Source organism: Somniosus microcephalus, chromosome 3 (genome assembly GCF_052327205.1).
Source record: "Somniosus microcephalus isolate GS21.2 chromosome 3, FLI_Smic_1.0, whole genome shotgun sequence".
NCBI lineage: Eukaryota > Metazoa > Chordata > Chondrichthyes > Squaliformes > Somniosidae > Somniosus > Somniosus microcephalus.
Genome location: NC_140989.1, coordinates 23,912,098 through 24,056,276, shown reverse-complemented (window position 1 = coordinate 24,056,276; position 144,179 = coordinate 23,912,098). Strand labels below are relative to the sequence as shown.

Below are 144,179 nucleotides of genomic sequence, written 5' to 3'. Positions count from 1 at the left end.
AAAATCCAAATACACCACATCCACTGGTTCTCCCTTATCTATTCTACCAGTTACATCCTCAAAAAACTCCAGTAGGTTTGTCAAACACTATTTCCCTTTCATAAATCCATGTTGACTTTGTCTAATCCCGTTGATATTTTCTAAGTGTCCTGTTATCACATCCTTTATAATAGACTCTAGCATTTTCCCTACTTCTGATGTTAGGCTAACTGGTCTGTAGTTCCCTGTTTTCTCTCTCCCTCCTTTTTTAAATAGTGGGGTTACATTTGCCACCCTCCAATCTGCAGGAACTGTTCCATAATCTATAGAATTTTGGAAGATGACAACCAATACATCCACTATTTCCATGGCTACCTCTTTTAGTACTCTGGGATGCAGATTATCAGGCCCTGGAGACTTATCAGCTTTCAGTCCCATTAATTTCTCCAGCACTATTTTTTTTTAAACTAATTTCCTTTAATTCCTCCTTCTCACTAGACCCTTGGTTCCCTAGCATTTCTGGGAAGTTATTTGTGTCCTCTTCCGTGAAGACAGAACCAAAGTATTTGTTTAATTGCTCTGCCATTTCCTTGTTCTTAATTATAAATTCTCCCATTTCGGACTGTAAGGGAACTACATTTGTCTTCACTAATCTTTTTCTTTTTACATACTTGTAGAAGCTTTTACAGTCCACTTTTATGTCCCTTGCAAGTTTACTCTCATGCTCTATTTTTCCCCTCTTACTCAATCTCTTGGTCCTTTTTTGCTGAACTCTAAACTGCTACCAATCCTCAGGCTTGCTACTTTTTCTGGCAACGTTATATGACTCCTCTTTGGATCTAATACTATCCTTAATTTCTTTTGTTAGCCATGGTTGGGCCGCTTTTCCTTGTGTTTTTGCGCCAGAAAGGAATGTATAACTGTTGCAATTCATGCATTCGTTCCTTAAATGTTAGCCATCGCCTATCCACCGTCATGCTTTTTAATGAAGCTCCCCAATCTATCATAGCCAACTCACTCCTCATACCATCGTAGTTTCCTTTGTTTAGATTTAGGACCCTAGTTTCGGATTGGACTTCTTCACTTTCCATCTTAATGAAGAATTCTATCATGTTATGGTCACTCTTCCCTAAAGGACCCCGCACAAGATTATTAATTAACCCCTTCTCATTGCACAATACCCAATCTAGGATAGCCTGTTCCCTAGTTGGCGTTACCTAGAACAGATTAACTGATCATTTCTTTCATTGGGGTTTGTGAGATCTTGCTATGTGCAAACAACACCCATATTGAAAGTAATTTGTGTGAAGTGCCATGGGACATTTGAAAAACATTTTAAGCTGTTATATAAATGCAAGTTCTCCCACAGAGCAGATGCACAAACTAGGTAATGGAGTGTATGTGGAAGGATCCTTTTGCAATACGAACAATTATATAAATCCAACTAGTCATTGGGGGTGGTGGGGGGAGGGGAAGGTGAAGAGGAGAAAGGGACTAATGAATAAAGAAATTAATGGGACTCGTGTAATTTATTTGGCAAAGGACATTTTAATGATGAACTAAAAGTGAAACATCTTGTGTAGCATCTGCCATCAAACAAACACATACTACAAATGAATAGACACAAATGTTCTGTCTGATAATGCTACTCTTACAGAAAAAAAAATCTTCAGCCAGACAGAGGACTGTTTGTGAGCCCGAGGAAAAACTGCAACATATATATCCAACACAAGCTAGAAAGACTGACCCGACAGGTGTTCTTAAACTTCATGTTATGCAAGTAATCTTACTCATATAACTTAAAGACTTGGATGGAAATTTTTATTCAATATTCATAAACAGGATTGCTCAATTTGATTACATTGATAGCAATACATCACTATGGGCAAAATTAGATACAACCCGTTATCAATTGACAATAGTCTCAATGCCAGAAAACACAATGAGACAGGCATCGTGTAAACCAGGTTGATATCTGTCCCCAGCATGAACCTGTCCCTGCAAATTAGTCATGCTGAAATGCACTCCAAACTAATTATGGGTGTGCATATTCCACTGAATCTAGGTGCCCATCAAACTTTCTGCTTATAAATAAATTAAAAAGAACATTTTTAACACTTGAATTTAAGGAAACTTGATCAAGGACTGGGAAAAGAAGCAAATAAATGTACTTTGTTTAATATTTCAAAAAACAGCTGAGCATACTGGACACAGCAAAAGCTACGGGCTCAAAATATCACGGCTGTAGTGCTCCAGAACTCGCTACACCCCTGACCGAGTGACAACACTGGCATCTACCAGACAATATGAAAAACTGCCCAGGTATGTCCTATCCACAATAAGCAGGACAAATCTAACCCAGCCAATGAACACCCCATCAGCCTATTCCAAACAAACACAAAAGTGATGGAAGGAATCGTGAACAGTGCTATCAAATGGCACTTAATCACCAATAACATGCACACGAAAGCTCAGTTTGGGTTCCACCAGGACCACTTGGCTCTAGATCTCATTACAGGGCTGAGCTGAGTGACTACTCTTGACATTAAGGTGGCATTTGAGAGAGTGGAGCTCTAAGGAGCCATAGCAAAAATGAAATCAATGTGGATGAGGTGAAAACTCTCCAGTGGCTGGACATACCTAGCACAAAGAAAGATGGTTGTGGTCACTGAAGCCAATCATCTCAGCCCCAGGACATTGGTGCAGGAGTTTCAAGGCAACGTCCTGGGCCCAACTATAGAATTGGGGCTGTTCGCTCATGACTGCAGTGCGTTCAGCTCCTTTTGCAATTCCTCAGACTATGCTCGCATGCAGAAAGACCTGGACAACATCCAAGGTTGGGCTGATAAATGGTTAAGTAACATCCACACCAGACAAGTACCAGACAACGACCATCTCCAACAAGAGAGCTTAACCACCTCCTCTGGACATTCAATGGCATTACCATCGCCGAGTTCCCCACCATCAATATCCTGGTGGCTCCCATTAACCAGAAACACAACTGGACCAGTCACGTAGATGGCATGGCTACTAGAGCAGATTAGTGCCTGGGTATTTTGCACTGAATGGCTCACCACCTGATTCCGCAGAGTCTCCCAACACCTACAAGGCACAAGTCAGGACAGTGATGGAATACTTGCCTGAATGAACACTGAAGAAGCGCGATACCATCCAGGACAAAGCAGTCCATTTGATCAGCACCCTAGCCACTAACCTAACATCCACTCCCTCCACCACCGGCGTACCGTGGCTAGTGTGTACCATCTACAGGGTGCACTGCAACAACTCGCCAAGGCTCCTTTGGCAGCACCTCCCAAAACTACAACCTCTACCACTTAGAAGGACATGGGCAGCAGGCGCATGGGAATACCATCACTTCCAAGGTCCCCTCCAAGTCACATACCAACCCAACTGAGACATATATCGCCATTCCTTCATAGTCACTGGGTCAAATCCTGGAACTCCCTACACAACAGCACTGTGGGATCACCTACACCATACAGACCGCAGCAGTTCAAGGCAGCAGTCCACCATCACCTTCTCTGGGCAATAAAAGCCGGCCTTACCAGCAACACTCGCATCCCGAAAACAAATAAAACAAAATTGGAGGCATTATAATTCGCTTAATCCTAGAAATCCAGTAATACTGAAAAAACATCCAGTATTTCTTTTCCTGTCCCAGTATACTGTAAATAATATTTCTAATAATGGATTGCATGCAAGGTTAAAAGGTATCATTACAAAATTGTGGTCTATGCAGTAATGTCCTCTCCCATCAGCTTTTGATGATCCTCTTTCTACATATTGTAGTAAAATTTGGAAACTTTCCACCACAAATACTCCATCCAATCTAGCTTTAAAAAAACTCAAGCTCCCATTTGAAAACAAAACGCAAATGTTGCATTTCAAACACAGTATCTAAACACGCATGGCAAATCTGGAACATCTCGAGCACTATAAAATACCCAACTAGCAACACATGTATATCATTTGTTGTATGCACCGAAAAGGAATTGAAGGTCAGAACTTTCTACATATATTAGCAAGGTTTTCATACCGATACTTACCCAAGTTCCTCAATGTACTTTCCTGCACACAGTACATACTTCACTTAATTCAGGACCCCCTTTCCTCAAATTGAAAAAAAAAAATCACTTTTGACCACTTACTCCACAGGGGAAGTGAAAAGTACCCCATGCTTGGGACGAAGCTAGAGGTTCCCGAGAGGCTATTGCATCAAACTGAAGTGGAACAGCTCCAAAATAGAGGGGTGGTGCAGTAATCTAACCTTGGAAAGGTGTACTCTTCACTGGGAAATTGTGGGCACCTGCACTGGAATACAAAACTGGATGTGGCACACATCTGTGGTGTAACACAGCAGCGGAAAGAAGGGGAACCCTTACCTGTTAATCCGAAACCTAACATTGATCAAGAACTAAGGATCTCCCAATGGCTCAACTTGTAAATGATTAAGGAAGTGGTTACAGGGTACCTGTACTTAGAAAATCACATGGTTAGGCAGAGTCAACATGGTTTTATGTAAGGTAAATCGTGTTTGACGAATTTCTTAGAATTTTGAGGATGTAACTAGCAGGGGAACCAGTGGATGTAGTATATTTGGATTGCCAAAAGGCATTCGATAAGGTGCCACATAAAAGGTTAAGCAAGATAAGGGCATGTGGTGTTGGGGGTAAGGTATTAGCATGGATAAAGGATTGGTTAACAAACAGAAAACAAAGAGTAGGAATAGACGGGTCATTTTCAGATTGGCAGGCTGTAACGAGTGGGGTGCCGCAAGGATCAGTGCTTGGGCCTATTTACAATCTATATTAATGACTTAGATGAAGGGACCGGGTACAATGTATCCAAGTTTGCTGACGATACAAAGCTAGATGCAAAAGTAAGAGGTGAGGAGGACACAAAGAGCCTACAATGGGATATAGACAGGTTAAGTGAGTGGGCAATAAGGTGGCAGATGGAGTATAATGTGGGGAAATGGGAGGCTATTCACTTTGTTAGGAAGAATAGAAAAACAGAATATTTTTTAAATGGTGAGAAACTATTAAATGTTGTTCAGACAGATTTGGGTGTCCTTGTACAAGAAACAGAGTTAGTGTGCAGCTACAGCAAGCAATTAGGAAGGCAAATGGCATGTTGGCCTTTATTGCTCAAGGATTGGAGTACAAGAGTAAGGAAGTCTTGCTACAATTGTACATGGCTCTAGTGAGACCACACCTGGAGTACTGCGCACTGTTCTGGTCTCCTTCTCTGAGGAAGGATATACTTGCCTTGGAGGCGGTGCCAACAAAGGTTCACTAGATTGATTCCTGGGATGAGAGGGTTGTCCCAAGAGGAGAGATTGAGTAGATTGGGCCGATGCTCTGGGGTTTAGAAGAATGAGAGGTGATCTCATTGAAACATAAGATTCTGAGGGGGATTGACAGGGTAGATGCTGAGAATGTTTTTCACCTGGCTGGAGAGTCTAGAACTAGGGGGCAGTCTCAGGATAAGGGGTCGGCCATTTAGGACTGAGATGAGGAGGATTTTCTTCACTCAGAGGGTTGTGAATCTTTGGAATTCTCTGCCCCAGAGGGCTGTGGATGCGGAGTCTTTGAGTATATTAAAGACGGAGATCGATAGATTTTTGGACTCGAGGAATTAAGGGATATGGGGATAGGGCAGGAAAGTGGAGTTGAGGTCAAAGATCGGCCATGATCTTACTGAATGGCGGAGCAGGCACGATGGGCCGAATGGCCTACTCCTGTTCCTAATTCTTACGTAAATGCATCGCCCAATGTGGAACTGAGCCAGACATGAATTTCAACAGGCATAATATATTTTCCAAATCACCAATTAATTCCACCCCCCCCACCAACCAACTTTATAGGCAAAACCGAGGAACGGCGAAAAAAAGGGGACGATCTGTTCTATTTGCATCAACTCTGATCAGTCATATCTACTGCAGGGATGTTATCTGAATGCCTATACCACCCATCCAGAGCGCCATTTCCACCCAAACACATTGCTTCTGCATTGAAAGCAAGGTACAATACAGCACAACCTCTGCTGTATTAAACTGAAAACATGTACAGAGTAGTGCTGACAGATGCGAATCAATGACAAAACTCCCAACACTGGCTAATCAGTTCAGCATGTGAAATAGAATATTCAACTGGTTCTGCAGCCACTTTGGGTGTCAAAGCATCAGTGTCCCGTTGAAATCAGCGTGGCAAAGAATGTTTTTGCAGCACAATTTCATAAAATGTGAAATTGGATACAACAGGAAACTAGGATTTCTTTGGCGGTCTGGGCCAGCAATAAAAATAAAAGCCACGTCTGGATGGTCGAGGTCCCTCTTGCTACTATAGCGTTAGCCTAATTCATCCATTTACACCTCCAATTTCTGCTGTTAAGTCAGCTCAATTTGGTCTTCAAACCTGAGCAAGATCCATCAGGTCCTGGATCAATTTCCCCAGGAAAAATTACCTGTTTATAGCCCACAGTTTGTTCCAGGGATCCAGTGAGCATTTCGGTATGGCCACCTGAACTGAATTTGAAAATGGCGACTCCTTTTTCTATTAACCACAGAGACACTGAACCCAGCTTAAATAAACACACTTTCTTGGTGGGTTTCAAAAGTCAGAGGCAGAAACATTTTAGGGCACTTACTAGTGTCTTAGAAACATAGAAGATAGGAGCAGGAGTAGGCCATTCGGCCCCTCGAGCCTACTCCGCCATTCAATGAGATCATGGCTGATCATCCAAATTCAGTACCCTGTCCCTGCTTTCTCCCCATATCCCTTGATCCCTTCAGCCTTAAGAAGTATATCTAACTCCTTCTTGAATATATTTAATGAATTGGCCTCTACTGCCTTCTGTGGTAGAGAATTCCACAGGTTCACCACTCTCTGGGTAGAAGAAATTCCTCCTCATCTCAGTCCTAAATGGCTTACCCCTTATCCTTAGATTGTGACCCCTGGTTCTGGACTCCCCGGCCATCAGGAACATCCTTCCTGCATCTAGTCTGGCCAGCCCTGTTAGAATTTTATAAGTTTCAATGAGATCCCCTCTAGGGTTGCAAAGGGGTGGAAAGTTTCCAGTAAATTTCCGGAAATTTTCCATGGGAAGTTTAGCTTGGGAATTTTGCCCAAAAAAGCACATGCTAGCATAATATTGTTTTTTTTGTATTTCTTTTTTTCCCCCCCACAGGTCCTCTCTTAAAATTACTAACAGAGATGGAATCTTAATTATTAAGGAATTTCTTAATCAATATATGTTTATCTTCTTACTTGGCTTGTTTTAATAATTACAAGTTTTGTGTGTGACTGTGAACAAATGTGTCCTGATTAGTTGGATGAGTGGATGAGCGATTAGCTCCCTCTATTTGTAATATTTGCATATCAAATTGTGATTGGCCTGCAGGCATCTGTAAGACTGCTATAGTTTTTTTAAGATCCAGGTTAGGGGTCCTGAGGGAAGTCATTTTGTTTTCTGCTGATGTTGTGATGATGCAGTAAGTAAATCAAATTTTATACCAAATAAACCAGTTACTTGTTGAACTCTGTTGTCCTTCAATTTAAAATATACAAAATAATACACTATTGGTGATGTAGCGTCGTGTGTGTACAGGTCATGCTTCCATCACATGGAGCATCAGCAAAAATGTACTCACCCTGTTGCAATCGTGCTGATCGACCGCAGTTCGACACAGAGATGAATGCCTTTTATTTCTCTGCATAGAACAATGCCACGTTTACCGTCGGATGTGTGGAAGCATTTTACCCCAGGCATTAAAGATGGAAAGACTGTGTACATGTGCAAACACTGTAGAAAGCCATATGTAAAGAATGCCACAAAGATGCAGCAGCATTTATCCACATGCAACAACTTCACTCAAAGCTCACAGCAGTCAGCCCAGAGTTCCTCTGCTTCCATTCAAGAAGATGATGGTTCTCATTCAGCATCAGGCTCCTTATCATCAGCAACTCCTGGCCCACTTGGAAGGTTCTTTGATACAATGGATAACCATAGCCAGAAGAATGCAGATGAGTGCCTTGCTCGAGCTGTATATGCAACAGGCTCACCCCTCATGCTCACAGCCAATGTGTACTGGAAGAGATTTTTCAATGTTATTTGCCCTGCATACTGTCCTCCCACCAGACATGCTTTGTCTACTTATTTGCTGGAGGCTGAGTATAACAGAGTCCAAGGAAAGCTCAAAGAAACGATAACGATGGCAGACTGTGGTGCAGTTATCTCAGATGGGTGGTCAAATGTACGAGGGGAGGGCATCATAAACTACATTGTCTCCACTCCTCTCCCAGTGTTCTTCAAGAGCACAGACACGAAGGACAACAGACACACAGGCACATACATTGCTGATGAGCTGAAAGCGGTCATCAACGATCACAAAAGGTCTTTGCAGTAGTTACTGACAATGCTGCGAATATGAAGGCTGCTTGGGCTCAAGTGGAGGAGGCCTACCCTCATATTACATCTATTGGGTGCGCAGCTCATGGGCTTAACCTGCTCCTCAAGGACATCATGGGTTTGAGAACCATGGAAGCACTGTACAAGAGAGCCAAGCAAGTTGTTAAGTATGTCAGGGGAAAACAGGTAGTTGCAGCAACCTACAACTCCAAGCAAATGACAAAGAACAAGAACACCACACTGAAGCTGCCCAACAACACTAGATGGGGTGGTGTTGTCATAATGTACAACAGCCTTCTGGAGGGTAAGGAGTCGCTGCAAGAAATGGCAATATCCCAGTCTGGGGATATGGAAACCACCATCAAGAAAATACTGCTGGATGATGTGTTTTGGGAGAGAGTGGTTAGCAGCTTTAAACTACTCTCACCAGTAGCATCTGCAATTGCTCAGATTGAAGGAGATGACGCTGTCTTGTCAGATGTTCTCAGGCTTTTTACTGATTTAAAAGAACAAATCAGCATTGCCCTACCCACATCCCTGCTGCTCAAAGCAGAGGAGAAGGCAATTGTTCAATTCATACAGATGCGTCAAGAATTTTGTGTCAAGCCGATTCATGCTGCAGCATACATGCTGGACCCAAAGCATGTTGGGAGACCAATACTTTCTGGAGAACAGATCAACAGCGCTCAGTGCGATTTCTACCCTCTCACACCATCGCAATCTGGATGTGGGCAAAGTTCTGGGAAGTCTGGCAAAGTTCGCTACCAAGCAAGGTCTTTGGAATGGGGATGGGATATGGGAATCATGCAAGCATATCAGTGCACATACCTGGTGGAAGGGACTTTGTGCATCTGAGGCCCTGTCACCTATTGCATCGGTGATACTCCAAATCCCACCTTCATCAGCGGCCTCTGAACGAAACTGGTCACTTTTTGGGAATTCGCATACAAAGGTGCGCAACAGGCTGACTAACAAAAGAGTGGAGAAACTGGTGGCTATCCGGGCGAACCTACAACTTATTGAGCCAGATACAGAAGTGTCCACCACACAGCTAGACACTGACAGAGGAGGAAATGGACACGTCAGAGCCAGAGTCAGAGAATCAGGAGGAGCAATGCGGAGTAGAAGACTCAGAAGACTCATGAGTAGAAGACTCAAAGGGACAAAATAAGGACAAATTACAGGCTAAATAAGCTGATGCTCTTTTTATTTTATTTTAGATGGGTCTTTTTTGTGGGGGTTCAATAAAGTTCAAAATTATAACCTAAATAAAGTTTTGAAAGCCTGTTTTTATTTGTATGGAACAGTATGTCTATTTTGACGACAAAGATAATATAAGGGTCAGAGACAAAAACCATCAGTGTGCAAAAAAACTCAAAATTCCCATAAATTCCCATGGAAAGTTTCCTCTTTTAAAAATTCCCAGAATTTTGCAACCCTAATCCCCTCTCATTCTTCTAAACTCCAGCGAGTATAAGCCCAATCGACCCAATCTCTCCTCATACGTCATTCCTGCCACCCCAGGTATCAGTCTGGTGAATCTTCGCTGCACTCCCTCCATGTCTTAGCATGAACTTCATTTAAAAAAAATTGTACAGGCCTCACATTCTCCATTAATGCTCTGGTACATATCCATAGACCTTGGATTGTGTTAAAAGATCAGAGCTGGATCGTGTGTCCATATTTAGCGGTGATGAACTTCCTCCCTTCTACCAGTGTGGTCAACATAAGAAAATGATTTGAAATAAAACTCAACAGCGAGCAATTCAGAAGAGTTGGTTGCACAATAGATCTGTTATTTAAAAGTGCTACCTCCAGTTTAAAGAGCATCCGGTCATTACTTGCTCATCTGATGACCAAAAAGGCACCCGCTAGAATCTAAAAGCTTTGCAATCAATATATGTATAGACTGCAATTTCAATACCATTACAGTAGCACTTTGAAAATAGAAAAATCAAGTCTCAAAACATCTTTCCTCTTCTCCCTCATCTCGGGGACAAAAATAAAAACCAAGAGAGTCACCTCTTGGCTGAACAACCTGTATTTACATAGCGCCTCTAACGTAGTAAAACGTCCCATGGCTCTTAGCTCAGTGAGTACTTGAACCATACAGACCGGATGGCCTAACATTTGATGCTTAGTCAATGCAAAGTTAGCTGATCTTGGTGGAACGGCAACAGACAAGTGCCACAATCCGTTTCAGTGCCACTGGGTTTGGCAATAGATAACAAGTTGATTTTAGCAACTTCTGACGTTAGCTCTCTGCCCGATTCTCCCATTCCATTGCATTCATTCCATTTGGGAGTCATTTTATTCACCCTTTGTCTTTCTATTGACTTTTCACCACCCAACTGATGTCCTTTACACAAGAAACCAAACACTTTTCACTCCTTTCCACCACTGCAAGATCAAATTGCTCCCTTAGTAAATGTATTCGTTGCCTCTTTGTAAAATTAGCATATTTACATTCTGCCATTATCTCCCTAACCCACCCGCTTGTGTGTCTTGGTCAGTCCGACAGTGGGTCTCTGCTGCCTAACTAACTATTTTAATGCAGCATCTCCACCTGGAACACACATTTCCATCATTTGCTGCTTTTATTTCAGATTTCCCAATCTTTGTTTGGGTTGCAAGGCTTAGGCCACACTTATCAGTTTGCTCAAGTTGCGATAAAGTTTAGAGAAATAGAGGATCTGTTCTCCTTAAACTTCCATAGTTACTGTGTTGCTCACCACTTCAGATATTCAGATTTTAGTCTCTAGATGCCAGTTGTCTAGCAGTCTTATGTACCCCTCCTCCATTATTAGCTGCCGGCAAAAAGAAATGCCAAACATATGACATGCACAGCTCCCGGCAATTAAAATCGCTGTTGAATGAAATGCACCCTCCCCCACCAGTCATGTGCATAGATACGCAATCCTTTTGTAGCATTCTTGTACTTACTTCATTCTAACCTAGTGACCCACTTACCACATCCACTCCCTGAAAACCCACGCAGCAATGAGTTAATCTGATGAAAGAACTCGCACAGCAATAAACGAATCACAGCAATGTATTGTGGAAGGGTTGAGAACTGCTCACCAACTCCTTTTAGCTGAAAAAAACTGATCTTACTGTAATTTTGGAAAGTTTGCACCTTTATGATGTTTACAAAATCTGCAAATTTTACCAAGTTGTTTTTATACAAAGTTTTTTTCCCCCACCAAATGCACACAAGCAGACTGCTCTAATGTTAGCCATGGCTCAGTGGGTAGCACCCTTGCCTCGGAGTCAGAAGGTTGTGGGTTCAAGTCCTACTCCAGAGACTACAGCACAAAAATCTAGGCTGACGCTCCAGTGCAGTACCAAGGGAGTGCTGCACTGTTGGAGGTGCTGTCTTTCGGCTAAGACTTTAAGCTAAGGCCCTGTCTGCTCTCTCAGGTGGACGTAAAAGAACCCATGGCACCAATGTTCGAGTTAAGCTGGCCAGTCTGGAGGTCACGTGCAGGCCAATCACTGGCTTTTCAATGGGATATTTCACGCACGCGCAAAATTTTGAATGAGCCGCGCAGTCTGTTAAAGGGACCGTGCACCCAAATTAAGGGGAACATTGCATGGCACTATTTCGAAGAAGAGGAGTTCTCCCCGGTGTCCGGGCCAATATTTATCCCTCAATCAACATCACTAAAACGGATTATCTGGTCATTATTACATTGCTTTTTGCAAATTGGATGTAGCGTTTCCTACATTACAACAATGATTACACTTCAAAAGTACTTCATTGGCAGTAAAGCGCTTTTGGACGTCCTGAGGTTTTGAAAGGCGTAAGTCTTTCTTTTTTCTCTAAAAAGCGTAGAGGTTATGTTATGAATTATTGATTTTTCCCAATACTTTCATACAAAAATATTCCAGCATCTGCTCTGTACCTCTTTCTACTAGTGCAGCAGGAACCATAGACAAGCTCACTTCCTACTGCAGGACAGTATATATTGATAAACCAATGAACCATACTGTCCCCCAAACTATACAGCACAAACTTTTTAAAACTGTGCGTATGCAGAGTGGGGGGGGCGGGGAAAGAGATCATAAGCAAACCTGTTCCTGATCACTATCCAGTGATCTGCTAGAAAGCACCGTGTAGACGTTATGCAGAAGCTTGGCCCTGACACTCCCGTGGTTGAATCACCTGCAGTCACTCACTGTTTAAGTGCACACAGGAAGAATGGGTACTTGAGCAAGTTATGGGAGGGTGTTCAGCCTCTATAGAATTGTACTTCAGCACATAGAAACATAGAAGAAGATAGGAGCAGGAGTAGGCCATTCGGCCCCTCAAGCCTGCTCCGCCATTCAATGAGATCATGGCTGATCATCCAAATTCAGTACCCTGTCCCTGCTTTCTCCCCATATCCCTTGATCCCTTTAGCCTTAAGAAATATATCTAACTCCTTCTTGAGTATATTTAATGAATTGGCTTCAACTGCCTTCTGTGGTAGAGAATTCCACAGGTTCACCACTCTCTGGGTGAAGAAATTCCTCCTCATCTCTGTCCTAAATGGCTTACCCCTTATCCTTAGACTGTGACCCCTGGTTCTGGACTCCCCCGCCATCGGGAACATTCTTCCTGCATCTAGTCTGTCTAGTCCTGTTCGAATTTTATAAGTTTCAATGAGATCCCCTCTCATTCTTCTAAACTCCAGCGAGTATAAGCCCAATCTGCCCAATCTCTCCTCATACGTCATTCCTGCCATCCCAGGTATCAGTCTGGTGAATCTTCGCTGCACTCCCTCCATGGCAAGAACATCCTTCCTCAGATAAGGCGACCAAAACTACACACAATACTCAAGGTGTGGTCTCACCAAGGCCCTGTACAACTACAGCAAGACATCCTTGTTCCTGTACTCGAACCCATTTGCCTTCTTAGCCACCTGCTGCACCTGCATGCTTACCTTCAGCGACTGATGCACAAGGACACCCAGGTCTCGTTGCACTTCCTTCTCCCAATCTATTGCCGTTCAGATAATAATCTGCCTTCCTGTTTTTAACCATCAAATTGGATAACCTCGCATTTATCCACATTATACTGCATCTGCCATGCTTCTGCCCAATCACCCAACCTGTCCAAATCATACTGGAGTTTCTCGGCATCCTCCTCACAGCACACACGCCCACGCAGCTTTGTCTCATTTGCAAACTTGGAGATATTACATCTAGTTCCCTCGTCTAGATCATTTATATATATTGTGAATAGCTGGGGTCCTAGGACCGATCCCTGCGGTACCCCACTAGTCACTGCCTGCCACTTGGAAAAAGAGCCGTTTATTCCAACTCTTTGCTTCCTGTCTGCCAACCAGTTCTCTATCCAAGTCAGTACCTTGCCCCCAATCCCACGTGCCTTAACTTTACACGCTAATCTCTTATGCGGGACCTTATCGAAATCAGGATTTATTATTCACAGAAATCACAGATCACAGAAACCCCACAGTGCAGATAGAGGCCATTTCGGCCCATCGAGCCTGCACCGACACATATCCCACCCGATCCCCGTAACCCCATGTATTTAATCCCCCTAACACTAAGGGTCAATTTATCACAGCTAATCAACCTAACCCGCACATCTTTGGACTGTTATTATTTACTGTTATGGACAATTATTATTTGTTTTGGCCATTTTTAATTAGTGATGCTGTTTCGTCAGCACCCTTAACACCAACAGTTCACACCAATATACTTTTTTTTCCCATTTTTAAACAACAGCCATCTGTATCGTCTTTCAGAGTGAGGATTTGCAGCCGGTTGTGACCACTTTTATGTGGTGCAGCTGTGCTCACTATGAATTTAGCATCAGGCTGCTCAAACTAATTTTACGTATGAGCCTTGCAGCTAGTCGCAAAGACTTTCATCTCATTAATATAGACTGGGTTCAAAACGAGGCCCTCGAGGGGTGAGAACTCAGTGCACAAAAATCACTGCTGCATCCAATCCCTGCACAATACTGCCGGATAAAGTTAAAGGAGTGATGAAGTGCTACATTCTGGACAAACAATAGCATCATGGATCAATGTGAAGCCCACTGGAAATGACGATCAGCACAGAAACCCACAACTGGCATGACAAAACTAAATGAAAGCAATGTGAAGTAAAAATGTAAAAGATACTAAAGGGCAATTTTAAAGAAAGGCTTGCATTTATATAGCGCCTTTCACAACCTCAGGACATCTCAAAGCTCTTTACAGCCAGCGAAGTACTTTTGAAGTGCACAGCAAGGTCCCACAAACAGCAATGATAATGACAAGATAATCTGTTTTTAGTGATGTTGATTGAGGGATAAATATTGGCCACAACACCAGGGATAATGCCCCTGCTCTTTTGAAACAGTGCCACGGCTGACCATTTTAAGACAGTGCTTTAATATCAGAGATATATAAAAAATGATACATACACAATAAATACCTGTAAGGTATCGCTGTTTCAATCTTTACCATGTCTAGATAATTGTATCCATTATTCTTTCAATTAAAGACGTTACCCCTATCCTGCATCATTTCACAGTAACAAGGTAAACAGAGATGGTAAACCAGGTTTGCTTAAAGTATCGCATTTGTAGGTTTCCATATGACTGAGGGAGAGAGAAGTAGGGCACAAGAAGAGACGGAGCAGACAAAATTCTGCCCAATACATTGACCTGTGCTGGCAATTAACACCTAATTAGAAAACAGGTGCCGACCTCCCCTTATGATTCGAATCATGGTTAGGCACCAATTATCCACTCACTATCTTTATTTTCATACAGAATTCTGCATCATTTTGTAGTATTAGAAATCCCCAAAAGCCGTAATTCTACACTGAAAAGAATGTACATACGAATTAGGAGCAGGGGTAGGCCACTCAGCCCCTCGAGCCTGCTCCGCCATTCAATAAGATTATGGCTGATCTGATTACTCCACATTCCCACCTACCCCCAATAACCTTTCACCCCTTGCTCACCAAGAATCTATCTACCTCTGCCTTAAAAATATTCACTCTGCTTCCACCACCCTCTGAGGGAGAGCTCCAAAGACTCTCGACCCTCAGAGAAAAAAAATTCTCCTCATCTCTGTCTTAAATGGGCGACCCCTTATTTTTAAACAGTGACCCCTAGTCCTAGATTCTCCCACAAGAGGAAACATCCTCTCCACATCCACCGTCAAGACCCCTCAGGATCTTGTATGTTTCAATCTAAACTCCAGCGGATACAAGCCTAGCCTGTCCAAACTTTCCTCATAAGGCAACCCGCCCATTCCAGGTATTAGTCTAGTAAACCTTCTCTGAGCTGCTTCCAACGCATTTACATCCTTCCTTAAATAAGGAGACCAATACTGTACACAGTACTCCAGATGTGGTCTCACCAATGCCCTGTATAACTGAAGCAAACTTTGAATAAGAAATATAATTAACCTCTTTAAAATAAATAAGGAGATAACATTCTGCCAAATAATTTCATGAACCCTCTGCAATGAAAAACCAAAAACCCTAGTGTGGTACATGGCTGTGATGAGCGCGATCACCCTCTTGCCCAATCAAATATCATGTTTTAGTCATGTGCTAGTAAGACATAATAGAATTAAGCCAAGAGTGGTAACCATGTAGAAAATAAGTTGGATTTAACGCATCAAGATGGATACAAGACATAATTTTGCAAAATGGATGTGGTGTATTTGGACTTTCAGAAGGCTTTCGATAAAGTCCCACATAAGAGATTAGCGTGCAAAATTAAGGCACATGGGATTGGGGGCAAGGTACTGACATGGATAGAGAACTGGTTGGCGGACAGAAAGCAAAAAGTTCGAATAAACGGGTCGTTTTCCGAGTGGCAGGCAGTGACTAGTGGGGTACCGCAAGGATCGGTCCTAGGACCCCAGCTGTTCACAATATATATTAATGATCTGGATGAGGGAATTGGATGTAATATCTCCAAATTTGCAGACGACACAAAGCTGGGTGGGAGGGTAAGCTGTGAGGAGGATGTCGTGAAACTCCAGTAAGATTTGGACAGGTTGGGTGATTGGGCAGAAACATGGCAAATGCACTATAATGTGGATAAATGTGAGGTTATCCACTTTGGTGGCAAAAACAGGAAGGCAGATTATTTGAATGGCAATAGATTGGGAGAAGGGGAAGTGCAGAGAGACCTGGGTGTTATTGTGCACCAGTCGCTGAAGGTAAGCATGCAGGTGCAGCAGGCGGTTAAGAAGGCAAATGGTATGTTGGTCTTCGTAGCAAGAGGGTTCAAGTAAAGGAACAAGGATGTCTTGCTACAGTTGTACAGGGCCTTGGTGAGACCGCACCTTGAGTATTGTGTGCAGTTTTGGTCACTTTACCTGAGGAAGGACGTTCTTGCCATGGAAGGAGTGCAGCGAACATTCACCAGGCTGATACCTGGGATGGCAGGAATGACGTATGAGGAGAGATTGTGTCGATTGGGCTTGTACTCGCTGGAGTTTAGAAGAATGAGAGGGGATCTCATCGAAACCTATAAAATTTTGTCAGGTCTGGACAGACTAGATGCAGGAAGGATGTTCCCGATGGCCGGGGAGTCCAGAACCAAGGGTCATAGTCTAAGGATAAGGGGTAAGCCATTTAGGACTGAAATGAGGAGGAATTTCTTCACCCAGAGAGTGGTGAACCTGTGGAATTCTCTGCCACAGAGGGCAGTGGAGGCCAGTTCATTAAATATATTCAAGAAAGAGTTGCATATATTTCTTGAGGCTAAAGGGATCAAGGGATATGGGGAGAAGGCAGGGACAGGGTACTGAATTTGGATGCTCAGCCATGATCTCATTGAATGGCGGAGCAGGCTTGAGGGGCCGAATGGCCTACTCCTGCTCCTATCTTCTATGTTTCTATGTATTCTTTGGGTGGGCAAAGTTGAATAAAGGATACATTCAGGCAACTGAGTTAGAAGTGCTGTATAACCACACCAGTCAACCAAATTCCAAAAAGGAATGCATGGGATTTCATTTTTGAAACCAGTCCTCGCATTCCCAGGAGAGAACACGAAGTCCATACTACAAGGTATTGAATACCTCCAGTATTAATCAATGAAAGTTGTTCTTCTCTACTGCCTAGAATACTACAGGCATTTCCAATGTAAGCTAACTTCACTTCTTGCACACTAGCCTCTGTACAAACTGGGATTGCAGGGGAAGAGGGAAGGAAAGAGGTAGAAAACAACTTTAAATAAACCGAATGAGGCATTACTGCAAACTGACATTCGCTTAAAGACACGGATCTGTTCAATGCACTCAGTCCGCCAGATCTCAAACAAAAATAAGCACTGACTGCGCAAAGATTTCCACCGAGATTAAGCAGCAGGAGGAAGTGGTTAGTTTTGGACACATGACTACTTGATAAAAAAAAAGACAACCTGCATTGTGCGCAACGAAAACTTTTGCAAAGAAAATTGAACCTCTACAGCTTAGGTAAACATTAAATACACAATGTAAATTCCACTTACTATTGCATCTCACAAACTAATCGGATGATCACACAGAATACATAAACTGCCCTCGTTGCTCTTAAACAATGTAACTACTTCAGAACAAATTGAATTCATCTAAAGAGTCAGTCTTAGATTGAATCTCCTGAAACTGAAGGACTTGCTGGAATGCTCATCTTTGGTATTTTCCGACTTGAATTTATAAACTTTAAGTTTACAATGCCAATATACTGAGTGCACAGTGACACAGTCTGGTTATCCTGGCAGTATTAGGAAAAGTCTGGTATAATTTTTAATGTTGTTTATACCCTCTCTGAACATCAGCCAGCTGAAGTGTGAGGCAAAGTAGCATAGCTCCTTTAACGTAAAGGACTCCACACAAGTCAAACAGCTATTGAGGACGTTTCTTCCTTCCATCACAATAAAAGGACAGGGTGCATTGGCACTCAAACATATGACGCCTTTGAATTTTTTTTTTTTTTACAAAAAGGTAGAATCACCAAAACCAAATTTTAAAATTGGCAATTCAAGATCAGCCAAAAGGACTGCACAGTAATGAATCTAGAGACGGTGAATTGACACGCTCAGTAGAACACTGGATTAGGCCAAGAAAATGAAAGCATTATTTTTGCCTCTAACAACTTAAATCCTACTGATGGCAGTGTATCGCAAAGCCATACAGACCAGGTGTCGCTCCTAGTCTTGTATTGAACTGGGCGTTAAATGATCTTAGCTGGAGCAGCAACTAGTACACTAGAGTTGTCGTCGGTCTTTGAAGGAAGAAGGAAAAATGAAAAATTAGCCCAGGTTCTCAATAATTGATATCAGAGGACACCTACTGGAAGGTGCACAAATGCAGACGTTGAGTGAGCACAAGATCAGGGTTGGCTGTGATGGCCCCCCCCATGAAATAGCCCATCTATACTCAGTACCCAGACTGAAGCATGAAGGATGAGCAGGCTGCTGGCACACATTAGAGCGTGCGTCAGCAGTAAAGGAGAGAAAATTGACAAGAACTTTGCACCCCAGCTGAGATTATCTGATGAAACTGTGGTGAAACCTGCATCTACTTTGCTGTTCTCGGAACCCACTCCAAAGCATACACGTTTTTGCTACCCAACACAAACAATATTCCACCAGTGATTAAAATTGGTTCGATCTCACAGTTAAATGCCCTTGCGACCCATCCTAACATTTGTCCAGCCGTGTTCATAAATTCCCAGATTAGGCACTATATAAACACACGTTGTTGGCTACAGACTTTAGCATTAGTCAAATATTTTTAGGTTGCTCAGCAGTCGGATTTTTACTGAGCTATATTTCAGTAAAATGGATAAAAGTGTGTTAGAGAGTCACGCTTTCTGTAAACCCATTAAAAACTTGAAGATGGTAAACTGACAGCAGCCTTTCCCTGGGTCTCATGGCCCCAGATCAGCTCTCTGGCTGGATGGAAGTTACGGCCCAGGTTTTTGATGTAATCATCCCAAGACCGCACTCAGCCTGAGAGATCAATGGAGCGACCTAGCTAGCAGGGAGATCTGATCTGGTGCATCTCCCTGCAGGTAAGGAAACAGATTTTTAAAAATGAGTGCATTTTTTTTCCCCTTAAAAAAAAATGGGGCTGCACCTTGGATAAGAAGTGCCTCCTAAACTTACCTCCGCGCTTAAGTCAGAAATTAGCTACTCCTTCACGTGTGATATAAGGAACAAGATTTCACCACAGACGGGCAACATTCACAGGAATGCCTTGCCTTACACCTTAAGAACACAAGCCAATTTGCTGCGGGTTATTGATCTCATTCCAAATACGAGCTCCCTAGTGTCAAAGTGCCATTGCAGTCTGTTGACTGTAGACCTGTCCAATGTTAAGGCTGACAGAGTACGGGCAGTATGTTGCACACAAACTTCAAAAATATCTTTCCAACCCTCTACTTTATATGGCAGAGAGGCAAAAGAAACAGATTTCTTGTTTGAAAAGCGAGGATATGTGACCAAGATACAATAGCAAAATACTGCGGATGCTGGAAATCTGAAATAACAACAGAAAACGCTGGAAAAATTCAGCAGGCCAGGCAGCATCCGTGGAGAAACAGTCAACGTTTCAGGTCAATGACCCTTTGTCAGAACTGGATAAAAGCAGGAAATGGAACAGATTTTAAAGCAAGTTTAGGGGCTGGGAAATGGGGGAGGGGGATGAAAGAACAAAAGGGAAGGTCTGTGATAGGATGGAAGGCAGGAGAAGTAAAGAGGCATTAAGAGATAGTCAGGGCAAGAGGAGATGGTAATGGGACAGGTTAAGAAACAAAGGATGGCTCTAGATGAGGTGTGAATTGTGCTGGCAGAATGAAGGACAGCTGCCATGTGGGAGGGAAGAAAACACAAACAAAAAGTGTGGATAAAAAATGATAGGGGCCGAGGTTATGATCTGAAATAGTTGAACTCTATGTTGAGTCCAGAGGTCTGTAAAGTGCCTAATCGGAAGATGAGGTGCTGTTCCTCGAGCTTACGCTGAGCTTCCGTGGAACAATGCTAGAGGCCGAGGACGGTGAGGTCTGAGTGGGAATGGAGCGGTGAATTAAAGTGACAGGCCACCGGAAGCTCGGGGTCACCCTGCACGATGTGGTCTCCTCTACATTGGGGAGACCAAACGCAGATTGGGTGACCGTTTTGCGGAACACCTCCGTTCAGTCCGTAAGGGGGACCCCAAGCTTCCGGACGCCTGTCACTTTAATTCATCGCTCCATTCCCACTCGGACCTCACTGTCCGCGGCCTCTTGCTTTGTTCCACGGAAGCTCAGCGTAAACTCGAGGAACAGCACCTCATCTTTCGATTAGGCACTTTACAGCCCTCTGGACTCAACATCGAGTTCAACAATTTCAAATCATAACCCCGGCCCCATCACATTTTTTTATCCTCACTTTTTATTTGTGCTTTTTTCCCCCACATGGCAGCTGTCTTTCATTCTGCCAGCACAATTCACACTCCATCCAGAGCCATCCTGTTTTTTAACCTGTCCCATTACCATCTCCTCTCGCCTTGAATATCTCTTAATGCCTCTTTACTTCTCCTGCCTTCCACACTATCACTGACCTTCCCTTTTGTTCTTTCCTCCCCTCCCCCCTTTCCCAGCCTCTAAACTTGCTTAAAAACCTGTTCCATTTCCTGCTTTTTCCAGTTCTGACGAAGGGTTTCGACCTGAAACGTTAACGCTGTTTCTCTCTCCACAGATGCTGCCTGACCTGCTGAGTTTCTCCAGCGTTTTCTGTTATGTGACCAAGATGCCTGGCTGGCACCCTCTGCCATCTAGTCCAAGTGTATGGGTTCATACGTGAAGGTCAGTCTGGTGTAGGCAAGTTATTCAGCTGCAGGCAGATCATACTATTCATCTGCTTGACCATCAGACAGATCCTGTCCTCATCCGGCTTCCACAACTCTAAAGACAAAGCTGGAAAACACTGATGTGCATGACACAAACAAATCTTAGCTTGGTCATAAACAGTCGGAGAGAAAACAGATTGCAACTTCTCCCTTGCTAATTCCATTAGTGCTGCTTGTGCATTCATTTCACAGCAAGCATTATGTTGTAAAACAAAAGGATTGGGAGAAAGGAAGTGAAAAATGGATTTCGACCACAGATATTCCCTCAGCATGTAATCATATTTAATTTCATGGAAGTGACATTAATGAAACTAGTTTTGCTGCTCCAAGATACTTTATTTATATGGTTAAACTTATTTCATCTCATCTCAGGCCATCTGAGTGCATCCTGTCCATCCTGCCCACTGTCTGCGCCGTTGACCTCGTTCCCACCCAATTTCCTTTCTTGGCCCTAATACTGGCTTAAATTGTAAATGGTTCCTTCTCCCGAGGTGCTGTCCCCCTTGCAACACTACCATTTTCACCCCTTCCTCAAAAAAAAAACACTCCACTCCTCTGGCCTTGCAAAATTCCTTCCCTCAAAGATTCTTGAACTTGCCTCTCCAATTTGTGCCCATCTTTCCCGCAACTTCACAGTTGAATCTCTCCAATTAATTTTCTGCCCCGACCACAACACTGAAAGAGCACTAATCAAAGTCACAAATGACATCCTCTGCGTCCTTCTCTGCAGCCTTTGACGCAGCTAACTACACTAACCTCCTTAAACGCCACTCCTCCATTGTTCAGCAACGAAAAAGCACATCTCCACCATTACCTATCCAATCATAGCCAGAGCATTTCCATCAATGGCTTCTCTTCCCACCACACACCATTCACTCTGTAGTCACCCACAGATCTCGCCTTGGTCCCCTCCTCTTCATCATCTACAAGCTTCAGCTCAATGACAACATCCGAACAGGGGGGTCTGGTTCCACACATATGCTGATGACATCCAGCTTCACCTCTCCAACGCCTCTGGACCCTTAGCATTGTCAGTCTGCTTGTCCAACAGCCAGGCCTGGCTGAGCCGCAATTTCCTCCAGTTAAACATCGTGAAACACAATCTCCACCCCCGGCTACAAACACCGTACTGTCACCAATTCCACGCCTCTTCCCTGCCACTATCAGTTTGAAGCTGACTCTTTGCAACCTCAGCATTTTATTTGACAACGAGCTGAGCTTCCGACCCCATAACCCCTCCATCACAAAGACTGCCTACTTGCGCATCCGAAACATCACCCGTCTCCGCCCTACCATCCATGTCTTTAGCACCTCCAGATTCAACTATTCCAAAGTTCTCCAAGCTGGCCTCCCAGTGTCCCTCCTCCACAAACGTCAGCTGAAGCAAAGCTCTGCTGCCCGAATGCTGACCCACACCAAGTTGTGCTCATCTATCACCCTGGTGTTCTGACCTAGTGACTCCCAGTCTTGCAACACTATCAATTTAAAATTCTCATCTACAAATCCCTTCATGCATTGTCCCCTCCCTGTAACCTCCTCCAGCCCTACAACCCTCTGAGAACTCTACATTACTCCAACTCTGGCCTCCTGTGCATCTCCCACTGGCAGCCGTGTCTTCAGCAGTCCAAGCCCTTAGCTCTGGAATTCTCTCCCTAAACTTCTTCACTTCTCTCTCCTCCTTTAACCCTACCTCTTTGACCAACCCTGTGCGTTTGACTTGGCACCAGTTTGGGGATAGAGTGTTCTGGGGGAGGAGGGTGCAGGGCTGGAAGAAGTTAGAGGTAGGAAGGGGTGAGGCCATGAAAGGATAAAAACACAAGAATCTTAAATTGGAGGAACGGAAACCACTGTAGATCAGCAAGGACAGGGTGATGATCAGCGGGAGACTGGGTAGGAAAGCATTGGAATGGTCAAGACTGGAGGTGACAGAGGCATGGACAATGGTTTCAACAGCAGATCAGCTGATGCAGATGATGTAACAAATGTGGAAGTAGGCGGTCTTTGCGATGCAGAAGATGTGGGGCAGAAGCTCAGCTCGGAAACAAAGCTTGCATAAAGCCATGATCTTACTGAATGGCGGAGCAGGCTCGAGGGGCCAAATGGCCTACTCCTGCTCCTATTTCTTATGCTCTTACGCACCCAATTCAGTGAGGTGCGGATTGCGGACATGCTAGAGATTAATTTAAATTTGAGGTACAAGAAAAAGTTATGAATCCTTTATTGAGGGGTGAAATATTGAACATAAATGGGGCCATTCCTTTTGTGGCATGGTATTTCCAAAATTGGAACAGCACAAAGATAACAAATAGGGTTACATCTACAAAATGTATATATTTTTAAACTGGAATGATAGATCACCTTTGAGCACTACTGGACATTTGATTTCCCATAATATGCAGTGAAATAAATCTTGCTATTACTGCGCTCCAAAGCAGCCAGTACGACGACAACACAAGTTTCAATCACGGGAGTTTGGCACCTGTCTCTATCCAGGGTATCCGCTATCAACAAAATCCAAGCCAAATAAAACTCCCCACCCCCCCCTCCTCCAAACAGTTAGCATTGCTATTCAATGGAATAGAATATTTGTCTCCTATACTCCAAATTTTTGCAGACTAATACGCAAGTTATGGAATCATAGAAGAGTACAGCACAGAAGGAGGCCATTCAGCCCATTGAGTCAGTGCTGGCTCTTTCAAAGAGCAACCCAGTTAGACTCACTCCTCCGCTCTTTCCCCATATCCCTGCAATTTTTTCTCCAAGTGTTTATTCAATTCCCTTTTGAAGGCTACTCTTGAATCTGTATCTACCACTCCATCAGGCAGAGCACGCCAAATCGTAAACACTCGTTGCGTAAAATGTTCTTGCTTATGTCACCTCTGGTTCTTTTGCCAATCACCTTAAATCTGTCCCCTCTGGTTATCGACCCTTCAGCCACTGGAAACGGTTTCTCTTTATTTATGATTTTAAACACCTCCATCAAATCTCCTCTGAGCCTGCTCTGCTCCAAGGAGGGCAACCAAGTGCTAGATATTTTCAGAAGAGAAAGCTTGGCTTTAAATAAAAAACAGCTGCACTCTGTATAAAACTAAAAGAGTGTCACCAGAACTGATTTTCCATGGGCTGAGACACATCGTCACTGGAGGCTCAGTATTTTCACAATGTAGGAGCTGAAATGGGGTGGAGGGGGGAAGCAGAAGTAGCAGCGGCACCCACAGCTCCATTCTGCCCCTTTTAGCAAGCGGCACACTTCTCTGATCAAGAGACTTCACAGCCCAGGCATCATCAACCTGTCCTTTTCCTTCATGGATACCGAGGAGCCTGTTGTACATTAGCAGCATTTTTTAATTATTATTATTGCCTGCTTATAAACTTATAAAATTCTAACAGGATTAGACAGACTAGATGCAGGAAGGATGTTTCCGATGTCGGGGGAGTCCAGAACCAGGGGTCACAGTCTAAGAATAAGGGGTAAGCCATTTAGGACAGAGATGAGGAGGAATTTCTTCACACAGAGAGTGGTGAACCTGTGGAATTCTCTACCACAGAAGGCAGCGGAGGCCAATTCATTAAATATATTCAAGAAGGGATCAAGGGATATGGGGAGAAGGCAGGGACAGGGTACTGAATTTGGATGATCAGCCATGATCTCATTGAATGGCGGAGCAGGCTCGAGGGGCCGAATGGCCTACTCCTGCTCCTATCTTCTATGTTTCTATGTAAAACAAAGTACATGACACCAACAAAGCCACAAGTTTGCGCAAACTTGTTTCAAATTAAGCTTTTATTCCACCTGGAAAAAAAACGGGGGAAGTTTTGCTTTAAAAAGCTTCAATTAAAAAGGGGGGCTGGCGCGCGTAGATAAGTCGCCTTTAAAGAGCTCACCACTGCTCGTCCCGTTCAATAAGCTCACCTCCTCCCGGCGCTTCTGCCAGCGACCACACGGACTCTCCTCCAGGATCTCACTCTCGTCCTCGCTCTCCTCCTCCTCCTCGTCGTCCACCTCGGCCGTCGCGCTCATGGCCTCCGCCGCCTTGTCCGCCGCCGCAGCAGCAGCCGCCGCCACCGTCGTCGTCGCTTTTTCCCCTTCCGACATTACCCTCCCCTCCCCGCCACCACCACACCCCCTTCCCCTTGAGAGCCAAGTGAAGGCGGACTCGCTGCTCAGACACTCGGGGGGCCGGGCCAGGGGGTAACCTGAGAGGCGGCTGAGGAGAAAGACCAACGCTGAGTGATTGAAATTTAAAAAAAAAATAGATTTGAGAGATTCTTTTCTTAAAAGATTGATGAATATATATAGTTCCCTTCCGCTCCACTTGAATTTTTTTAATATATAAACAGACCCACGATCTGACTGATCCGTTTTTTCCTCAGCGCGTTAATGGCGACCGCCGCTCCATTCGTCCGAGCGCTCTGACTCGCACCGAACCGCCCGGCCCGGCCCCGCCCACCGTCCACGGGGGGTGGGGGGCCTGACTGACGTTCCAACAGACCAATCAGCTTCCAACTCAAGGAGGGAGGCGGGGGTTAAGGCAGTTGACGTCAGAGCAAGCCAGCGAACCAGTCCCTCCCCCCCCCCACCACTTTCCTCTAACGGTTATGTCACGCGCAAAGCCGGGTGACGTAAGGGAGGACGGGACGTCGGTTTCATTCACCGCCCCCTGGTTGGATTGTCTCCTCCCCGCTTTCTTGTGACGTCATTTCAACCATCTCCCCCCACCCACACCGGAGATGATTGACAGTCACAACATCCAATGAGGGATTCGGAAAAGGGGGCGGTTTGTTCTTTCCTCCACACAGCCTGATAAACAATGCGCGCGTGCGCAGAAGGGTGAGCCCGGACGCATGATACCGCGCGCGTGCGCAGAAGGGTGAGCCCGGACGCATGATACCGCGCGCAGGCGCAGAAGGCCGCAAAGGTGTTTTTTTTAATTCAAGTACAACAGTATTTATACAACTCATCAATTACAAAGTAAATCCATTACATCCATTGACCACAATAAGAAAAGAATAAAGCCTTAAAAAAACAGCGTTATGGTTAACAATATAAATGCAATGATAAATTTTTACAAATAAATCAATAATATTTACAGTACAAACTACCACTATTTCAATAAACCAAGAAAAAAAAACATATCACGCCAGTCCTATTGGCATCATTTACCCATTCAATCGTTCAATCATCCGTTCGTTCGTTGGCACGGATAATCAGCTCCATGCTAATAAATGGGGACCATTTAAAACCTCCAATTATTATCTGCCGAGCACTAACATTAATGAATTCAGCCGCCTTATTTACTATTTATAAATGTTTTAAGATATAAAAAGGGCTTGTCCATCCTTGCTTTCCGAGTTTGTTTCAAATCAATATTATTTCCAGTGTAACAACAGAAGACGCTGGAAAAACTCAGCAGGCCAGGCAACATCCGTGGAGAGAGAAACCGAGTCAACGTTTCGGGTCGAAACCCTTCTACAGAACTGAGAAAAAAAAGGCAGGAAATAAAAAGATTAAAAGGCAGTTTGGGGGGCTGTGAAATGGGGGAGGGGATGAAAGAAGAGACATTAAGAGATATTCAAGGTGAGACGAGATAGTAATAGGACAGGTAAAGAAACAAGAAATCACAGAATCACAGAAACCCCACAGTGCAGATAGAGGCCATTTCGGCCCATCGAGCCTGCACCAACACATATCCCACCCGATCCCCGTAACCCCTACACCAACACATATCCCACCCTATCCCCGTAACCCCACGTATTTAATCCCCCTAACACTAAGGGTCAATTTATCATAGCCAATCAACCTAACCCGCACATCTTTGGACTGTGGGAGGAAACCGGAGCACCCGGAGGAAACCCACGCAAACACGGGGAGAATGTGCAAACTCCACACAGACAGTCGCCCGAGGCCGGATTCGAACCCGGAGAAAAAAAGGAAAAGTGTGGATAAAAAATATAATAGGGGCCGAGGTTATGATCTGAAATTGTTGAACTCGATATTGAGCCCGGAAGGCTGTAAAGTGCCTCATCGGAAGATGAGGTGCCGTTCCTCGAGCTTACGCTGAGCTTCCATGGAACAATGCAAGAGGCCGCAGATGGTGAGGTCTGAGCGGGAATGGAACGGTGAATTGAAATGACAGGCGACCAGAAGCTCGGGGTCACCCTTACGGACTGAACGGAGGTGTTCCACAAAGCGGTCACCCAATCTGCGTTTGGTCTCCCCAATGTAGAGGAGACCACATCGTGAGCAGTGAATACAGTATACTAGTGTGATAAATCCATATAGTGAGACAAGGACTCGAAGAGGCGAGCTATTAGGATTAATACGAGTACTTTATTAAATGACTGCGAAACAACCAGGCAGGCTTGCATCCAGGCATTGCACCTTTGCTGACCTTGACAGCAAGCAAACCTCCTGACCTTAACAGGAAGCAACCCCTGACCTTAGCAGCAGCATTGGCTACAGCACCACCTGGTGGATAACCTTAATCATAACATCCCAGATTACTATATCCCTCCCCCCTTAAGATTTCAGTATGAATTTCTTAACAAACAACCATTCCTAAGGGTTACATAAGAAGTCTCCATTCACCATGTTCCATACTTGACGAATCTAACAGGTCAGTATCAATCTCTCTGGTGGCTTGCGAGTCCTTTGTGAATGTCTGACAGTAAAGTCCCTGCTTGTTTGTGGTGAAGCCACCAGCTGCTCCTGAGCAGTGCTCAGAGTATCTGACTCTGCAACGATGGTTTCCTCTTGATGAATGGGTTCCTGTGGAATTGTCTGTCCCTGGTGGTGGCACCACAGATGCACTTGGGTAACTGGGGGCAAACCTGTCCTCAGCCATTGCATCTGGAACCTTCATTTCAATTTCCCCTTGTCTGGTAAGTATCTGATCTACATGTCTGTGTACTACCCTACCATCACCCAACATGACCTTGTATGATACGGGACCGGTCACTGAGTCTATGAAGCCAGGAATCCACTTGGGTCCATAACTGAAATTCCTGGTAAGGACCGCATCTCCTTCTCCAAAACTTCGGCTCTTTGTTCATGGTTCTCTTTTTGTTTGTTTTGTCTGTTTTCCATTTTCCTTTTTAGGTCTGGGTGGACAAGGTCAAGAGTGGAGCGTAGTCTACGACCTAATAACATTTCAGCAGGAGAGAGTCCTGTGGTGGACTGAGGTGTTATTCTACAGCTGAACAGAACCCGTGACACTTTGGCTGCTCAACTCCCTTCTGCACTTTTTTCAATCATCTCTTTAAATGTTTGTACGGCTCTCTCCGCAAGTCCATTTGAGGACGGATGATATGGAGCCGAGGTCACCTGCACTATGCCATTTTTTCTCAAGAACTCTTTTGTCTCTGTACTCACAAAACAAGTGGCATTGTCACTCACCACGATCTCCGGTAGCCCTTGCTTACTGAAGCTCCGACGCAGGCAGTCTATAGTAGTAGTGGCGGAAGCAGAATTTACAGGATAAACATCCATCCATTTGGAATGTGCATCAATGGTTATGAGGAACATCTTCCCCATGAATGGACCCGCATAATCTAAGTGCAATCTTCTCCATGGTTTATCCGGCCACTCCCAGGGGTGGAGAGGAGCCGCTGTTGGTGCCTTCCGGTGTTCCTGACAAGTGCTGCATGTCTTGACTAGATTTTCTATCTCCTCATCTAGCTTTGGCCACCACAAGTAACTCCTAGCCAAGGCTTTCATACGCGAGACCCCAGGATGACACTGATGTAGTTGCTCTAGGATAGACGGTCGTGCTGGCTGTGGAATAATCACTCGTGCTCCCCACAACACGCAACCATCCTGCACACGCTCTGTTTTCCTGACACTGTAGGGTGTGAAGTCAGCCCCTTCCGGATGCTGTGGCCATCCCCTCACCACATATTCTCGAACTCTAGGCAGTACTGGATCTTTACCTGTCCATGTTCTTACTTGCACTGCAGTCACAAGTGCCGTGTCAGTGTCCTCCAACATCAAAACTCTGTCCTCTGGAGCTGCACGGATAGGTGTGCCTGGCAGTGGAAGACGGCTCAAGGCATCTGCGTTCCCATGGTACTTGCCCGCCTTGTAGACGATGACATACTCATATGCCCTCAACGTCACTGCCCACCTCTGGATCCGGGGTGACACCATCTGTGGAACTGCTTTCATTTCATTGAAAAGAGAGAGGTTTATGATCGGTGCATATGGTGAACTTCCTGCCATATATGTACTTGTGGAACCTCTGTAACCCAAACATTACTGCTAACCCCTCTTTGTCTAACTGGGAATAGTTTTTTTCCGCTGGTGTTAGAGTTCGGGACATAAACCCTATTGGTCTTTCAGTTCCATCTTCCATGCAGTGTGAAAGAACTGCCCCCACCCCGTAAGGTGAAGCATCACAAGAGAGAATGATGTCTTTCTCTGCATTGTAGTGAACCAGCACATCCGATGACAGCATCAGTTTCTTGGACTGTTCAAATGAAACCCCCTGCTCCTCTCCCCACTGCCACTGTGTCTCCTTGTGCAGTAGTTTGTGAAAAGGTGCTAACACAGTTGACCAGTTTGGTAAAAACCTGTTATAATAGTTCAGCAGTCCCAGGTAAGCTTTTAACTCAGCCACATTGGTGGGAGCAGGGGCGTCCTGCAGTGCTTGTACCTTCTCCTTGAGTTGATGGAGCCCGGTGGCGTCCACTCTGTGTCCCAGGAACACTGCCTCATTCCCCAGGAAAGTGCACTTACTCCTCTTGAGCCGGAACCCTGCCCTCTCTAATCTCTGTAGTACCTCTCTCAGAGTGCTCAGATGCTCCTGGTCGGTTCTTCCCGTCACCAGAATGTCATCCAGATAGATGGAAACATGTGGAATCCCTTGCAGTACACCTTCGATTGTCCTCTGGAAGAGAGCTGGACTAGATGAGACACCAAACGGTAAGCGGTTATATGTAAACAAGCCCTTGTGTGTATTTATGGTGACATACTTCTTTGATTCGTCATCCAGTGTAATCTGCAAGTAGGCATGACTCATATCCAACTTTGTGAATTTCTTTCCTCCAGCCAGGTTTGCAAAGAGATCCTCTGTTTTGGGAATCGGATACTGCTCTAATTTGGACACCCGATTGACTGTCAATTTATAGTCTCCACAGAGTCTATGGGAGCTGACCATTCCGAACATTTCACTGGCTCCAGTATGTTATCTCTCAATAGACGGTCAAGCTCAGCCTCTACCTTTGGCTTCATGGCATAAGGCACAGGTTATTGTTTAAAAAACCTTGGCGGTGCCTCCTTGTCTACATAAATCTTAGCTGGGGGGCCATTAAATGTGCCAAGTTCCTCCTTGAACATCTTCTCATGTTCACTCAACACTTCTTGCAAAGTCAACTGTTTGCCCGCATCTATTTGATGTACTGCTCCCCAGTCTAATTTAAGTTCTTTTATCCAGCCCCGACCTAACAGGTTTGGTCCGGTACCTGATACTATAACTACAGGTAGCTGTTCCACTGTGTCCCACAGTTACATTAGCTGTACCTAATGTCGCTACTCGTTCACCTGTATATGTTTTAAGATGCAGGGAGCAAGGCTTTAACTCTGGAACTTTTGCACGGTTCCACAATTTTGAGTACTCTGCCTTGTTCATTATGGTCACGCCGCACCCTGTATCCACTTCAAAGTTCACCTTAGAGTCATTTACTGTCAGTTGCAATGTGATAGGAGCCACTTTTGGAATGTTCTCTAACATGCTATACATTATGAACATGTGCTCTTCTTCCTCAGCTTCCCTGCTGATGTGGTGTGCTCCATGTTTTTTCACTTCTCTCCCTTGGTTTTGCTGTCCTCCCCCTTTTGGTTTGGATTCCTCCACAGGTGATTTCGCCCTGCAAGCTCGTTTTATGTGTCCTTGTTTCCCACACTTGTAGCACTTCTCCTCCAGAAACCGGCATTCACTCGCCAGGTGATCGCCCTTGTGCACAACAACCTGACCTGCAACTTGCGTAGCATTAGCCCTGTCTGAACCCTGTATTTCTTTTACATTTCGGTTCGCTCTCTCAATGGCGTGAGCAAGTTCCAATGCTTTTTCATAAGTAAGCCCAGTCTCGGATAATAATCTGCGTTGCATTCGGCCGTCCATTATTCCGCAAACTAGCCTATCTCTCAGCATTTCCTTCAGATTGTTCCCATAATTGCAATCTTGTGCTAATTTACGCAACTCCGCTACATAGTCTATTACACTCTCTTTCTCTTTCCCGTTCCTTGAATTAAACTTGAACCTCTGCACAATCTCACTAGGCTTAGGGTTGAAATGTTCTTTTAGCAAGGCCACTAATTCAACAAATGATTTGTCTCCAGGCTTTTCAGGACTGAGCAGATTCTTCATCAAACTGTAGGTTTGGCTTCCCACTGAACTAAGCAGAATGGCTTTCCTTTTTCCGGCATCATTTATTTCATTTGCTTCGAAAAAATAACCCAACACTTCACAGTATTCCTCCCAGGTTTGTGCTTGACTATCAAAAGCGGAAACCGTTCCTACCGTGGCAGCTATGCTCTCTTCCAGCTGGTAGCTAACCGTAGCTCGTAATTTTGTTGTTTAAACATCCTGGCAGACTTTTCTTCTTTATTCAGGGTCCTTTAGTTACCTCGTCGCCAAATGTGATAAATCCATATAGTGAGACAAGGACTTGAAGAGGCGAGGTATTAGGATTAATATGAGTACTTTATTAAACGACTGCGAAACAACCAGGCAGACTTGCATCCAGGCATTGCACCTTTGCTGACCTTGACAGGAAGCAAATCTCCTGACCTTAACAGGAAGCAACCCCTGATCTTAGCAGCAGCATTGGCTACAGCACCACCTGGTGGATAACCTTAATCATAACATCCCAGATTACTATAACTCGATTGCAAGAAGTACAAGTAAATTGCTATTTCACCTGGAAGGGATGTTTGGGGCCCTGGACAGTGGGAAGGGGGGAGGTATATGGGCAGGTGTTGCATCTCCTGCGCTTGCACGGGAAGGTGCCGGGGGAAGGGGTGCTGGGGGTGATAGAGGAGTGTTTCCAGTAGAGGAGTATTTCCAGTGTTGTTGCTCAGTCAGCTCTTCCATCCGGAACCCTTATGACCCAAAGCACAACAAACCTCCCACCCCCTTTCAGTGTTAACCTTCTCAACTGCAAATTTTGCAAACACGTCAGATCTGACCCAACAACAGTAACTGGTTTACTTTAACGATCCAATTTAATACCAGTTCACAAGTCAAACAACGTTGAAGTTAAACATGGCACCTCAGTGACATCACATCCATCTTTATAATGAATCGATTTCCCTGGCTTTCTTTTGAGATTATTGCTGGCAGTGATGTGCACAATTTATTAACGCAAGAAAGGGCCATTTCATAATTTGGCAGCTTGACTCTTCATACTGACATCCAACTGTGTTTTTAAATGTCCTCGAATGGTTTTGTCTCTGGGACTAATTTCTCCAGGTTCCTTTTTTTTGAGGATAGAAGTTCTTCCCGATACCGTAGCAGTTTTACACAGTATAATCAATCCACATATTTCCTCCAGTCCTCTGGTGAGAATGTCCCACGCTCCTGATCTTTGGTCACCCGGTGCGGGGGGGGGGGGGGCGGGGCTAGCGGGCAGATCGGAGGACCTCCTCGTAGGACTGCTCCTGGGTCTGGCCAAAGTGGCCATTAACTGGTCCAGGCAGCGGGCGCTCGAGGGGGTCGTTCGGCCCAACTGCCTGCCTCTCTTCCGCAGCCACGTCCGCGCCCATGTGGCCCTGGAGATGGAGCGCACGGTGTCTGCCAGCACGCTCGAGGCCTTCCGCGACCGGTGGGCACCGCAGGGACTGGAGTGCTTCATCAACCCCGGTAACCAAATTTTAATTTAATTTGTTAAGTTTCATTTGTTGTATTTTTGTTAAGTAACAGTTTTAGTTGATCGCACCAAAACAGCATCTCCACTTTCCTGCACTATCCCCATATCCCTTGATTCCCTTAATATTCAAAAATCTATCGATCTCTGTCTTGAATATACTCAACAACTGAGCCTCCACAGCCCTCTGAGGTAGAGAATTCCAAAGATTCACCACCCTCTGAGTGAAGACATTTCTCCTCATCTCAGTCCTAAATGACCAACCCCTTATTCTGAGACTGTGACCCCTGGTTCTCGACTCCACAGCCAGGGGAAACATCCTCCCTGCATCTACCCTGTCAAGCCCTGTAAGAATTTCAATGAGATCACCTCTCATTCTTCTAAACTCTAGCGAATATAGGCCTAGTCTACTCAGTCTCTCCTTATAGGACAATCCTCCCATCCCAGGAACCCGTCTGGTGAACCTTCGAGGGAATGGTTGAAGCGAATAGTATAGATCCATTTAAGGAGCGGTTAGATAAGCATATGAGGGAGAAGGGAATAGAGGGTTATGCTGATAGAGTTAGATGAGGAAAGACAGGCGGTGGCTCGAGTGGAGCATAAACGCCGCATGGGCTGGTTGGGCCGAATGGCCTGTTTCTGTAATAAAAACAGAAAATGCTGGAAATACTCAGCAGGTCAGGCAGCATCTGTGGAGCGAGAAAGAGAGTTAACATTTCAGGGCAATGACCTTTCATCAGAACTGTTTCTGTGTCGTATATCCTTTGTCATATACATTCATTATTGTCTATCAGATTGAGTGACATTACAAAATGGAGCCTACATATAATCAGTAAAAATAAAATTCTATTTTTTTGTATGTGTATATAGTAAAAAAAACTTTAAATGCAGATCCCACGGCACCATTTCGAAGAAGAGCAGGGGAGTTATCCCCGGTGTCCTGGCCAATATTTATCCCTCAATCAACATCACTAAAAACAGATTATCTGGTCATTATCACATTGCTGTTTGTGGGACCTTGCTGTGCGCAAATTGGCTGCCGCATTTCCTACATTACAACAGTGACTGCACTTCAAAAAGTACTTCATTGGCTGTAAAGCGCTTTGGGACATCTGGTGGTCGTGAAAGGCGCTATATAAATACAAGTCTTTCTTTTTTTATTACAAACCTTTATACTCCACTCTAGACAATCCAGGATTCCATACACGTTACCCATTTAAGAGCCTGGTCAGAAAAGCCATCAACTGGTCCAGGCAGCGGGCGGTCGAGGGGGTCGTTCGGCCCGATTGCCTGCCTCTCTTCCGTGGCCACGTTTGCGCCCGGGTGGCCCTGGAGATGGAGCACGCGGTGTCCGCCGGCACGTTTGAGGCCTTCCGTGACTGGCGGGCACCGTGGGGACTGGAATGCATCATCACCCCGGCCAACCAAATCTTAATTAAATTTTTTAAGGTTCCTTTAAAGTTTTATTAATTTACAGTCAATTTTGTTTAGTCACCCCAATAAAAGAGTAGCCATTTAAGAGTTCTTCCTGGTCGATATTAATTCCTCAATTAACATCACTAAAAAAAAACAAATTATCTGGTGGGAGCTTGCTGTGTACAAATTGACTGCCACGTTTCTCTACATTGCAACAGTGACTACACTTACAAAAAGTGCTTCATGGGCTGTGAAGCGCTTTGGGACATCCGGTGGCCGTGAAAGGGGTTGTAGAAAATACAAAATAACAACAGGAAATGCTGGAAAAACTCAGCAGGCCAGGCAACATCCGTGGAGAGAGAAATAGAGTCAACGTTTCGGGTCAAAACCCTTCGTCAAGGCTGAAAAAGCACAGGAAATGAAACAGATTAAAAGGCCAGTTTGGGGGCTGGGAAATGGGGATGAAAGAACAAAAGAGAAGTGAAGAGACATTAAGAGGTATTCAAAACCAGACGAGATGGTGATCGGACTAGTGGAGACAAAAGACGGCTCTAGATTAGGTGTGAAATGCGCTGGCAGAATGAGAGACAGCTGCCATGTGGGAGAGAAAAAAAGGGGGAAGGGCACAAAACAAAGGTGTGGATAAAAAATATATATAAAAATGTAATGGGGGCCGAGGTTATGATCTGAAATTGTTGAATTCGATATTGAGTCTGGAAGGCTGTAAAGTGCCTAATCGGAAGATGAGGTGCTGTTCCTCGAGCTTACGCTGGGTTTCCGTGGAACAATGCAAGAGGCCGAGGACGGTGAGGTCTGAGTGGGAATGGGGCGGTGAATTAAAAATGGGGCGGTGAATTAAAATGACAGGTGACCGGAAGCTCGGGGTTGTTGTGTATGCACCTTTAAGAGAGAACTGATTTTATACTGTAGTACCGGCAGTGACCACACCTGCATATAAAGCCGTAGCAGGCTTCTGTACTTTCAGTTTCAGCATACCCTCTGTTCAGTAAATACCTGTTATTATTGTTCTCCTGCAGTCCGTGTGTTATTGATACGCGGACACTACACTGGCGACGAGCAGGTTCGAACTCACCTGCAGTACTGCATCACCTCACGGGGATCTTTCCCTGAAAAGAAGCTTCTTGGAGGTCGAAGTCAAAGCAACGGGCGTCGACCGCGGGCAACCGCCCAGTGATCCATCGGAGTTCGGAGAATCGCAGGGGAGGCTGTGGAGAGCTGGGCTTGGCTCCCCAGCCAAGGTGTTCCAGCAAATCGTGATGGCAGCAGGTAGTGTGCTGACCCTTCCGGACTGCGGCGGGCTCGAGCTCGATCGAGCGGCTCTGCAAAGGGGCCGTGCAGCGTTGTCGGGAGGAAAAGAGAGAGAGGGTGGAGTGCACAGGGCGCGGTCGGTGCTCAAGAACAGGGCAGCGTAGAGAAAATAAAACGAGGGGAAGGAAAAGAGAGACGCGCCGAAGCCGCCGCCATTACCCTGTAGAACGCTAGGAGCAGCGTTGGTAGCAAGGGGAAGAAGGAAAAGCGCGGGAGGCGCCATTTTATTCCATTGGGGAAGAAGGAAAAGCGCGGGAGGCGCCATTTTAATCCATTGGGGAAGAAGGAAAAGCGCGGGAGGCGCCATTTTAAACCACCCAAGATGCCGAAGAGTGGCAGTATCACTGCTTTCGACAACGAAATAGAAGACTGGACCACGTATGTGGAAAGAATTGAAGTGTACTGCAAGGCAAATGAGGTGGCCGATGGAAAGAAGGCGTCGGTATTATTAAATTTGATGGGCGCGAGAACGTACGGCCTATTGCGGAATTTAATTACTCCAGCTAAACCAATGGAGAAAAGGTTTGAAGAGATTGTTAATATCTTACAGGAACGCCTAAACCCTACACCGCTGCTGATAGCAGAAAGATTCATGTTCCATAAAAGAAACCAGCACAAAGATGAGAGCAATGCTGACTATCTTACGGAACTACGCAAGTTATTGAAGCACTGCCAGTTCGGAGCAGGACTGGCAGACACCTTAAGGGATAAGTTTGTCTGCGGGCTCCAGAGAGAAGGAAACCCAAAATGACCCGACACTCTCTCGGGTCTATGATTTGACGGTGAAGGGATGGCCAGCACATGGCGACTCACTGTTGCCAGCATTCTCGCCAAGGAGAGAACAGCTGTCAGTGTGCCGGGGGACCTTGATGTGTGGATCCCGAGTGGTAATTCCACCCAAGTTGAGAGATAGAGTGCTCAATGAGCTTCATGAGGGTCATCTGGGAGGGGTAAAAATGAAGAGCCTAGCCAGGGCGTTTGTGTGGTGGCCGGGAATCGATAAAGAAATCGAGGATATGACCAAGAGATGCACAGGATGCCAGAAGGTCTAAAACGCTCCACCACAGGCCCCGCTACACCCATGGGAGTGGCCCTCATCTCCATGGCAACGGGTACACATTGATTTTGCTGGTCCATTTATGGACTCAATGTTTTTAATCGCCGTGGATGCACCTTCAAAATGGCCAGAGGTCATCAAAATGTCCTCCACCACCACAGAGAAAACTATTGCAGTCCTACGGACCATCTTCGCCAGGAATGGCTTGCCAGAACAGATTTGCTCCGACAATGGACCACAGTTTGTGTCCGAGGATTTCCAGAGGTTTCTGAGGAGTAATGGGGTAAAACATTACACATCTGCCCCATATCATCCAGCCACAAATGGATTGGCTGAGAGGTTTGTACAGACCTTTAAAAAGGCAATAAAGGCGATGTATAACGACGACATACCACTACAACACAAGGTGGATAATTTCTTGTTTGCTTGCACATGCAGTCACCAACCAAGCTCCAGCCATAATGTTCTTCAACCGAAGGCTAAGATGTCGCCTGGATTTGCTCAAACCAAACATAAGACGAGATGTTGAGGATAAGCAATTCCAGCACATCAATGAGAAGCCAACCAGGAGCTTCAAGATAGGGGAACCAGTCTTGGCCCGCGACTACCGAACAGAAAAATGGCAGCCAGGAACGATATGCACACAGCAGGGACCACTAATGTACACAGTGGACGTTGGAGAGAGCATCGTGAGACGCTATGCTGACCAGATTCTGGAGTCTCAGGAACAAGCCAAACCCACACCACGAGCATGCGCACCTGGTAATGAACCCGAAGTACAGATTGCGTCTACCTCAGAATCAGTGGTATTGGAAGCTGACGAACCAACCAATGACAATGAGCCAGAATCGACTCCGCCGCAAGAACAGGATACTCGAGAAAGGCGCTATCCAGTCAGGATCAGGAAGCCTCCTCAAAGACTGAATTTATAAATGATTACTTCAGTTGATGTATATAGTACAGAGAAAATTGTAATTGTAATTAGTTATTATTTAATTGTTAAATGAATGTTATGTACTGTTTATCTAAAAGGGGAGGAATTGTTGTGTATGCACCTTTAAGAGAGAACTGATTTTATACTGTAGTACCGGCAGTGACCACACCTGTATATAAAGCCATAGCAGGCTTTCAATTTCAGCATACCCTCTGTTCAGTAAATACCTGTTATTATTGTTCTCCTGCAGTCCGTGTGTTATTGATACGCGGACACTACAGGGGTCACCCTTACGGACTGAAGGGAGGTGTTCCGCAAAGCGGTCACCCAATCTGCGTTTGGTCTCCCCATTTCCCAGCCCCCAAACTGGCCTCTTAATCTGTTTCATTTCCTGTGCTTTTTCAATCGTGACGAAGGGTTTCGACCTGAAACGTTGACTCTGTTTCTCTCTCCACGGATGTTGCCCGGGCCTGCTGAGTTTTTCCAGCATTTTCTGTTGTTATTTCGGATTTCCAGCATCCGCAGTATTTTACTATCGTTGAAAATACAAGTCTTGCTTTTTTTTTGGTTTCAGAGTGTGCTGGACCTTGTAGTTCTATCATTGGAACTTCCGGGGTTGGGGGGGAAGCGAGTCCAAATCCCGCGCTTTGATCACGTCACTTCCAGGAGTGACGTCGATGGTCAGCCGGAAGTGACGCGTGAAGTCCGCCGCCATCTTCCAAGAGTGTCCCCCTCGGTGTGTGTGCGTTGTCCCGTCACCTCATTTTATATATAATTTAAAGCTTGTTGTGCTCCGAGGGTGGCAAAGTAATAGGCTAAGCTGGATGAAATAGACTATTTTTATATAGAATATACACATATATAAGAATTAATTCCCTTTTTTGGGGTGGTGAGCGAACGTGTGCCGGAGGGGGAGACCACATGTCTTTATTTAAACTAAAAAGTGAGGAGGATTTAAAAAAAAAAAATCCCCTTCAGCAAAAACGCAAAAGATTTTACTGAATGAAGTCGGTATGTGCGGGCGAGCAGCGGCTGAAGCGCGCCGCCATCTCAGGGCCGCCGGTTGCCGTGGTGATCGCGCCCTCTCCCTCCCATTGGCTGTCAGCGCGCTCTGACCCCCCCCCCGCGCCGGTTGCCGTGGTGATCGCTCCCTCTCTCCCTCCCATTGGCTGTCAGCGCGGTCTGACCCCCCCCCGCGCCGGTTGCCGTGGTGATCGCTCCCTCTCTCCCTCCCATTGGCTGTCAGTGCGCTCTGACCCCCCCGCCCGCGCCGGTTCCCCCATCCGTGTGCCTGTCAATCAGCCCGCCCGCCAGAAAACCCATCTGCGGCTACAGGAGGAGGAGGTGCTGCTGCTATTGCTGCTGCCGCCTTGGCCTTGCTTGCTGGAAGAAAGAAAGAGCGAAGAGGAGGAGGAGGAGGCGGCGGGGGGGTTATTGAAGAAGCATGGGTGCTTACCTGTCGCAACCCAACACGGTGAAGAGCTCGTGCGAGCGATGCACCGACAAATTCGGCTTCGGCGTCTCTGCCATGCAAGGCTGGCGGGTTTCCATGGAGGTGAGTGCAGAGTGAGTGAGTGCATGCATGCACACCACACACGTTATCTGCACCGGGGCCTTGTGACTGGGCTTCGCCTGGTGTTTGATCGTGTGTGTGTGTGTGCTGGATCCAATCTTTTCCTGTCGCGCGTTATTTCGCGCGTTCACTGGCAGATGGGAGCAAACACATTGTTCATTGTTAACCGTGAGCGACGGTGGGGGGATCTAGGCACGTCATGTAATCTAAAATTGTTTAAGTAAAACTGGAAAGTGAACTGTTCTGTAATACCGCGTGGAGAAAAGACCCAGCCAGCCTATTGATTTGCATCAAAGGTGTATTCGGTTAAGCAGGTGTATTAACAAAAGTACAATTCTTGCTGTACTTAAAGTGTTCCATGTATAAAGTTGTTGAGACTCTCCTGTTTTCTCATGCTTGAGAGACTTGATTAAATAAATGCAGGATTTAACGCCAGTAGTATTTTTGGAAATGCACAACTTTCCAAGAATTGGTAACCTACATTTTTCTTTCAGACACTGACCCACTGCCTATTTCCAAAAAATTTCTGTTGTTTCAGATTACACTTTTTCTTAGGTAGTGCCAGTAGCAATTGTGTTATGTAGAGTGAGACTTCATTGTCAGTCATTCACAAAAATGATCAAATTACCTGCAATTCACAGGTGGGCATTTAATTGAGACTCTGGCAACCTTGGACTCTAAATCCCACCAGAGAAGGTACAGATGGTAACAAATATAGCAAAAGACAGTGTGGTTTAAAATGCGAAGAGGAAAAGTGAAAATCTGGAATTAAAAACAACATGCTGGAAATAACCCTGCAGGTTTGTCAGCATCTGAAAAGATAAGTTAATGTTTCAATCAGATGCTTTTTCAGAACACTCTATAATTACCACATGTTTATGCGTGGAAACCTTCACAAGTAGTTATTTAGCAGTGTAAGATACATTAATGTATCTGACTCCTGATCCTCACCTGGCAAGTAATCTAGTATATACAAGAAATTAAGCGTCTCCACACCGAATCTATGTAATTATATGATTTGAAAGACAAAACTCCAACTGGCCAGGAATAACTACTAACCTGTAATGCATGGCTAACACTTGACCGGACTGAGGAGCTTCTAACTCTAGTCCAATCCTGGCCAACTGTTGTTAGCAGTACAATTTACAGTAGTGACTACAGTTGGGAATAATTGGATTTAGGTGGTTGTAATATAGACGATAAAGCTCTTGTATTATCTGTTCTGGACCGCAAAGTGTGGCAGCTATAAACAATTGTTTTTTAAAAGCTCACTTAAGTACATGTTCCACTGTACCTTTTCAGGCTAAGCATGAACGAAGTGAGTCACTGAATTGCATGATAATTTGGTTCAGATAAAGTCATAGACCAACACTTTTGACTTCTGACTGAGTATTTGCTGTAAATTCCAATTACAGGTACAATGTCACATGAAGTGATCTCTTTTTCTCAAATTGCTTGCATTCTTTCATAATCGATTTTCTTGTGTTTAAAGATGATGGATGATGTAAAACAGAGGGTATACATGTTTATAGAACCTGAAGGTTTATGGGTAATCTGATAGGGCAAATATTGTAAGTTTTTTTGTCAATTAACTGAATCAATAGAATTTGTGAAAAATACTACAGCAGTGAAACATGCATGAAGTTTTGCAACTTTGCCAGATAAATTATTTCTGTACATCCCACTGTTCTAAAACGGTCAGTCAAATTTATTTTATTTTCTATCACTTCTCTTGGTGACTTGAACCCACGGTGCATAATCAGAAGTATGTCCTGGTCATGATTTAGCTCATTGACTATAACCCATTGTGTAGTACCCCTGTATGCTGACTGCCAATTTTAAGGTCAGAAAATGCAATCTACTCCGTTTTAATTTCAATTGTCATTTGCTCAAATTATCCAATAGTTTGAATTAGTAATAATGAAACACCGGACAGCAAAACACTACAACAACACTTAAAAGGTCAGAAAGCATCAAAGCAACTGTTGCACTGCACATGGTTGAAACTTGAGCATTGTACACATTGCGCATTGCAAAGTCAGTCACTTTGCAAAATACTGTGAATGTGGTTTGCTTACTGATTTGCCCACCAAGTACTTAACGCAGAGAAAAGTTCTGTTGGGACGCCTGCCTTGGTTATCAGTCACTTCCTCAACAGTTTCACAGAACTGGACACCATGACTGTGATGAGGCTGCTGCTTCTTCCTCCATCTATTGGCTGGCTCCGTTCATTTGGGTCTCTTCCTCACTGCTGCATCCACTAGGCGCAGCACCCTCCCATGTGCAGCATTGTCAATTTCCACGTTGGTCAGGGTTTCCTGGTCCATACCGGCAATGGAATCAAAGCTCATGTCTGCTGGAAGTCACAACAGGCAGTGTAGTCAAACAAAGAGGTTTGTTACTGTGGGGGTTGGCCGTCAGCACCTGTGTGGGGTCATCTGCTGTGTACGGTGTAGCTGCTTCCGTGCTGGTGGTATGAGTTTACAGTGTTGAAAATAATTCCAGTGGATTTTGCTTTTATTTGCAGGCACTTCGTTATCCCCACAGTTGCCAACTGTGAAGGCAAATTTTTCTGCCCTATAGTGCCGTACTTCAGTTAAAATGATGCAGCTATTCCTCAGAGCACCAGTTATCCACGCCTTTGTGTGTTTCTCCAGGTTATAGGCAGAGTAGTAATACCTCAAGTGTTGTCTGTTGTCCAAATTCTCATCGCAAAATGTTACAGTGCAATATAAATGCCAATAATGTCATTTCTCCGAGTCCATCAGGGAACTTTGACTGTTCCTTCCCCCTCCCCTTACCCGCACTCTGGAATTCTCTTGCTAACCTCTTCCATCTTGTTACCTCGCTTTCAAAAGCTTCTTCAAAATCTAAATCCTTCACCATGCCTTCAACTACCTCCCCTAGCTTTTCTCTACCGTAACCCCGTTTGTATTGTCTGACTAATTTTTTTTAATTTTTAACATGATCTAACAATTTCCTGCTTTCTTTTAAGTAGGTTACAGATCATTTGACTGATACCTCCACTCTGTCAGGGTATCTATCCATTTCCACCTCTTCTCTTCCTCCACACGCTCCCCCCAAACACCTTACTAATCCTGTTGCTCCTCTGAACTTCACTTTCCATTTAAACAATTAAAGAGTGTGTCATGAAAGATATGAAGTACTGTAATAAAAACATGATTGTATTGTGACTTTAAAAGTAGGGTCGTTTGAGTCTCCATATGACTTCCAAACCTGGCATTTATAATTCTCTACAAATTGAATATCCTTATTTATTTTTTAAATCTTCATGCGATGTCTGTAGCTGGTCTTGCTGTATTCATACGCAAGTATCCTATCCAATTTGTTTTAACCAGGAGACCAAAGCTGGAAAAATAATTGTAAGAGTATCTTTATTCTGAAAGTAAGACACATACTCTAGACTATTTTAATCTCCACGCTAATATAAATGCAGGAAAAGATGAGACTGGCTGTAAGGTGGTTTGGGGGAGTTATTTTACTGTGCTCTGACACAGCATTATTGGAAGGATGCAAGAATGGGAAAAGGTTGTAGTGGGAAATTCAAAATAGTCCATGGTGACCACGTCATGAAGATGACTTTCCCTTTATCTGGAGGAAAAGAGTTAGAGCCAAAGGACGTTACAGCACAGGTGGAGGCCATTTGGCCCATCATGTCTGTTGGCTTTGTGCTAAAGTAATACAATACTAGTCACATCGCCCTGCTGTCCTCCCTATAGACTTGTATCTTCCTCTAATTCGAATATTTATCTAATTTCCTTTAAAATGTGCAGCTGCCACTGGTTCAACCACTCTGGCAAAGCATCCATGCTCCCGCGACACAAAAAAATCTCCTAACCCCTCTTTTGCTCTTTAAGTTTTAAATTGTTGGGAGTCAGTGGCGAAGGGCCTTCAAGAGGAAATAGTCTTTCTCTATGATGACTGTGGCAAACTATCCCTTCTAGACCTGCCTGCAACCTTTGACACGGTTGACCAAACCAACCTTCTCCACCGTCGTCCAGCTGGATGGAACTGCACTCCATTTTTATCTGTCCAGTCATAGCCAGAGAATCGCCTGCAATGTCTTCTCCTCCCGCTCCCGCACCGTTACCTCTGGTGTCCCCTCAAGGATCTACCCTCGGCCCCCTCCTCCTATTTCTCATCTACATGCTGCCCCTTGGCGACATCATCCGAAAACACAGCGTCAGGTTCCACGTGTATGCTGGCGACACCCAGCTCTACCTCGCCACCACCTCTCCAGACCCCTCCACAGTCTCTAAATTGTCAGACTGCTTGGCATCTGTCTGAGGCTGAACCAGACGGTTCACAACTTTGGTGTCCTATTTGACCCCGAGATGAACGTCCGACCACATGTTGACACCACCGCGTAAGACCGTCTATTTCCACCTCTGTAACATCGCCCAACTCCGCCCCTGCCTCAGCTCATCCGCTGCTGAAACCCTCATCCACGCCTTTGATACCTCCAGACTTGACTATTCCAAGGCACTCGGTTAAACAACGCCTCAATTTAAAAATTCTCATTTATGTTTTCAAATCCTTCCATGGCCTCGCCCCTCCCTATCTCTCACCTCCTACAACCCTCGGATACCTGCCAAACTCTTCCAATTCTGGCCTCTTGCGCATTCCCGATTTCAATTGCTCCACCATTGGCTGCCGTGCTTTCAGCTGTCTAAGCTCTGGAATCGCCTCCCTAAACCTTGCCACCTCTCTTTCCTTCTTTAAAATCTGATCAAGCTTTTGGTCATCTGACCTAATATCTTATGCGGCTCGGTGTCAAAGTTTTGTCTCATTACGCTCCTGTGAAGCGCCCTGGGACGTTTTACTACATTAAAGGCGCTATATAAATGCAAGTTGTTTATCACTTTTTATCAAATTAAAAAAAACCTCCATTAAACCTGTTCTTGGTGTTCTCTGCTCCAGTGGAAATGGTCCCATTCTCTCTCCTCAAACTATTTGTTTCCCATGCACTGTCATCCTGATGCAGCTACAGTATACATGCCTTTAACATCCTTTCAGGAATGAGGTGCCCAAAACTACACACCGCCACTGTCCTAACTAATGTTTTGTACAGATTTATAATTGTTCCTTTACACTTGTACTCTATGCCCTTATTTATAAAGCCCAAAATCCTAATGACCATTTTAGTGCAGGCGTCTAAAGCCACAATCACTTTCAAGGAATTATGTATTTGGTTCATGCCTCAACACTAATATTTTAATGGTCTATTCGTTATCTCTTTCCTCTTGGTTTTGAGCCCCCAGACTCTGCTGGTTAAGACTGGGCAACGTGATTGATTTTCATAGAAAGTATAAACGTGTTGGTTGAAACAACGCGCTTTTAGCGCATGGGTCTCATTACAAGTTAAAGATCTGGTTTGGATCATTCTTGGGGGGCAGCTGGAATGATTCAACGCCGTGAGGAAACTGAATTAATAGCTAAAGTTCAAATGCCAAGATTGTAGTTTTACATTGGGTTGATTTTTCACCCATCCTTCATTTAGCTGCCACAGTATCTCCTGTAAGCCAGTTCTTGTGCCATCCATAGATGCGGCTGGAAAAATACTTGATATTTAAGTTCTTAACGTTGGTCTATATAGAAGATACACTGTTTGTAGTGTACATTAATGATTTAGATATGAATGTAGGAGGTATGATCAGTAAGTTTGTAGATGACACGAAAATTGGTGGAGTGGTAAATAGCGAGGAGGGAAGCCTCAGGTTACAGGACGGTATAGACGGGTTGGTTAGATGGGCAGAACAGTGGCAAATGGAATTTAACCCTGAAAAGTGTGATGTGATGCATTTTGGGAGGACTAACAAGGCAAGGGAATACACAATGAATGGTAGGATCCTAGGAAGGACAGAGGATCAGCGGGACCTTGGTGTGCATGTACATAGATCCCTGAAGGCAGCAGGACAGGTAGATAAGGTGGTTAAGAAGGCAAAAGGAGAGGGGGGGGGGAGGAAAGGAGTGGAAAAATATAAGTAAAAATGAAATAGGGGCCGAGGTTATGATCTCAAATTGTTGAACTCGATATTGAGACCGGAAGGCTGCAGAGTGCCTAATCGGAAGATGAGGTGCTGTTCCTCGAGTTTACGTTGAGCTTCCGTGGAACAGTACAAGAGGCCAAGGACGGTGAGGTCCGAGTGGGAATGGAGCGGTGAATTGAAATGACAGGCGACCGGAAGCTCGGGGTCACCCTTACGGACTGAACGGAGGTGTTCCGCAAAGTGGTCACCCAATCTGCGTTTGGTCTCCCCAATGTAGAGGAGACCGCATCGTGAGCAGCGAATACAGTATACTAGATTGCGAGAAGTACAAGTAAATCGCTGTTTCACCTGGAAGGGGTGTTTGGGGCCCTGGACAGTGGGGAGGGGGGAGGTATAGGGGCAGGTGTTACATCTCCTCCGCTTGCACGGGAAGGTGCCAGGGGAAGGGCTGTTTGGGGTGATAGAGGAGTGGACTAGGGTGTCTCGGAGAGAGCGGTCCCTGCGGAATGCTGAAAGGGGAGGGGAGGGGAAGATACGTTTGGTGGTGGGATCACTTTGGAGGTAGCGGAAATGCCGGAGGATGATCCGTTGAATGTGGAGGCTGGTGGGGTGAAAGGTGAGGACAAGGGGAACCCTATCGTGGTTCCGGGAGGGAGGGGCAGGGGTGAGGGCAGAGGTGCGGGAGATAGAACTGACCCGGTCGAGGGCAGTGTCAACCACGGTAGAGGGGAATCCTCGGTTGCGGAAAAAGGAAGACATGTCTGAAGCACTGGTGTGGAAGGTGGCATCGTCGGAGCAGATACGGCGGAGGCGGAGAAACTGGGAGAATGGAATAGAGTCCTTACAGGAAGCGGGGTGGGAGGAAGTGTAGTCCAGGTAGCTGTGGGAGTCAGTGGGCTTGTAGTAAATATTGGTCGATAACCTATCCCCAGAGATGGAGACGGAGAAGTCGAGGAAGGGAAGGGAAGAGTCAGAGATGGACCATGTGAAGGTGAGGGAAGGGTGGAAATTGGAGGCAAAGTGAATGAAATTGTCAAGTTCGGGGCGAGAGCAGGAAACGGCACCGATACAGTCATCAATGTATCGGAAAAAGAGGTGAGGGAGGGGACCCGAGTAGGACTGGAACAAAGATTGTTCCACATAGCCCACGAAAAGGCAGGCATAGCTAGGACCCATGCGGGTACCCATGGCAACACCTTTGATTTGGAGGAAATGAGTGGAGTTAAAGGAGAAGTTGTTCAATGTGAGAACAAGTTCAGCCAGGCGGAGGAGGGTCGTGGTGGATGGGGACTGGCCGGGCCTCTGTTCAAGGAAGAAGCGGAGTGCCCTCAGGCCATCCGGGTGGGGGATGGAGGTGTAGAGGGATTGTACGTCCATGGTGAAAAGGAAGTGGTTGGGGCCAGGAAACTGGAAACTGTTAAAGTGGCGGAGGGCGTCCGAAGAGTCGCGGATGTAGGTGGGAAGAGACTGGACAAGGGGAGAAAAGATAGAGTCAAGATAGGAAGAGATAAGTTCCGTAGGGCAAGAACAGGCTGAAACGATGGGTCTACCAGGGCAGTCCTGTTTGTGGATCTTGGGAAGGAGGTAGAAGCGGGCTGTGTGGGGTTGGGGAACTATGAGGTTGGTGGCAGCGGGGGGAAGATCTCCAGAGGAGATGAGGTCAGTGACAGTCTTGGACACGGTGGTTTGATGTTCGGTAGTGGGGTCATGGTCCAGGTGGAGGTAGGAGGAGGTGTTGGAGAGTTGGCGTTCAGCTTCCGCTAGGTAGAGGTCAGTACGCCAAACAACAACAGCACCACCCTTGTCAGCGGGTTTAATGACTGTCAGGGTTGGATCTAAGAGAATGGAGTGCTGCAAGTTCAGAGGGAGGTAGGTTGGAGTGAGTGAGGGGAGCAGAGAAATGGAGACGGCCGATGTCACGTCGGCAGTTAGCGATGAAAAGATCTAGAGAGGGTAAGAGGCCAGGGGGAGGGGTCCAGGTAGAATGGGAATTCTGCAAGCGGGAGAAAGGGTCAGTTGTGCGGGGGGAAGACTCCTGGCCAAAGAAGTGGGCACGGAGACGAAGGCGGCGGAAAAAGAGCTCAGCATCGTGCCGAGCTCGAAATTCATTGAGGTGGGGGCGTAAGGGGATGAAGCTCAGGCCTTTGCTGAGGACTGATCGTTCAGGGTCAGAGAGTGGAAGGTCAGAGGGGATAGTGAACACACGGCAGGGGGTGAGATTGGGAGAAGGCAGCTATCTTTTGCCCTGCCAGTACACTTTACACCTAATCCCAGCATATTACCATCTCGTCTAGCTTCTAATCTCTTTTACTTCTTTTGGGTCTTTTATTCTTTTGTCCGATCGCAGCCCTGCCTTCGATCTAGTTCCTTTTCTCTCCAGTTTTGAAGAAGGGTCAAACCCGAAACGTCAACTCAAATTTCTCTCCACGGATGTTGCCTGACCTGCTGAGTTTTTCCAGCATTTTCTGTTGTTATTTTGGTTAAGAAGGCATATGGGATACTTGCCTTCATTAGCCGAGGCATAGAATATAAGAGCAGGGAGGTTATGATGGAGCTGTACAAAATTTTCCAGATTGTGCCCTCCTCATGCTCAGATCAGCTGAAGGTTAAGGAGTTATTAGAGGGTCTAATCATGAGGGCATGTGCTAATTTGCGAAATGTGTTTATCGTTTGTTTGCTACACTTGCATTCTGAAAGAAAAATCTTTTAATAGACTGAGGTGGCATGTACATGCATGTTAGATAGCACGTCTTTAGTTCAAGGTATGTATCAGACAATTTCATTATTGTGAGCATCTGCATTACTTTTGACGACACTCAATGGCTGACTTGAGGAATATCGATGCTGTGAAGACTGTCACATTTGCATTTCTCAAGATATTAATACATACAGGCAGTTAGGCCTGATGAGAGAACCTGTTACACTATTGAAGTTAGCAAGTTTCTTAGTAATGTGGTGATTCCAATTTAAACATGGCAGATCATTATTCAGATATTTGTACAAACTGAAATGTATTCTGAATTTATATTTTTCAGGATGCCCACAACTGTATCCCTGATTTGGATACTGAAACTGCTATGTTTGCAGTTTATGATGGACATGGAGGTAAGAGAATGTGAGCAATAGAATTTTTTTGCCTGCAGGGTCATTTATTGTGCATCCATACATGCAAGAGTGTGTGTATGTGGACATAGGAATTTATGACAGGAATATCAACAAGGACATGTATATGCCTTTTAAAATGGGGACTGAATAAACATTTGCACGCCCTACTGCCCAGTTTCACCTGAAGACTGCTCTTTGTCTTGATTCCCTGTGTGCAGCGCTGCAGGAAGTTGACTTGCCACACAGTCTGCAATCTTGGATACGAACATACGAAAATGACATGATGCCTGGTGCATCATGACTAGACACTTCCTACCCCGCCCCCCCTCCCCCCAGTGATGTAATCTCCTGGGAGTGGCAAATAAAGGCCAATAAGGAAAAAATAGAATCTGGAGCATTCCTCTCCGGCCACCTCAAGCGATTGAAAAATGTGTGGGGTTGTCTTGTGATATATATAATTTATTTCTTTTGTCATTTGCCAGCAGCTCCAGACAGGAATGCATCTGGCTTCCAGAAACTTTTACATGCAAATATAGTACACATTTTGGGATTGTTTCAGCCATGTGTTAACTCATTAACAGACTACCACGTCAATTGTGTTTGATTTGTTAGCTAATGTAACTTGGCTGCTATGGGATTAAATGATGTAAAGCACAAGAATTTTTCACTGATCAGTTTTGGGCAGTACTGATGTATGTGTGGGTAAATCAAACCCCTTAAGCAGTTGGCTTGCATGTTTCAAGAGACTGTCATTTCATTTGCTGCAAAAAGCTGGAAGACCAGTGGACTCTAAACAGTTCTAATAATTTGCTATTTGTGCTATATAGTATGACTATGTTTGTTTGTAAATCTAAAGAGGAAAGCATTTTGTAAGTAGTTTTAGACTGAGCAAAGTGGTTATTGTGCTTGACGTTTTCTGCCTCCTGGATTGACAAGAGACTTGGTAGTCCGAGGTAACTTTTAGTAAGCAATTTACTATAGCAAGGGTTAATTGTAAGATCCTGGCCTCCACTAACTCAGCATTGTCGGCAGTGGAAAAATGCAGGTTTCAGATCATAACTGAAGCGGTCTGGAGTACTGTGCACATTTTGGTCTCCTTATCTAAGGAAGGATATACTTGCCTTGGAGGCGCTGCAACGAATGTTTGCTAGATTGATTCCTGGGATGAGAGGGTTGTCCTATGAGGAGGGATTGAGTAGATTGGGCCGATACTCTCTCGAGTTTAGAAGAATGAGAGGTGATCTCATTGAAACATATAAGATTCTGAGGGGGATTGACAGGGTAGATGCTGAAGAGGTTGTTTCCCCTGGCTGGAGAGTCTAGAACGAGAGGGCATAGTCTCAGGATAAGGGGTCGGGCATTTAAGACTGAGATGTGGAGCAATTTCTTCACTCCGAGTCGTGAATCTTTGGCATTCTCTACCCCAAAGGACAGTGGATGCTGAGTCGTTGAGTATATTCACGGCTGAGAGCGATAGATTTCTGGACTCTAGGGGAATTAAGGGATATGGGGATAGTGCAGGAAAGTGGAGTTGAGGTGGAAGATCAGCCATGATCTGATTGAATGGTGGAGCAGGCTCGAGGGGCCGAATGGCCTCCTCCTGCTCCTAATTCGTATGTCTGGTTTGCACACAAAAAATGTTGAAAAGAATCCAAATTGTAACTCGAGTTTTGAGTAGTTTGTAGTAATGGCAACTACTAAGCCCAAGTTATATTGCAAACTCTGTTCTCTGGTAATTTCTGCAGACTTTAATGTTTGTGATTGAAGTTTGTAATAATAGTTTATACACCACAGAGATTAAATTGAAAGAAGCTAAATTCCACAAAAGTGTTCTAATTCTTGAACTGGGTGCCGTTGTCATTTTGAAGTGGAGGGAGTCATCTATTTTTGACCATTTTACTGCAGTAAGCGTGAGGCCCTGAAAATTCAATTGTTTGAATAGCACCTAAAAACACTTGTTGAGGTAGGGCACTTCATCAGAATATCTGAAATGCTAATCTGTGTTTCTCTTTCGACTGCTGACCATCCTACAGGGTATTTTCAGTGTCTTACATTTTTATAGTTTTGCAAAAGGAGAGGCCATTTCCCACAATGGTGGCTTCCCCTATGCCTTCGCAGTCACATCCAGCGATCAATCCTTGGCCCCTCATATTCCTCATTTACACGCTGGCCCCTTGGTGACGTTGCACATATGTGCGGGTTCAGTTTCCATATATACCAATGAGATCCAACCGTACACCTCCACAACAATCCTTGGCTCCACGACTGCCGCTGAGCAATCTGACGTGAGCCACAACTTCCTCCAGCTCAGCGTCTCCAAGACTTGGCCATTCTGTTGGGTTGGCCCAACACTACATTCTCGGGTAACTATTCCACCTTTCCTTCTCTCCTGTGCGCCCCCCCCCCCCAGATCATCCGTCCCCGTCCCCACACGTACACATTGTTCAGGTTGGCCTTGAGATTGGGTGTCCTGCTCAACCACGACTGAGATTCAAACCCCACCCTCAGTCCTGCCTACATCTCAATGCTGCTGGAATCTACATCTGTGGTTTCACCACTTACAGGCTTGATTTCGTACCTCAGTAATGATTTACAACCCTATATTCTCTGCTCTTCCAACTCTGGTCTAATGTGCATCCCACTCCCTCAGAATTCATCTTTCCTCCCTTTCAAAAGATAACGTGTATGTTGATTAAAATTGGAGCCCTAAATTTATTATTTCTTCCAGGTGAAGAGGTGGCACTGTACTGTGCGAAGTATCTACCTGATGTTATTAAGGAGCAACAGGCTTACAGGACTGGAAAATTGCAGAAGGTATAACTTTCATAATTTAAAACAAAATGTGTTTGAAATCACAGAGTAGAAAAGCATTCGTGACAGTAGACTGGTTCAGATGTAAGATGAGCCGTGTTGAGTGCTTGATTTCTGGAAACAGTTGAAATTGGATTTAATGCCAACTTAAAAAACCCAGGTTTTTCAGATTCTACTTGTAGCATCAAAAAAGCCGTGTGAAAATGAGATGGGGAGGGGGGTAAATTCAGCGAAAATAAGGTTTTATTTGCAACATCACTGTAACGTGCACAGATACCCTATTGAGTATCATGTGCCAATGCCCCCTAAGATAACACACACTAATAACTGTCTGAACTCAACTGAGGGCAATTCTGCATTGACTTTAGAGCTGAAAATGATGCGCACATCACATTAATGAAGTCATCATGTACCTTGTATGGTGTACATGACACAACACGGACTGCATCACGTCATGAATGTGATGCGCATGCATTATGGCACCCACTTTTCTGTACGATGGGGGGTGGGGAGGGTGTTCTTCTAAGATTGGGAATTGGCCTTTAACAAATCACCAGAAAGTCCCAGAATTTATGACAGTAATCGGTGACCTCGTCTTTAATGATCCTTATTAGTTCATTAAAAATAGTTTTTCTTCCCCCTCAGACACGGCTTCCCTCTGAGAATTTGTGATGCTGTCAAGTTATTTATCTTAAATGACACGTTTTTCAGCTTGGATATTGCTGAATGTTGGGGCAAGTGGCTGGGTTATCTATCCCGTTCTCTCCTTTGGGGTTTGGATTTGAATTTTTGCTTGGGCTGATGGGATAAAGTCTCTGGCTATTTGGGTCCAATATGCAGTGTATTTGAGCTCTCTGAAACCCAAATAAGAGCCCCTTAATTTGGCAGTAAAGTGGTAATCTCACTTGGATACTTGAAATGGGAAAATATTCCATTCCCCAATGCTAAGGCACCCCACCTTGAGTACAACGATTCCCCAAATCATACCTGTTTTTGTGTGTACAAACGGGTAGCTGGTGCCTCTCCAATAGTAAACGGAAGGGGTCACACCGGACCGTGCTCGCTCACCTCCGCAATCGGCTCTTGTGGCATTGAGGGGGCCGGGAAGCCTGCTGACATAGTATGACAATGGTATGTGGCCAGGCAACCTGAAAGGGAGCAATTTAAAATAAAAATAAAACATTTTGCGAGTGTGGCGGAGAAATACGTTGGGCCGTAATTTGAGGTGCGTACGAGGTGCGCATGCGCCCGTAAGGGCCACGCAAGTTCCAGGTTTAGGCACGCGCTAAAACCCGGAACTTGCGATCTGTTGTACAATCTGCGTACGACCTGCTTTTACCAGTGTAAGAGTTTTAAAAACAGAAATTTTTTATCAATATATAGATTTAAAAACCTGTGAAATAAGGTAAGTTTATTTTTAGCCTCTTTAAAACATGTACTGTAAATTTATTTTTCAAAAAATTAAATGTTTTAAATGTTTAATTAAATGTTAATTAATTTTAAATGTGATTTATTTATTTGAAGTGTAGAGGTATTTTTTCGGGCATTTCCATTCATAATTATGGGGGTTTCCGTACATACGGAATCCTGATAAACATGAATGGGGATTCCCAGGTGATCCCAGGGATGCTTGCGAACCGGATATGTGGGCCTCTGCCCGAGAGGCCCAGGACCGTGAGTCTCCGGACCACCAGGTAGACGGGCATTTTATTTGTGGATCAGAGGCAATTCCCTGTGGGAAGCCTTCGACTGCAAATTCAGGGCCAATGAAGCCTCCGAGGCCAATTGTCCAGGGCAATTCTGTTCTGAAGAGTTATGTAAACTCATTAAGGGCATCCAGTGGCGGCAGTACAGTTGACCCTACTCCCACTGGTCTGAAGTATTCACATTGTCCCCATGCTCTGATTGAAGCACAGTCACATTTGCCAGTGATAATTTTCACCCATTACCTTCATTATGTTTTTAGTATGCTGCTCTACTGATAGTTTCCAATGAAGAGATGAGTCTTTTACAAAGTACAGGAAACTTTGTGCTATCCGGCACCCATGGGACCGAGCTGCTGCCGTTGCCTCAAAACTTCCGGATAGACCAGCGTCAATGTTATCAGATAGGAGCTTTTCATCTCCGTATCTGACAACAAAGACTGTTGCTTAGCAACAGCTTGTCAACACTCGGCCCGTGGCTTGGAAGCGTCTCTGAAGCTGTTGCTAAGCTACAGGGACGCTTTCCAGGGCCTGCCTGTGAAAAGAATGCTAGGAGAAGAAAAAAAACCTAACCAAAACGGCTGCTGATTTCTGCCGTTAGATCGAAGCTGCCGGACATTCAACCTCCGGATAGCACAAAGTTTCCTGTACCTTTTTTCTAGCTGATTCTTGTAATTGTGTCCGATTGCTGGTCTTATGCCAAACATTATTTCTAATGGCCTGTGTCATTTGTGATGAAAAGGAAGCCTTTCAAAACATTGTTCCTGTTTTTCTTTAGTGTTACAAGACAATTTTATAATTAAAAAAAAAAAGAAGTAACTATTGCGGTTGTTGATTGAATTTATACGATACCTTTCAGATCCTCAGCAATTCACAGCCGATAAATTATTTTTTGAAGCAACAGCCACTGCCGTTTTGTCACGAGACATAGCGGCCAGTTTGCACACATGGACAACCAATGAGATGAACAACTAGTTGACCTGTTTTTGCTGCCGTTGCTTTGAGGGATGGATGTTGGCCAGGACACTGGGAGAACTCCTGTGTCTTTGGAAAAAGTGCCATGGGATCTTTTGTGTCTACTGGAACAGGCAACGAGGGTCCCCGAGAGCAGCACCGAAGCATCCGCCTAGTTTGTGCGCACAGGTCCTGAAGTGGGGCTTGAACCCACAACCTTCTGACTCGGTGGCAAGAGTGCTACCGTTAAACCAAGTTGGTACTGCTCTCGCCATTATCCTCCTGGGTTGGCCAATAGTGCATGGTTTCAGTAGACATGCGCAGGTGTGATTTATCGAATTTTATAACGTTCTGTAAGGATAATATACTGCAATGAGGGCATATAATAAGTTCTTACAGAGCCTGGTTTTTGTGATTTATTTTCTCTGCCTCTACCTCCTCCAATGCCACCCCCAGAAAAGTTCCTTTTTTATGCTCAATTATAACCACCACACTTTTATCTGTGACTGGTCAGTATTCTGAAACCCTAAATAACAACAGAAAATGCTGGAAAAACTCAGCAGGTCAGGCAACATCCGTGGAGAGAAATTTGAGTTGACGTTTCAGGTCGAAACCCTTCTTCAAAGCTGGAAAGAAAAGAATATAGATCGAAGGCAGGGCTGTGATCGGACAAAAAGAGACAATAAAAGGTATTCGAAGCCAGACGAGATGGTAATAGGCTGAGATTAGGTGTGAAGTGTACTGGCAGGGCAAGAGATAGCTGCCAGGTGGGAGAGAGAAACAAAAGGAAAGGGCGGGGGGGGGGGGGGGAAAGGAGTGGAAAAATTACAAGTAAAAAAGTAATAGGGGCCGAGGTTATGATCTGAAATTGTTGAACTCGATATTGAGTCCGGAAGGCTGCAGAGTGCCTAATCAGAAGATGAGATGCTGTTCCTCGAGTTTACGTTGAACTTCCGTGGAACAATACAAGAGGCCAAGGACGGTGAGGTCCGAGTGGGAATGGAGCGGTGAATTAAAATGACAGGTGACCGGAAGCTCGGGGTCACCCTTATGGACTGAACGGAGGTGTTCCGCAAAGCGGTCACCCAATCTGCGTTTGGTCTCCCCAATGTAGAGGAGACCGCATTGTGAGCAGCGAATACAGTATACTAGATTGCGAGAAGTACAAGTAAATTGCTGTTTCACCTGGAAGGGGTGTTTGGGGCCCTGGACAGTGGGAAGGGGGGAGGTATAGGGGCAGGTGTTACATCTCCTCCGCTTGCACGGGAAGGTGCCAGGCGAAGGGGAAGGTGATAAATTGATAGTAAGATCTCCTTAATTTGTTTTTGTTTTTTTACCTTTTTTGAATTCAAGGCGCTGGAGGATGCCTTTCTGTCCATAGATGGCAAGCTTACAGAGGAGCTAGTCATCAAAGAACTTGCCCAGATCGCAGGCCGACCTCAGGAGGATGACGGCGAGAAGGTTGCTGATGAAGATGATGGTAAGTTGTGATGCGCCATCAATTACTCAAAAGACTGAAGTTGAGCGAGTAACAATCAGGCTTTTATTAACTAAAGAATGAAGGTCTTGTCTCGAGTGGTCGACCCGTCCAGAATACTAAGGGACTGGGAGGTAGTCACTTATATACCTGGAATAGTGGGAGGAGTCAGCCGAGGCATGTCCAGACCTGTACCTAGTGGAATACACATACAGACACAGACAGGTATGACAGTGGTTTACCACAAGTTGGAAATAAACTGATTTTTTGAATGGAGTGGAACCCAGACACGCAAGGTTCAAATTCTACAGGAAAAAAAGTTGTTTGTAAGCTTGGGAGTGGCATCATAAATAAAAAGTGGAGTGAAGTCCATTCTCGGCCTACTGATAGCTAAGGACCAGAATACACAAACAATGCTATAAAGACTTTAAGGAATTCAATTTTGGTTGCGTGCCTTGTGATTTGACTTGCTACAAACCAGCACTGCAGCTTTCCCCAAGAACTATGCAACTATTTATAATAATTTGATTTTTTTTCCCCCATTTCCCACCATATTACCTCCTTGCCTATTAATAGACTTGACTATTCCAACACACTCCTGGCCGGCCTCCCTAGTTCTACCCTCCATAAACTTGAGTTCATCCAAAACTCTACCGCCCGTGTCCTAACTCGCACCAAGTCTCGCTCACCCATCACCCCTGTGCTTGCTGACCTACACTGGCTCCTGGTTACACAACGCCTCGATTTAAAAAAAACTCTCATCCTTGTTTTCAAATCCCTCCATGGCCTCCCCCCATCTTATCTCTAATCTCCAGCTATATAATCCCCTGAGATCTTTGCACTCTGCCCATTCTGGCCTTTTGAACATCCCTGATTTTAATCGCTCCACCATTGGTGGCTGTCCCTTCAGCTGCTGAGGCCTAAAGCTCTGGAATTCCCTCCCTAAATCTCTCTGTTTCTCCTCATCTTTGCTCCTTTAAGATGCTCCTTTATACCTACCTCTTTTGGTCATCTGCCGTAACATATATGGCTCGGTGTTGATTTTTTTTTTTTTGCTAACTCTCTTGTGAAGCGTCTTGCGATGTTTTATTGCATTAAAGGCACTATATAAGTTGTTGTTGTCCTCCTTCCCCAACAAATATAAAACGTAAAAGAGCAACCTACTTTAAAAAGAACGAGGCATATACAGACAGGCTAATGAAGCAAATATTAATAGGTTCAAGAGATAACTTGATGTATTTCCACAGGAGGGAGAAGACAGAAGGATATATTGAAAGGCTTATTGGACAAAATGGCTTTTTTTTCTTTTTATAATGAGAAAGACTATCTTAAAATATTTAACTTGCCATTCTTTGAGCATGGAATTTGCCCTAAATGAGCTTGGTGCAATAGTTCTAATGCAATAAACGTACAAATTCAAGTGATCTTCCTTGTGGGAAAATAGTACAGAAGCAATCCTTTTATCAGGCACTCTGCTGCAGTGCGCTACAATCCAACTTTAAGAAAGTAATAAAAGCTGAAATGAGATGTTAAATTAATTATCAGCAGTAATTTAAAATAAGGTCTTCCTTTTTGTTAAAGAGTAAATTATTACTTGTGTACAATGTGTTTCTCAATTTGAATTACATAGCGTAAAGTGTGAACATTGCATGTCTGTTGATCCCCACAAGTTTTACAGTCATTCAAATGTACTGGATATGTTTGTCAGTTCAATCTATCAGTAATGCACTTGACCGAGATTGTCATTTAGGTTTATATTAACAATGAATAGGTTGTTTCGTTTTGCTACATTAATGTACTGAGCCAACAGAGAAGTAGTTCTAAACTCAGCACTTTGTTCACCAATGCTTAAACCGTATCGCTGTTGTCACTAGGATTTCAATAAAGTGTAATGGCGATCATGCGAATTTTTCATAGGTCCGCTTGAGCTGAGAAATAACCAGGGATATAATTTTATACACTTAGTACAAATCAAACATCTGTCTAGAGAAGGCTTTTTAATCCATATAATAGTAGGGTGAAGTACTGGTGATTACAGGTCTGTCCCAGGTGGTAGTGGCTGATTAAAGGTATCACACAGAAGCAAGTCGTACAACATATAAAGCATACTACGTGCTGTGTAGACTTGCGTATAAGATTATGGGGTTATTTTGGTGAAATGGTGGAAACAGGCGCTAAATGGGTGCTCTGCTAATAAAACACGCCTGTTTGACAGTGGTTTTAGCACCCAATATTGGTGCTTACCATTTCAACTTGCTTGGGATGCTAAAACAAACACCTGTAGGTTTATCACTTGAGCGCTGATTAGACACAATTTTCATGGAGCAGCATATGTGGGCTCCGCCCACCCACTTCCACTGAAGGAGTGGAGTGTGCTGGCTGACACACAGCGGCATGTTTCAGGATAGCTTGGGGAACGAGGGAGATGGTGCACAGGGTTCTCTGCTGCAGCACGGAGGTTCCTGGTGGAGGAGGTCCAGAGGAGGAGGGATGTCTTGTACCTGCATGGGGGAAAGGAGTCTACCTCACTTTCCTGTCCCCCTCTCCTGCAGCAGCTGGTGCTGCTCTGCCTGGCCTCTTGCCGTCCTCCCGTTCCTCCTGCAGACCAAGGGCGACCCCTAGCACGATGCCGATGACCAAGCATTCCTTTTCTCCTGGTGACTCCTATAAGGTGTCCAATGATGTAGAGTAGCACAGCACTTACTCTCTTTAGGTGAAGTTCTCAGAGAATTTCCAGAATAAATGTTGCTAGAGTGTTGAAGTGTCCCGGAAAATCTCCTGATGTGCTTCAAAATTACTCTTCAGACCTCCAGCAGCAAGTGAAGAGTAAAAGCTGATGTATCTTTAAGTAGCACTCAATCCTCTGCAATGACTTGTTTACTCCCAATCAGCTGGTCGCTGTAAGGAGAGAGTGTTATTTCAAGTGCTAGCCACCAGAATGCCATGCCGCCTCATTAATGAGTGCTAGCAGGTGACTTAAGTGGCAATCAGCCCCTTAAAGGTCCTTTGGGCGGCTGTTCCTTGCGCAAGCTTCATCTCCTTTACCAAGATGGCGTCTTGCGCTAAATGTGGGCTAAACTGCCATTTCAGCTTAAGGCCCCATCTTGGCTACCTCGGAGGCTCTTTAGTGCCTAAAATATCCAGGGAAAATCGCCCCCTATACGGTTTGGAATCTAAAAATGGGCAGGGGGGATTGACTTGTATGCAGATCAAGTCCTCTCGCGTTTCCCTCCTAGCTTCTCTTGGCAACTCAATTTTGAAAAAGATAGCACACCCAGTAGTACATTCATCTCGTCTTATTTGTAACCTGTTTAATGCTGTTTGCCTACAGTGTTGTGATCTTTAAATGGCAGCCTTCCCTTCTGATTCCCAACTTCAATCTAAGCTCCCGGCATTGATTTTAAAAATGAGGAAAAAGCCCAGGAAGATGGATATAGGGAGAGGCAATAGATACAAGGGGAGGAAATGTAAAATTGGCAATGGGAGACGGAACTGAGGTCGATAGGGAAAGTTAGTATTTAAATATCACCGTGCTGAAGAAGTGAAACAATAGTGGATAGGTGTGCACTGGTAAAAATGAAAGAACAGAAAATGTACTTGTGGACTCTGCAGCTGGCATAAAGATGAGAATTTTGCTAGATAGCAAAAAGGTCCTTGTACATGAATCACGAAAAGTTAGCATGCAGGTACAGCAAGTAATTAGGAAGGCAAATGGAATGTTGGCCTTTATTGCAAAGGGAATGGAGTATAAAAGTAGGGAAGTCCTGTTACAACTATACAGGGCGTTGGTGAGACCACACCTGGAGTACTGCGTACAGTTTTGGTCTCCTTAGTTAAGGAAGGATATACTTGCATTGGAGGCAGTTCAGAGAAGGTTCACGAGGTTGATTCCGGAGATGAAGGGGTTGTCTTATGAAGAAAGGTTGAGCAGGTTGGGCCTATACTCACTGGAGTTTAGAAGGATGAGAGGGGATCTTATTGAAACATATAAGATTCTGAAGGGGCTTGACAGGGTAGATGCAGCGAGGATGTTTCCCCTCGGGCGGGGGGGGGGGGGAAATCTAGAACTAGGGGGCATAATTTCAGAATAAGGGGACACCCATTTAAAACGGAAATGAAGAATTTCTTCTCTGAGGCTCGTGAATCTTTGGAATTCTCTTCCCCAGAGAGCGGTGCAGGCTGGGTCATTGAATATATTTAAGGTGGAGATAGATAGATTTTTGAATGGTAAGGGAGTCAAGGTTTATGGGGAGCGGGCAGGGAAGTGGAGTTGAGGCCAAGATCAGATCAGCCTTGATCTTATTGAATGGCGGAGCAGGCTGGAGGGGCCAAATGATCTCCTGCTCCTACGCCTTATGTTCTTATAGGAGTTTTGTAATGTGAATTCGCATGAGATTGTAGATTATTTTCTTTTGGGGGTGGGGGGGTGATATTTTCTACGTGGGTCGGATTATATTTGAGCATGTACGGTAAATGCATTTTACCCCTTCTCTCTCCCCCTCCCCCGGCATATTAGTGCCAATACACTAAGCCCATTTGTAACTAATAAGATATGCCCACCCCATCATAGTTCAGCAAACTTTCTGTGTTTCTTTTTTTTCCTTCAGTTGACCATGAGGAGGCTGCACTTTTACACGAAGAGGCTACAATGACGATTGAAGAATTACTCACCCGATATGGACAAAACCAGAACAGTGCCAAACATGCAAAGAGCAAAACTTCACCCGCTGTCAAGAAACCTCTGCCCAAAGATGGAGATAAAAACAAAACTGAAAAGGAAATTAACGGAGAGCTGGAGAGCAGTGAAGTGGGCATGGGTGAGACAGAGAGCAAAAATGGGAAATCGGAGGCGGCTGTGGGGATCTCCTCGAGCTCTGATTGCGGAGGCGAGGAAGCTGGATTGGGGAGTGGGGGCAGCACTACTGGCTCTGGTTTAGATAAAGAAGCTGCCAAAGCCGACAAGAGCACCTCCGAAGAGGCTGTTGTGTCATCGTCCACTGCTGATGCTGGACCCTCCTGCTCATCGTCTGCCAAATCACAGCGGGCAGCCAAGTCGGTGTTCTTTGAGGACAGTGAGGATGAATCTGAAGAAGCAGAAGAAGAGGAAGACAGTGAAGAGGTAGCTATTTAATTTCTTTTCCAATTTTCTCCATGACGAGCTTCTCATTCTCTCAGCCTTTATTAAGGGCAAGTGAGGGAACTGTGGACTTGAGAAAAAGAAAGACTTGCATGTACAGGAAACTCTCGATTTACTGGCACCCAAGCAACCGGAAATCTTGGTTAACCGGCAAAATTCAGGAGTAGGTTCAGTTAAGTTTTTCTTCATATTAGTGGCCGTTTCTTGATTCTTGGCTGTGTAATCGGGGGTTCCTGCACTTGTTGCTAAGCAACAGGGACGCTTGGTCTGTGGCCGGGCTTCTTGCACCTGTTGCTAAGCAACAGGGAAGCCTGGATTTGTTGCTGTGTACGGAGCTCTCGTACCTTTTAACTATACCTCTCTGTAATCTGGACTTATTGATAAACCGGCACCACGCCAGTCCTGTCGATGCCGGATAAAAGAGTTTCCTGTATATAGCGCCTTTCATGACCTCAGGACGTCCCAAAGCGCTTTACAGCCATTGAAGTGCAGTCACTGTTGTAATGTAGGAAACACAGCAGCCAATTTGTCCACAGCAAGCTCCCACAAACAGCAATGTGATAACCACCAGATAATCTGTTTGTGCTGTTGATTGCGGGATAAATATTGGCCAGGACACCGGGGATAGCTCCCCCTGCTCTTCTTCAAAATAGTGCCATGGGATCTTTTACGTCCACCTGAGAGATCAGTCAGGGCCTCAGTTTAACATCTCATCTGAAAGACAGATAGGGGTTGAAGATGTATCTTTTTAACAGTCTGCCAGTCAAGTGTTCAGTAATGTCAAGAGTATTCAGACCCTTGGACAAAAGTAGGATTGCTCAGTATTGTCCTGTTGTAGCCCAGTACAGGAAACTTTTTTTTAGCCGACACCTAAATATCCGGAAATCTCTCTCAACCGGCAAAATTCAGGAGTAGGTTCAGATAATTTTACTATATATTAGTGGCCGTGTAACCGGGGTTCCTGCATCTGTGGCCGTGTAACCGGGGTTCCTGCATCTGTGGCCGTGCAACAGGGACTCCTGGATCTGTGGCCGTGTAACCGGGGTTCCTGGATCTGTGGCCGTGTAACCGGGGCTCCTGCACCTGTGGCCGTGTAACCGGGGCTCCTGCACCTGTGGCCGTGTAACCGGGCTCCTGCACCTGTGGCCGTGTAACCGGGGCTCCTGCACCTGTGGCCGTGTAACCGGGGCTCCTGCACCTGTGGCCGTGTAACCGGGCTCCTGCACCTGTGGCCGTGTACGGGGCTCTCGTACCTTGGTAAGTATATCTCTCTTTAGTCTGGACTTTTTGATCAACCGGCACCACGTCAGTGCCGGATAAAAAAGAGTTTCCTGTATTTGGCTTTGGGCTTTAGGGTGTGCTGATGTGCTATAGCTGCTTTTGTGATAGCTGGGTACGGAAGCTCTTCTAATTGCTAATTATTTTCCAAGAGAGTAGTTTCCCTGCTCTTTCAGTCCCTGCCCTAACAACCGCTTTCCTTTCCACCCAAAAAAATCTAATCTGAGGAAATGTCCCAACTCCTGATCTGTTTACTTATTGCAGGACAGTAAGTGTTCTTGCTGAGGTGTGAAAACCTGACGGAAGTACTAATTAAATTAATCAGGTCCTTGCAACGCTGTAAGTCAAATGTGACAAAGCCCTGAAGTAAAAGCATTGTGGTGATCGGCTTTCATTTTCCCTTTGTCTTCCTATTTCCTTTTCACCCGTGGTTTTCTGAAAGCACCAACCTATGCCGGGTTACAATTCCACTCGTCCTCGCAGCTTTCTGGTGCATTGTCTGATGGGCCATTCTCCCCATGTAAACTGGTCGACTAACATGGTCCCTGTGCTCGCACACCTATATATCTCTGCCTCTATGGCGAGGTCAGTCAACTAAGCATGGACCATGGTCAAACCTGAGGTTTTCCTGAAAAGAAAGACATCCATTTATATAGCGCCTTTCACGACCGCAGGACTTCCCAATGTGCTTTGCAGCCAATGAAGTACTTTTTGAAGTGCCCCACCTGTGACAGAGACTGTAGGTCCCGCATTGGACTAATCAGCCACCTGAGAACTCATTTTTAATGTGGAAGCAAGTCATCCTCAGTTCCGAGGGACTGCCTAAGAAGAAGAAAATTTTGAAGTGTAGTCACTGTTGCAATGTAGGAAACGTGGCAGCCAAATTGCACATAGCAAGCTCCCAGAAACAGCAATGTGATAAAGACCCAGAATTTCTTTTAGTGATGTTGGTTTAAGGGATAGATATTGGCCAGGACACGGGATAACTCCCCATCTCCGTTTCAGAATAGTGCCGTGGGATTGTTTCCGTCCACCTGAGAGGACCGACGAGGCCTCGGTTTATCGTCTCCTCTGAAAGACGGCACCTCCGACAGTGCAGCTCTCTCTCGGTACTGCACTGGAGTGTCAGCCTAGATTATTGTGTTCGAGTCCCTGGAGAGGGACTTGAACCCACAACCCTCTGACTCAGGCGAGAGTGCGACCTACTGATCCTAATCTGTAGCACATTTGAGCATCTTCAACACTCTGAAGTAGCAGCTGTGCGATTAAACCAACTAACATCGGATAACTAGTACATAAGTAATGCAGAATCTAGCAAGGCTAGAACTGCTTTCAAGTCTTTTTAAAAATCTGAATGCATGTAAATTGTGTCAATAAACTTCTCATTGTTTTTAGTATATTGATGGACCCAGAATGACCAATAATCTCTTTGTGATGTTGGTTTGAGGGATAGATATTGGCCAGGACACAGGGGATAACTCCCCTCCTCTTCAAAACATGCCGTGGGATTGTTTCCGTCCACCTGAGGACCGACGAAGCCTCGGTTTATCGCCTCATCCGAAAGACGGCACCTCCGGCAGTGCAGCTCTCTCTCTATTGATGGAGCAATTGATGGATATCTGTTGAGGTTAATTTGATATTTTATTTGCTCATGGTAGCAAACGCTGGTGTATGAAATTTCCTGTAAACGGCATCTTGTTCCAAAGAAGGTGGATGCCTTTTGTGGGCTGAGTCCAGAGAGACAGCACATTGAAGGTATGAAGATCTCCGTGGCTTATGCAGAAGAGCTGAAAGAAATTCACCAATGAGTCCTTGAGCCAATCAATAAGGGAACACGCTGAGCGATGCCCTGGGCAGTTGCTGCTAGAATCGTTTCCCGTTGCTATTTTAATAGTTGACTTTCTAGCACAAAATATTTGTGCAAAAAAATTAGCAAGTTCTGGTTTGGATCCCCTTAATGCCTGGAGATTGAGGTGTTTTTGTGACTTACTGCAGTTGCTGTGCATTTCTTTGGTCCTTGGAAACTAAGAGGATGTATGCTTTCCTCTGTCTCTCTACTGTACAAAGGAAAAAGAAATGCTGAATAAAATTGATGTACCTTCAGTGGATTTTCAGAAAGCATTTGGTAAGGTACCATGCAAGAGACTCCTGATGAGGATAATGGTCCATCGATTTAAGGTCACTTTAAAGGAAGCAGCATAAGTAGGGAGGTCAAAAATAAAGGCAAATAGAATCCTTGGATTTGTATCTGAAGATGTTGAATACAGAAGCACAGAGGTCATTTTGAAATTGTAGAAGACCTTAATTAGGACGCAGTTAAAGTACTGTGTACTGTTTGTGGCAGCCCATTGTAGAATGGGTATAAAACCAATTGAAAAGTTGATGGTGCGGATGAGGAATTAGTTACGAAGAGTGACTTCAGAAGTTGGGGCTTTTTTCATTTAAGCTGATGTGACTAAAGGTGACTTGTTGGAGTTCTGGATTATGCTGAGGTAAAGAGTGGGATTAATTCCACTGGTTGGTGATGTGATATGACGTAAATTAAAGGTAATCGCAAAAGATTTCTTTACACAAGCTGGTTAGACGGTGGCATTGTCAACCACAAACTGTTGAAACAGAGTCTGTACATTCCTTTTAAAAGGGAATTTGATAGCTTGTAAAAGATCAATATTAAATAGTATGGAGAGCGAGCAGGAGATTAAGATTAGACTAAAAACTCATACAATCTGTATCCCATATGCTGCAACACTTGGGAGCTGCAGTCAAGTGTCAGGAGTGGGATATAACTTGTATTAAGGGATATGGGCCAAAGGCGGGTATATGGAGTTAGGTCACCGATTAGCCATGATCTAATTGAATGGCGGAACAGGATTGAGGGGCTCACTGGCCTACTCCTGTTCCTATGTATCCTAAGACTTTGTATATTGTGTTTATATTCCATGTTGCCTAATCAGCACAAGCTTCTGTATAAATTTGCTGGAAATAATTTGAAATGTGAACTGCATTGATGTCTGGATCAGCACTGGTGACATTACTGAGAACTGCTTTTTCTTCTTGTCAATCTGTTTTCGCTACCTAGGGTTGCAAAATTCCAGGAATTTTTAAAAGAGGAAACTTTCCATGGGAATTAAGAGTTTTTTTGCACACTGATGGTTTTTGTCTCTGACCCTTATATTATCTTTGTCATCAAAATAGACATACTGTTCCATACAAATAAAAACAGGCTTTCAAAACTTTATTTAGGTTATAATTTTGAACTTTATTGAACCCCCACAAAAAAGACCCATCTAAAATAAAATAAGCCAAGTACTGTAAGAAGATAAACATATATTGATTAAGAAATTCCTTAATAATTAAGATTCCATCTCTGTTAGTAATTTTAAGAGAGGACCTGTGGGGGAAAAAAAATGAAAGAAATACAAAAAAAAACAATTATGCTAGCATGTGGTTTTTTGGGCAAAATTCCCAAGCTAAACTTCCCGTGGAAAATTTCCAGAAATTTACCGGAAACTTTCCACCCCTTCGCAACCCTACCGCTACCACATTTATAAAATTCAATAAAATGTTATAAATAACCCTTTTGCTATTGTTACATAAGAACATGTGAAATAGGAGCAGGAGTAGGCCATTCAGCCCTTTGAACATGTTCTGCTATTCAGTAAGATAATGGCTGATCTTCGACCTTAACTCCACCTTCCCGCACTATCCCCATATCCCTTGGTTCCCTTCGTATCCTAAAATCTATCGAACTGTGTCTTGAATATACTCAACGGCTGAGCATCCACAGCCCTCTGGGGTAGAGAATTCCAAAGATTCACAACCCTTTGAGTGAAGAAATTTCTCCTCATCTCAGTCCTAAATGACCGACCCCATATTCTGAGACCGTGACCCCCTAGTTCTAGACTCCCCAGCCAGGGGAAACAAAAACCTGTTGTAATGTTGTAGTTTTTTTTGTATTATTTTGGTACTCACAGTATCTCTGGTTTAGTTAAATTCTTCTAATAGCTAAGAAATCAGTTTGAGGTACAGTATACTGTTCTGAGGCTGGGGAACAGTAGTGGAAGATTTGCTCTGCAGTTAGCTGGCTATGCTTTATTTGACTTGGGGACTGCTTAATGCCGGCACTGATGATTAAAAAGTGTTAATTCCTTAGCATTTTACTATGAGCACAGCATTCACCAGATTGAAGAACTGAAAGAGATTAGATTATTTTTTCCTACAGCTATTTTGGGGACTCACAAGCTGCAGCACCACGAAGCCTTTCTAACACATTCAATTTAATTTTCCATGATTCTTTACCAATAATGCAGTTGTCTATTTTTCTACTGCTCTGACCAAAAGTGCTTTGACTACTATGTGACTTGAGCTTTGTTAAATCTTTCATCGGCAGGATTGCAGTGAAGAGGAGGAGGAATACAGCAGTGAAGGAGAAGAGGAAGAGGAGGAGGCGGAGGAAGAAGAGGAGGAGGAGGCGGAGGAGGAAGAAGAGGAGGAGCAAGAAGACAGTGATGATGCAGAAGAGGAGGACGAGATTATATTGCCCGGAATGGATGGTAAAGAGGAGGTATGATCTTGCGGGTGTTCCCTGTAAATCGGAAGAGAATGTACTATTATCCCATTTGCCAATCTGAACTTCACCCGAGATGAATTTCAAACATTTAATGCATGTGAATAGAGGGGTTGCTTTGCTCTGCTGTGGCAAGACAGCAGCAAGTAGGAACACTCTTCTTTCCCCTGCCCCACTTATACTCCCGCCCCACTTATACCTTGCTGCTTTAGAAGGCATTGAGTCCTTGCTGGACACTGTTCAGCAGAGGTTGGCTGCCCTTGATGCTTTTGCATATTATTCATGTGTGAAACCTGGGAGTGAGTTTAAGCAAATTATTTTAGCAAGGGGGTGCGGTTTGCACTTACGCTTCCGTTGGAGCAATGGAGTAGGTCAATCCAAATTGTATAGTTTCAGATGCCAGCGATAAATTAACTTGTTTTAATGAATATTGACAAAGTACAAACAAGATTATACAGATTTAGGATATCCATCAGGGACGCTGACCCTCCTGTTGTGGTGTGTTGTCAGTGCTTAATGCCAAAGAACTACGGAAAACAGTATCATATTTTATACACCTAGATGGACAGTTCCTAAGCAACATCAGGTTCAGAACAAGTCACCTATCCATTCTGAGATTGTTTCATGATCCTTTTGTCATAATGCTACTGCACCAGTAGGTGGCAATGTTGCATGACAAATACTTCATTCTGGCTGGCATGTAGAGGGCATTCCTGATAGGCCCATTACTGAAGCCAAGCTGTTAACCTTACAATATCGTACACTATCCTACGACTTCCACCAGATCCCATTTTAAGAGAGACAGTGTACACTTTAAAACTTGTTGTATCCAGAACATAACTGCTCCTTAACGTCAGGTTTTACTGTACAATGACACAGTTGAAAGCATTGATTGATCATTGAAGTGGTTTTTGATTTCTAGCCTGGCTCTGACAGTGGTACGACGGCTGTTGTGGCACTGATCCGTGGGAAGCAGCTGATCGTGGCCAATGCCGGAGACTCCCGGTGTGTTGTTTCGGAGAGTGGCAAGGCGATTGATATGTCCTATGACCACAAACCAGAAGATGAAGTGGAACTGGCCAGGATCAAGAATGCTGGTGGAAAAGTTACTTTGGACGGGAGAGTCAATGGAGGACTAAACCTCTCTCGAGCAATAGGTACCCATTTTTGTTTCTCCTAAAAGAATCGTCGCCCCAAGCTATGTACTGAACCAGGAATATTGCTGACCTGCTATAGAATGCCTTCAGAACCTCTGTTAAATTGCAAGCCTGCAACTTCCTCCTATGTGTTTCTTGTTCCATACATCACTTTGGTATCTAGTGTTTCTAGGTCAAGTTAAAATCTCTTCATTTCAAAGACTATCAGCTACCCGCTGAGAAATGTACCGGTACCATTTTCAGTCCGCTTTAAAAGCTGGGACTGGGGGAGGGCAGGCATGTGGGGTGGGGGGAGGTGGCATGAAGGCACTGGACATTGGAGTTCTCACAGTATGTCAACCAGGGATGCCCTTTCATGCCTGTTAGTAGCATTGGTTGAGGCTTGTAAGTTGCTCATGGCTAGGGAAGGGGCATCACGAAAGGATTCTTTATAAATTGGGAGGAGTTTTTTTTAATTGCTAATGTTAAATAGTACAACAAAGCTCAATCTATTGAAAGAAACTTGTTCAGCTTGAAATTTCATGTACACTTTTCTAATTGACTTCCCCCCCCCACCGAGTCTAAAATTTCAAGTTGAGGCTTGTTCTCTTGCATTTGGTTTCTAAACGTATTGAATGTCCTATTTAATAAGCTACGTGCTGAGATGAGAGTGCTATCAACTGAGTCAAGCTGACTATACGGTGGAAGGCAGTGTTTGTACATGTCATTTGTACATTTGTTCACAAAGAAAACCAAGTGAACTAGACCAAGCGGTGCAAATCAGTCCAGACTTATTGGGCGCAGTCTACCTTCTCCGCTATCTGCCCTGTTCTTTGCAGTGATGGGCCCACCACACTAACCTACCCACAATTTACCACCAGTTCGCAACCTCATTCAAGAGGTGACCACAACATTTTTAAATGACCATCAGTGGCCGATGACACTAATCAACCTCCATCAATGCCTTCGCACTTGTAACCCTAAGAGTTGCCCGCAACCTTTTCCGGTTCTGTGCAGACTTATTTGCAGTACCATCCCAGCGCTGATCCTTGCCTAACGGCTAACTTTCCTCTACTTATCATCTTGACCTCTTTCTGTGAGCTGTTGAGATAGCATCCTATTGCCTTGACATTTGCTTCTGGGATTTAGTGGGGGAGGTGTGAGAAGTTTCTCCCGAGTCCAGAGTTGGCACACTAAATCTGATGCACACTGCCCTGTTTCAGTAAAGCTTCCCTTTTGTGTTTTCTGCCCAACACATTGCAACTTTCTGATCAGCACATGAGGATGACTTGCCTGGAGCCTTATGTGAAGAGTCTCATTTGCTGTTTGTTAACGTGCTTAAACTTTGATTAGGACTTCGTAGGTGACTTAGTTTCCTGCTTACCGGGAAATGCTCCCTTCCGATATGAACAATAATCGCGGGGGTTTTAACGCGCTGCTCGGTACAGTGCTTTAATGCCTGGCCTGAAGTCATCCCGCGGAAATGAACTAGTGCCTTCTGACAGTGGTTTGTGACTGTTGCTGCAGGTGATCATTTCTACAAGAGGAATAAGAATCTTCCTCCAGAGGAGCAGATGATCTCGGCGCTACCTGACCTCAAGGCGTTGGCATTAAATGATGACCATGACTTCATGGTGATTGCATGCGACGGTATATGGTAAGCATTGATTTGTTGGTTTTATGATTTTAATTAAGCTCCAAATCCCCCTGTTTCTTGAGGCTAGTGGGGGGAGAGGTAGAAGTCAAATATTTATCTTTAGGAACAGCATTTTCTATTTTTGAACATTTTAACGACCTAATGTATACTTGAGTTATTGATGCTGTAACCAATCTGGTAGGGGCTACAGCTATTTGGTTGACTGCCACCGTTCCATCCCCCTCTCCAGCCACTATCTCGCTCTGAATCAGACTGTTGGCAACATCAGTTCTATTCAAACCTGCGATGAGCTTCTGACCCCTTACCTCCATCACAAAGACCGCCTATTTCTACCTCCATAATATTCCCTGTCTGCGCTACCATCTTAGCCCATTGCTGCCAAAACTCAGTTCCATACCATTTTCTACAAAAGTACAGCACCGGAGTGTGAGCCTGAAATTTTGTGCTCAAGTCCCTGGAGTGGGACTTGAACCCACAACCTTCTGACTCAGAGGCGAGAGCGCTGCCCACTGAGCCGCAGCTCACACTGTCGGCAAGACAGTGATCCAACAAGCTAGTGATAACCGCTATTACTGATGCATAAATGGACCTTAAAAACTGAAACTGTAGTTCCTGATGACATGGTGGTTAGACACCATGCACTGTAATATTAAACCTTAGACCCTAATCGCCACAATTCGGTCCCTGGTCTGTGCCGAGTGGGTTGAACCCTCACCCTAGGACTTGAGCATTATAATCTTGATTGACACTCCGCTGCAATACTGAGTGTGCGATGAAATCTCATCTGCCTGTTCAGGTGGATGTTAAAGCCGCTCCCCACTTTTTGAAGTAGAAGAGGGAGTCCTCCTAATGTCCTGACCAACACCACTCCCGGGGACCCCTTACAAATAATTGACATGCTCTCAGATCCCAAGAGCTAACATCCAAAAGACTGTGTTCGCAACCAAAAAGATGGAACAACAGAAGTAGTGAATGTGAGTCAACCAATACAGACAAATTCTGATGACTGCGTCCTCTTGCAGACCTCCTTGGGTCTGGGGACCAAATTTTTAATTGTATTTCAGCTTGTATTGTTTATCAAACTTAATGCAGTTTTGTCGGCTCAAAAAAAAAACTTATAAAATGGTTTGCCATGACTTGGAGAAATACCAGGTGATCCAGGGCAGGTTTGTACTCGAGACCTGAATGTTTGTTTTTGCTGAGCCTGTGAAACGAAAGCGTAAGCAAGTTACTCTTTCTTTAGTTGGCGCTTCTGTGTCACTGAGCAAATGATGCAGTAATTGCTCCATGTTTTAACTCTTTGGTGAACCGCTGAAATGGGTATGCTCTTCCAGCTTAACCTAGCCGTGTTCAATTAATCAGGTTTTCACACATCTGAAGCCAGGCCAGTTCAAGGTGAGACCCCTCCAGGCACTGAATGGAAGAGGGAAGTTTGCAAAGCTTAGGTGGAGTGCGGAGCAAGGCCTGGAAGTGCACCTGACACTGAACTCCCAAACTGGAAGGGTTTCAATTTCCAGCACTGACTTCAGCGCCAAATAATAAATTTGTTAAGCAAAGGATGGTAGATTTGACCTTGGAATAAAGTAATGTTAGATTTACAGTGGGATTCTCACTATCCAATTTACCAGCAAGGTACTATTTTGTATACTCTACGGCCTAGGAATTGAGTGGGCTTTGCGCCCATTTTGCGGCGCTAGAGGTCATTGCGCTGGACTTACAGCCGGTTCAGAAATTCCCTGGGGCCCTACCATCGGCGGTAGACCGGTTGCGCTGCGCCGGCACCGATGACGTCATCGGTGTGCGCAGCGTCCCGGTTGCCGTGGTGACGGGCCCCAGCGCCGAAATTGAGTTGCGGCCGCCTCGCCCGTGGCAGCCGCAACTAAGACTCTGGCAACCGAGTCTTACAGGAGTTTGCGCTGGCGCATTAAGGTCGCGCGGCGGCTGGCCGCTTTCCCGCCGGCCGCCTGCCCACACCTCCCTCCCCGGACTCCTCCACACCCCCCCCCCCCCCCCCCCGCGGAACAGATGCTTCTGGGCTGCGAGCCCGGCACTTCCCCGAGGTGCCGGGCTCATTTTTGTGAAGATTTTACCGGCCAGCGGGCGGGTGCAGGCAGCTCCTCCTTAACTGAAGGAGGAGGCCTGCACTTCCCGAGCCTGCCGCACCGCATCGGGCGCCGGAATAGCGCCGCAATGCGGCAGGTAGCGCCCATTTTCAGGCACAAACACCCTTCAGTAGCGCCGGCAGCCGTTTGGGCGCGGCGCTACTGAATTTTTGGCGTGCGCAGGGGGACTTAGCGCCGGCGCTAACTTTCCGGCGCTAAAGCCCTGGCGCGGCGCCAACTGAATTTCTAGGCCTACATGTGCTGATTGTTTACTGTACTATGGAACTGAAATGAGTGATCCAAGAAGGAATTTTCCACACTTCTATAAACCTACAGGACTAAATTATTTTTCTTTGCATTTCCTTTTGAAGTCTTCTACCTTCCCTTGTTGAAAGAGACTGTAGACCTACTCGGAGATCTCAATATAATCTATATAAATAGGGAAAGGCCAAACAAACCCATTGGTCTTTTCTGCACCACTCATTTTATGAAATCTGGATGACTTTGAACACTTCAGGGTCCTGAATTTAAATAAAGGAAGCTACGATGGTATGAGGCGTGAGTTGGCTCGGATGGATTGGGGAACGTTACTTAAAAGGGTTGACGGTGGATAGGCAATGGCAAACATTTAAAGATCGAATGGATGAACTACAGAATTTGTACATCCCTGTCTGGCATAAAAATAAAACAAAAAAGGTGGTGCAACCGTGGCTAACAAGGGAAATTAGGGATAGCATAAGATCCAAGGAGAGGACATAGAAATTGGCCAGAAAAAGCAGCAAACCTGAGGATTGGGAGCAGTTTAGGATTCCGCAAAGGAGGACAAAAGGATTAATTAAGAGGGGGAAATAAGATTGAGAGTAAGCTTGCAGGGGACATAAAAACTGACTGTAAAAGCTTCTATAGATATGTAAAGAGAAAAAGATTGGTGAAGTCAAGTGTAGGTCCCTTGCAGTCAGAATCAGGGGAATTTATAATGGGGAACAAAGAAATGGCTGACCAATTAAATACATACTTTGGTTCTGTCTTCACAAAGGAGGACACAAATAACCTCCCAGAGTTTTCAGGGAACATAGGGTCTAATGAGAGGGAGGAACTGAATGAAATCAGTATTTGTAGGGAAATGGTGTTAGGGAAATTGACGGGGTTGAAGGCCGATAAATCCCCAGGGCCTAATAATCTACATCCTAGGGTATTTAAAGAAGTGGCCGTAGAAATAGTAGATGCATTGCTGGTCATCTTCCAAAATTCTATAGACTCTGGCACAGTTCCCATGGATTGGAGGGTAGCTAATGTAACCCCACTATTTAAAAAAGGTGGTAGAGAGAAAACGGGGAATTATAGATAAGCCTGACATCGGTAGTGGGGAAAATGCTAGAGCCCATTATAAAAGATGTAATAGCAGAGCACTTGGAAAACAGTGACAGGATCGGACAAAGTCAGCATGGATTTACAAAAGGTAAATCGTGCTTGACTAATTTACTGGAAATTTTTGAGGATATAACTGGTAGAATAGATAAGGGAGAGCCAGTGGATGTGGTGTATTTGGACTTTCAGAAGGCTTATGATAAGGTCCCATATAAGAGATTAGCGTGCAAAGTTAAAGCAAATGGGATTGGGGGTAAGGTACTGATTTGGATAGAGAACTGGTTGGCAGACAGGAAGCAAAGAGTTGGAGTAAATGGGTCTTTTTCCGAGTGGCAGGCAGTGACTAGTGGGGTACCGCAGGGATCCGTGCTAGGACCCCAGCTATTCACAATATATATTAATGATCTAGACGAGGGAACTAGATGTAATATCTCCAAGTTTGCAGACGACACAATGCTGGGTGGGCGTGTGTGCTTTGTGGAGGATGCAGAGAAACTCCAGTATGATTTGGACAGGTTGGGTGAAATGGCAGATGCAGTATAATGTGAATAAATGTGAGGTTATCCACTTTGGTGGCAAAAACAGGAAGGCAGACTATTATCTGAACAGCAATAGATTGGGAGAAGGAAGTGCAACGAGACCTGTGTGTCCTTGTGCACCAGTCACTGAAGGTAAGCATGCAGGTGCAGCAGATGGTTAAGGCAAATGGTATGTTGGCCTTCATAGTGAGAAGATTCGTGTACAGGAGCAAGGATGTCTTGCTGCAGTTGTACAGGGCCTTGGTGAGACCACACCTTGAGTATTGTGTGCAGTTTTGGTCACCTTATCTGAGGAAGGATGTTCTTGCCATGGAGGGAGTGCAGCGAAGATTCACCAGACTGATATCTGGGATGGCAGGAATGACGTATGAGGAGAGATTGGGTCGATTGGGCTTATATTTGCTGGAGTTTAGAAGAATGAGAGGGGAGCTCATTGAAACTTATAAAATTCTAACAGGACTAGACAGACTAGATGCAGGATGTTCCCGATGGTCGGGGAGTCCAGAGCCAGGGGTCACAGTCTAAGGATAAGGGGTAAGACATTTAGGACAGAGATGAGGAGGAATTTCTTCACCCAATGAGTGGTGAACCTGTGGAATTCTCTACCACAGAAGGCAGTTGAGGCCAACTTATTAAATATATTCAAGAAGGAGTTAGCTATATTTCTTAAGGCTAAAGGGATATGGGGAGAAAGCAGGGACAGGGTACTGAATTTGGATGATCAGCCATGATCTCATTGAATGGCGGAGCAGGCTCGAGGGGCCGAATGGCCTACTCCTGCTCCTATCTTCTATGTTTCTATCATCTCGAGCCGGGGGATTTTTCAAAAGAAAACAAAGCTAACTACCTTAACCTTATCCTTACAACTTAAATTCCAGACACCCAGAATCATTGTACAGAGCTCCGTAACTGCAATTGCCTGTTTGGCTCAAATGGTTACCATTGACTTGATTTAGGAGGGACTCTAGTATTTGGAGTCCACATAGATGCGCCCACAAACGGATCTTGCAACTTTAGTAATTCGTCTTCCCTTTCAGGAATGTAATGAGCAGCCAGGAGGTGGTAGATTTCATCAGTGAACGCATCAACAAGCGGGATGAGAATGGGGACCTGAGGTTGCTGTCTTCCATATCCGAAGAGGTAGGTGCTGCTGCCAGGGTTGTGCAGGAAGGACTCCTGGGGCATTTGGCAAGTCATGCGGGAGGGAGGGGGGGCGGGAAATTTTACTCCCTCCAGATTTAATAAAGCTAGATAGAAATTAAAATTCTACTTTCCAAAACTACAGTCTCTCTCTAGCCCAAGCTGCTCAAAATCATTTTTCATTTGCCACAAGAAATCTGAAGTAATGTTTGGCTTGGGAGGGTGTTCATGAGAATGTCGTGCTTAATGCACAAGTTCAGTAAATGAGCCTGAAGTAGGACTTGAGATTAGAAGAAATTATCTTTTGCTGCAGAGCAGAGGATATATGGACCAGACTCCCAGCAAAAGTAGGCTGGTTGACTCCTTTCGAAAAGGAGCTGGATACACATTTGGTCATTGGATTGAAGATTATAGCACTAGGCCTGGACCAGGGTGATCAAATACTCCGTGAGACATGGTTCCTGCACTGCTGGAGAGGTGAATCTGGAGGGCAACAAACGAGGACAGGACAGTTGGGATTGATGCAGATTCTGGAGTCTACTTGAGTAGCTTTTTGGGGATCTGGGTAGTTAATTATCCTGATGGTTTTAACTGTGAAGTGAAATGTTCAGTGGCAGTTTGCACATTCATGCCCATCTATTGATATTATCCCCTTGTTTTCCTGTTATTGTAATGGTAGACACCAAAAATACGATCTTGATTTTTGAAAAGTTTTCAAATGTGCAACAACATTAAAAAAAAACGAAGATTCAGGATATTCGGCACTTTCCATTTAAATGGGGGAAAAATAAACAAAATATGTAGCTATTTCCAAACTACTTTTATTTTCGACTATTCAGAAATTGAAAGGGACGCTGATCATGGGTCATCTGTTAATGACAAAATATAACTTGATTTTTTTCATTGGCTCTGCTCATACATACTTCCGCATACCTATTCTTTGCCACCAGAGGGTCCGCTGAGTTGTGTTAACAGTGGTGGTCTTAAGTGGTAGAAATTGTCCATCCTGTGTCAGCCACACATTATGTAGCCTACCTTAATAGGTTTTGAGGAGTGCTGTGCACTCAAATAACATTGGAGGTAGCCAGTGTGGCACAGGGTACTATAAAGCCCAGAACCTGTACCAGTGTGGCAGTTCATTTTTCTACAGTTAATAATGGTTCCTTGCACCTTGTGTTGGACCTTTTGGTACCAAGGAACAAAGCCTTCTGTCTCTCTAAGGGTGTATATTAGATTAGATAAAGTATTGTGCATTTTGGTAATTTGGCTTCTGTCTCTCTAGCCTGTAGTTGCAGACTAATTGGATATTCAGGGAGCGAAATTCCTTTGAGGTAACAAAATGGTGTAGGTTGATGGTATGGGCTCGTATTCAAAACTAGCAGCCTAAAATACAAGATAGTCACTAATACATCCAATAGGGAATTCAGAAGAAACTTCTTTACCCAGAGAGTGGTGAGAATGTGGAACTCGCTACCACAGGGAGTGGTTGAGGCGAATAGCAGAGATGCATTTAAGGGGAATCTAAATAAACACGTGAGGGAGAAAGGAATAGAGGGTTATGCTGATGGGGTTAGATGAAGTAAGGGGTGGGAGGAGGCTCGTGTGGAGCATAAACACCGGCATAGATCTGTTGGGCCGAATAGCCTGTTTCTGTGCTGTACATTCTTTGTAAGGGCGTATATTAGATTAGATAGAGTTTTGTGCATTTTGGTTGTTCAGCTTCCTCCTGGCTGCTGTGTTTTTTTCAGTTTTCTTGGGAGTCTAGGATTGGATGATGCTGGGTGATAAACTTCCAGAAAGTATTGTACTGGTCTGTCCTTTTCAGGACAAGACTACAAAAGGGGAAAAGCTGTGCTCACTGGTAACTGTGGCGATCAAGCCTAACTCCCTAGAAAGCAAATAAAGCAGGCAAAGTCAAACGAGCATTCGCATACAGAGGCAATTAGAATTTTATACTCTGCACGGGATCCTTAAGTTTCAGCTTTGTTTTTGTGTGCACTGTCTTGATACACTGTAGCCCCCCCCCTTTCTCTCTCTCTTTTTCGTATTTGTAGCTCCTGGATCAGTGTTTGGCCCCTGACACGTCAGGAGATGGGACTGGGTGCGACAACATGACTTGTATTATCATCACTTTTAAACCACGGCCCGTGAAAAGCCAGGCTGACTGCAGCAAGCGAAAACGCCCCGACTTGACAGATGACGAGAAAGAAAACGGGAAGAAGGCAAAAAGCGAATAACACGGCGCACCCGAGGAGTGGGGGGGGGGAGAGGGTGGGGTTGGGAATCTGCTGAGACCCGACGTCGCTGTGTAATTAAAGAACTTGAAATCCTTTTTTTAAAAAAAAATATAGCAAGAAAAATTGCTGGAAATTGTATAAAAATAAATCTGAAGTATTGTACAATGTAGCCTTAGTTTGCCACCCTAGGTTACTGTGTGTCTGAAGCACATGCCCTTTAGCAGCAGTATGTCCAGGAACCCTATACATTGTAGCACACAGGCTGTTGGAGACAAAAACATGTGACTGTTTGACTTTTTCGTTGTGGGGTGGGGGGGGGGGCAGTTTGGGGGGCCAGATGGAAAAGTCCACTCCTTTTTTTTTCATGGGGGGGTTTTTGATACAGGAAGTGTTCGATTCACTCCACAAAGAAAGGCAAAATGCTTCAGAAGCCAAACTGGGTGATACGGGAATCAGAAATGAGGACTCCTTTAATTAAAAAAAAATAAAAACAAATTAAAAAGGAGTTGGGGTGGGGGGGGGGGGTTGAATTTGCATTGAGTTTGTTTCAAAAGTGAACTGTTTAACTAAAAGGCCATTTGTCTATGCTTGAAGATGGGAATACCATGTCACAATGTGATCATAGTCGCTGTTTTGTGCTAACGATCCTTTTGTGTTTGGGGGGGGGGGGGGAGGAGAGAGATGAGTAGGAGGAGGTGGGGAAAATATTTGGGGCTTTGGAATTTTTTCAATGTTTCAATTTTTAAGAAAAAAATCAGGAGAACATTAAAATTTTGGAGGTATATGAATTTGTAAAACATAAAGGCAATGTTGGACCTCAATAGGATTTCAGCGTTCTTTCACTTCCTTTGCAAAACTGCATTCACTCAAAATTAATGTCAACATCACCATAGACCTCAAAGGTATGAAGTCGTGCTATGGTTTGAAACTGCACCGAAGAGGAACTTTTATATATTAAAAGGAAACATAATTTTTCATTTTCTTTTTTAAAAGGTTTTTTTTGTTGAGCTCAGTGTATCGTATAAACAAAGAGCACTGTTGTTTGAGAATCTTGGCAACATTTGTTGCTGTTTAGTTGCTAGTCCCCGAGTAGCACATGTAAATGGTGACTGCATTATTAACACTGGATTTATCCCCCTTTCTGCATTTGAGTTTTGTACTGGGATGCATTTTAAAGCCCAGTTTGCACATTAACGATTATTTCCCTTTTTTTAATAAAAAAGCAATTTGAAACCCCATTTAGGGAGTAGGGACCCACTTGTCTCTCAACTAAAAGGTCATGAATTTGCATCCTTGCTTCACCTTTAACAAGTTGGCTACCCAACCAAGGAGGAAAGACAAAGGCATGGACTGATACGGGTATTCACCATTACAGGTCAACTATCCGTTATCCGCAATTCCGAAATTCGAAAAGCTCTGAAAACCGAAAGTTTTTTCGTGGAGTGTCACTCGTGTGCACGACATGACCCGAGTGGCGCCAAACATGACCCGATGCGGCCGATGCTTGACCCACGCAGGTGTGAGGCGTCAGTTGTGTCTCAGCGCTGCTACCAGTCTTTATTTATCCCACTCAGTGTGAATATTCATAAGGTTCGCTGCAGAAATATTAATGTGTTTGCTTACGGGGTGCTGCCCAGACCCCCGCTAGTGTGTTACCGTAATACCGTTCTGAAATCCGAAAAACTCCGAATTCCGAAACACATCTGGCCCCAAGGGTTTCGGATAAGGGATTGTGGACCTGTACCACCTCCTGACAATTTTTTGTGGAGCAGTTCTGCTAGTCGTCATCTAGCAATCAGCAGGCCCACCCTCTGACCAGCCTAGTTTAATTAACACTGACGTACCCTTTTTTTTAAAAAAGAAAAAGCAATTATCACCATAAGTTAATTGTAATACAGCAAACTATTGGTGACATCAGTTTTTGTGGAAATGTGCTCTCTTTCATCCAAGTAAAGCTTTATGATTGACTGATAAATTGATAGTATAATGATTTTGGTGCGTTATGAATTATCTCTGCACAGACTCTCTTCTGTCCAGTTAGGTGTAGGGCCCAGAGTGTGACACCCTAATGTGTTAAGTACTCCTTCAGTACTGCAATGCAGTGTCACCCTTGACTCGGTGGTAGCACTCTTGCCTCTGAGGCAGAAGGTTGTGGGTTCAATCCCCACTCCAGAAACTTGAGCACGTATTCTAGGTTGACACTTCATTGCAGTGCTGAGGGAGTGTTGCACTGACAGCGGTGCTGTCTTTCATATGAGACATTTAATCAAAGTCCTGTCTTCCAATGTTCCCTCTAATTTTTTATGGGGTGTGCAGCCCATTAAAATTTCCTTGCATGTGCAGTTTTCCATTTAAAAGCCGGTGAGCCGGCTGCGCGGGATCTCTAGACCGTTGTGCAGCTTAATGGGGACATTGCTGTCTTCTCGGATAAAAGATCCCATAGCACTAGTTGAAGAACAAGAGAGTTTTCTGGGCATCCTGGAAATATCTGGTCATTTATCTCATTAATGTTGTGCGGGACCTTACTGTGCACAAATTGGCTGCCACCTTTGCCTACGTTACAACAGTGACTACACTTCAGAAGTACTTCATTGAAGCAGTTGGGATGGCCTGAGATTGTGTAAAGTGCTATATAAATGTAAGTTCCTTCTAGTTAACACTGGGGTCTGATTATGAAGCTGTAGCTCAGTTATTTTGGTCTAAATTCAGTATAAAATACATTCACAGTTCTGAACCTGCATTTGCCATCAAGTGCTGAGTCTGTTGGTGTTTTTTAAGAGCTTTGGGAATTTTTTTCTCAAGAATGTAACGTTTAAGTCGACTAATCCTGGTTTTGAGTCACCAAGAGTTCTCAATATTATTATCTCTCCTTTGATAACTCTCTGTTATCCGCTAGTACAGGCTGCACTCTGCAAAACTGATTGTGTTACAGTCTGGTCTTTTCCTTACCCCCCCCCCCCACCCCCAGCTTCCCCACCTCCCCAAAGCTTACTTCAAAAAGTGAGCCACTGAACTCATGTGATTTGGTTAGTAAACATCAATTGATGGCACAGAGGTGAAGAAAAGCCAAAGGTTGGAAGTTTTTTAATAAACTGGTGGACTGGTTGTGGAGTACTGCCAGGAAAGTGATCCTGCCTGTGCTTACAGTTCCCCACAGTGAGGTCCTCGGCTTACTTGGAGGATGCATGCCAACAGCTGTGTCTAGATAATAGGAGGCTTTGACTGATTTTTTTCCCTCCACTGGTTGTTTTGTGCACACCGTTAACCTAAGGCCACTAAGTCTCATTGCAGTGTCACCACTGCAGTCTTAGCTGAGTAACTAATTCAGCACAAACGGAATCAAAAAGTTCCTTGCCTGTATTCCCTTAGTTATTCAATTCCTTTTCCAACTAATTTAAGCTGGAGATGGCAGCCATTTCTTTACTCATTGCATCTATAGAGTGAATGTGCGCTGGATGGAGGACTTCAATATCCATCACCAAGTGGCTCCATACTACGGTGTACGCTGGCGACATCTAGCTCTACCTCACCACCACTTCTCTCGACTCCTCCATGCTCTCTAAATTGTCAGACTGCTTGTCCGACATCCAGTACTGGATGAGCAGAAATTTTCTCCAATTAAATATTGGGAAGACCGAAGCCATTTTCAGTCCCCACCGCCAATTCCATCCCTCTCCCTAGAATCTGTCTGAGGCTGAACCATATTGTTCGCAACCTTGCTGTCATATTTGATCCTGGAATGCGCTACTGACCACATAGCCGCAGCATAACTAAGACCGCCTATTTCCATCTCCGTAACATTGCCTGTCTCCGCCCCGCCTCAGCTCATCTGCTGCTGAAACCCTCATCCATGTTGCCTCTAGACTTGACTATGCCAATGCACTCCTGGCTGGCCTCACACATTCTACCCTATGTAAACTTTTCATCCAAAACTCGGCTGCCCGTGTCCTAACTCGCACCAAGTCCCCTTCACCCATCACCCCTGTGCTCGCTGACCTCCATTGGCTCCCGGCTGAGCAACGTCTCGATTTCAAAATTTTCATCCTTGTTTATAAATCCCTCCCTATCTCCTGTAACCTCCTTCAGCCCTACAACGACGCCCCCACCCGGAGATACCTGCGCTTCTCAAATTCTTCCCTCTTGAGCACCCTGATTATAATCGCTCAACCATTGGTGGCCGTGCCTTCAGCTGCCTAGGCCCTAACTCTGGAACTCCCTCCCTAAATCTCTCCGCCCCTACCTCTCTTACCTCCTTTAAGACGCTCCTTCAAAACCTACCTCTTTGACCAAGCTTTTGGTCATCTGCCCCAATTTCTTATGTAACTCGATGTCAAATTTTTGTCAAATAACACTCCTGTGAAGTGCCTTGGGATGTTTTACTACGTTAAAGGCGCTATATAAATACAAGTTGTTGTAGTACCGCCACAGACCAAGCTGGCTGAGTCCTGAAGAACATAGCTGCCAAACTGGGCTTGTGGCAGGTAGTGAAAGAACCAACACAAGGGAATAAGCTACTGGACCATGTCCTCACCAATGTTACAGAGACTACAGAGTGACAGCACCTCCCAAACCCGCAACCTCTACTACCGAGCAAGATAAGGGCAGCAGACGCATGGGAACACCATCACCTCCCAAGCGTCCCTCCAAGTCACACGCCACCCTGAGTTGAACATGTTCCCTCAATCTCCCTCAGCGTTAATGGAGCAAGGACTGCCGAGGTTCATGAAGGTGGCCCATCAACACCACCTCAATGAGCGATTAGGGAAGGGTGGGAAACATAGAGATAGGAACAGGAGTAGGCCATTCGGCCCTTCGAGCCTGCTCCGCCATTCAATGAGATCATGGCTGATCTTCGTCTGAGATCATAGCTGATCTTACCAGTTCAGTACCCCGTCCCCGCCTTTTCTCCGTAACCCTTAATCCCCTTAGCCTTCAGAAATATATCCAATTCTCTCTTGAAAATATTTATTGAATTAGCCTTCACAGCCCTCTGTGGCAGGGAATTCCACAGGCTCACCACTCTTTGAGTGAAGAAATTCTTCCTCATCTCTGTTTTAAATGATTTGCCCGCTATTTTTAGACTGTGGCCCCTGGTTCTGTGCTCCCCTGCCATTGGAAACATTCTCTCTGAACTCAGCCTGTCCAGGCCTGCCATAATTTTATATGTTTCGATGAGATCCCCTCTCAATCTTATAAACTCCAGTGAGTACAAGCCCAAACTATTCAATCTCTCCTCGTAGGTCATTCCCGCCATTCCAGGTATCAGCCTGGTGAATCGCCGCTGCACTCTTTCCATGGCAAGAACATCCTTCCGCAGATGGGGCGACCAAAACTGTACACAATACTCCAGATGCGGTCTCACCAGCACCTTGTACAGCTGTAGTAAGGTATCCCTATTCCTATACTCGAACCCCCTTGATATGAAGGCCAACATACCATTTGCCTTCTTAATCGCCTGTTGCACCTGCATGCTCTCCTTCAGTGACTGGTGCACAAGAACACCCAGGTCCCTCTGCACTTCCCCATCTCCCAATCTATTGCCATTTAGATAATAATCCACCCTCCTGTTTTTACCCCCAAAGTGGATGACCTCGCATTTATCCACATTATAGTGCATCTGCCACGTATCTGCCCATTCCCCCAACCTGTCCAAATCGCACTGTAGCCTCCTGACATCCTCATCAGAGCCCACCCCTCCTCCTAGTTTAGTGCCAGTGATGTCCACATCCCGAGAATGAAGGCAAGAAATCATTTTAAAATGACATACTTGTAGCACTGCTTGCTGAATAGAGCTGCAGCTGTGAAACAAAGTGATTCTGTTCTGGTGATTTTATCAAGAATGGTGGCAAAAGAAGTCATTATTAAAAAGCCGTTTGCTTGTTTGAAGCTCACACCACCCCTACTTTACCTATCCTAGCATCCAACTGCATTTTGAACAATCACATTTATTTGTGTCTATTACTAATCTGCTGGGCAGATTATTCCAAGTATTTATCAATTTGAGTAAAGACATTCTTCCTGAAATATCTACTGTAAATTGACTTTTCTGGCTTATTTTGAAGTAGTGATTTAGATTTACTTATATTAAATATTTCACATACAAGTTTCTCCCTTTATACCTGGGGCTAGTCTTGTTCTACTCTGTACCTTTTATGGTGGGATAACCAAATTTGAACACTTCTTAGGGTGCATTTACACTGCAGGCTTGGTATCCCTGTGAAACTTTTTGTTTGAAAATGTTCATTGCCTCTCAAACCATTTTTTTGAAGTATCTCAGCAGAGGACTCTAATATCTATCATTTGTTAGGCCGATTCCACTGTGAGGATTCCTTATCTGAGGAAGGATGTTCTTACCATGGAGGGAGTGCAGCGAAGATTCACCAGACTGATACCTGGGATGACAGGAATGACGTATGAGGAGAGATTGGGTCGATTGGGCTTGTACTCGCTGGAGTTTAGAAGAATGAGAGGGGATCTCATTGAAACTTATAAAATTCTAACAGGGCTAGACAGACTAGATGCAGGAAGGATGTTCCCGATGGTGGGCGAGTCCAGAACCAGGGGTCTAAGGATAAGGGGTAAGCCATTTAGGACTGAGATGAGAAATTTCTTCACCCAGAGAGTGGTGAACCTGTGGAATTCTCTACCACAAGACAGTTGAGGCCAACTTATTAAATATATTCAAGAAGGGGTTAGATATATTTCTTAAGGCTAAGGGGATCAAGGGATATGGGGAGAAAGCAGGGACACGGTACTGAATTTGGATGATCAGCCATGATCTCATTAAATGGCGGAGCGGGCTCGAGGGGCCGAATGGCTTACTCCTGCTCCTATCTTCTATGTGAGATGTTTCTGCCATGTTTATAGCAGTCATTCCTTCTACAAAAATAAATCAAATGCCACCCTTGTATCTAAGATATAAAATGGCTGCTTTACGTCGCTGAACCTTATCTCACTGTAGGATGCTTGGACTTAAAACAGAGATACATGTCCAAGCCAGGTAGGCATGTGATTTGGAGGGGTACTTGGGAAGTGATGGTGTTCCCATGCATCTGCTGTCCTTGTCTTTCTAGGTAGCAGAGTTTGTGGGATTGGGAGCTGCTGTCACTAATTCCATTAGTGACTGACCACAAGCTCATCCCTGCAAATGATCTGAAAATAAGAATGACTGCCCTGACGTTCGGATCCCTGGTTAAATATGCATTAGTCAAGATAATTAGGAAGTTATTTTTTATTTTACTATAAATTCCTCATTTATTCAACTTCAACGTGGGAGTTGAATGCTCTGTAGTGAAGGTTTAAGGCCAGGATAGAAATCACGAGACACTGACCCATATATGGGGTTGGTACCATAGAAGAGACATCCTGAGGTCAGATAGTTTACACCACCCTTCATATTTTATCCTGAGCCATACCTCAGTACATTTTCTCCCATCAAGGTCAGCAGTCTACAATGTTGTCTGCACACGTGAAATATTTCTCCAGTCTAATGGGAGGATTCATACTTGGATATAGTAGGTCTAGATAGTTGATGCTTTTTCCAAATGTTTCTTTAAAAACTCAAGGGAAGCAGGTTAACTCCCTCAATTCCTCCAAGAAGTGCACCTTGAGCTCCAAGTGATGAAAGTTAATTGTTTTTGGGTTGAGCCACATTCTGACTTTGATCAGAAGACTGAAAAGAATGTGCTACCATTCTCTGGAACATAAGAACAAGAGTAGGCTATTCAACCCCTTGAGCCAGTTCCGCCATTCAATTAGATCATGGCTGATCTGCATCTTAAGTGGAGGAGAAGCACCCGAGAAGGCGCCGAACACCTCGAGTCTCTTCGCCGGGAGCAAGCGGAAGCCAAGCGCAAGGAGCGCACGTCAACCCAAGCACCGTCTGCCCCACCTGTGACAGAGACTGTAGGTCCTGCATTCGACTCATCAGTCACCTGCGAACTCATTTTTAATGTGGAAGCAAGTCATCTTCGGTTCCGAGGGACTGCCTAAGAAGAAGAGGAATTCCATCTACCCGCCTCGGTTTTGTAACCCTTAATACCCTTGCCTAACAGAAATCTTATTTCAATTTTGACATTTTCATTTGACCCCTAGCCTCAACAGCTTTTTGGTGGAAGAGAGTTCCAGGTCTCCATCATCCTTTGTGTGAAGAAGTGCTTCCTGATGTCCTGGTGCTTCAACAACCTCTTCTAGTTCTAGTCATGGGACTCTAGAATCGCCCTGCTGCTATCCAACCACGGAACAATGACTAAAAGTGTTGGTCTATTTAACTGATGGCATTTCTGCATTGTAGTTAGTAGGTGTGGTAAACCACTGTTATACCTGCCTGTATGAGTGTTTGTATTCCACTGTGTACATGTCTGTACATGCCTCGGCTGACTCCTCCCACGAGTCCAGGTATAAAGGTGACTGCTCCACAGCCCCTCTGTATTCTGGACTGGTCGACCACTCGAGGCACACCTTCATTCTCTTGTTAATAAAAGCCTGTTAGTTACTCGCTTAACCTCAGTCTTTTGAGTAATTGATAGCGCATCAATTTTATTAACAAGATTTTTTATAATGGAGAAGATCCTCACACCAGCATGCCTGGACTTAGACCATCGGGAGGTGGATGCATCCACCAAGTTTGCTCACTGGCTTAAGTGCTTTGAAAAATTCCTGATCGCCTCCGCTGCAACGGTCAAATCGGATGAGGACAAACTGGATGTCCTGATCTCCAAAGTGAACCACCGAGCGTACTCGGTCATCCAGGACGCGACCTCGTACACGGCTGCTCTCAAGCTCCTCAAGGACCAGTACACGCGCCCAGTGAACGAGGTGTACGCCAGGCGCCTCCTGGGGAGTCGTAAACAACAACCTGGGGAATCGACCGAGGAATACCTTCAGGCACTGTCTGTGCTTGGCCGAGCCTGTGGTTGTAAGGATGTAAAGGCCGCCGTGTACACAGAGGAACTTATCCGGGACGCTTTTGTGGCGGGCCACAGGTCCAATTACACCCGACAGCGACTGTTGGAGCAGAGTGACCTCAACCTCAACAAGGCCTCTGAACTCGCACTATCATTGGACGCAGCCTACCGGGGCATGGATGCCTACTCCTCTGCACCGTGGACGCCATGGGGAACGACAGCCTGGGACACGGTAGGACCGTCTCATAGCGCCGTGCCACCCCAGCCACATCCCAGCAACGGCCCAACTACCGCAGCAGTGTCCCAAGGCCAGAAATGCTACTTCTGTGGCCAGGCCAAACACCCCAGAGCGCGCTGCCCGGCGAAAAATGCAATCTGCTCGGGCTGTGGGAAGAAGGGACACTACGCCAGCGTCTGCAGGGCCAAAGCCACCCCGAACCCCAGCAGCGCCGCGTGTGGGCCGTGCGGGCCGCCATCTTGGGCCTCCCCAGCCATGTGCGAACCACCAGAACAGCAGCCATTTCGGATGCCTCCAACCACATGGGGATCATGGACGCCGCCATCTTGGACGCCAGTCGCCATCTCGGCCCCCAACACCGCCTCATCTGATACCCGCAACGACACACCGACCCCTACGCTGGCCTCCGTTACGCTGGACCAAGCGAGACCGCACCAACTGGCCCGGTCCACAATGGACATTAAGGTAAATGGTCACGAAACAATCTGCCTTTTTGACTCTGGGAGCACGGAGAGCTTCATCCACCCCGACACGGTGCGGCGTTGCTCTCTCCCAGTCCTGCCTGCGTACCAGCGGATTTCTATGGCCTCTGAGTCCCAGTCGGCGGACATTGGCGGCTACTGCGTGGTGACACTCTTAGTAGACGGGACTGTGTACGATAATTTTAAACTTCTGGTCCTGCCCCACCTCTGCGCTGCCGTCCTACTGGGGTTAGATTTCCAGTGCCACCTTAAAAGTGTTACGATGGCGTACGGTGGACCCCTCCCCCCACTCACAGTCCGCAGCCAGCAGCTTCCAAATTGCCCGCCGTGCACCAGGTGCAACCTCTCCACACTCAGAGTCACCCCCCCCCCCCCACTGTTTGCTAACCTCACCCCCGACTGTAAGCCCATCGCCACAAAGAGCAGGCGATACAGTGTCGGGGACAGGGTTTTCATCAAAACCAAAGTGGAGCGGCTCCTGAAGGAGGGGATTATTGAGGGCAGCACCAGCCCCTGGCGAGCCCAGGTTGTGGTCGTTAAGACCAGCGAGAAGCAGCGCCTGGTCATCGACTACAGCCAGACAATAAATCGCTACACCCTGCTGGACGCTTACCCACTCCCCCGCATAGCTGATGTGGTCAACCAGATCGCGCAGTACCGCGTCTTCTCGACCATTGACCTGAAATCAGCGTACCACCAGCTCCCTATCCGCCCTGAGGACCGCCAGTATACTGCCTTTGAGGCAAACGGCCGCCTCTATCACTTCCTTAGGGTTCCCTTTGGCGTCACCAACGGGGTCTCCGTCTTCCAAAGGGAGATGGACCGGATGGTCGATCAAAATGAGTTGCAGGCCACTTTCCCATATCTGGACAATGTGACCATCTGCGGCCATGACTTGCAGGACCATGACGCAAACCTCGAAAAATTCCTCTGCACCGCCCAACTCCTGAACCTGACGTATAACAAGGAGAAGTGCATATTCCGCACAACCCGCCTCGCCATCCTTGGCTGTGTTGTGGAACACGGAGTCATCGGTCCCGACCCCGACCGGATGCGTCCCCTTATGGAACTCCCACTGCCCCACTGCCTCAAGGCCCTGAAGAGGTGCCTAGGGTTTTTCTCCTATTACGCCCAGTGGGTCCCCTACTATGCGGACAAGGCCCGTCCGCTGATCAAGTCCACCTCTTTTCCCTTGACGGCAGAGGCCCGCTTAGCCTTCCACCGTATCAAGGAAGACATTGCGAAAGCCACCATGCACGCAGTGGACGAATCCATCCCCTTCCAGGTGGAAAGCGACGCGTCCGACTTTGCCCTGGCCGCTACCCTTAATCAGGCGGGGAGACCCGTGGCCTTCTTTTCACGAGCCCTCCAGGGCCCGGAGACCAGACACTCCGCTGTTGAGAAGGAGGCCCAGGCTATTGTGGAGGCTGTGCGTCATTGGAGGCACTACCTGGCCGGAAAACGATTTACCCTGCTCACTGACCAGCGTTCAGTTGCTTTTATGTTTAACAACAAGCAGAGGGGCAAAATCAAAAATGACAAGATCTTGAGGTGGAGAATCGAACTTTCCACCTACAATTACGAGATCTTGTACCGGCCCGGGAAGCTCAATGAACCCCCGGATGCTCTATCGTGTGGCACCTGCGCCAGCGTGCAGATCAATAGACTGCGGGCCCTCCACAATGACCTCTGCCACCCGGGGGTCACCAGGTTCTTCCACTTTATCAAGGCCCGCAACCTGCCTTACTCCATTGAGGAGGTCAGGACCATGACCAGGAACTGCCAAGTCTGCGCTGAGTGCAAACTGCACTTTTATAGACCAGACAGCGCTCACCTGATAAAAGCCACTCGCCCCTTCGAGCGCCTGAGCGTTGATTTTAAAGGGCCTCTCCCCTCCTCCGACCGTAATGTGTACTTCCTCAACATTATTGATGAGTACTCCCGTTTCCCGTTCGCCATCCCCTGCCCGGACATGACCAGTGCCACGGTCATTAAATGTCTAAACGACCTCTTCATGCTGTTCGGTTTCCCCAGCTATATCCATAGCGACCAGGGCTCATCGTTTATGAGCGACGAACTCCGCCAGTACCTGCTCGCTAGGGGTATTGCCACAAGCAGGACCAGCAGTTACAACCCGCGGGGGAACGGGCAGGCGGAAAGAGAGAATGCGACAGTTTGGAAGGCCGCCCTGCTAGCCTTAAAGTCTAGGGGCCTTCCGACCTCCCGCTGGCAAGATGTGCTGCCCGATGCGCTCCACTCTATTCGGTCACTGCTCTGCACTGCCACTAACGCCACCCCTCATGAGAAAATGTTTGTCTTCCCAAGGAAGTCCACATCGGGGACATCGCTACCACCATGGCTGACGTCCTCAGGGCTGGTCCTACTGAGAAGACACGTGAGGACCCATAAAACGGACCCCCTGGTTGAGAGGGTCGACCTCCTCCACGCCAACCCCCAGTACGCTTACATTGCGTACCCGGACGGGCGGGAGGACACAGTCTCCATACGAGACCTCGCACCCTCGGGGGCCCCAGTAACCCACTACCCACTACCACCACCCCCCACGATCCAATACCCAACCCCAGCAGACGGCACGCCTGGGCCCCGCGACCCGCTCGACACCCACGAGGACTACACACCAGTGCCCCAGCTTACGCGGGACTCGACGCCGGAAGCTTCACTACCCCTGCCGTCGCCACGTCGATCACAGCGGCAGACAAGACCTCCGGAGAGACTCCAATACACAAACTTTTAATACACTTCACCCCGCCGGACTCATTTTTAAACAAGGGGTGAATGTGGTAAACCACTGTTCTACCTGCCTGTATGAGTGTTTGTATTCCACTGTGTACATTCCTGTACATGCCTCGGCTGACTCCTGCCACGAGTCCAGGTATAAAGGTGACTGCTCCACAGTCCCTCTGTACTCTGGACTGGTCGACCACTCGAGGCACACCTTCATTCTCTTGTTAATAAAAGCCTGTTAGTTGCTCGCTTAACCTCAGTCTTTTGAGTAATTGATAGCGCATCAGTAGGTTTGAAGGTTGCCACACGGAGTCGGCACTGCTCAGTCAAGGATGGTCCTGAGATGGAATCAATGGGCGACGCTTGTACCAATCAACAGAGATAGCAGATGTTGATTCTGGTGAGTGAACCTTCTCTCCAGTGCCATTCCTGCTAGCATTGGGACAATTAACCTGCTAAAGACCCCTTCTCCTTCATCACATTGAAATGAGAAATTGAGTCCATTTTCTCATTAGCGTGACACCAGACTGTGTGTGGTGGGACCTGAACAAAATGCGATAACACTGGATATTCTGCCTGGGCCATGATTGATGTAACCAGTCAACCAACTAAAATTGCTGCTCTAGCTGCTCTCTTTGAGTTGGCCAAAGCTAATAGTTTTACATCTTCAATGTAAATGAAGAGCTTAAGGAGCGGGAGGACGAAGAATGATATCAGGTGTCCTACAGAACGAGCCCTTTCCTCATTATTTTTGGTGAGTATAATGTGGTATTGCATCCCAACTGGGTCAATGGCCCTAAAACTCTTGCTGCAGGCTGGAGACATGGCTTTATCTATCCATTTATATCTCCAACCAACTCTGTGGACATCCACCAGATGGGTTTAGGAGAGCTTACTGGCTTGCCTTCCTGCCTCACCTTTCATGGTAGGGGAAGCTTTACACCCCTATCAAAAAGCTTGAAAGAAGCAGGCTGACTGAGAGCTACAAGGAAAGTGGCTGCTGCCTCTCCTTTCTGACTTGTAGTCACGGTCACCGCAATATTTCAAAAGCGGTCAGTGAGAACAGCAGTAGTTTGCAGATCTAAGGATTAGACAGACTTTGTCTGGTTAGGTGACTAGATAAGGGAAGACTTGGTTCTCAACTTTATCTGTCCTCTGCCAGATTTTTGGGTTAGGCAAAAGGTGCTTATACCAAAGGAACTTCGTCCCGTAACTACTGCTGTTTCAAGCCAGGGAGAAGGTAATGGTAGGGTAGGAAAACTCAATTCTTGCTCTTTAACAGCCCCAGTAGAACGAGGCTTATAATTTGTTCTGGGCCCATTCTGACCTTCATTCTGAATGAAAAGTTCAAAATGGTAACATTATTCCACATCATTTGGGTGGTATGTCTAGGGGACTGACTGGAGTCTAAAAACCAGAAGAGTCCTACAGACACTACTTGACGCTCAACATAAATGAAGTAAATTATTGACAATCCCTCTATGAAATGTCTTTACATAGAATTTACAGCACAGAAAAAGACTATTCGTCCAAACTGGCCTATGCCGGTGTTTATGCTCCCCATGAGCCTCCTCGCACCTTATTTCATCTCACACTATCTGCATATCCTTTTATTCCTTTCTCCCTCATGTACTTATTGTTATGTTCATTAATAACTAGACATTCTTATTATGAACACAGCTAGCTTTTGCTAGTTACTTTATTGAGCACATGTGGTCTGGTACAGTATCTGTAGAGGCTTCCATCTTGACTGCTGCCTTGTGGGTAGCCTAGCCTCATGGGTAATGTAGTCTTAATATATATACAGCTGGGTAGTGTAGTCTTAATACATACAGCTATATACAGCTCTACACAGCTCTACGGCTCCACCTAGTGTCCACTATAGAATGACATGTTTTTGATCGTTACATCCCCCTTTCTTTGAGGTTTAACAAAATCAATATCAATCAACTTTCAAGAAAACAATAAAGGTAATATCAGTAACACTTTTGTTAGTGCTCTATAAACATAAATATTTTCAAAACAGTCAACACATTTTCAAAGCTTTACATTGTACTCAAAGATTAAGTCTATCAGGCTTTTTTACTTCACGTGTGGATCTTCTCAACATGGGTAAGTCTGATGTGTCATCATGAGATTGTTCTGGCGGTGAATGACAAGATGCAGTTGCGGCATTGTTATCAATCTGCTCTTGTATAGATCGAGGTCTCCTTGCGATCTTTGCTTGGAGAGGGTTTCAGTGTTTCCTTCACTCTTCATGCCATAACTCTCAATGTAGTCAATGCACTCTCAAAAAACTGCTGGCAGCTGGATCCCATCATACAGCATAGTCCTCTCAGCAGCCTCGGCTAATGGAACACCAAAGATTGGCCTGAGGGAAGAAGGAGTATCCACCGGAACTGCTTCCTGCTCTGGTGCAGGCTTCTTCTTTTTCTTTTTCTCTTTCCACTGCTTAACAACATCTGCTGCAGTTATATCTTTGGACTTTTTCTCCTTGTGTTTTTCTTCTTTGTGCTTTTCTTCCTTTGGCTTCTCTTTGACCTTAAAGTCTTTTTCTTTCTTCTTGGAGAAACTAGGCTTTTTGAAGACATGGATACCCTTTGGCCTTTTCATCCCGCAGGGGTCAGTGCTGGGTCCCCAACTCTTTACAATCTATATTAACGATTTGGAGGAGGGGACCGAGCGTAACATATCAAAGTTTGCAGATGATACTAAGATGGGAGGGAAAGTAGTGAGAGAGGAGGACATAAAAAACCTGCAAGGGGACATAGACAGGCTAAGTAAGTGGGCAGAGACTTGGCAGATGGAATACAATACTGGAAAGTGTGAGGTTATGCACTTTGGCAGGAAAAATCGTAGAGCAAGTTATTATCTTAATGGCAAGAAACTGGAAAGTACTGAAGTACAAAGGGATCTGGGGGTCCTGGTGCACGAAACTCAAAAGGTTAGTATGCAGGTGCAGCAAGTGATTAAGAAGGCCAATGGAATGTTGGCTTTCATTGCTAGGGGGATAGAATATAAAAATAGGGAGGTATTGCTTCAGTTGTACAAGGTATTGGTGAGACCGCACCTGGAATACTGCATACAGTTTTGGTGTCCATACTTAAGAAAAGACATACTTGCTCTCGAGTCAGTACAAAGAAGGTTCACTCGGTTAATCCCGGGGATGAGGGGATGGACATATGAGGAGAGGTTGAGTAGATTGGGACTCTACTCATTGGAGTTCAGAAGAATGAGAGGCGATCTTATTGAAACATATAAGATTGTGAAGGGTTTGGAGCGGGTGGATGCGGGGAGGATGTTCCAGATGATGGGTGAAACTAGAACTAGGGGGCATAGTCTTAGAATAAGGGGCTGCTCTTTCAAAACTGAGATGAGGAGGAACTACTTCACTCAGAGGGTGGTAGGTCCATGGAATATGCTGCCCCAAAAAGCTGTCGAAGCTACATCATTACATAAATTTAAAACAGAAATAGACAGTTTCCTAGAAGAAAAGGGAATTAAGGGTTACGGGGAGCGGGCAGGAATTTGGACATGAGTTTAGGTGCGGATCGGTCATGGCCCTGTGGGTAGCGGAGCGGGCCCAGGGGCCGTGTAGCCTGATCCTGCTCCTGTTTCGTGTGTCTAATTCTGTTAGATTCAGGAGATAGTCTGTCATAGTGGATTGGCGGTTAGGATCAGATCAGCCATGATCTTATTGAATGGCGGAGCAGGCTCGAGGGGCCAATTGGCCTACTTCTGCTCCTATTTCTTATGTTCTTATGTTCTTATGGGCTCTCTGCTTCATCACCTGAGTCATCTGGTCTGCTTATGGCACAGTTTATACGGTAGACTCTCTTGACCAGTTCTAAGTCTTCACAAGCTTTGTCACCTAGTATCGAATCAAGTCTTTCAGCCACAACAGAAAACATGAGATGATGCACTTTGTCTTTGACTGTCACTTTAATTCTGCATACACCTAAGCTATCTATTTTCTGTCCATTATAGCTCTTCAGTAGTACTGACTTTTTCTGTATTTTGGGCTTTTCTTTCATATTTTTTATGTCACTCATACTGATTAAGTTTGCTTTTGCCCCAGTGTCCAGTTTCAATGTAACTAATGCTCCATTTATCTGCAGTGGGATCATCCATTTGTCCACTTTTACTGCATTGACTTTATGTTCAGCATTGTCCATTTCTGAGGGCTGCACATTTTCTGTATCTTTTTTGATATCGTCACATGACACCATTCCTACAAAAAATGTCCCACTTAAATCAGTGTCCTCAATCACATTAACTTGTTGCCCTTTCGTTGTTTTTACTTTTGAAAAGCATTGTTTGGCAAAGTGATTCTTTCCATTACGCTTTGTGCACATTTTTCCAAACGCTGGGCATTGTCTTAACTGGTGTTTGTAACCACAGCGTTTACAATTAAAAATTTCATCCTCCGATTGCTTTTCATTTCTGTTCTGCCCACGTTTCTTCCCCTTGTAGGACACAGCACCGACAGCAGCATTATCACTCATTACAATAGCATCATTATTGATTTCACTGAAAGTCTTCACGTGCTTTTGAGCTAGCTCGCTGGCTTGGCATATTTTCACTGCATTTTCCAAATTTAGTTCGGTTTCTCTCAACAGACGTTCCCTGACTTTTTTATCATGAATACCAAACACAATCTGGGCATGAATCATGGATGATTTCAGCTCAGAGAAATTACATGTCTGTGCTTTCAGTTTCAGATCAGTTATAAAGCTATCAAAAGTCTCATTTTGCTGCTGTGTCCTTGAACAGAACATGTATCTTTCATAGGTCTCATTCTTTTGGGGAGAGCAATGTGCATCAAATTTTTTTAGCACATCTTCTAATTTTTCTCTGTTCTCCTCTGGATTAAATACAAATGTATTAAATACCTCTATCGCCTGTGGGCCTGCAACCGTAAGCAGCAACGCTATCTTCCTTGCGTCTGGCTTCGTACCAAATCCGATGGCTGCAATGTAGAGTTCGAATTGTTGTTTAAGAGTCTGCCAGTTGTAGTCGATATTTCCTGTGAGTTTCAAACGCTCTGGTGGCTTCAAATTCTCCATGTCGCTTTTCACAATTTTCAGCAGATCTTCACCACCCTGGTACCATGTTATGTTCATTAATAACTAGACATTCTTATTATGAACACAGCTAGCTTTTGCTAGTTACTTTATTGAGCACATGTGGACCGGTACAGTATCTGTAGAGGCTTCCACCTTGACTGCTGCCTTGTGGGTAGCCTAGCCTCATGGGTAATGTAGTCTTAATATATATACAGCTGGGTAGTGTAGTCTTAATACATACAGCTATATACAGCTCTACACAGCTCTACGGCTCCACCTAGTGTCCACTATACAATGACATGTTTTTGATCGTTACACTTATCTAGCTTCCCCTTAAAGGCATCTATACTATTTGCCTCAACCACTCCACATTCTCACCACTCTCTGGGTAAAGAAATTTCTTCTGAATTCCCTGTTAGATTTATTAGTGACTATCTTATATTTATGGCCCCTAGTTTTGGTCTCAATGACATGAATCTTGTCATTCATGTGGAAATGACTTATGAAATGATAGTGGGCGGCCTGCTGGCGGCGCTGTCCAGGGAGAGTATAAATACTCGGGCATGGGCCCAGCTTGCTCAGGACATTCTTTAACAGGAACTAGTGAAGGACACAACTAGATCTCCATGTTGAAAAACAGTTGTTTAAAGCCTTGTGCCTAGTAGTTTTCTTACGTCACTCCCCATAAGTGAAAATACCTTCTCTATGTCTACCCGATCAAACTCCTTCATAATTATAAAGACCTCTATTAGTTCACCCCTCAGCCTTCTCTTTTCTAGAGAAAAGAGCCTCAGCCTGGGATGTATCCCTACGTTAAATGTGCTGTATGTGCAAATTGTTAATATCTCCCATTCAGTCTCCAGCACGAAGAATATTCCCAAATTACATATTTGTGTTGTTAGTCTCTCTTAGAGTTAAACTGTGGCATCTAAAACATTGTCTGTACTCAGGCAAGTAACCCATTGGTGCTGATGCATGTTACTTGGGTCTCATCCACATTACTCGAGTCTCATCTACATTACTTGGGTCTCATTTACTAGATTGATTCCTGGGATGAGAGGGTTGTCCTATGAGGAGAATTTGAGTAGAACGGGCCCATATTATCTGGAGTTTAGAAGAATGAGAGGTGATCTCATTGAAATGTATAAAATTCTGAAAGGGCTTGACAGGGTAGATGCTGGGAGGTTGTTTCCCCTGGCTGGAGAGTCTAGAACTGGGGGTCACAGTCTCAGGATAAGGCGTCGGCCATTTAAGACTGAGATGAGGAGGAATTTCTTCACTCAGAGAACATAAGAACATAAGAAACAGGGGCAGGAGTAAGCCAATCGGCCCCTCGAGCCTGCTACGCCATTCAATAGGATCATGGCTGATCCAATCTTGGCCTCAACACCAGTTTCCCGGTCTCTCCCCATACCCCTTGACTCCCTTGCAGCTCAAATATCTGTCAATCTCCGCCTTGAATATATTCAATGACTCCGCCCCCACAGCTCTCTGGGGCAGAGAATTCCAAGGATTCACAACCCTCTGAGAGAAGAAATTCCTCCTCATCTCTGTCTTAAATGGGCGACCCCTTATTCTGAAACTATGCCCCCTCGTTCTAGATACCCCCACTAGGGGAAGCATCCTCTCAGCATCCACCCTGTCAATCCCCCTCAGAGTTTTATATGTTTCAATAAAATCACCTCTCATTCTTCTAAACTCCAATGAGTATAGGCCCAACCTGCTCAACCTTTCATCATACGTCAACCCCTTCATCCCAGGAATCAACCTAGTGAACCTTCTCTGCACTGCCTCCAGTGCAAGTATATCCTTCCTTAAATATGGAGACCAAAACTGTACGTAGTACTCCAGGTGCGGTCTCACCAGCGCCCTGTAAAGTTGCATCAAAACGTCCCTACTTTTATACTCCATACCCCTTGCAATAAAGGCCAACATTCCATTAGCCTTCCTAATTACTTGCTGTACCTGCATGCTAACTTTTTGTGTTTCATGTACTAGGACCTCCAGATCCCTCTGTACCACAGCATTTTGTAATCTCTCTCCATTTAAATAATAATTTGCTTTTTCATTCTTCCTTCCAAAGTGGATAACCTCACATTTTCCCACATTATACTCCATCTGCTAAATTTTTGCCCACTCACTTAACCTATCTATATCCCTTTGCAGACTCTGTGTGTACTCCTCACAACTTGCTAACCCACCTATCTTTATATTGATGTAAGCCCCCGAAGTGCGGACCAAGTAATATACAAGGTCGACGTCACCGGCTTGTTGCAGGAAAGACAGACCCAATAATTGAAGTCAAAACGGTTTATTCAGGCCTGGGGAGAACTTCTTGCATCCCTACGCAAGACCAAAACTCCAACGAGCCTCTCAAAGTCCACACAGTTATACACATTTTGCATACCTCCTCAGAGATCCAATCGATTTAAAAGTTTACACAGTAATCACTATCTGGGAGTGTACAGATTTAACATATAGGATAAGTTTTGTTTCCTTATGGATGAGTCGTACTAGTCTGCTGATTTCTTGGCAATGAGTCATACCCCTTCTGGCCCCTATTAAGTTTCGTTTCTCCAGCTTAGGTTTTCTCCCTTCTGATTCTACCCTCAGGTTCCCATGTCCCTGCCAAGCTAGTTTAAACCCTCCCCAACAGCAGTAACAAACCCTCCCGTGAGGATATTGGTCCTGTTCCCGTTGAGGTGCAACCCGTCTGGCTTGTAGAGGTCCCACCTCCCCCAGAAACGGTTCCAATTCCTCAGGAATCTAAAGCCCTCCCTCCTACACCATCTCTCCAACCACACATTCATCTGCTCTACCTTCCTATTTCTGAACTCACTAGGACGTGGCACTGGTAGTGATCCGGAGATTACTACCTTTGAGGTCCTGCTTTTTAACCTCTTTCCTAGCTCCCTAAACTCTGCCTGCAGGACCTAATCCCTCTTTCTACCTATGTCGTTGGTACCGATATGGACCACGACCTCTGGCTGTTCACCCTTGCCCTTCAGAATGCTCTGCAACCGTTCAGTGACATCCTTGACCCTGGAACCAGGGAGGCAACATACCATCCTGGAGTCATGTCTGCGGCCGCAGAAACACCTGTCTGCTCCCCTAAATATTGAATTCCCTATCACTATTGCTCTCCCTCTCCTCTTCCGCCGCCCCCCCCCCCCCAGCCTGTGCAGCTGAGCCTTCCATGGTGCTGTGGACTTGGCGCTGGCTGTACTCCCCAGAGGAACCATCGCCCTCACCAGTACTCAGCACCGAATACTGGTTGGTGAGCAAGATGGGCTCATGGGACTCCTGCACTACCAGCCGGGTCCTCCTTTTCTGTCTGGCGGTCACCCATTCCCTCTCTGCACATTCTTAAGCTGCGGAGTGACCACCTCCCGAAACGTGCTATCCACATAGCTCTCAGCCTCGCGGATGCACAGCAGTGACTGCAGCCACCGCTCAAGCTCCGTAACCCGGTGCTCGAGCTGCTGTAGCTGGCAACACTTCCCGCACATATGGTCATCTAGACCACAGGAGGTGTCCTGGACTTCCCACATGGCACAGGATGTGCATTCCACGGGTGTGAGCTGCCCTGCCATACCTCTACTTAACAGACTATTTACTAACCTAGCTGGAATAAACTTAAAACTTTAAGAAAGCCAAGTATAAACACTGTGCTGTGTGCTGTGAGGAGGATGTCGAGAAACTACAGGATGATTTGGACATGTTGGGTGATTGGGCGGAAGCATGGCAGATGCAATATAACGTGGATAAATGTGAGATTATCCACTTTGGTGGCAAAAACAGGAAGGCAGATTATTATCTAAATGGCAATAGATTGGGAGAAGGGGAAGTGCAACGAGACCTGGGTGTCCTTGTGCATCAGTCGCTGAAGGTAAGCATGTAGGTGCAGCAGGCGGTTAAGAAGGCAAATGGTATGTTGGCCTTCATAGCGAGAGGGTTTGAGTACAGGAACAAGGATGTCTTGCTGCAGTTGTACAGGGCCTTGGTGAGACCACATCTTGAGTATTGTGTGCAGTTTTGGTCGCCTTATCTGAGGAAGGATGTTCTTGCCATGGAAGGAGTTCAGCGAAGATGCACCAGGCTGATACCTGGGATGGCAGGAATGATGTATGAGGAGAGATTGGGTCGATTGGACTTGTACTCGCTGGAGTTTAGAAGAATGAGAGGTGATCTCATTGAAACTTATAAAATTCTGACAGGACTGGACAGACTAGATGCAGGAAGGATGTTCCCGATGGTCGGGGAGTCCAGAACCAGGGGACACAGTCTAAGGATAAAGGGTAAGCCATTTAGGACAGAAATGAGGAGGAATTTCTTCACCCAGAGAGTGGTGAACCTGTGGAATTCTCTACCACAGAAGGCGGTGGAGGCCAGTTCATTAAATATATTCAAGAAGGAGTTGGATATATTTCTTAAGGCTAAAGGGATCAAGGGGTATGGGGAGAAAATAGGGACAGGGTACTGAGTTTGGATGATCAGCCATGATCGCATTGAATGGCGGAGCAGGCTCGAGGGGCCGAATAGCCTACTCCTGCTTCTATCTTCTATGTTTCTATGTTACCAGCTACTCACCAATCAGCTACCTCCCCTTGTGCCAACATCACTTTTGACTTCTGACGTCACTCTTTGAAAATTCTGCCGGTGCTGAGTTGGTACCGCCGCCGCCTCACCGATCCTCCTAGGTCTGCTCTGCCGCCGCCGCTGCTGCTGTGGGGCTTACCTGCGCCACAGGCTCCCTTTATACGCCGCCGCCGCCTCGCCACTCCTCCCAGATCCGCTCTGCGCCAATTCTCTGCCCCAAAGGGCTGTGGATGCTCAGTCGTTGAGTATATGCAAGGCTGGGATCTATGGCTTTTTGGATACTAAGCGAATCAAGGGATATGGGGATAGGGCGGGGAAAGTGGAGTTGAGGTAGAAGTTCAGCCATGATCTTATTGAATGGCGATGCAGGTTCAAAGGGCCGAATGGCCTATTCCTGCTCCTAATTCTTACCTTCTTATATTACTTGGGTGTAATCTACATTACTTGGATCCATCTGCAGCAGCAAGTTGCCCTGCCTCAGATCAAGTCTCCATCACGTCTCCAAGCTAGCTGAGCGGAACCACTCAGTCAAAGTATCACCCCCTCCCCTCCCTTCCTCTCTAATGAAAGCCATGATGTGGAGATGCTGGTGTTGGACTGGGGTGGACAAATGTGGGAAGTCACACAACACCAGGTTCTAGTCCAACAGCTTTATTTGAAATCATAAGCTGACGAAAGAGCAGCGCTCTGAAAGCTTGTGATTTCAAATAAAGCTGTTGGACAATAACCTGGTACGATAGCAAAATACTGCAGATGCTGGAAATCCGAAATAACAACAGAAAATGCTGGAAAGACTCAGCAGGCCAGGCAACATCCGTGGAGAGAAATCAGAGCTGAAGTTTCGAGTCGAAACCCTTTTTCAAAACTGGAAAGAAAAGAAAATAGATCGAAGGCAGGGCTGCGATGACTGGTGTTGTGTGACTTCTCTAATGAAAGCGACAGTACACAAGACTGAAACCAAAAGCAGCGAGCTGGAGCATCGAGCTGGAGCAGTTCGTATTATTTCATTTTGTGGCTGGAGGACAAGAACCATGTTGCGGAGCGTGAGATGCTGCAGCTTGGTTCTGCTCTCGGTTTTTCTTGCCCCTTGGGCAACAGAGGCGAAAGTTGTCAGCTCCTTCGATGAATGCAGCCAGTTCTTTTGTAACGGCACTGAGCCCCTAGTCACCTTGTCAAAATCTGCCAGCGCTTAAACAATGAGGATCAATTCGCCACGGTGTACAACACAGAGCTCCGGATCCCGGTGTATTCCGCTTACAAGGAGAGTTATGGGACGAGTGCTGGATTGGGCTCCAGACCCAAATACTTCCTTATTGAACCGCAGGTAGGATATTGTTTCAATACGGAATCGTTTTCTTACAACCTGCTGCTGATCATTTCTCGAAAGATGCGAGGATGAGAAATGAGTCATCTGAATATGGCAGTACAGTTGTTATATTACTGTACATAAGAACATAAGAAGTAGGAGTAGGCCATACGGCCCCTCGGGCCTGCTCCGCCATTCAATAGGATCATGGCTGATCCGAATCTAGACTCACGTCCACTCCCCTGCCCTCTCCCCGTAACCCCTAATTCCCTTATCTGCTAGGAAACTGTTTATCTCCATTTTAAATGTATTTAATGTTGCAGCTTCCGCAGCTCTCTGAGGTAGCAAATTCCATAGATTTACTACCCTCTGAGTGAAGAAGTTTCTCCTCATCTCAGTTTTGAAAGGGCAGCCCCTTATTCTAAAATTATGCCCCCTAGTTCTAGTCTCACCCATCAGTGGAAACATCCTCACCACATCCACCCGATCAAGCCCCCTCACAATCTTATATGTTTCGATAAGATCGCCTCTCATTCTTCTGAACACCAATGAGTAGAGGCCCAACCTACTCAACCTTTCCTCAAACGTCAACCCCCTCATCTCCGGAATCAACCGAGTGAACCTTCTCTGAACCGCCTCGAGAGCAAGTATATCTTTTCTTAAATATGGAAACCAAAACTGCATGCAGTATTCCAGGTGTGGCCTCACCAATACCCTGTATAACTGCAGCAAGACTTCCCTGTTTTTATACTCCATCCCCCTTGCAATAAAAGCCAAGATTCCATTGGCCTTCCTGATCACCTGCTGCACCTGCATACTAACTTTTTGTGTTTCATGCACCAGGACCCCCAGATCCCTTTGTACTGTAGCACTTTGCAGTTTCTCTCCATTTAGATAATAACTTAGATAATCCAGAGAGGGTGAGTTCGAAATCTTACCAGGGCAGTTTGAGAATTTCAATTCAGTTTTTTAAATTCTAAAATTGCCATGTTGGGATTTTAGCAGCCAGTTCTTTTTGTATAGGTTTTACAAAGTCCCACAGAAAAAAGTTCAAATTCTCAGACTGCCCTGGTGGGATTTGAACTGGCCTTCTTCTGGATTATTAGTCCAGACCACTAGGATTATTTTTCTTTTTTATTCATTCATGGGACGTGGACGTCGCTGGCGAGGCCGGCATGTATTGCCCATCCCTAATTGCCCTTGAGATGGTGGTGGTGAGCCGCCTTCTTGAACCGCTGCAGTCCGTGTGGTGAAGGTACTCCCACAATGCTGTTAGGGAGGGAGTTCCAGGATTTTGACCCAGTGACAATGAAGGAACGGCGATATACTTCCAAGTAAGAATGGTGTGTGACTTGGAGGGGAACTTGGAGGTGATGGTGTTCCCATGCACCTGCTGCCCTTGTGGAGAGGTCACGGATTTGGGAGGACAAAACCACTACACCGCCTTTGCTAATAAATGTGAATTTATCGAGGGGAAATTTAACAGGGAATAAGAATTTGCACACACAGGAAGTGTGTGCAAAGATAAGATTTTTAAAAATAGGTTGTAGGTAGATATGAGTCACAGTTTAAATCAAGAGAAGTAGGATCTGAACTGACCATTTCCAATGTTGATTTCAGTTAGATCTGCCGAATGGTTCAGAGGAAATGAGTGAGGAACCAGAAGATGGAGTTGGGGAGAATCAAGCCCTCAACAGTGATTATGCAAACACATTGTACGATCAAGGTCACCTGTACCCGTACTCGTTTAACCCTGGCAGCAGCAGAGCGACATGCACCCTCACCAATGTCGTGCCCATGCCAAAGAGCTGGAACAGCCAATGGTTTCAATACGCCGAGAAACCGGTCCACGCCATGAAAGGGAAGTGTCCGCCGGGGATGACCTTGTTCGTGATCACTGGAGCCATCCCATCCAACGAGTACCTCAACGAAACTGTGAACATACCCTACATGGTGTACACCTATTACAGATGCTGCAAGGAGGGTCGGGACAAAGACACTGACGATGAAACAGAGGTATCCGGTGGTTACAGCCTGTCACTGGATATAACAACCGGAGAGACAGTAAAGGAAACCGCCACCCTGGAGAAATTGCAGGGATGGCTTCAGAGTTCCATTGAGTTCAACCCCAAACGGTCCAAACGTGCAGTTTCAGAAAGGGTAGGCGATCTGTTGAAAGTGATCATGGAGTTTCTGTTAAATATGTGGGTGATGCTGTTTCTGGACCCCAATAACATCGTGACCAGCCTATTCGATTATTTGCGGTTTATTGCACGGTGTGTCTCTGCTTTGGTGGCCTTTGGTGTTTGTGGAGTGGTGTGGGTTGTTTGGGGGATCTTCAGCGCGGTTGCAGCCCTTGTCGGTCTCTCACTGGGATCATATGGGCAATACTCGGATTAATCGGTGCAATTGCCAGTTGGATTGGGGCTCTGGTATCCAAGGCTTTCTGGTCTGTCGCCAATACCCTTCTGAGCCTCATTAAGCATGTAGCCAAGTCTCTGCTAACAGCTTTGTCAAGATGGCGCCCGAGACGGGTCCGGCGCTAGCGCGTTCTCCCTGCTTCGGGCGGCCCGCTCTCACCGCTCGCTCCCGCAACCGGAGCGAGGTGTTCAGCAAGTCGGGCAGAGGCAGCGCTAGCCATCTCCTTTGGCTTTGCACCATCAGCCCTTTTGTCTCTTAATCTCTCCTGCCTTCCATCCTATCACAGACCTTCCCTTTTGTTCTTTCCTCCCCTTGCCCACTTTCCCTGCCCCTGCACTTGCTTAAAAACCTGTTCCATCTTCAGCTTTTTCCAGTTCTGACACAGGGTCATCCACCTGAAACGTTAACTCTGTTTCTCTCTCCACAGATGCTGCCTGACCGGCTGAGTATTTCTGGCATTTTCTGTTTTTATTGCAGATTTCCAGCATCCGCAGTATTTTGCTTTTCCCTTTATATTAAATTGTGTGATACGCAGCTTCTTTAACATAATCTTCCATAATCTTTAAGATCTGCCACGCATGAACCAGCAGCACTTATATGATGCAAGTTGCTGTGCTTGATTAGATGCAGCATGGGGTCTGCTAGACTGGCCTTATATGCACTGAAGCTGCTTTGTTTACATGCAGAGCGGAGCTTGTTTGAACAAAAATGTAACCTTTTGTACTGTTGGTGTTGTTGCACTGATTGAGCATGGCCTACTTTTTCAATAAACGGACTATATTTTATCAAACCGTGTCCATGACTCTTTCGGGACTGAAGCAGACTGTTGGGAAACAGGGCGCAAGGAATCCTGGCCCCACCGCAACTGGAAAAAAAACATGGGAACGTGACTGCTCCTCCCATAGCTCATCAAAGGATCTCAGCCCTTACGTTAGCTAGTGCCCTCAGCTCTGACCCCATCACCCATCTTAGGAGTCAGCTGTAGCTCAGTTGGGAGCACTCTCGCCGCTGATGTCAGCTGCTTGTGGGTTTAAGTCCCACTCCAGAGACTTGAGCACAAAATCTAGCAAGACTGGGGGAGCGCTGCACCGTCAGAGGTGCTGCCTTGCGGAGGAGACATTAAACCAAGGCCCTCTCAGGTGGACATAAAAGATCCCACAGCACTATTGCGAAGAAGAACAGGGGAGTTCTCCCTGGTGTCCTGGCCAATATTTGTCCCTCAACCAACATCACTAAAACAGATTATCTGGCCATTATCACATTGCTGGTTGTGGGAGCTTGCTGTGCGCAAAATGGCTGCCATGTTTTCTACATTACTGCAGTGACTACACTTCAAAAAAATACTTAATTGGCTGTAAATCACTTGGGAACATCCTGAGGCCATGAAAAGTGCGAGATGACTATATGGCTATATAGTTCAACTCTATAGAGACCTTTGAATGATATCCTGACTTAATTAAAAACTAAAACTGCTTCTTCTTCTTAGGCAGTCCCTCGGAACCGAGGATGACTTGCTTCCACATTAAAAATGAGTTCGCAGGTGACTGATTAGTCAAATGCAGGACCTACAGTCTCTGTCACAGGTGGGGCAGACGGTGGTTGAAGGGGCGGGTGGGTGGGGTGCTTGGGTTGACGTGCGCTCCTTGCGCTGCCTGCGCTTGGCTTCCTCTTGCTCCCGGCGAAGAGACTCAAGGTGTTCGGTGCCTTCCCGGATGCTTCTCCTCCACTTTGTGCGGTCTTGGGTCAGGGATTCCCAGGTGTCAGTGGCGATGTTACACATTTTCAAGGAGGCTTTGAGGGTGGCCTTGAAGCGTTTCCTCTGCCCACCTGGGGCTCTCTTGCCGTGCCGGAGCTCCGAGTAGAGCGCTTGTTTTGGGAGTCTCGTATCGGGCATGCGGACAATGTGACCCGTCCATCGGAGCTGATCGAGCGTGGTCAAAGCTTCGATGCTGGGGATGTTGGCCTGAGCGAGAACACTGACGTTGGTGCGCCTATCCTGCCAATGGATTTGCAGGATCTTGCGGAGGCAGCGTTGGTGGTACCTCTCCAGTGCTTTGAGGTGCCTGCTGTACATGGTCCATGTCTCTGAGGCATACAGCAGGGCGGGTATCACTGCTGCTCTGTAGACCATGAGCTTAGTGACGGGTTTGAGGTCCTGGTCTTCAAACACTTTCCTCCTCAGGCGACCGAAGGCTGCACTGGCACACTGAAGGCGGTGTTGAACATACCGATGCTGGACATTTAAAATGAAATCAGAAAACTCTGATGGCTCCATTGTGCATTACTAGCATCTTCCGGCAATGCCTTGATTTTAAAATTCTCATACTTGTGTTTAAATCCCTCCATGGCTTCGTCCCTCCCTATTTCTGTATCCTCCTCCAGCCCTACCACACTGCGGGATCTCTGCACTCCTCCAAATCTGGCCTCTTGCGCATCCCCAATTTTCATCGCTCCACCATTGGTGGCCGTGCCTTCAGCTGCCTCGGTCCTAAGCTCTGGAATTCCCTCCCTAATCCTCTCCGCCTCTCTACCTCTCTCTCCTCCTTTAAGACCTTCCTTTAAACCTGCCCCTGACAAGATTTTGGTCAGCTGCCCTAAATCTCCTCATGTGGCTCGGTGTCAAATTCTGTCGGATTACGCTCCCGAGAAGCACCTTGGGACATTTTATGAGGTTAAAGGCACTTTATAAATGAAAGTTCTTGTCGTAGCCTTTATTACAAGCGGATTTGAGTATGAGAGTAAAGACATCTTACTGCAATTATACAGGGCCCTGGTGAGGCCACACCTGGAGTATTGTGTACAGTTTTGGTCTCCTTACCTAAGGAAGGATATACTTGCCATAGAGGGAGTGCAACGAAGGTTCACTAGACTGGTTCCTGGGATGGGGGGATTGTCGTATGAGGAGAGATTGAGTAGACTAGGCCTATGTTCCTTAGAATTTAGAACAATGAGAGGTGATCTCATTGAAACATACAAAATTCTTGTTAAGTATGTGTATTGTATTGAACAATTAACACAAAGACTTAAACGTATAACTCAAACAGGTCTTTACTGGTTGGAGGTAGGGACTATACATAGGTCTTTACTTCATGCCCACAGGCGGGAACTGAGGGGAGATCAGTACCCACAGTACTATTTATACCCCTATGGCCAGGAGTGGTACTGCGTATCACTACGCCCTACAAGTAGTGCAGTCCTGTCCATAGGTTCAAAATAGCACACATATTACATACACAACATTCCTCCCTTCCTAGCTTTACAGTCATCTCCCCATTTAACATAACGTAATAACATATATACATATATAACTTCAGGTTTACATAACAGAATAACATAGATACATAGATAACTTCATGTCAAAACAGATCACAGATTCAGTCTCTGCGGAAAACAGTTCACAGATTCAATCTCTGTGGTGTAGTCGGTTCACGTTGCTGGAGTGACTCATTCAATAGTCCTTCCATGGATTTAACAGTTTGAACTTCCGAACTGAATTGGCTCCGTTCGGAGGGACCACGTGTGTGATCTGGTAGAGGTAATAATGGTTCAGATGGGTCATCTTCTGTTTTGACTTTTCCTTTTCTGCTTCTTGGAGACTCTCTGGGCTCCACTGTCAGCTGCCAGCTGCATGCGCAGTTCCTCCTTCTCTTCCTCCTTTTTCCGTAGTAGAGCCACCTTCTCCCGATGTTCCGTAGACTTTCGGTGCTCCTCCATGATTTCTGTATGGTGGGAGTCGAAGTTACAAGTTGGGCAGGACAGGACATAGTAATATTCGGTGTCGTCCTGATCTAGGCCAGCGAGAGGGTCTTCTATTTCCTCCATACCCAGCTGGGCGTTAGCCAGCTTTTGTTCCAAGTCCAGACATCTTTCCTGAAGAGACTTCTTCATGCGTACCTCTTCATCCAGCTTTTTCTGGGCTTTCAGCAAGTCGTTTACTAATGACCTCATTTGAGATTTTACTACTTCAACTTCTTTTGGAGATTGATTGATCGGACTATTCAATCCCTCTACCGGAGCAGCTGTTTCAGCGGTCTGTTGTTCTACGTTGACGTGAGTCAGCGTACTTTTGGCATCCAAGGGCTGCTCTGTTGCAGTCATCTCAGTCTGTGTTGCCACCTCAGCTCTTCCAATAACCTTTGAGAGCTCCGAACCCCTTTCGTTTGAATATTGAAGTTTGTGTTCAAGTTTTTCCCATTTCAGAGTCCTGTCCTTCAGCATATGCAGGAGTTGGCTGACCGTTAACTCCTCTGACATCAGACGTTTTGTGTGCTCCTGCTCCATTTTCTCCATCAGCTGCTTCTGTTGTCTTTCCAGATTCTCCAACTCTATATCAAAGAACTCTTTCGTTGCATTCAACTCTTGCTCAAAACGGCGAAGCATTTGTTCTAATTGCTGTTGTAGTTTGAAATGGAGTTGAGTTCGAGCCCGGTGTCCCTCAGAAATGGGCACATCAGTAGACTTGCCAGACTCAGAATCCACAGTTAAACTATGTTGTTGTTGCTCAGTGGAATTCTGTGCTGAAACTTTGTCTTTTGCACCTGAGTTGGGCTTACCATCATCCGTTCCAGAGTCTGGGCCGACTACCTTCACCGAGTTCTCACTCGTTATTGTTTGTAGGAAATGCCAGTCCATATTCATTTTCCTAATCCACTCCCGTCCTAGTAGTGGAGAACCTCCTTCAGATATCACATATAAGTCCATTATTTGACTGTCTTCGCCCTTGTGGACCACTGCAACCTCTATTTTCCCGATGGGGTACACTCTTTGCCCCGTGTATGTTTTCAATATAATCCCCGTATCCTGTAGGGGAATATGTTGGAATAACTTTCCGTAATCTTTCTTATTTATGACCGTCAATGCCGATCCAGTGTCCAATTCCAGTTTTACTTGGACTCCTTCTATCTGAAGAGTGACCCAAATTGTCTGGAGGTCTGCACCCTTACCAGCGTTGAGTACTCTTAAGCTAGCCAGTTCATTACTGCTAGCGTCTGAATCGGACTCCTGTTCGGTCACCTTGTGTACCTTTGCGTATTTTCCTTGCGGTGACTTCTTGTTGCTGGTCTTCTTCCCTGACCTGCATACTCTAGCTATATGTCCAAGCCTACCACAAGTTCTACATTCTTGGTTTTTAAACCAACACTGGTTCTGATCATGCGTTGTCTTTCCACAACGATAACATTTGCCAGAACTCACACCCAATTTGTGTGCACTGAGCTCCGGTGACCGTAGCTGCATTACTGCCGTGCCTCTCGCTGCGGCTTCGTGTGCTGCTGCCATAGTGACCGCCTTCTCAAGCGTCAGCTCATTCTCCTCGAGCAGTCGCTTTTGGTTATCTTGTTTAAATAAACCACACACAAATTTGTCTCGTAGTGCATCTGTCAGTCCCGTTCCAAACTGGCAATATTTCGCTAATTTACGCAATTCCAGCAAATATTCAGCATTGCTTTCATGCTGTAGCTGCCTTCTGTCGTAAAATTTAAATCGTTCCGCTAGCATCAGCGGCGTGGGGTTTAGATGATCTTTCAGGACAGTAACAATCTCATCGAACGTCTTATCCGCTGGTTCATCTGGTGATAACAGGTGTTTCAATTGCCCGTATGTCTTCGCACCCATTAAATTTAATAATGTTAGAGCTTTATCTTGGTCACGAATTTTATTGGCCTTACAATAATTTTTTACTCTTTCAACATATATGGCCCAATCTTCGAGGTCACTATCAAAGGTGCTAATATTCCCGTGTTTAGGCATTGTAGATTTGCAATTTCTCAGATTTTATTTTGTTTACTTGTTATCAAAGATGGCGGCTTCCCGCTCTTGCCGTCGTCCTCCGCCCACAAAATGGCGGTTTTCCCGCGCTTGGCGGTCTTCACCCGTCCCCCGACGCCGTCTCCCTTCAGCCCCCGAGTGCGGCCCTTATCTTCGCCGCGATCGATAGCCCGCGCTGTGCACCGCGGCTCTCGCACCTTGAGCTTCTGCAGCCGCCGCGCCTTTCAGTCCGAGTGCGGCCCTTATCTTTGGTCCCGATCGCTGGCCCGCGCTGCGCCTCGCACTTGAAGCGGCTCCCGGCCTCTGGCTCACCCGCTCGTGCGTTTCACCGCGGCTCTTGCTCGCTCCCTCCCGGCTCTGGCTTACCCGCTCGCGCGTTTCACCGCGGCTCTTATCAGGGATTGCGATTGCCCTTATCTTCTCCAACTTCCCCAGCCCTGTCTTTGCAGCCAACGCTGCACGGCTTACCCCACCACCTAGGTTGAACAAGGAAACTGCAGAAAGACTTCTGTCAGTCGCTGGAAGCTGTCAGGATGGCTGCTGCACTCCAGTGCTCAGTCGCTGATGGAGGCTTCAGAGTCCTAAAGCCTGTCGCTTCTAGTGGGGTGGTGATGTTTGAAACCTCTCTTCAACTGCCGCAGGGTAAGAACCTGACTCGTCGCCAGTGTTAAGTATGTGTATTGTATTGAACAATTAACACAAAGACTTAAACGTATAACTCAAACAGGTCTTCACTGGTTGGAGGTAGGGACTATACATAGGTCTTTACTTCATGCCCACAGGCGGGAACTGAGGGGAGATCAGTACCCACAGTACTATTTATACCCCTATGGCCAGGAGTGGTACTGCGTATCACTACGCCCTACAAGTAGTGCAGTCCTGTCCATAGGTTCAAAATAGCACACATATTACATACACAACAATTCTTACAGGACTTGACAGGGTAGATGCAGGGAGGATGTTTCCCCTGGCTGGGGGGTCTAGAATCAGGGGTCACAGTCTCAGAATATGGGGTCGGCCATTTAGGACTGAGATGAGGAGAAATTTCTTCACTCAGAGGGTGGTGAATCTTTGGAATTCTCTACCCCAGAGGGCTGTGGAGACTCAGTCGTTGAGTATATTCATGACAGAGATTGATAGATTTTTGGATATTAATGGAATCAAGGGATATGGGGATAGTGCAGGAAAGTGGAGATGAGGTAGAAGATCAGCCATGATCTTATTGAATGGCAGAGCAGGCTCGAGGGGCCAAATGATCTACTCCTGCTCCTATTTCTTAAGTTCTTAGTGTAAAACGTGCGATAGCGAATCGACAGCCCGTTTGACATTCCCATTTTTATTTCCATCGAAGTCAAAGATGTAAAACGAGCTGCTGACTCGCTCTCACCTGTTTTACACTCTCGCACAAAGTCAAGATCTATTGTATCTGAGATGATTAAATTGCACACTATTGACAGCAAGTTTAGTTTGTTAGGTTTTATTGAAAGTAAAATTGCGAGAGAAAGCTGAACGAGTGGAAATCTTCAGGGAGGAATGCTACTGTTCAAGTTCCTATCTTCTGACAGCCTCTTACGTAGACATTTCTTAAAGGGTCGGCCCCAACCTGCACCTGCTCAAGTTAGATTTTGAACAGTTTTAGGTTCTGAAAGTTAATCAGATAAGAAACAGCAGCGTGAAACAGGCAGAGGACCTTTATCCACTCTCGAACCCCAGTGACATTACATTTTTCCTGGCATATTTGTAGATGTGGAGATCAGGAGGAAGTGGCGGAAGCTTAAAGTAAAACAGATAGGCTGGAAATGTATGACAGGCCCATTAGCATCTGAAAAGGAATGGTGGGTTAATGTTCATCTGGGACTCTTCATCAGAACAGGCGGTTATGCCTTGAGCACGTGTTTGGCCCATATCTTGTCAGCTGTGGCTCAGTGGGTAGCACTCTCACCTCTGAATCAGAAGGTTGTGGGTTCTAGGCTGACACTCCTAGTGCAGTGCTGAGGGAGCGCTGCACTGTCGGAGATGCTGCCTTTCAGATGAGACGTTAAACCGAGGCCCCGTTTGCCCTCTCAGGTTGTGAAGGAATAAGCCATATAACATATTCAGAAAAAGACACGATCTTATGAAAGAATTCTGGCTTTATTAAAACATGAGAAACGGGTTGGAAATCCAGAAACCTAACGATGAAATAGCCGTGAAAGCATTCTGGCTATTGAGATAAGGTAGTTGTTGACCCTGAATAAATAACCTTATTGAAACAGAAGGTTAAGGGCTCCGACAGGCTGAACTTTACGGAACGAAACAATGGTTCACCATGGATAAGGTGTTCTAATTTACACTTCGTAAAGAAGCACATAAAGTAAGGAACATCTGCCCTCGTAAAGATGACATCAAGTAAAACACACCTACCGTCACACCGTTTATTAAGGTAAACTTAGAACACCTAGAGAGGAGACATAATTCTGTAATGCTGCCAGCTGAGGTGACTACGAATTGCAGGGGTCGTCAGAAAAATGATTAGAGATAATTAGCTTACAATCAGCAGAAATCCTTAAAGGAAATACCACTGGAAAAGGGTATAAATATTGAACTCTCAAATGGGATAGTAGACTCGCTTTAATCGGACAAAGTGATTCTCGGCTTCAGAGGCAGCTCTGTAAGTCTCCCACTCTTTATACATTGCTTTGTGCATTGAGTGCTGCTGGAGTTTTGGTAAGTGGGAGAAAAATCATTTAAGTATATTTTGTGAATTTTAGTGTGTTAAAAAGTCAATTATTTGAAGTAAGTTAAATTTTTTAAGGTTATATTAAACTATTGGGCAGTTTAAACCGGAAATAGAATCCGGGTATAAAAGGGGCGGGGCTAGTGCTGTGCACGGAGTGCTTTGCGCATTGAGTGCTGCTGGAGTTTTGGTAAGTGGGGGAAAAATCATTTAAGTGTATTTTGTGAATTTTAGTGTGTTAAAAAGTCAATTATTTGAAGTAAGTTTAATTTTTTAAGGGTATATTAAACTATTGGGCTGTTTAAACCGGAAGTAGAATCTGGGTATAAAAGGGGCGGGGCTAGTGCTCTGCACGGAGTGCTTTGTGCATTGAGTGCTGCTGGAGTTTTGGTAAGTGGGAGAATTCAGGCAAGTGGGAGGTGAGGGTGTGTTTTTTGCTCTGTTTTTCCCCCCACTCCCAGGCTTAGACAGCACTGCGGAAGCGGAGCAGCGAGACGAGTCAACCAAACAGGCCCCACAGACAGTATTCAAGGAGGAGGTTGGTGATCAGCTGGTTGGCTGGTTTTCTTCCTTCTCTTCTCTTTTATACCTTTAAGTTGGTAAGTCCTATTGAATAGTGGTGTGATATTATCATCTATATCCGGGCAGGGTCTTCATAACTAATAATAAGAAATTTAATTAATTATATAGAATGGAGCAGGTGATGTGTTACTGTTGCGAGATGTGGGAGCCGGTGGACCCCATTGAGGCTCATGGTGATTACATCTGCGACAAGTGTTTGCTGCTAGAGGAACTCAAGTTCCATGTTATGGAGCTTGAGACCGAGCTTCAGACACTGCGACACATCAGGGAGGGGGAGAAGTTCCTGGACTCTATGTTTCAGGAGATGGTCACACCTATGAAGTTAATTACTGCAGATGTAGTCCGTGGTCAGGGACAGGACGGTGTGACTACGAGGAAGGTACAGGGATCCAGGATGTAGTGTTGAAGGAGATGCAGCCCTTGCTCTTGTCCAGCAGGATCGAGGTTCTTACTCCCTGTGAGGGCGGGAGCGGGGACTGCAGGGAGGATGAGCAACTTGGCCACAGCACCGTGGCACAGGGGGCCATTCAAGTGGAGGGAGTAAAAAGAAATGTTGCAGTGGTAGGGGATAGTATCATTAGGGGGATAGATAGGGTTCTCTGCAGTCAAGAGCGGGAGTCCCGAAGGCTGTGTTGCCTGCCCGGTGCCAGGGTTAAGGACATCTCTTCTGGGCTGGAAAGAAACTTGGAGTGGGAGGGGGAGGATCCAGTTGTCGTGGTCCATGTTGGTACAAACGACGTAGATAGGACAAGGAAGACGGTTCTGTTAAAGGAGTATGAGCAGCTAGGGGTCAAATTAAAAAACAGAACCTCAAGGGTAATAATCTCTGGGTTATTACCTGAGCCACGAGCGAATTTGGCTAGGATAAATAAAATTAAAGAGTTAAATGCGTGGCTCAAAGACTGGTGTGGGAGAAATGGGTTTTGCTTCTTGGGACACTGGCACCAGTACTGGGACAGGAGGGAGCTGTTCCATTGGGACGGACTCCACTTGGCCAGTGCTGGGACTAGAGTCCTGGCGAATCATATAACTAGGGCTGTAGAGAGGGCTTTAAACTAATTAGTGGGGGGGAGGTTTCTAGAGAGCAAATAATAGAAATGACAACAGAGAAGGTCATAGACTTAGGTAGCAGTGGGGGAATTAAAAAACAGAATGTGTCAGTAAGGGACAGAAGGTATGGAGTAAAAAGTAAAGTACTAAAAAGGGAAAAAACAGGAACTAAGTGTTACAAAACATATTTGAAAGTTCTTTATCTGAATGCACGTAGCATTCGTAACAAAATGAATGAGTTAACGGCACAAATAACGACATATGGGTATGATCTTGTGGCCATTACAGAAACATGGCTGCAGGGTGACCATGATTGGGAATTAAACATACCAGGTTATTTAACAATCAGGAAGGACATGCAGGAAGGGAGAGGAGGTGGGGTGGCTATGTTAATAAAGGAAGGAATCACTATAATACAGAGAAATGATATTGGGTCAAAGGAGCAGGATAGTGAAACAGTTTGGGTGGAGAAAAGGAATAATAAGGGGAAAAAAACACTAGTGGGTGTAGTCTATAGGCCTCCGAACAGTTGCAACTCTGTTGGACGGAGTATCAATCAGGAAATAGTTGAGGCTTGTAATAAGGGAACAGCTATAATTATGGGGGATTTTAATTATCATATTAACTGGACAAATCAAATTGGGCAGAGCAGCCTTGAGGATGAGTTCATTGAGTGTATTAGGGATGGGTTTCTTGAGCAGTATGTAACTGAACCGACCAGGGGGCAAGCAACCTTAGATTTGGTCCTGTGTAATGAGACAGGATTAATTAAAAATGTCCTAGTAAAGGATCCCCTTGGAATGAGTGACCATAACATGGTTGAATTCCATATTCAATTAGAGGGTGAGAAGGTTGGATCTCAAACAAGCGTGCTGAGTTTGAATAAAGGAGACTATGAAGGTATGAGAGCAGAATTGATTAGAGTGGACTGGGAAAATAGATTAAAGGGTAAGACGGTACATGATCAGTGGTGTACATTTAAGGAGTTATTTTACAACTTCCAAAAAATATATATTCCACTGAGGAAAAAAGGGTGTAAAAGAAAAGATAGCCATCCGTGGCTAAGTAAAGTAATTAAGGATAGTATCCGACTAAAAACAAGGGCATATAAGGTAGCCAAATCTAGTGGGAGGATGGAAGATTGGGAAGTCTTTAAAAGACAGCAAAAAATAACAAAAAGATTGATTAAGAAAGGGAAGATAGATTATGAAAGTAAATTAGCAAAAAATATAAAAACAGACAGCAAAAGTTTCTATAGTTATATAAAAAGAAAAAGGGTGGCTAAAGTAAATGTTGGTCCCTTAGAGGATGAGACCGGGAAATTAATGGTGGGAAACATGGAGATGGCAAAAACACTGAACAATTATTTTGTATCAGTCTTTACAGTAGAGGACACTAAGAATATCCCAACACTGGACAAACAGGGGGCTCTAGGGGGGGAGGAACTAAATACGATTAAAATCACTAAGGAAGTGGTACTTGGTAAAATAATGGGACTCAAGGCGGATAAATCCCCTGGACCTGATGGCTTGCATCCTAGGGTCTTGAGGGAAGTGGCGGTAGGGATTGTGGATGCATTGGTAATAGTTTTCCAAAACTCACTGGACTCAGCAAAGGTCCCGGCAGATTGGAAAACTGCTAATGTAACACCCTTATTTAAAAAGGGTAGTAGGCAGAAGGCTGGAAACTATAGACCTGTTAGCCTAACATCTGTGGTTGGTAAAATGTTAGAGTCCATTATTAAGGAGACAGTAATGGGACATTTGGATAAACATAATTTAACAGGACAAACTCAGCATGGTTTCATGAAGGGGAAGTCATGTTTGACAAATTTGCTTGAGTTTTTTGAGGAAGTAACATACAGGGTGGATAAAGGGGAACCAGTGGATGTAGTGTATTTAGACTTCCAAAAGGCATTTGACAAGGTGCCACACAAAAGATTAGTGCTCAAGATAAAAAATCACGGGATTGGGGGTAATATTCTGGCATGGGTGGAGGATTGGCTCTCTAACAGAAAGCAGAGAGTTGGGATAAATGGTTCATTCTCAGATTGGCAACCAGTAACTAGTGGTGTTCCGCAGGGGTCAGTGCTGGGTCCCCAACTCTTTACAATCTATATTAACAATTTGGAGGAGGGGACCGAGTGTAACATATCAAAGTTTGCAGATGATACAAAGATGGGACGGAAAGTAGTGAGTGAGGAGGACATAAAAAACCTGCAAAGGGACATAGACAGGCTAAGTAAGTGGGCAGAGATTTGGCAGATGGAATACAATACTGGAAAGTGTGAGGTTATGCACTTTGGCAGGAAAAATCATAGAACAAGTTATTATCTTAATGGCAAGAAACTGGAAAGTACTGTAGTACAAAGGGATCTGGGGGTCCTGGTGCATGAAACTCAAAAAGTTAGTATGCAGGTGCAGCAAGTCATCAAGAAGGCCAATGGAATGTTGGCTTTTATTGCTAGGGGGATGGAATATAAAAACAGGGAGGTATTGCTGCAGTTGTACAAGGTATTGGTGAGACCGCACCTGGAATACTGCATACAGTTTTGGTGTCCATACTTAAGAAAAGACATACTTGCTCTCGAGTCAGTACAAAGAAGGTTCACTCGGTTAATCCCGGGGATGAGGGGGTGGTCATATGAGGAGAGGTTGAGTAGATTGGGACTCTACTCATTGGAGTTCAGAAGAATGAGAGGCGATCTTATTGAAACATATAAGATTGTGAAGGGGCTTGATCGGGTGGATGCGGTGAGGATGTTCCCAATGAAGGGTGAAACTAGAACTAGGGGGCATAATCTTAAAATAAGGGCCTGCTCTTTCAAAACTGAGATGAGGAGAAACTTCTTCACTCAGAGAGTGGTAGGTTTGTGGAATTTGCTGCCCCAGAAAGCTGTGGAAGCTACATCATTAAATAAATTTGATACAGAAATAGACAGTTTCCTAGAAGTAAAGGGAATTAAGGGTTACGGGGAGCGGGCAGGAAATTGGACATGAGTCTAGGTTCGGAATGGTCATGGCCCTGTGGGTAGTGGAGTGGGCCCAGGGGCCGTGTAGCATGGTTCTGCTCCTACTGCGTTCTAATTCTGTGTTAGATTTCAGGAGATGGTTTTATTCCTGTTCCTGGCTGGGGTGGAGATCACCTTTACAGAAGGTAAGTACTGTAGAAAATATAGGGACAGAGTGATCTCCTGGAAGAATTTCGATCGCCTAGATGGGTCGGAGAGGAATTTCCCAGATTTTTTTCTCCCAAATTGGCCATTGGGTCTTTTATCTGGTTTTTCGCCTCTCCCGGGAGATCACATGGGTTCGGGTGGATGCAGAGTGATAGAAGATTTGAGGTTAGGATCAGATCAGCCATGATCTTATTGAATGGTGGAGCAGGCTCGAGGGGCCGATTGGCCTACTCCTGCTCCTATTTCTTATGTTCTTATGTTCTTATACCTTGGGGATCAAAGATATTTGATTTTGGTGGATATCCTGTAGAACACTAAGAACGGTAAAATTGTAGCAAAGTTAAGATTTGAGAGTAAGGTTCTCTGATAATAAGATTGTAAGCTTTCTCTTTTTGGAATTGTTAATGTTGCGATTGACTCACCAACTGTAAATTACATGTCGGTTCTTTAATAAATCTATATATTTTTAGAATTGTCTCACATAAGACTTCTGCATCAAAAACTCACGAACTCAATCTCTGTACACTCTTTGGTGAGGAGTTGCAGAATTCTGGGGGAGTTTACCGGACCCTTATAATATCCGGTACGTTACAGTCTAGCTAAACTTATTAAAAGTGCTATCTGGAGGACGGTAACATTTTCAGGTTGTTCCTTTCCTTTAGGAAGAGATAGTCCAGACCTTTGACTCAATTAAGCGTCTTTAGGATTCAGCTACCTCAAACTTTAGTTGAAAGTGAACATCTGAGAAATACGCCTGATCCGGAGTAGCCCTAAAGGGGCTAGAACTAGTAATGATCTCTTCAACGTAGACGTAAAAGATCCCCAGTCATTATTTCAAAGAAGAGCTGGGGAGTTCTCCCCAGTGTCCTGGCCAATATTTATCCCTCAATCAACATCACCAAATTATCTGGTCATTATCACATTGCTGTTTGTGGGAGCTTGCTGTGCACAAATTGGCTGCTGTGTTTCCCACATTACAACAGTCACTACACTTCAAAAAGTGCTTCATTGGCTGTAAAGCGCTTTGGGACGTCCCGAGGTGGTGAAAGGCTCCATATAAATGCAAGTCTTTCTTTCTTTCTAAGTGGTGGATTTTACTGGCTGAGACATCTGGAGACTCTCTCATTCTCTAATTTCTAATTGAAGTTACCATATATTGATTGATATTGCTGCGATTTGTCCCCCTCAGCGATTGCCCCACATCTCAGAAACAAGGTGACACGAATCAGTCATTCATGAAAGAAAGACTTATGAAATAATACTGAGCGGCCCACGGGTGGCGCTGTCCAGGGAGAGTATAAATTCTCGGGCACGGGCCCAGCTTGCGCAGGACATTCTAAACATGAACTAGTGAAGGACACAACTAGACCTCCATGTTGTAAAACAGTTGATTAAAGCTTTGTTTAACGCTTAGACCAAGTGCCTAGTAGTTTTCTTACGTCACAAGGAACAAGGTTTTTTGGTTAATATGGAGCAGCCACTCAATTGACGTTCACTGGGAGGACACTCCCTGGAGTTCAAAATGCGGAGGGGGTGATCTGATCGAGGTGTTTAAAATGTTAAAAGGATTCGACAGGTTAGATACGGAGAAACTATTTCCTCTGGTGGGGAAATTCCAGAACAAGGGGGCACAACCTTAAAATTAGAGTCAGCCCATTCTGGAGTTAATCAGGAAGCCCTTTTCCACACAAAGGGTAGTAGAAATCGGGAACCCTCGCCTGACCAAAATACTGTGGATGCTGGGACAATTGAAAGTTCCAAGACTGAGATTTTTGTTAGATCAGAATATCAAGGGACGTGGATCAAAGGCGGGTAAATTGGGTTGAGGTACAGATCAGCCATGATCTTATTGAATGGTGAGACAGGCTCAAGGGAGTGAATGGCCTCCTCCGGTTCCTATGTTCCACAATATTTGCTTCCTTGAATCTTTTAAAATGGTTCTGTTTAGTTTTACATAGAAACATAGAAAAATAAGAGCAGGAGTCGGCCATTCGGCCCTTCGAGCCTGCTCTGCCATTCAATATGATCATGGCTGATCCCCTACCTCAATACCATATTCCTGCTCTCTCCCCATACCCCTTGATGTCTTTTGTGCCTAGAAATCTATCTATCTCCTTCTTAAAAATATTCAGTGACTTGGCCTCCACAGCCTTCTGTGGTAGAGAATTCCACAGGTTCACCACTCTCTGAGTGAAGAAATTTCTCCTCATCTCAGTCCTAAATGTCCTACCCCATATCCTGAGACTGTGACCCCTCGTTCTCGACCCCCCAGCCAGGGGAAACATCCTCCCTGCATCCAGCCAGTCTAGCCCTGTCAGAATTTTATATGTTTCAATGAGATCCCCTCTCATTCTTCTAAACTCTAGTGAATACAGGCCGAGTCGGCCTAATCTCTCCTCATACGACAGTCCTGCCATCCCAGGAATCAGTCTGCTGAACCTTCTTTGGCCTCCTTGGTCACTATCTCTCTATATTTAAACTCTTCCATTTCCCAAAATGATCGTTAATTTTTTAGGAGCTCTGTTTCCTGCTGAATCCTGACTTAGATCCCTGCGCCGAACACCTCGAGTCTCTTCGCCGGGAGCAAGCGGAAGCCAAGCGCAGGCAGCGCAAGGAGCGCAAGTCAACCCAAGCACCCCACCCACCCACCCCTTCAACCACCGTCTGCCCCACCTGTGACAGAGACTGTAGGTCCCGCATTCGACTCATCAGTCACCTGCGAACTCATTTTTAATGTGGAAGCAAGTCATCCTCGGTTCCGACGGACTGCCTAAGAAGAAGAGGAACTCCATCTACCCGCCTCGGTTTTGTAACCCTTAATACCCTTGCCTAACAAAAATCTTAGCCTTTTCAATTTTGACACTTTCATTTGACCCCTAGCCTCAACAGCTTTTTGGGGAAGAGAGTTTCAGGTCTCCATCATCCTTTGTGTGAAGAAGTGCTTCCTGATGTCCTGGTGCTTCAAAAACCTCTTCTAATTCTAGTCATGGGACTCTAGAATCGCCCTGCTGCTATCCAACCGCGGAACAATAGCTAAAAGTGTTGGTCTATTTAACTGATGGCATTTCTGCACTGTAGTTAGTACCAATCAACAGAGATAGCAGATGTTGATCCTGGTGAGTGAACCTTCTCTCCAGTGCCATTCCTGCTAGCATTGGGAAAATTAACCTGCTAAAGACCCCTTCTCCTTCATCACATTGAAATGAGAAATTGAGTCCATTTTCTCATCAGCGTGACACCAGTCTGTGTGTGGTGGGACCTGAACAAAATGCGAAAACACTGGATATTCTGCCTGGGCCATGATCGATGTAACCAGTCAACCAACTAAAATTGCTGCTCTAGCTGCTCTCTTTGAGTTGGCCAAAGCTAATAGTTTTACCTCTTCAATGCAAATGAAGAGCTTAAGGAGCGGAAGGACGAAGAATGATATCAGGTGTCCTACAGAACGGGCCCTTTCCTCATTATTTTTGGTGAGTACAATGTGGTATTGCATCCCAACTGGGTCAATGGCCCTAAAAGTCTTGCTGCAGGCTGGAGACATGGCTTTATCTATCCATTTATATCTCCAACCAAGTCTGTGGACATCCACCAGATGGGTTTAGGAGAGCTTACTGGCTTGCCTTCCTGCCTCGCCTTTCATGGTAGGGGAAGCTTTACACCCCTATCAAAAAGCTTGAAAGAAACAGGCTGACTGAGAGCTACAAAGAAAGTTGCTGCTGCCTCTCCTTTCTGACTTCTAGTCACGGTCACCGCAATATTTCAAAAGCGGTCAGTGAGAACAGCAGTAGTTTGCAGATCTAAGGGTTAGAGAGACTTTGTCTGGTTAGGTGACTAGGTAAGGGAAGACTTGGTTCTCAACTTTATCTGTCCTCTGCCAGATTTTTGGGTTAGGCAAAAGGTGCTTATACCAAAGGAACTTCGTCCCGTAACTACTGCTGTTTCAAGCCAGGGAGAAGGTAATGGTAGGGTAGGAAAACCCAATTCTTGCTCTTTAACAGCCCCAGTAGAATGAGGCTTATAATCTGTTCTGGGCCCATTCTGACCTTCATTCTGAATGAAAAGTTCAAAATGGTAACATTATTCCACATCATTTGGGTGGTATGTCTAGGGGACTGACTGGAGTCTAAAAACCAGAAGAGTCCTACAGACACTACTTGACGCTCAACATAAATGAAGTAAATTATTGACAATACCTCTATGAAATGTCTTTACATAGAATTTACAGCACAGAAACAGGCTATTCGTCCAAACTGGCCTATGCCGGTGTTTATGCTCCACATGAGCCTCCTCGCACCTTATTTCATCTCACACTACCTGCATATCCTTTTATTCCTTTCTCCCTCATGTACTTATCTAGCTTCCCCTTAAAGGCATCTATACTATTTGCCTCAACCACTCCACATTCTCACCACTCTCTGGGTAAAGAGGTTTCTCCTGAATTCCCTATTAGATTTATTCGTGACTATCTTATATTTATGGCCCCTAGTTTTGGTCTCAATGACATGAATCTTGTCATTCATGTGGAAATTACTTATGAAATGACACTGGGCGGCCTGCTGGTGGCGCTGTCCAGGGAGATTATAAATACTCGGGCATGGGCCCAGCTTGCTCAGGACATTCTTTAACAGGAACTAGTGAAGGACACAACTAGCTCTCCATGGTGAAAAACAGTTGATTAAAGAGTTGTGCCTAGTAGTTTTCTTACGTCACTCCCCATAAGTGAAAACATTTTCTCTACATCTTGAAACATAGAAGATAGAAGCAGGAGTAGGCCATTCGGCCCCTCGAGCCTGCTCCGCCATTCAATGAGATCATGGCTGATCATCCAAAATCAGTACCCTGTCCCTGCCTTCTCCCCATATCCCTTGATCTCTTTAGCCTAAGAAATATATCCAACTCCTTCTTAAATATATTTAATGAATTGGCCTCTGCTGCCTTCTGTGGTAGAGAATTCCACAGGTTCATCACTCTCTGGTTGAAGAAATTCCTCCTCATCGCTGTCCTAAATGACTTACCCCTTATCTTTAGACTGTGACCCCTGGTTCTGGACTTCCCGACCATCGGGAACATCCTTCCTGCATCTAGTCTGTCTAGTCCTGTTAGAATTTTATAAGTTTCAATGAGATCCCCCCTCATTCTTCTAAACTCCAGCGAGTATAAGCCCAATCGACCCAATCTCTCCTCATACGTCATTCCTGCCATCCCAGGTATCAGCCTGGTGAATCTTCGCTGCACTCCCTCCATGGCAAGAACATCCTTCCTCAGATAAGGCGACCAGAACTGCACACAATACTCAAGATGTGGTCTCACCAAGGCCCTGTACAACTGCAGCAAGACATCCTTGCTCCTGTATTCAAATCCTCTCGCTATGAAGGCCAACATACCATTTGCCTTCTTAACCGCCTGCTGCACCTGCATGCTTACCTTCAGCGATTGGTGCACAAGGACACCCAGGTCTCGTTGCACTTCCCCTTCTCCCAATCTATTGCCATTCAGATAATAATCTGCCTTCCTGTTTTTGACGCCAAAGTGGATAACCTCGCATTTATCCACGTTATATTGCATCTGCCATGCTCCTGTCCAATCGCCCAACCTGTCCAAATCATACTGGAGTTTCTCGGCATCCTCCTCACAGCACACACGCCCACTCAGCTTTGTGTCATCTGCAAACTTGGAGATATTACATCTAGTTCCCTCGTCTAGATCAAACCCCTTCATAATTATAAAGACCTCTATTAGGTCACCCCTCAGCCTTCTCTTTTCTAGAGAAAAGAACCTCAGCCTGGGATGTATTCCTACGTTAAATCTGCTGTATGTGCAAATTGTTAATATCTCCCATTCAGTCTCCAGCATGAAGAATATTCCCAAATTACATGTTTGTGTTGTAAGTCTCTCTTAGAGTTAAAGCGTGGCATCTAAAACATTGTCTGTACTCAGGCAAGTAACACATTGGTGCTGATGCATGTTACTTGGGTCTCATCCACGTTACTCGAGTCTCATCTACATTACTTGGGTCTCATTTACTAGATTGATTCCTGGGATGAGAGGGTTGTCCTATGAGGAGAATTTGAGTAGAATGGGCCCATATTCTCTGGAGTTTAGAAGAATGAGAGGTGATCTCATTGAAATGTATACAATTCTGAGAGGACTTGACAGGGTAGATGCTGAGAGACTGTTTCCCCTGGCTGGAGAGTCTAGAACTGGGGGTCACAGTCTCAGGATAAGGCGTCGGCCATTTAAGACTGAGATGAGGAGGAATTTCTTCACTCAGAAAACATAAGAACATAAGAAACAGGGGCAGGAGTAAGCCCATCGGCCGCTCGAGCCTGCTCCACCATTCAATAGGATCATGGCTGATCCAATCTTGGCCTCAACACCACTTTCCCGCTCTCTCCCCGTACCCCTCGACTCCCTTGTAGTTCAAATGTCTGTCAATCTCCGCCTTGAATATATTCAATGACTCCGCCCCCACAGCTCTCTGGGGCAGAGAATTCCAAGGATTCATGACCCTCTGAGAGAAGAAATTCCTCCTCATCTCCGTCATAAATGGGCGACCCCTTATTCTGAAACTATGCCCCCTAGTTCTAGATATGACTCTGGGGTCATAGAGTCCAGCACAGAAAGAGGCCCTTCGGCCCATCGTGTCCACACCGGCCATCAAGCCCTGTCTATTCTAATCCCATTTTCCAGCACTTGGTCCGTAGCCTTGTATGCTATGGCGTTTCAAGTGCTCATCTAAATGCTTCTTGAATATTGTGAGGGTTCCTGCCTCTACCACCCTTTCAGGCAGTGAGTTCCAGATTCCAACCACCCTCTGGGTGAAAATGTTTTTCCTCAAATCCCCTCTAAACCTCCTGCCCCTTACCTTGAATCTATGCCCCCTTGTTATTGACCCCTCTACTAAGGGGAAAAGTTCCTTTCTATCTACCCTATCTATGCCCCTCATAATTTTGTATACCTCAATCAGGTCCCCCCTCAACCTTCTCTGCTCCAAGGAAAACAACCCTGTCCTGTCCAGTCTTTCTTCATAGCTGAAGCGCTCCAGCCCAGGTAACATCCTGGTAAATCTCCTCTGCACCCTCCCCAAAGCAATCACATCCTTCCTATAGTGTGGCGACCAGAACTGCACACAGTACTCCAGCTGTGGCCTTACCAGCGTTTTGTACAGCTCCATCATAACCTCCCTGCTCTTATATTCTATGCCTCGGCTAATGAAGACAAGTATCCCATATGCCTTTTTAACCTCCTTATCCACCTGTTCTGCTGCCTTCAGGGATCTATGTACATGCACACCAAGGTCCCTCTGATCCTCTGTCTTTCCTAGGGTCCTACCATTCATTGTGTATTCCCTTGCCTTGTTAGTCCGTCCAAAATGCATCACCTCACACTTTTCAGGGTTAAATTCCATTTGCCACTGTTCCGCCCATCTGACCGCCCATCTGACCAACCCATCTATATCGTCCTGTAGCCTGAGGCTTCCCGCCTCGCTATTTACCACCCCACCAATTTTCATGTCATCTGCGAACTTACTGATCATACCTCCTACATTCATATGCCAAAGAATTCCAAAGATTCATGACCCTCTGAGAGAAGAAATTCCTCCTCATTTCTGTCTTAAATGGGCGACCCCTTATTCTGAAACTATGCCCACTCGTTCTAGATACCCCCACTAGGGGAAACATCCTCTCAGCATCCACCCTGTCAATCCCCCTCAGAGTTTTATATGTTTCAATAAGATCACCTCTCATTCTTCTAAACTCCAATGAGTATAGGCCCAACCTTTCATCATACGTCAACCCCTTCATCCCAGGAATCAACCTCATGAACCTTCTCTGCACTGCCTCCAATGCAAATATATCCTTCCTTAAATATGGAGACAACTGTACGCAGTACTCCAGGTGCAGTCTCACCAGTGCCCTGTAAAGTTGCATCAGAACTTCCCTACTTTTATACTCCATCCCCTTGCAATACAGGCCAACATTCCATTAGCCTTCCTAATTACTTGCTGTACCTGCATGCTAACTTTTTGTGTTTCATGTACTAGGACCCCCAGATCCCTCTGTACCACAGCATTTTGTAATCTCTCTCCATTTAAATAATAATTTGCTTTTTCATTCTTCCTTCCAAAGTAGATAACCTCACATTTTCCCACATTATACTCCATCTGCTAAATTTTTGCCCATTCATTTAACCTATCTATATCCCTTTGCAGACTCTCTGTCCTCCTCACAACTCGCTAACCCACCTATCTTTGTATCATCAGCAAATTTGGCTCCAGTACACTCGGTCCCTTCATCCAAGTCATTAATATAGATTGTAAATAGTTGAGGCCCCGGCACTGATCCCTGTGGCAGCCCACTAGTTACTGATTGCCACCCGGAAAATGACCCATTTATTCCGACTCTCTGTTTTCTGTCAGTTAGCTAATCCTCTATCCATGCCAAAATATTACCCCCAACCCCGTGCGCTGTTATCTTGTGCAGTAACCTTTTATGTGGCACCTTATTGAATGCCTTCTGGAAATTCAAATACACCACATCCACTGGTTCCCCTTTATCCACCCTGTTTGTTACATTCTCATAGAACTCTAGCAAATTCGTCAAACACGATTTTCCTTTCATAAAACCATGTTGACTCTGTTTGATTGTCTTATGATTTTCTAAATGTCCTGCTATTACCTCCTTAATAATGGATTCCAGCATTTTCTCAATGACAGATGTTAGGGTAACTGGCCTATAGTTTCCTGCTTTCTGTCTCCCTCCTTTCTTGAATAGTGGCGATACATTTGCGGTTTTCCAATCCACTGGGACCTCTCCGGAATCCAGGGAATTTTGGTAGATTACAACCAATGCATCCACTATCTCTGCAGCCACTTCTTTTAAGACCCTAGGATGCAGGCCACCAGGTCCAGGGGACTTGTCAGCCTTTAGCCCCCATTAGTTTGCCTAATACTTTTTCTTTAGTGATAGAGATTGTTTTAAGTTCCTCCCTCCCTATAGCCCCTTGATTATCGATTATTATTGGGATGTTTTTAGTGTCTTCTACCGTGAAGACCGATCCAAAATAATTGTTTAGAGTCTCTGCCATTTCTCCATTTCCCATTATTAATTCCCCAGTCTCATCCTCTAAGGGACCAACATTTACTTTAGCTACTCTCTTTTTATATACCTGTCTGTTTTTATATTATTTGCTAGTTTACTCTCTCCCTCTTTATAATTTTTTTTAATCGTCCTTTGCTGGTTTCCAAAAATTTCCCAATCCTCTGGCCTACCACTAATCTTCGCAACATTGTATGCCTTTGTGGTGATTATTCTTTATGTTTAGTAAGAAGTATTGTGATTGGTTGTTTGTTTCCTGCCTTGGGATATATGCTGTAATCTCATTGGTAGTTGATGTCATGTGATTTGTGGTAGCCATCTTAAATTCAGTTCTTTCCAGCCTTTAGTTGGGACTGGGTGTTGAAAGATGTGCTACAGGATTTTTAAGTTAATAAAGCCTAGATTAGAAAGGCAAATCTATTCTTCATTTCAATTTATTAACTTTATGTCAGAATGGAGCGATATCTTCAACCAGAACGATTCAATGCTGACCCTAATTCTGCAGGAGTGGATGATAAATGGAAACACTGGTATTGTACATTTAAAAACTTTTTGGGCGTGTTGGATCAAGAGTCTCTAAATAAGCTGAATATGCTGATCAACTACATTGCTCCGGATGTGTATAAGTATATTTTGGACTGTAAAGCTTACGAAGTGGCTATTTCTACATTGGAAAAGATTTTTGTTAAACCAAAGAATGAGGTATTTGCACGTCACCTTCTATCTGCCCGTAGGCAGCAGGTGGGAGAATCTTTGGATACTTATTTACAAGCACTTCGGTGCCTTAGTGTTAACTGTAATTATAAGGCCGTGACGGCTGAAGAATATAAGGAAGAATCGGTACGGGATGCTTTTATTAATGGATTACTGTCTAGATCAATTCGTCAGCGGTTGTTAGAAAATAAGACTTTGGATCTTAAGAGTGCTTTTGAGCAAGCTTCTACATTGGATGTGGCTCAGAGAAGTTCGGATTCTTATGCTCTTTTTAATCGGCCTGTGACTGTGGTTTCGGCAGTTCCGGATGAAAAGGAATTATATGGACTTAATAGGAGTGGTTTACTAGATTCTGAAACAGTTTCTACTTCAGCGGCTGTTGCCGCTAGGATTCAGAAGTGTTATTTTTGTGGGAACGTCCGGCACCCTCGTCTGAAGTGTCCTGCTCGGGAGGCTGTGTGTAGTAAATGCGGCAAGAGAGGTGTAAAAGATTACGCACGTGTGTGTAAATCATCAGGTTCAATTACCTCCTCTGTGACTATTCAGCCTTTAGATAGGGCATTTATTGCATCAATTTCTGCTGCATTTGCTCATGGCCTAAACAAAGCTATAGTTACGGCCCAAGTTAATGGGTTGGAAGTGAAGGCCCTTATAGATACGGGCAGTACCGAGAGTTTTATAAGTCTTCAGTTTGCAAAGGAGAAGCATTTGAAAATTTCGCCTGTTTCCTATCAGGTGTGTATGGCTCAGACGACTCTCACTTCACAAGTAGCTGGTTGTTGCCTTGTGAAATTGATTCTTCTAGGTAATACGTATACTGATATACGCCTATCTGTTTTGCCTAATCTCTGTGCGGATATTTTGATTGGTCATGATGTGCTTCAGTTACACGAGTCTCTCAGTCTTTCATTTGGAGGGACTAAGCCACCTTTATCTATTTGTGGATTAACCTCTTTATCCATTTCTCCATTATCACTTTTTTCCAATTTGATGCCGGATTGTAAGCCAATTGCTACCAAGTCAAGAAGGTATAGCAGTCAGGATAGAGAATTTATTAATTCTGAAGTTCAACGTCTCTTATTGGAAGGAATCATTGAACCTAGTTGTTCGCCTTGGCGGGCACAGGTAGTTGTCACGACTAACGAGAGACATAAGAAACGAATGGTGATAGACTATTCCCAAACTATTAATAGGTATACTCAATTAGATGCGTACCCTTTGCCTAAGATTGATGAGCTTATCAATAAAGTATCTCAGTATAAGGTTTTTAGCACTATTGACCTAAAGAGTGCTTATCATCAGATTCCTATTGTTAAGAAGGATCAACCATATACGGCCTTTGAGGCTGGTGGAAAGCTGTATCAGTTTTGCCGAATACCATTTGGTGTTACTAATGGTGTTGCTTGTTTTCAACGGGCAATGGATGCTTTTATAAGTGATAACTCTCTCTCTGACACCTTTTCATATTTAGATGACATCACGGTGTGTGGCAAATCAAGGGTGGAGCATGATTCTAATTTAGAAAGATTCCTTCAAGCTGCGGAAAAAGTTGGTTTAACTTTCAATAAAGAGAAGTGTACCTTTTCGACCACTGAGGTAAATCTACTGGGGTACATTATCTCGGGAAACAAGATTACACCAGACCCAGAACGTCTGCGACCATTGATTGATTTACCTTGTCCTACTAATTCTGAGGCTTTGCAACGAGTTGTTGGACTGTTTTCTTACTATTCTAATTGGATTGCAAATTTTTCACAGAAGATCCGGCCTCTTATTCGGGTTACGACATATCCTCTATCATGGGAGGCCAGGACGTGTTTTGATAATTTTAAAAAGGATATCCTTGGAGCAGTTGTGCATTCTATTGATGAGCAGGTTCCTTTTGTGATTGAGACGGACGCTTCTGATTTTGCAATTGGGGCTACTCTGAACCAAAATGGAAGACCTGTGGCCTTTTTCTCACGTACCTTGAACAATAGTGAAAAAAGGCATTCTTCACTAGAGAAAGAGGCGTATGCAATAGTAGAAGCACTGCGTAAATGGAGACATTATTTATCGGGGCGACATTTTACGTTGGTAACTGATCAAAAGTCTGTGTCCTTTATGTTTGATGTCAAACATTTTGGAAAGATTAAGAATGATAAAATAATGAGGTGGAGGATTGAGTTGGCATGTTACCATTTTGATATAGTTTATCGTCCGGGGAAGGATAATGTTGCTGCTGATGCGCTGTCGAGGGCTTATTGTTCTGTGATTCACGGAGATACACTTATTAATCTTCACAATGCCTTATGCCATCCTGGGGTTACGAGGATGATACACTTCGTACGCAGTAAAATTTGCCCTTTTCAGTTGAAGACGTCAAGCGGATGACTTCATCATGTTCTATCTGTGCTCGGTGTAAACCGAATTTCTTTAAGCCTCAACGAGCTCATCTTATAAAGGCTACTTCTCCTTTTGAACGTTTGAGCGTCGATTTTAAGGGGCCTCTTCCTTCAACTACTCAAAACCGATATATATTTACTGTTGTGGATGAGTTTTCAAGGTTCCCTTTTGCTTTTCCTTGCGCAGATGTATCAGCTGCTACAGTTATCAAATGTCTGACTCAACTTTTTGTCATCTTTGGGATGCCTGCGTATATCCATTCGGATCAGGGAAGTTCTTTTATGTCTTCCCAGTTGAAGGAATACCTTCAGAGTCGGGGAATTTCTACTAGCAGAACTACCCCGTATAATCCCCAGGGTAATGGACAGTGCGAATGATACAATGGGGTAATCTGGAAGGCAGTTATGTTGGCTTTGACATCCCGGAACCTTAAGAATACACAGTGGGAAATGGTACTGCCTGATGCCCTGCATTCCATTAGATCATTGCTTTCAACGGCTACTAATGTGACCCCCATGAAAGGCTCTTTAACTATCCGCGGAGATCTACTACGGGATATTCGATACCTTCATGGCTTACTATGCAGGGACCTGTGCTGCTTCGACGCCATGTTAGATTGTCAAAATATGATCCTTTAGTGGAGGAGGTGGAGCTGTTGGAGGCAAATTCCCAATATGCTCATATTCGATTCCAATATGGGAAAGAAAGTACCGTTTCAATTAAAGACTTGGCTCCTTGTGGTGGCCAGCCCTCTTGTGAAGATATTAACAATAGTCATGATTCAGATAATGTGGATGCTGTTACAGATACTACGAATATTTCCAATCCGACTGCAGATAATTATACTTCTATTAGTCAGCCCTCGATGGATGTTCATGACCGTCCCAGTTTACCTCCTGATGGGATTTCTAATCCGGAAACCGTTGAAAATCGGGATATGGATAGCCTTCCTGCAGAAGATACTTCTGTGTCTCCTGGTGTGGGAGGGCAAGGAATTTCACCAAGGTTAAGAAGGTCGACACGAACAAGATATCCGGTCGACCGATTGAAAATGGACTTTTAAATTGATAGTAATGTTTTAAAATTGTTGAAATATTATATTATATTGTTTTAGTTGAGAGATACTTAATACTTATGTGCAATGTTACTATTTGTTGTTGCTCACTTAGTATTGTGTCATGTTGAATAGTTTTATTTTGTCTGTGCATAGTTTTAGTTGTAAATAATTAATTATAAGTTGTAAAGGTTATTTAGGTTGGAGTATATTTTAAAAGGAGGGGTGAATGTGGTGATTATTCTTTATGTTTAGTAAGAAGTATTGTGATTGGTTGTTTGTTTCCTGCCTTGGGATATATGCTGTAATCTCATTGGTAGTTGATGTCATGTGATTTGTGGTGGCCATCTTAAATTCAGTTCTTTCCAGCCTTTAGTTGGGACTGGGTGTTGAAAGATGTGCTACAGGATTTTTAAGTTAATAAAGCCTAGATTAGAAAGGCAAATCTATTCTTCATTTCAGCCTTTTCTTTCAATTTGATACCATCCTTAATTTCCTTAGTTAGCCATGGATGGTGCATCCTTCTCGTAGAACCTTTCTTTCTCGCTGGAATATACCTTTGCTGAGATTTATGAAATATCTGCTTAAATGTCTGCCACTGCTGATCTACTGTCTTACCCTTTAATCTATTTTCCCAGTCCACTTTAGCCAACTCTGTCCTCATACCCTTGTAATTGCCTTTATTTAAGTTTAGGACACTAGTTTCAGACCCAAGTTTCTCACCCTCAAACTGAATTTGAAATTCTACCATGCTATGATCACTCTTTCCTAGGGGATCCTTTACTATGAGATCATTAATTAATCCTGTCTCATTACACATTACCAGAGATAAAATAGCCTGCTCCCTGGTTGGTTCCTCAACTTATTATTCTAAGAAACCATCCCGAATACACTCTATGAACTCGTCCTCAAGGCTACCCTTGCCAATTTGATTTGTCCAATCTATATGATGATTAAAATCGCCCATGATTATTGCGGTACCTTTCTTACAAGCCCCCATTATTTCTTGATTTATACTCTGTCCGACAGTATAGCTAACGTTAGGGGGCCTATAGACCACTCCCACCAGTGACTTCTTACCCATACTATTTCTTATCTCCACCCAAACTCATTCTACATCTTGAGCTTCTGAGCCAACATCATTCCTCACCACTGCAGTGATCTCATCCTTTATTAACAGAGCTACCCCACCTCCTTTTCCTTTCTGCCTATCCTTCCAAAATGTCAAATACCCCTGAATATTCAGTTCCCAGCCTTGGTCACCTTGCAACCACGTCTCTGTAATGGCTACCAGATCATACCCATTTATTTCTATTTGTGCCGTCAACTCATCTATCTTGTTACGAATGCTGCGTGCATTCAGATAAAGAGCCTTTAATTTTACCTTATCATTTTTCCTTACTCTGACTCTATTTTCTGGTGCACTCTTATGCTTGTACGCTCTGCCTCTTCCTGATACATTCTGGTTATTGTTACCCCTGTTGTTGCCCTGCTCTATTGCCTTCTCCTTTCTCTTTACCTGAACCCCTATCATCTATTTCCAGCTTAGGTTTTCTGCCTTCTGAGTCTACCCTTAGGTTCCCATGCTCCTGCCACGCTAGTTTAATCCCCCCCAACAGCAGTCACAAACCCTCCCGTGAGGATATTGGTCCCGTTCCCGTTGAGGTGCAACCCGTCTGGCTTGTAGAGGTCCCACCTCCCCCAGAAATGGTTCCAATTCCTCAGGAATCTAAAGCCCTCCCTCCTACACCATCTCTCCAGCCACGCATTCATCTGCTCTACCTTCCTATTTCTGTACTCACTAGGACGTGGCACTGGTAGTAATCCGGAGATTACTACCTTTGAGGTCCTGCTTTTTAACCTCTTTCCTAGCTCCCTAAACTCTGCCTGCAGGACCTAATCCCTCTTTCTACCTATGTCGTTGGTACCGATATGGACCACGACCTCTGGCTGTTCACCCTCGCCCATCAGAATGCTCTGCAGCCGTTCAGTGACATCCTTGACCCTGGAACCAGGGAGGCAACATACCATCCTGGAGTCATGTCTGCGGCCGCAGAAACGCCTGTCTGCTCCCCTAACTATTGAATTCCCTATCAATATTGCTCTCCCTCTCCTCTTCCGCGCCCCCCCCACCCCTGCCTGTGCAGCTGAGCCTTCCATGGTGCTGTGGACTTGGCTCTGGCTGCACTCCCCAGAGGAACCATCGCCCTCACCAGTACTCAGCACCGAATACTGGTTGGTGAGCAAGATGGGCTCATGGGACACCTGCACTACCTGCTGGGTCCTCCTTTTCTGTCTGGCGGTCACCCATTCCCTCTCTGTCTGCACATTCTTAATCTGCGGAGTGACCACCTCCCGAAACGTGCCATCCGTGTAGCTCTCAGCCTCGCGGATGCACAGCAGTGACTGCAGCCGCCGCTCAAGCTCTGTAACCCGGTGCTCGAGCTGCTGTAGCTGGCGACACTTCCCGCACATGTGGTCGTCCAGACCACGGGAGGTGTCCAGGACTTCCCACATGGCACAGGATGTGCATTCCACGGGTGTGAGCTGCCCTGCCATACCTCTGCTTAACAGACTATTTACTAACCTAGCTGGAATAAAATTAAAACTTTAAGAAAGCCAAGTAGAAACACTTACCAGCTACTCACCAATCAGCTCCCTCCCCTTGTGCCGACGTCACTTTTGACTTCTGACGTCACTCTTTGAAAATCCGATCCTCCTAGGTCCACTCTGCCGCTGCCGCTGCTGCTGTGGGGCTTACCTGCGCCACAGGCTCCCTTTATACGCCGCCGCCGCCTCGCCACTCCTCCCAGGTCCGCTCTGTGCCAATTCTCTGCCCCAAAGGGCTGTGGATGCTCAGTCGTTGAGTATATGCAAGGCTGGGATCTATGGCTTTTTGGATACTAAGCGAATCAAGGGATATGGGGATAGGGCGGGAAAGTGGAGTTGAGGTAGAACTTCAGCCATGATCTTATTGAATGGCGATGCAGGCTCAAAGGGCCGAATGGCTTATTCCTGCTCCTAATTCTTACCTTCTTATATTACTTGGGTCTCATCTACATTACTTGGATCCATCTGCAGCAACAAGTTGCCCTGCCTCAGATCAAGTCTCCATCACCTCTCCAAGCTAGCTGAGCGGAACCACCCAGTCAAAGTATCACCCCCCTCCCCTCCCCTCCCTTCCTCTCTAATGAAAGCGACAGTACACAAGACCGAAACCAAAAGCAGCGAGCTGGAGCATCGAGCTGGCGCAGTTCGTATTATTTCATTTTGCGGCTGGAGGACAAGAACCATGTCGCGGAGCGTGAGATGCTGTAGCCTGGTTCTGCTCTCGGTTTTTCTTGCCCCTTGGGCAACAGAGGCGAAAGTTGTCAGCTCCTTCGATGAATGCAGACAGTTCTTTTGGAACGGCATTGAGCCTCTAGTCTTTAACGACAGTCGCCTTGTGAGAATCTGCCAGCGCTTTAACAATGAGGACCACTTCGCCACGGTGTACAACACAGCGCTCCGGATCCCGGTGTATTCCGCTTACAAGGAGAGTTATGGGACGAGGGCTGCTGGCAGGTGCCCCCAACCCAAATACTTTATTGAACCGCAGGTAGGATATTGTTTCAATACGGAATCGTTTTCTTACAGCCTGCTGCTGATCATTTCTCGAAAGATGCGAGGATGAGAAATGAATCATCTGAATATGGCAGTACAGTTGTTATATTACTGTAATCCAGAGAGGGGGAGTTCGAAATCTCACCAGGGCAGTTTGAGAATTTCAATTCAGTTTTTTAAATTCTCAAACTGCCCTGGTGGGATTTGAACTGGCCTTCTTCTGGATTATTAGTCCAGACCACTAGGATTATTTTTCTTTTTTATTCATTCATGGGACGTGGGCGTCGCTGGCGAGGCCAGCATTTATTGCCCATCCCTAGTTGCCCTTGAGAAGGTGGTGGTGAGCCGCCTTCTTGAACCGCTGCAGTCCGTGTGGTGAAGGTACTCCCACAATGCTGTTAGGGAGGGAGTTCCAGGATTTTGACCCAGCGACAATGAAGGATCGGCGATATATTTGCAAGTAAGGATGGTGTGTGACTTGGAGGGGAACTTGGAGGTGGTGGTGTTCCCATGTGCCTGCTGCCCTTGTGGTAGAGGTCACGGATTTGGGAGGACAAAACCACTACACCGCCTTTGCTAATAAATGTGAATTTATCGAGGGGAAATTTAACAGGGAATAAGAATTTGCACACACAGGAAGTGTGTGCAAAGATAAGATTTAAAAAAATAGGTTGTCGGTAGATATGAGTCACAGTTTAAATCAAGAGAAGCAGGATCTGATCTGACCATTTCCAATGTTGATTTCAGTTAGATCTGCCAGATGGTTCAGAGGAAATGAGTGAGGAACCAGCAGATGGAGTTGGGGAGAATCAAGCCCTCCACAGTGATTATACACACACGTCGTATGCTCGAGGTCACGTGTACACGTTCTCGTTTAACCCTGGCAGCAGCAAAGCGACATGCACCCTCACCAATGCCGTGCCCGTGCGAAAAAGCTTCAACAGCCAATGGTATCAATACGCCGAGAAACCGGTCGGCGCCATGAAAGGGAAGTGTCCGCCGGGGATGACCTTGTTCGTGATCAGTGGAGCCATCCCATCCAACAAGTATCTCAACGACATTGTGAACATACCCTACATGGTGTACACCTATTACAGATGCTGCCTGGAGGGTCGGGACACTGACGATGAAACAGAGGTGTCCGGTGGTTACAGCCTGTCACTGGATATAACGACTGGAGAGACAGTAAAGGAAACCATCACCCCGGAGAAATTGCAGAAATTGCTTCAGAGTTCCATTGAGTTCAACCCCGAACGGTCCAAACGTGCAGTTTCAAAAGGCCATCTGATGAAAGTGATCATTGAGTTTCTAAAGCCGAGCTGGCTGCCCAGTCTGGAACTCAGTGGCATTGTGACCAGCCTATTCGATGCTTTGCGGTTTATTGCACTGGGTGTCTCTGATTGGGTGGCCTGGGGTGTTTGTGGGATGTTGAGAGTCATTTCTGGAGTGGTGTGGGTTGTTTGGGGGATCTTCAGCGCGGTTGCAGCCCTTATCAGCCTCGTGGTGGCGGCTCTCACTGGGATCACATGGGCAATACTCGGATTAATCGGTGCAATTGCCAGTTGGATTGGGGCTCTGGTATCCAAGGCTTTCTGGCCTGTTGCCAATACCCTTCTGAGCCTCATTAAGAGCGTAGCCAAGTCTCTGCTAACAACCATAGACAGCATTTCCACTCATATCATCAGTATCCTCTCCAAACCACTCACCTTGCTTTCCGGGATGAGCTTCAGTCTCCTGCCGCTCTCCGGCTTGCTGCTCTCCTTGGCTCCCCTGACCACCTTCATTGGCCTGTTTTTCGGAGCCATTGGTCTGGTTGCCATTTGTGCCAAATGTCTCCCAAACGCGCCCTCCAATATCATCGATGATTTGAGGAGGATCGAGGAAACGACAGTCAACACCCAGCCCCCTTCCCGGGTCGAGGGCAAACGGGTTGTTCAGAGACTCCTGGATCTGCTGCGCAAGGTCTGGGGAGCTATCTCCGGCATCCCAGCCCCCTGGATAATGCTCCTGGCCGCACTGTCATTTTTCTCCAGCCTGCTTCTGGGAGGTTGGGGGTTTGTTCTGAGCCTGGTGGGAAGCTTGTTTTCTCTTGTCACTGGAATTATAGTGGGGATATTTGGGGCAATAGCTAAAGTTGTGTTGGGGATCGAAGCCCTTGTGTGTCTGGTGCTACAGACCATTGGCAGTATGGTCAGTTTCTGTATTACAAGTGTACCCTGGACCTTTGCCACTCTTATTCCTAGGCTCCTTTACCTCCTGGGCACCATTTTTTCAAAGAACCCAGTTTTACTCCTATTACTGATCTTATTAATAGTGTTGGTAATATTGTTCCCGGCTGCTGAGAAACGGCGGTCCAGTCTTGCTAGCTTTCCAAGTCCGTCTCAAAGTTGCAAGCTCCATAGTCACAGCCCTGTCAGGCCTGATGCCAAGAGTGACATTCTCAAAGTCCATTTCAGTAATGCTAAGGAATTTTGTGTTGAGAAGGACATTCCCACCTCTGTCATTGCCCTTGGATCTTTCATTGGCAATATCATAGCCAGTCCTTACATGCATGTTGGAGTCCGCCTCATGGTTGGGATGGTTGTTGCTGCTTGGGTGTCTGTTGTTACCGATGGGACCAAGCCTAGGTACTACCGCGCCTTTCTCATTGCAACCTTTGCTGGTAGTGCCATTTTTATATATAACGCAATCACCTATTTTATCACAGGAATATACTGTGTCATGTGTGAAATTTTCACAACCATTGGCCCAATCACTCTTACAGTCATTGTCGCAGGAATTGGCGTTATGATTGCCACTGGAGATCATTTGAATGGTTTCTCAGAGAGGGGCAGACAATTCCTTGCCAGAATAAATGCCAACCTCCCCACGCCCCTCAGCACAGCCATCCGAAACACTGCCACAATGGTTAGAGAAATCAGCAGGAACAGGTCACCCATCATGGTTTGTTTAATGGTTATTATTGCCATCTTAATTATTCGAACCAGTGATCCCCTTAAAGGTATCGTCACTGAATTTCTTAAGGTAACCTTTCTAACAGGATTTCTCATTGTCCTTGCTTTAGTGACAAGGGAGTCAATTAATCCACGAAGGGACTTAGACAGTTAGTCCAGTAATGTAGCATTTAATTATGCAAATTCCTACTTTCAGTTACAGAGATTTGATGAATTTTATGTATATATATATCCGGCATTATAACAGTGACTACACTTCAAGAACATTAATTGGCTGTAATGAGCTTTGGGACGTCTGAGGTTCTGAAAGGCGTTATATGTTACCAAGTTCTTTCTTTCTTTCTTTCTTTCTTGCTTCCTTCATTCCTTTCTTCCTTCCTTCCTCCTCCCTCCCTCCCTCCCTCGCTCGCTACAGGACGATATAGATGAGATGGGCAGAACAGTGGCAAATGGAATTTAACCCTGAAAGGTGATGCATTTTGGGAGGACTAACAAGGCAAGGGAATACACAATGAATGGTAGGACCCTAGGAAGGACAGAGGATCAGAGGGACCTTGGTGTGCATGTACATAGATCCTTGAAGGCAGCAGGACAGGTAGATATGAACAATCTACAGCACCCGGCCTCACCCTATATGAATCCAAGGTTAAATTCCTCCTCTATGCCGACGACCTGGTTCTGCTGTCACCAACTAAGGAGGGTCTACAGCAGAACCTGGACCTGCTGGAGTCGTACTGCCAGACTTGGGCCCTGACAATAAATCCCCAAAAAACCAAAGTCCTTGTGTTCCAGCAAAGATCCAAACAACATGGACCCACAATAAATTTCACAGTAGGAACAACCAAAATTGAACAAACCACTCACTACACATACTTGGGCTTAAAAATCAGTTCTACGGGAAACTTCAAACTGGCTGTGAATGAACTGAAAGAGAAAGCAAGAAGGGCTTTCTATGCCATCAAAAAATCAATCCAAATAGAAATCCCAATTAGCATTTGGCTCAAAATTTTCAAATCAGTAATTGAACCAATTGCACTCTATGGCAGTGAGGTCTGGGGACCACTAACACAACAAGATTTTGCAAAATGGGACAAACACCCAATTGAGATCCTACATGCGGAATTCTGTAAAAGTATCCTCCGGACTCAAAGGAAAACAGTAAACAACGCATGCAGGGCGGAACTAGGCCAATACCCATTAATAATCACTATCCAAAAAAGAGCCACCAAATTTTGGAATCACCTACAAATGAGCAACCCCCAATGCTATCACTACGATGCCCTGAAATGCCAAGAGCTGACCATAAAGAAGAATACCCTCAGTCAACTAGTCCTGGGACTCAATAAAGTAACTAATAACAATACTAACAATAACCAGCCCCAGGACAGTGACAGGGTAACACAAAGAATTCGACCCAACACAATCGTCGCTAAGCAAAAGGAAAAATATCTGTCATATTGGGCAGAAACAACAAAAACCCAAAGCAAACTCAATTGCTACTTGGCCCTAAACAGACAATACAACATAGCTGATTACCTGACCATGGTAAAGGATAACAAACTAAGAAGAACCTTGACAAGGTACAGACTTAGCGAACATAGCCTAGCGATCGAAAAAGGCAGACACAGGCAGACCAGGCTGCCAAGAGAAGACAGGATATGCTCTCACTGCAGTCAGGGAGTAGTTGAGACAGAGATGCACTTCCTCACAGCCTGTGGAAAATATCAGGGCATCAGAGAGAATTTCTATCAAAAATTCTCACAAATATGCCCTGAATTCAGAAATCTGACTGACAACCAAAAACTCCCATTCCTACTGGGGGAGGAGAGAAGCTGTGTAACACTGGCGGCACACTATGTTACAGCTTGCCATGAACAGAGGGACAACCAGTAAACTAAGAAAAGAGTATATATAAACAAGGCGAAAATATATTTATAAACTCAGGGATATACCTGTTTATACACTGTATGAATGGAACCGCGTTTATGTGTTCAACCATAAATGTATTTTGATGCTTTGGCAACATAAGATGTACCTTATCATGCCAATAAAGCGATTTGTATTGTATTGTATTGTATTGTAGATAAGGTGGTTAAGAAGGCATATGGGATACTTGCCTTCATTAGCTGAGGCATAGAATATAAGAGCAGGGAGGTTATGATGGAGCTGTACAAAACGCTAGTTAGGCCACAGCTGGAATACTGTGTGCAATTCTGGTTGTCACACTACAGGAAAGATATGATTGCATTAGAGAGGGTGCAGAGGAGATTCACCAGGGTGTTACCTGGGCTGGAGCCTTTCAGCTATGAAGAGAGACTGGACAGGCTGGGGTTGTTTTCCTTAGAGTAGAGAAAACTGAGGGGGGACATGATTGAGGTGTACAAAATTATGAGGGGCATAGATAGGGTAGATAGAAAGGAACTTTTCCCCTTAGTAGAGGGGTCAATAACCAGGGGGCATAGTTTCAAGGTAAGGGGCAGGCGGTTTAGAGGGGATTTGAGGAAAAACTTTTTCACCCAGAGGGTGGTTGGAATCTGGAACTCACTGCCTGAAAGGGTGGTAGAGGCAGGAACCCTCACAACATTCAAGAAGCATTTAGATGAGCACTTGAAACGCCATAGCATACAAGGCTACGGACCAAGTGCTGGAAAATGGGATTAGAATAGACAGGGCTTGATGGCCGGCGCGGACACGATATGATGACTCTAAATATCAACGATTAATTAATCACATCAATATAATGGCTCAACATTCGTCATTTAGCCAATTATATTTGGAGTGATTGTCATTATGTGAGTAGACTTTATAGCTTGAAGGTATTTAATACATTGAGGAAATAAAAAGAGAAAATGCTGGAAATTCACTGCGGATTTGTCAGCACCTATGAAGAGAAAAGGCAGGTTAGTGTTTCAGGCATAATGCTCTGTCATGTTCCGGGTACGTAGGATTACATCGGATATAATACAGCACAGAATCAGGCCATTCGGCCCAACCAGTCCATGCCGGTGATTATGCTCCACTCGAGCCTCCTCCCGTTTTTCCTTGTCTAAATCTATCAGCATATCCCTCTATTCCCTTCTCCCTCATATGCTTATCTAGCTTCACTTTAAATGCATCTATACTGTTCGCCTCAACCACTCCCTGTGGCAGCGAGTTCCACATTCTCACCACTCTCTGGGTAAAGAAGTTTCTTCTGAATTCCCGATTTGATTTCTTGGTGACTATCTTATATTGATGGCCCCTAGTTATGCTCTTCCCCACAAGTGGAAACACTCTCTCTGTATCCACTCCATCAAAACCTTTCATAAATTTCAAGACCTCTATTAGGTCACCCCTCAGCCTTCTCTTTTCAAGAGAAAAGAGACCCAGCCTGTTCATCCTTTCCTGATAGGTATAACCCACTGTCACGTTTCGGGTATAACCCTCTGTCACGTTTCGGGTATAACCCTCTGTCACGTTTCGGGTATAACCCTCTGTCACGTTTCGGGTATAACCCTCTGTCACGTTTCGGGTATAACCGTCTGTTACGTTTCGGGTATAACCCACTGTCACGTTTCGGGTATAACCCACTGTCACGTTTTGGGTATAACCCACTGTCACGTTTCGGGTATAACCGTCTGTTACGTTTCGGGTATAACCCACTGTCACGTTTCGGGTATAACCCACTGTCACGTTTCGGGTATAACCCACTGTCACGTTTCGGGTATAACCCTCTGTCACGTTTTGGGTATAACCCTCTGTCACGTTTCGGGTATAACCCTCTGTCACGTTTCGGGTATAACCCACTGTCACGTTTCGTGTATAACCCTCTGTCACGTTTCGGGTGTAAACCACTGTCACGTTTCGGGTATAAACCTCTGTCACGTTTCGGGTATAACCACTGTCACGTTTCGGGTATAACCAACTGTCACGTTTCGGGTATAACCACTGTCACGTTTCGGGTATAACCACTGTCACGTTTCGGGTATAACCCTCTGTCACGTTTCGGGTATAACCACGGTCACGTTTTGGGTATAACCAAATGTCACGTTTCGGGTATAACCAACTGTCACGTTTCGGGTATAACCCACTGTCACGTTTCGGGTATAACCACTGTCACGTTTCGGGTATAACCCTCTGTCACGTTTCGGGTATAACCAACTGTCACGTTTCGGGTATAACCACTGTCACGTTTCGGGTATAACCACTGTCACGTTTCGGGTATAACCCACTGTCACGTTTTAGGTATAACCAACTGTCACGTTTCGGGTATAACCACTGTCACGTTTCGGGTATAACCAACTGTCACGCTTCGGGTGTAACCCACTGTCACGTTTCGGGTATAACCCTCTGTCACGTTTCGGGTATAACCACTGTCACGTTTCGGGTATAACCCACTGTCACGTTTTAGGTATAACCAACTGTCACGTTTCGGGTATAACCACTGTCACGTTTCGGGTATAACCAACTGTCACGCTTCGGGTGTAACCCACTGTCACGTTTCGGGTATAACCCTCTGTCACGTTTCGGGTATAACCCTCTGTCACGTTTCGGGTATAACCCTCTGTCACGTTTCGGGTATAACCCACTGTCACGTTTCGGGTATAACCACTGTCACGTTTCGGGTATAACCCACTGTCACGTTTCGGGTATAACCCTCTGTCACGTTTCGGGTATAACCAACTGTCACGTTTCGGGTATAACCACTGTCACGTTTCGGGTATAACCACTGTCACGTTTCGGGTATAACCAACTGTCACGTTTCGGGTATAACCACTGTCACGTTTCGGGTATAACCCACTGTCACGTTTCGGGTATAACCACTGTCACGTTTCGGGTATAACCAACTGTCACGTTTCGGGTATAACCCACTGTCACGTTTCGGGTATAACCCACTGTCACGTTTCGGGTATAAACCTCTGTCACGTTTCGGGTATAACCCTCTGTCACGTTTTGGGTATAACCCTCTGTCACGTTTCGGGTATAACCCACTCTCACGTTTCGGGTATAACCCCCTGTCACGTTTCGGGTATAACCCTCTGTCACGTTTCGGGTACAGCCCTCTGTCACGTTTCGGGTATAACCCCCTGTCACGTTTCGGGTATAACCCACTGTCACGTTTCAGGTATAACCCACTGTCACATTTCGGGTATAACCCTCTGTCACGTTTCGGGTATAACCCACTGTCACGTTTTGGGTATAACGCTCTGTCACGTTTCGGGTATAACCCACTCTCATGTTTCGGGTATAACCCTCTGTCACGTTTCGGGTATAACCCTCTGTCACGTTTCGGGTATAACCCACTGTCACGTTTCGGGTATAACCCACTGTCACGTTTCGGGTATAACCCACTGTCACGTTTCGGGTATAACCCTCTGTCACGTTTCGGGTATAACCCACTGTCACGTTTTGGGTATAACCCTCTGTCACGTTTCGGGTATAACCCTCTGTCACGTTTCGGGTATAACCCTCTGTCACGTTTCGGGTATAACCCACTGTCACGTTTCGGGTATAACCCACTGTCACGTTTCGGGTATAACCCTCTGTCACGTTTCGGGTATAACCCACTGTCACGTTTCGGGTATAACCCTCTGTCACGTTTCGGGTATAACCCACTGTCACGTTTCGGGTATAACCCTCTGTCACGTTTCGGGTAGAACCCTCTGTCACGTTTCGGGTATAACCCACTGTCACGTTTCGGGTATAACCCACTGTCACGTTTCGGGTATAACCCTCTGTCACGTTTCGGGTATAACCCTCTGTCACGTTTCGGGTATCACCCTCTGTCACGTTTCGGGTATAACCCTCTGTCACGTTTCGGGTAGAACCCACTGTCACGTTTCGGGTATAACCCTCTGTCACGTTTCGGGTATAACCAACTGTCACGTTTCGGGTATAACCACTGTCACGTTTCGGGTATAACCACTGTCACGTTTCGGGTATAACCAACTGTCACGTTTCGGGTGTAACCACTGTCACGTTTCGGGTATAACCCACTGTCACGTTTCGGGTATAACCACTGTCACGTTTCGGGTATAACCAACTGTCACGTTTCGGGTGTAACCCACTGTCACGTTTCGGGTATAACCCACTGTCACGTTTCGGGTATAACCCTCTGTCATGTTTCGGGTATAACCCTCTGTCACGTTTCGGGTATAGCCCTCTGTCACGTTTCGGGTATAGCCCTCTGTCACGTTTTGGGTATAACCCACTGTCACGTTTCGGGTATAACCCTCTGTCACGTTTCGGGTATAACCCTCTGTCACGTTTCGGGTATAACCCACTGTCACGTTTCGGGTATAACCCACTGTCACGTTTCGGGTATAACCCTCTGTCACGTTTCGGGTATAACCCACTGTCACGTTTCGGGTATAACCCACTGTCACGTTTCGGGTATAACCCTCTGTCACGTTTCGGGTATAACCCACTGTCACGTTTCGGGTATAACCCACTGTCACGTTTCGGGTATAACCCACTGTCACGTTTCGGGTATAAACCTCTGTCACATTTCGGGTATAACCACTGTCACGTTTCGGGTATAACCACTGTCACGTTTCGGGTATAAACCTCTGTCACATTTCGGGTATAACCACTGTCACGTTTCGGGTATAACCACTGTCACGTTTTGGGTATAACCCACTGTCACGTTTCGGGTATAACCCACTGTCACGTTTCGGGTATAACCCACTGTCACGTTTCGGGTATAACCCACTGTCACGTTTCGGGTATAACCCTCTGTCACGTTTCGGGTATAACCCTCTGTCACGTTTCGGGTATAACCCTCTGTCACGTGTATATCCATCATTGTCTGTGTTTTTTCCGATTTGTTGGAGGTTTTTTATTGTTTTAATTACAATGAAGAAATGGCCATCTGCCAGTGGATTATTAAGCTTCATTCAAAGGGTTTCAGGTAGACTATCAGCACGAGAACATAATTCAAAACAGCTTTGTTGATCGAAATTAGGTTGTTTGCAATTCACTGCATAGCATTACAGTACTCTGTGGAATATATGTGTGGGGTAATCTGTTTTTTAGTCGTGATGCACCTTTCAATCCCCATTTGAAGAATGTTGTCTGGGTGGATCCAAAGGACTGCTGCAGTGAAGGGGACCATTACCAAAGGTGCAACAAGAAAATAACTCGAGTGCAATTATCAATTATTAACTGAGCATTTCCATTCACTGTTAAGCTTTTAACAGCCAGGCTAATCAAAGACGACGATCTAATTAATCTGATGCTTGGCTGGTAAAGACAACTAAACATAACTTCCCAGCTTTGATCTCTGCTCTGGTGATAGTAAAAGCATTATAAAGTTGGCTTCGGAGCCACAGCGTTAGAGAGGGGGAAACATTGTCAGGCTTTCTGCTTTTTAGGACTATCCTTTCAGTCCCGGTTGAAGGTGCCTGCCTGTGGGTGAGGACAGGCTGCGGTCCAGCTGAGATGCCCCCCGCCCACGCCCCCCAGTGTTTGAATGCCCTACCGACACACATGGGCCCAGTAATTCCGGGCCCAACGCGTGAGTAAGGACGGGGTACTCACGCGTGTGCCCGGAGGAATTACCGGTTTTCAGCATGCACAGCGCATGCGCTGAAAACAGGCATTTCCTGTCCTCTGACCCAAGGGGTTAAGAGGCTGAACGCGTGCGCGGTATCGGGCAGCGCGTGCGACTTGGATTTCCTCTATTTTTAGAGAGTTGCGTGTGTGTAAAGGCATCCGGTATTTACGCATTGAAAAACCACACGTATGTACTTAGTTTTACTGGTAAGTGGTCTATTAATACAATTGAGAATTTTTTTTCCCACAGGTTTGTTATTTTTAAAGAATTTACAGTCAGGTAAGTTTAGTTTTAGCCCTGATTTTTTATATAAATTTTTTTTTCAAATTTTAAAATTATTGTTTAAAATAGTTTTTCAGAGTTCCTTATCACAGAATCACAGAATCACAGAAACCCCACAGTGCAGATAGAGGCCATTTCGGCCCATCGAGCCTGCACCGACACATATCCCACCCGATCCCCGTAACCCCTAGACCAACACATATCCCTCCCTATCCCCGTAACCCCACGTATTTAATCCCCCTAACACTAAGGGTCAATTTATCATAGCCAATCAACCTAACCCGCACATCTTTGGACTGTGGGAGGAAACCGGAGCACCCGGAGGAAACCCACGCAAACACGGGGAGAATGTGCAAACTCCGTAGTGCAATGTTTTTTTAAATATTCTTTCAGGTTTAAGTAGTGTTTTGGGGCCAGGAGTTTTCATGAGTTTGACAGCTCTTACTGTCAAACTCATGAATGAACTTTTGCAATCTCCCATTGGTTGCCCTGTGCTCACGTGATCCCAGCCAGCTCATCGCACTAAGTACGCCGCTGGGTCACGCACGCACAGCGCGGCAGGACCTCAAGCAGGCCAGTGAGAGGAAATGCAATGCGGGCCAGGATTAAAATGTCAGCGCGCCGGGTAAGTGTACATTGGGGGCTTGCACGCGCGGCAAGCCCCCGAACCTAATTTCAGGGCCATTGTCACAGCTCGTGCATGAAAAATGAGCCCCTGGGTGAGGCACTGAAAGGCAATCAGCTCCTATGGAACTGTAGCACAGTAAGGAATAAGCACAGAAGGGAAGAGCAGCAAAACTGACAAGGGCAAGAGGAAAGGCAGAACAGCCGAAGTTTGAAAAACTTGTCTTGTCCCTCGAGATTC

The 144,179-nt window shown here is 45.3% G+C and overlaps 3 protein-coding genes across 5 annotated transcripts in view; 2 read left to right on the top strand and 1 right to left on the bottom strand.

The window, feature by feature from the left end:
• Nucleotides 1-25,669, bottom strand: part of LOC147120907 (nuclear receptor-binding protein-like) — an 84,996-nt gene extending 59,327 nt beyond the window's left edge. Inside the window, exon 1 of one of the 2 annotated variants that reach the window (XM_085979395.1) lies at nt 25,156-25,669. In XM_085979395.1, the coding sequence (XP_085835521.1) occupies nt 25,156-25,338 (183 nt within the window). In that variant the 5' untranslated portion in view covers nt 25,339-25,669. The remainder of the gene's footprint in view (nt 1-25,155) is intronic. The other variant, XM_085979401.1, reaches the window with a different exon arrangement.
• A 13,379-nt stretch (nt 25,670-39,048) lies between these two features.
• Nucleotides 39,049-103,163, top strand: LOC147120906 (protein phosphatase 1G-like). Of its 2 annotated transcripts, none has more exons than XM_085979381.1 (10): nt 39,049-39,395; nt 48,460-48,529; nt 51,258-51,343; nt 55,351-55,477; nt 60,082-60,593; nt 66,280-66,453; nt 67,379-67,613; nt 69,120-69,249; nt 74,296-74,398; nt 101,598-103,163. In XM_085979381.1, exons 1-10 carry the CDS (start codon nt 39,285-39,287, stop codon nt 102,375-102,377), a joined length of 2,328 nt encoding a protein of 775 aa, XP_085835507.1. In that variant the 5' UTR covers nt 39,049-39,284; the 3' UTR covers nt 102,378-103,163. The 2 variants fall into 2 exon arrangements, with proteins under 2 accessions (XP_085835507.1, XP_085835513.1); XM_085979387.1 differs by lacking the exon at nt 101,598-103,163 and adding an exon at nt 76,453-77,456 and having other exon boundaries at nt 39,095-39,395.
• Nucleotides 103,164-132,002: 28,839 nt separating this feature from the next.
• LOC147120905 (uncharacterized) lies at nt 132,003-136,361 on the top strand. Its single transcript, XM_085979373.1, has 2 exons — nt 132,003-132,539; nt 133,292-136,361. Exons 1-2 carry the CDS (start codon nt 132,132-132,134, stop codon nt 135,650-135,652), a joined length of 2,769 nt encoding a protein of 922 aa, XP_085835499.1. The 5' UTR covers nt 132,003-132,131; the 3' UTR covers nt 135,653-136,361.
• The last annotated feature ends 7,818 nt before the right edge of the window (nt 136,362-144,179 follow it).

Excerpts from the sequence above, each read along its gene's own strand:
- LOC147120906 (XM_085979381.1), top strand. The coding sequence starts at position 39,285 with ATGGGTGCTTACCTGTCGCAACCCAACACGGTGAAGAGCTCGTGCGAG. Across the intron at positions 67,614-69,119 it reads AAACCTCTCTCGAGCAATAG|GTGATCATTTCTACAAGAGG; the intron begins GTACCCATTTTT and ends CTGTTGCTGCAG. Across the intron at positions 69,250-74,295 it reads ATTGCATGCGACGGTATATG|GAATGTAATGAGCAGCCAGG; the intron begins GTAAGCATTGAT and ends CTTCCCTTTCAG.
- LOC147120905 (XM_085979373.1), top strand. The coding sequence starts at position 132,132 with ATGAAAGCGACAGTACACAAGACCGAAACCAAAAGCAGCGAGCTGGAG. Across the intron at positions 132,540-133,291 it reads AATACTTTATTGAACCGCAG|TTAGATCTGCCAGATGGTTC; the intron begins GTAGGATATTGT and ends TGTTGATTTCAG.